The sequence below is a fragment of the Trachypithecus francoisi genome, unplaced genomic scaffold (assembly GCF_009764315.1).
Source record: "Trachypithecus francoisi isolate TF-2019V2 unplaced genomic scaffold, Tfra_2.0 Lachesis_group14, whole genome shotgun sequence".
Lineage (NCBI taxonomy): Eukaryota > Metazoa > Chordata > Mammalia > Primates > Cercopithecidae > Trachypithecus > Trachypithecus francoisi.
The window spans coordinates 41,335,102-41,474,413 of record NW_022681459.1 but is presented as its reverse complement, the minus strand read 5'-3'; the positions used below and the strand labels follow the sequence as shown (position 1 = coordinate 41,474,413).

Here is a 139,312-nt window from a genome sequence, read left to right as displayed (position 1 = left end):
ACGCTGTGGGGACAGTGAGGACGCTGTGGGGATGCTGTGGGGACAGTGAGGATGCTGTGGGGACAGTGAGGACCCTGTGAGGGTGGTGAGGACGCTGTGGATACAGCATGCTGTGGGGACAGTGGGGACGCTGTGGACAGTGAGGACGCTGTGGGGGCGGTGAGGACGCTGTGGACGCGGTGAGGACGCTGTGGGGACAATGAAGACATGGGACAATGAGGACACTGGACAATGAGGACGCAATGGAGACGCTGTGGGGATGGCAAGGACGTGGTAGGGCGCTGTGGGGGCGGTGAGGACGCTGTGGACAGTGAGGACGCTGTGGGGACAATGAGGACACTGGACAATGAAGACGCAATGGGGACACTGGGGGCAGTGAGAACACTGTGGATGCGGTGAGGATGCTGTGTGGTCAGTGAGGACGCTGTGGGGACACCATGGGGACAGTGAGGACGCTATGGGGACAGTGAGGACACTGAATACAGCATGCTGTGGGGACAGTGGGGACACTGGACAGTGAGGATGCTGTGGGGACGGCAAGGATGCTGTGGGGGCGGTGAGGACGCTGTGGGACAGTGAGGACACTGTGGACAGTGAGGACGCTGTGAGGGCGGTGAGGACACTAAACAGTGAGGATGCTGTGGAGACGGTGAGGACGCTGTGGGGGCTGTGAGGGCGCTGTGGGGGCGGTGAGGGCGCTGTGGGGGCGGTGAGGACGCTGTGGGGACAGTGAGGACGCTGTGAACAGTGAGGACGCTGTGGGGGCGGTGAGGACGCTGGGACGCGGTGAGGACGCTGTGGGGACAATGAAGACATGGGACAATGAGGACACTGGACAATGAGGACGCAATGGAGACGCTGTGGGGATGGCAAGGACGTGGTAGGGCGCTGTGGGGGCGGTGAGGACGCTGTGGACAGTGAGGACGCTGTGGGGACAATGAGGACACTGGACAATGAAGACGCAATGGGGACACTGGGGGCAGTGAGAACACTGTGGATGCGGTGAGGATGCTGTGTGGTCAGTGAGGACGCTGTGGGGACACCATGGGGACAGTGAGGACGCTATGGGGACAGTGAGGACACTGAATACAGCATGCTGTGGGGACAGTGGGGACACTGGACAGTGAGGATGCTGTGGGGACGGCAAGGATGCTGTGGGGGCGGTGAGGACGCTGTGGGGACAGTGAGGACACTGTGGACAGTGAGGACGCTGTGAGGGCGGTGAGGACACTAAACAGTGAGGATGCTGTGGAGACGGTGAGGACGCTGTGGGGGCTGTGAGGGCGCTGTGGGGGCGGTGAGGGCGCTGTGGGGGCGGTGAGGACGCTGTGGGGACAGTGAGGACGCTGTGAACAGTGAGGACGCTGTGGGGGCGGTGAGGAAGCTGTGGGGGCGGTGAGGACGCTGTGAACAGTGAGGATGCTGTGGGGGCGGTGAGGGCGCTGTGGGGGCGGTGAGGGCGCTGTGGGGGCGGTGAGGGCGCTGTGAACAGTGAGGATGCTGTGGGGGTGGTGAGGTGCTGTGGGGGCGGTGAGGGCGCTGTGGGGGCGGTGAGGAAGCTGTGGGGGCGGTGAGGACGCTGTGAACAGTGAGGATGCTGTGGGGCGGTGAGGGCGCTGTGGGGCGGTGAGGACGCTGTGGGGGCGGTGAGGCGCTGTGGGGGCGGTGAGGGCGCTGTGAACAGTGAGGATGCTGTGGGGGTGGTGAGGGTGCTGTGGGGCGGTGAGGGCGCTGTGGGGGCGGTGAGGACGCTGTCAACAGTGAGGATGCTGTGGGGGCGGTGAGGGCGCTGTGGGGGTGGTGAGGGCGCTGTGGGGGCAGTGAGGCGCTGTGGGGGCGGTGAGGACGCTGTGAACAGTAAGGGCGCTGTGGGGGCGGTGAGGACGCTGTCGAGGGGGTGAGGGCGCTGTGGGGGCGGTGAGGACGCTGTGAACAGTGAGGATGCTGTAGGGTGGTGAGGGCGCTGTGGGGCGGTGAGGGCGCTGTGGGGGCGGTGAGGACGCTGTGAACAGTAAGGGCGCTGTGGGGCGGTGAGGACGCTGTGGGGAGGTGAGGATGCTCTGGGGACGGTGAGGGCGCTGTGGGGACGGTGAGGACGCTGTGGGGCGGTGAGGATGCTCTGGGGCGGTGAGGATGCTGTGGGGACGGTGAGGACGCTGTGGGGGCGGTGAGGATGCTCTGGGGACGGTGAGGATGCTGTGGGGACGGTGAGGACGCTGTGGGGGCGGTGAGGATGCTCTGGGGACGGTGAGGGCGCTGTGAACGGTGAGGACGCTGTGAACGGTGAGGACGCTGTGAACAGAGGACGCTGTGGGGGCGGTGAGGACGCTGTGGAGGCGGTGAGGACGCTGTGAACAGTGAGGACGCTGGGGTGGGGGCAGTGAGGGGCTGTGGGGACGGTGAGGGCGCTGTGAACAGTGAGGACGCTGTGGGGGCGGTGAGGGCGCTGTGAACAGTGAGGACGCTGTGGGGGGTGAGGGCGCTGTGAACAGTGAGACGCTGTGGGGGCGGTGAGGGCGCTGTGAACAGTGAGGACGCTGTGGGGGCGGTGAGGGCGCTGTGAACAGTGAGGACGCTGTGGGGACGGTGAGGGCGCTGTGAACAGTGAGGACGCTGTGGGGACGGTGAGGGCGCTGTGAACAGTGAGGACGCTGTGGGGACGGTGAGGGCGCTGTGAACAGTGAGGACGCTGTGGGGACGGTGAGGCGCTGTGAACAGTGAGGACGCTGGGGGACTGTGAGGGCGCTGTGAACAGTGAGGGTGCTGTGGGGACGGTGAGGGCGCTGTGAACAGTGAGGGTGCTGTGGGGACGGTGAGGGCGCTGTGAACATGAGGGTGCTGTGGGGACGGTGAGGGCGCTGTGACGGTGAGGACGCTGTGGGGACGGTGAGGGCGCTGTGGAACAGTGAGGACGCTGTGGGGACGGTGAGGGCGCTGGGAACAGTGAGGGTGCTGTGGGGGCGGTGAGGGTGCTGTGGGGACGGTGAGGGCGCTGTGAACAGTGAGGGTGCTGGGGGCGGTGAGGACGCTGTGAACAGAGGACGCTGTGGGGGCGGTGAGGACGCTGTGGAGGCGGTGAGGACGCTGTGAACAGTGAGGCGCTGTGGGGGCGGTGAGGGTGCTGGGGGACGGTGAGGGCGCTGTGAACAGTGAGGACGCTGTGGGGGCGGTGAGGGCGCTGTGAACAGTGAGGACGCTGTGGGGGCGGTGAGGGCGCTGTGAACAGTGAGGACGCTGTGGGGGCGGTGAGGGCGCTGTGAACAGTGAGGACGCTGTGGGGGCGGTGAGGGCGCTGTGAACAGTGGAGGACGCTGTGGGGACGGTGAGGGCGCTGTGAACAGTGAGGACGCTGTGGGGACGGTGAGGGCGCTGTGAACAGTGAGGACGCTGTGGGGACGGTGAGGGCGCTGGGAACAGTGAGGACGCTGTGGGGACGGTGAGGGCGCTGTGAACAGTGAGGACGCTGTGGGGACTGTGAGGGCGCTGTGAACAGTGAGGGTGCTGTGGGGACGGTGAGGGCGCTGTGAACAGTGAGGGTGCTGTGGGGACGGTGAGGGCGCTGTGAACAGTGAGGGTGCTGTGGGGACGGTGAGGGCGCTGTGACGGTGAGGACGCTGTGGGGACGGTGAGGGCGCTGGGAACAGTGAGGACGCTGTGGGGACGGTGAGGGCGCTGTGAACAGTGAGGGTGCTGTGGGGGCGGTGAGGGTGCTGTGGGGACGGTGAGGGCGCTGTGAACAGTGAGGGTGCTGTGGGGACGGTGAGGGCGCTGTGAACAGTGAGGGCGCTGTGGGGGCGGTGAGGGCGCTGTGAACAGTGAGGGCGCTGTGGACGCAGTGAGGGTGCTGTGGAGACGGTGAGGACCCCGTGGGGGCTGTGAGGACCCCGTGGGGGTGGTGAGGATGCTTTGGGGGTGGTGAGGATGCTGTAGGCAGTGAGGACAGTCCCAGAGGTGTGCCTTGTCATCTGAGCATGTTCAGGGGCTGGTTCTTGTGGACAGTGCCAGCCATGAGGACACCGAGAGCATTTCAAGGGTTGGGTTTCCTGATGCAGGGACTGCGGTGTTGGCAGTGTTCAGTTCACTAGGGGAGGGTTGGGGCAGGTGACCAGGGTTGGTTCGGGTCTGTTGCTCCATCTGGGACTCCTTGGACCATTGGAGTGAGAAGACTGTCTCTATGTGAGGGAGCCATGTGCGGTGGGGGTTCGTGGAGGGCCCCACAGGATGAGTGGACCTTAGGGGTTGCAGGGTCTCTGGAATCATTGTGTCCTGGAGTGAGCCTGCCCCTGCCACAGGCTCCACCAACACCCCCAAACCCTCCTCCTGCCATCCCTCCCCATCCTACAGCAGCGGCCCGAGCCCCAGACCCCTTCTGCCAGGGCTCAGGGCTGGCAGCCTGCTCCTGCCAGCCGAGAGCTGTTCCTGTCCCTACCCACAACTGCTGCCTTCCCCAGGCTCCCAGGCTGTGCCACACGGGGCCTGCATCCCTGCCAGGCCTCTGCACACTGTTCCTTCTGCCTGGCACATGGTACCCTCCATGCCACTGCTCGTTGCTCATCTCCTGTGCCTCTGGCGAGTCCCCCACTGGGCCGCCACTTCCCTCAGGAAGTCCTCTCCGACTGCCCAGACCAGCAAGGGGCTTCTCAGAGTCCTCCAGTCTCTGGCCTCCCACTGCCCTGCCCGGATTCTGGAGCTGAGCAACCAGGTCAGCACAGGTGCCCAACTTAGGGGGTGACTAACGCCTTCCTCACTACTAGGGCTGGCCTGGGGTGCCAGGGACAGGGTCCCTCTGCCACCATCCGTGTCGCCCCCACCTGGCTGGCCCTATGAACAATGGAGACTATTCTCCATGCATCCTAGAGAGGCCCCAGATGAGGAGCCTCAGGTCCCGGCCACCTGGCCCAGGAAGGCCCTCAGCCCCCAGTGGCCATCACCACCGCTGACCGGGTCGAGGAGGCTGCCACTGACATGGCCTTTGTCCTGGCCTTTGTGGGACAAGACGGATGGCCCTCCTGCAGGGCTGATGCTATCTTGAGGCTGCCGGTCAGACGTGAGGCAGGAGCCACCCCTGCCTTTGTGAGCAGGTGCAGGGCATCCGGCCCATTGTGGGCTGCAGCCGACTGTGGTTGTCCGTCCGGCCTTATCACCACATCAAGGACAGTGGCCCCCTTTACACAAATGAACTGCCCGGCTTGCCCTCCCCAGCAGTGGCCTGGCATCTCCAGAGCTCCTAGTGGAGGTCAGAGGTAACCATCGTCATAACACCGTGCGTGTGCAACACTCTAAACTCAGTCCAAGCAGGGCATGGGGCGGGGGTGTGCTCCCTACTTTCTGCAAGAAACCAGATCCCAGAAGGGGGCTCTCTGCTGGGCCCCAGAGCATTTTTTGTGACTGCACTGGAAGCAGAGCTGAGGCAGGCCCCTTGGATCCCCTCTCTGCCTCACTGACATCTTTGGGGTGCAAATACACGGCCCAGAAGAAAGTGACCTGGGGTCCTAGGTGGCCCCCAGCCAGAAGAAGGACACTCCCTCCCCTGGTCTGTGGGAAAAGGGCCCCCGCAGGAGATTCGGGGAGTGGGCAGCCCACTGCCTGCAAGGCTTGAGGTCTCCTGGGCCAATGTCTCGCTCAGGGGGTGGCAGGGGTCCCTGAAGCAGGGGCTGCAGAGGCAGAGAGCCTCCTGTTGGGGAAAGCGGCTGGAATCACTGTGTGGTTAGACTTAAGGAAGAACTTCCTGCCTGCTGGTCGGTGGGGCAGCCGAACCCTATGGTTTCTCCACAACCCCTCCTCTTGCCGGCTCTCCGTGGTCTAGACTGGTTTGTGCCAAGGTACTGAGCACAGAAGGCACAGGGCTGCCCTTGCTGGCTGACCTTCCTTGGCTGCCTGGGAGCCCCCAGTCCCCACACCTGACTCTGAGCTGACCCTCCACACACACTGACCCTGGGGCCTCCGCCTCCAAGGAGTGTGGGGAAGTGGATAGTCCCAGCTCAGTACCCCTGAATGGCCCTGTGGGGACAGGGGAAATGTACGTGCTCCCTTCAGACCTGGGCACCACCTTGACCCCAGCATTGTCCTTCATTTCACAGACAACACACCTGCCCCAGGGCCCCCTCCCCATTGATGAGCTGGGTCCTCTGTGACCTCAGATTTTTCCTTCTAGGCAGGAACAGGTTAGGGGTCCCCTCTCCAAGCCCTGCCTGGACCCCACACCTCCAGCTCCCAGGCCAGCTGATTCAGGGCTGCTTGCCCTGCAGCCTTAAGGGCCCTCTCACCACCATTGCCTGCCCCACCTCCCTGGGCTCCCGTGATCTCAGCCTTAGGTCAAGGCCCAGCCCTGGTGTACCTCCCCCATGGGCCAGGCCCTCCATGCCTTTGCCCGCACCAGTCCCTCCGCAAGCACACCCTTCCTGCTGTGGCTACTCCTCAATCTTAGAGGCCCCTCTCAAGCCCATCCTCACGGAGCTTTCTAGGCCTGCCCTGGCCTGACACATAGTGCAGGACAGTGTCCAGGCCTGTGTCCCTAAGGTCCACCTGGGGTTCAAGCCACATCTTCTGCCTGTACACAGCCAGCTAGTGAGTGAGCGAGGCCCTGCAAGATGGCCATCTGTCTTGTCCCACAAAGGCCAAGACAAAGGCCGTGCCAGCGGGGTCTGTGATGGCCAGTGGTGGTCAGTGAGGGCTGGACCGGGAGGCTCACAGCTCAGGATACACCCGCCCATTTCACAGATCCCGCCGGGAAGCTCCCAGGGCGAGGGGCCTAGTCGCGTCCTCCTCTCAGGCGAGCAAGCCTAGCCAGGCACCAGAGGGCGCTCGCGGTCTGCAGGAAACGCTGGCTGAGTAAGCGGTGAGCGCGGAAAGAGGTGGGAGCTGTGGGTGCAGACAGCTGGGGTCCGCGGAGAAACGGAGGCCTGGAGCGGGGGCGCTGGGTTGCCCAGGCTGGCGGCGAGCGGCACCGAGTGGGACGGGCAGACCGCCCCTCATAAGGGAGGGGGTCGCCGCGTGGCGGCTGACAGACGGGGCGGGATGAGCGCAGCCCCCGCCCCTGCCCTGGCGCATTGGCAGCCTGTCAACCGAGAAGATAAGGGACTTCTTCCGCCGGGCGTGGGGTGGGGGTCAACCCAAGTGCGCTGTCCCCCTCCCGCCGGTGTTTGCTCGGTAAACACTTATTGGGCCCTGGCTGTACACACCGCCGCGGGGGAGGGGCGGGCGACCTGAAGGCCTGGGCTCCATGGCTCCTGCCAGGGATGCCGGGTCCACGGGCCATCAGTAATGCAGGAAAAGAGGCTCTGTCACCTCTGGCCCAGCCTGGGGAGAGTTGCCTGTGGGGTCCTTCGTGGGCCCCCTCCAGCCTGGAGTGGCACTAGCCTCAGCTTCAGAGCTGGGCCGACCCCCACTAGTCGAGGCCTTAATGGGGCCCAGTGGAAGAGGTCCTGGGAAGGTCTGGGGAGCCAAAGCCCTGGCCACGTTGCGGTGGACTGCACCCCCTGCCCAGACGGAGCAACAACATTGGGGTGGGTGGCGGGGCCCTGGGGGCCCATAGCTCAACGCAGCGTCTGCGCCCACCCCCTGTGTTTCCGATGGAAGACAGGCTGAAGGTGATAAATCACCAGGTCCCACCCCCACCCACCCCGCCAACGGGTGGGAAAGGGGGGCTGCATGTGACAGAGACAGGGACTGAGACAGAGACGGGAGCCAGGTCTAGAGGAGAGACAGAGACAGTGGCACTGAGGTGGCCCCGCTGACACGGGCCAGGACCCTTGCTGGGGTGTCTGGCCTCCCTGCTCTGGGCGCCCCTTCCACAAAGCCCATCTGGAAACCAGCTGAGAGCCACCGTACCCCCACCCCGGCTGACCCCCAACGGAGAGGCGGAGGAGGGAGGGAGACCTTTGCAGCCATAACTCCGTCCCCCTCCGGGAGGGCCATAAATCAGCAGGGGTTCTTGAAGCACTACCCCACAGGCTGAGGGGGCTTCAGGGCCACTGGTCCTGGGGACTAGGCCTGTCCTTGGCTGTGTCGGTCCGTCTTTAAACAGCCCTGAGGCCAAGGCAGGCAGATCACTTGAGGCCAGGAGTTCAAGACCAGCCTGGCCATCATGGTGAAACCCTGTCTCTACTAAAAATACAAAAATTAGTCGGGCGTGGTGGTGGTGGGCACCTGTAATCCGAGTTCCTCTGGAGGCTGCAGGGGGAGGATGGCTTGAGCCCAGGAGGCAGAGGTTGCAGTGACCTCAGATCACGCCACTGCATGCCAGCCTGGGTGACAGAGCTAAACTCTGTCTCAAAAAATAAAAATAAACAGCCCTGAGGGGAACCCCAGTGGCCCCCACCCCCAGCACAGTTGAACTGACTGAGCACTGTCTACACTGGATGTACACACTCACATCCTCACTTTCTCTCCCCAGACAGGAAATGTCTGCAGGGAGTGACTCTGTGTCCTCATCAGGAGACCCCCTGTTTCTGGCCCCTCAGGAACTAGGGGTCAGCATGTCCTACCCAGTGAAGCCTTCCCGGGGCTCTTTTCTGCCCACGGGAAATGCCTCCTTCCATCCTATCTTCCTGTCACCACCACCCCCCAGGGTGCTGAGGGCCAGCTGGACAAAAGGTGGTGAGAGATGGGCCAGGTGGGTTCCGTGCAGGTGAGTGCACCCCACATACATACACACAGGGCAGGTGCAAAGTCAGTACCCAGTGGGAGAGGCTTGAGAGGGCCTGGGGGAGTGCTCCCTGGAGCTGTGGGGTATGCTTGGCACCCTAGTTCTAGCTGGGCCAGCCTCAGCAACCCCTCTTCAGGGTCCATCCTACAGACGGCTCCCAGGGTTCCCGTGGCGGGCATAAGGGCATTGTACACCAGGAAGCACAAAGGTCCACCATGACATCACCCCAGCTTGTCTCAAGGAGCCGTGGGGTTGGGAGTGGGCGCTGCTGCTGCTCCTTGTCTAGAAAGACCTTCGGAGATGTTAGAATTCTGTACCTGAGACAGGCACTGACTGTCCTTGGGCTGGTCTGGGCCTGGTCACCTGGACTGTCGCCTTCATCCTCAGAGCAAACCCTCTAGCACTAGTGACGTCTCAGGGGATGGTTCAAGGCATGCAATGGCTGGAGGTGTGCCCAGCTCAGCCTGTAGGAGGGTCTGGCTTTTCCAGAATGTCGCAGGGAGAAGAGCATGAGGGGAGAAGGGTGCTGGGGTGTGCAGGGGGCCCATCTCCCATCATCCATTCATGCTCAGTCATTCAGACCAGCGTGTAGTCCTGTCTGGAGCTTGCCGGCTGCCGGGGTCAAGGGCTGGGGGGGTGCAGATCCCTTGGCCCCAGACCCCCACCTGGCAGAGGCACCTCACTCTTCTTCCATCCCTCCTGAGAGGGCCAGCTCCCTCCTCCCCGCACTGGGATTCCCCCTAGTATGCAGTCCTTTGGGGCTCACCTAGGTGTGTTTAAGCATGTCTGACAAATTGAGGGACTCCAGGCCTAACAGATTCGAAACGGGCTGGGGAGACAAGAGCTCATTCAACCACAGGGGCCAGTCTGTGCTGCCCTCCCCAGGCCGCCCAGGTGCGACTCTCTCCACTGTCTGTCCCAGCCACACAGGACCTTGGGGCCAGCCCCACAAGATCACTGCTCTCCTGGTGGGGTACAGGAACCCTCAGAGATGGGAGGATCTGGAAGGGAAGCCTTTGAACTTTGCCTGATGGACCCCTGGGATGTGGGGGTACAGACCCCAGATGGGCACCAACAGGTCCCCATGACAGCCACTTCTCTTGGCTGGGCCACGTTGACAGAATCAGGGCCCCCATTCCTGGGAGGAAAGCCTCGGTCTAGGGCTGGGGGCCCAGTGAGCCAGGGATGAGGGTCCCAGGGCAGTGTCAGCCAGCAGTGCAGATCAAGGCTTCTGCCCTGCACCATGTGGCAGCTGTACCTGCCACTCAGGGGATGCCAGGCTGGGCTGGGGCTTCAAGGAGGTGCCTATGGGCAGATCCAGGGCTGAGCTCTGCCCAGGTGTCTGCTTCAAAATCTATTTTGATGTGATTTGTATTTGGGGGGTTGCTTTTCTCTATGCTTTGTTTATTTAAAGATGCTTGTAAACGCCAAGGAAGGGGCTGCTGTCTGAGCAGGGCTGGGGAGGGCAGGAGCCCCTGAGAGCCGCCTGTCCCAGCATGCCCAGGCGTCCATGCTGAGGGGCGTGGCAGACCACTGACTTTCTTTGTGGCAAAAGTGGGGACGGACCTGTTTGTGGGAGCCCAGGGCCTCTCTTGGCACTAAATGCCTCACTTGGGCACCCCCTGTCCTGGGGTCCTTGGCATGGGACTCTCTGGTATGGGAATCCCTGGTCTATGGAACGCGTCTATAAGTCCCTGGTCTGGGGTTCTGAGCCTGGAGAGTCCTGCTCTGGGTCCCTGCTCTGGGGGTCCCAGGTCAGCAGGTCTCTCACAGGTGCCTGCTCAGGGTCCATAGTCTAGGGGTCAGTGATCTGAGTGATCTGGCCTTTTCTCCCTAGGGGTGCCAGATGCCATGTGCTGCCATGGATGTCACTGGGATATCAGTCAGCCCATTCTCTGTGGGCCAAGGAGTCACTGCTAACAGGAGTTGTCCCAGAGGGTCACACCCTTGAGTCTGTTGTGGCAAGGCCAGCAGGAGGACCAGCTGGAGCACGGAAAGCATCCTCAGATCACCAGCAGAAGGGTGTTTCCTGCCAAGGCCAACTGGAAGACTCCACAGACCTCCCAAGTCCTGGCTAGATTCAATCCTGCTGTTATAAGTCCCCCTGGATCCTCCCTGATTCCTCCCAGAGCCCTCTGTGAATCTTCCCAAATGCTCCCTGAATCCTCCCCAGGTTGTCTCCTGGAGTCCTCCCAGTCCTTCCTGGATCCTCTCCACATCCTCCCTGAGTGCTCCCAGAATCCTCCTGCAGTCCTCCCCATGTTCTTTCAGGTGTGGGCTGCTGTACCTGGAATTGGCCCTAGCAGGTAACTGGGGCTGGAGTTTTGTTGACACCAGTGGAGCCACAAGCCTGCAGTGCACAGGTGTGACGGCAGGCCTATGAGGGTTTGGGGATGCATGGCCTTGCTCCCTTTGCGCTGGTGTCTGGATGTGCTCAGAGACCACCTGGGTCCCCTGGCCTCTGGGACAAGGCCAGTCAAGCCTCGGAGCAGGTGGGACCCCAAGCAGAGCCAAGGCATCCCCAGCCCCAGCCCTTGTTCCTGTGTGCCCCATCTCCCGATGCACTCCCCTATGTCATGTGGTACCAGCTCTGCCTCTGACTCGCTATGCAGTAGCCCTAGGGCCCCTCCCTGCCAGTGTCCTCCTGGGCCTTCTGGGATGGGCGAGAGCCTGCTCACGTGGGTACATGCACAGTAAGCATCAGAGGGTCTCCTTCTCTGGGAAACAGCACAGCCCCACAGTGGGTCACCCTCAATGCTAACCACTCAGCTTCTGGGTGGCAAGCCTGCAGAGTGGTCCCAGGCATGCCGGGCCACCTTCTAAGTGTGCCAGTCCCATCACTGTGTGTGTGTGGATGTGCCAGAGATGTGCAGTCCCACCTCCCTGTCTGTGTCCCATGTCCCCATGAGTGCATCCTTACACCTCTTGCCCCGCCTCCCTGCCGTGTGCCCCTCGTAGCAGCTTGGCCCTGCCCGCTGCACCATGTGTATACAGAGGCTTATTTTCTCTGCCTTTAGGGCCAGGGGTGTGCTCATAAATCGCGCAGTCGATGACACATTTATCCCGCGGGCGGCTGGTGGTGTGAATTTATGGCTGCACCCCCTTCCTGGCTGAGGCAGGACAGGGGCTGGGATACCTCTCAGGCATAAACCTCCAGTCCGCTCCACTGGGCTGTTGTGGGGCCATGGGGGCAGGGGCTGGGCCAGGAGGGCTCAGAAGTGCTCCCAAGGTCTCATCTTGCTCAGAAACCCTGCAATTTCAGGGTGCTTGGGGCAATGAGAGGTGAGGCCACTCTGCCTGCGTGAGGGCTGGGGGCACAGTGGCTGCCCACCTGCCAGAGGCATGGAGGCCCAGAGCCCAGCCTAATGTCCCAGCCTCCATGCCCCCTTCCAGTCTGCTCCTCATCTTCCCACCTGTGAAGGAGGGAACAACCTGGATGCCCCAGGGACAGCAGGTGTGCGGGTGGCTCCCCTCAGGTGCTGATTCAGCCACCCACTACCACTGGGCCTGCTGGGAGCATTGAGATTTGGGGAGGACTATCGGAAAGGGTGGGGGCCTCGAGGGCAGCTGGGTCTGCACACAGGGAGGAGGAGCGGAGATGCTGTCACATCAGAGCAGAGAGCCCCCCAGAGCTCACCTGCCCTCCTCCGCCTTGTAAAGATGGGGAAACTGAGGCCCAGGGAGAGCAGAGGTCCCGGGCCACATGGGTAGGATAACAAAGCCTCAAGATCCTGGATTCCTAGTATGCAATAAGGGGGGGTCCTAGGCGCACCCCTCCCCGTTGAGCCTTCTTTGTCCTACAAAGTCTGGAGGTGGGGCCTCGGGCTGAAGGCTCAACAGGGAGCTGATGGAGCAAGTTGGCAAGCTGGTCCCATCAGGACCACAGCTGGGGGCTGGGACCTGGCTGCCTCCCCTCCGTCCGTCGGTCTGTCTGTGTGCAGGGCCGGGTCTCCAGGGGACCCTCTGTCGGCTCTCAAGCTCCCTCCCATCTCGGCCCTGGCCCCCCCTCACCGCCCGCTGTCAGGATGAGCGATGGCCATGCCCCTCCCCGGCCCTCAGCCCCAGGCCCGGTTCCCGCTCATTAGCGGCTAACACTGTTTGCTTTCCCGCCCTGGACGCCCACCCCGTCACAGGCCATTTCTCCTGGCGCCCCCTACCCCTGAGGACCTGCCCAGGGGTCCAGGGTGCCGGGTCGAGGAGGCTGCCGGGTGCCAGGCAGGACCTGCATTATGCTCACAGAGCAATGGCCACATGGAGTGCCGGCCCCACCCTCACCTGCACCCCGAGAGACGGGGAGCCACGGGTCACCTGGAGTCTCCCATGGCTCTGTCCACATCCCACAGGCCAGACACAGCCACAGTGAGACTGGACTGTGCATTGCAGCTTGGATGGCTTGGTGCTGCACACACTGGGAGGGTCTTTGATGACAAGGACCGGGCCCACTGCACTCATCTCTGTCTCTCTTTATCACTGCCCCTATTTCTGTCTTTGCCTGGGTCTCTGCCCCCAGCCCCATCCTGTGGAATGACCACTGAGCCACTGGCCCATTCGGAAAGTACATCCCCCACCTGGAGCCCCTCCGTTCCTCCCAGGCAGCCCCAGTACACAGCCTGGGGGGTGGGTCCTGAGGCAGCAGGCACCACTCCCTCCCGCACCACCCCCGCCCCGATATGGCCACAGCTGGGCGGCATCAGGGCCCGCAGGCCAGTGGCAGTCAGTCCTTCACTTAAAAATGTGTTTGTGATTTCGGCGGCGAGGCAGATAACGGTGACAAATGGCCCGCCTGCCCCCCAGGGCCCTCAGCCCATCTGGTTTGACTTTGGCCTGTCGGCGGTGCCCTTGGGCCTCACCCCTGCCCTCTGGCAGTGCCCTCCGAGTGAGGCACCCTCAACCGTTGCACACTCTGGTCCCTTTGCTGGAAACGCATCTCCCCTCCACCCGTCTGTCCCCCCATCATGGGATCCCCTGGCTATGCCCATAGGAGCCACGCCTGCAGCACTCGGGGTGGCAGGCCCTGGGCAGTGCTGGGGTTTGCAGGGTGGTGGGAGGGCACAGGCCCAGCAGGGAGGGGGCATGCTTTGCCTGGAACCTGCATCCCCTCTGTCCAGTAGGGAATAGTGAGTGCCCACCTGAGGCCAGAGGGGCCTAGGCTAAGGTGATGGAGTGGGCCAGGACCGAGAGATGTGGCCCGGTGGCCGGGGCAGGGCCTAGCCCTGTGAGACAGCCCATGTGGTCATTGTCAGCAAGAATTTCTGACAGGCTTGGGACCCTCCCGACCATCGATTATCCAAGCAGGAGGAGTGGCTTCCGGGTCCGGCCATGGGCTCAGCTGGGAGGTCATTGAGGTCAAACCTCAGTGCCCCTCCTCCTCCAGTCTCTGCTTCTACTCCCTTGGGGCTCCCCAGGTGGGCTGAGGTGCCTGGAAGGTTGCTGTGTGCCACTGGGCCCCTGCTCCTGCCCAGTTTGAATCCTGGCTGGCTATCACAGGGAGTGGTCAGGGGTCCACTAGGGACTGGGGCTCATGCATTCCTTAGCACAACTTCCCAATCAACCCCTACGTGCCCAGGTCACAGACAGGAGTCAGACCTGGTCCTCAGAGAGGAGATAAGGAGAGGTGGGGGTGCTTCGAGGTCCCTTGGCCCGTCTCAGGGGTTGGGAAGGGGCTTGTGTAGAGGGAGGGCATTCGGGCTGGATGGAAGAGGCAGCCCTCCATGGGGGTCTGAGGTCGCCTCTAGGAGAGTAACTGCTCCGTTCCCCACTGCACCCTCCAGGCCCACTCCTGCCCTGTGGCAAGGACAGCTGTAGGGGGAAGGGAGGGGCGGCGCCATGTCAGGACCCCCACTCCCTCCCCAAAAGCAGGAAAATCCCTCTCCCTTAGTATCACATTGTTGAGAATTAACTTTGTTGAAATAAAAATTGGTCGTGGTATTAACTCGGCCTCGAGGATTTTCTCTGGGATCCCAGAGGCCGCAGAGGGGTCAGACGCCCATTCCCAGGGCCAGCCGCTGGCTCGGGTTTCGGGGGCTCCAGCGACCTCCGATCCTTGGGACACGGCGCCTGGTTCTTTGGGGTTGAGGGAGCCATCCCAGCTCTACCTTCTACAGCCCTTGACACGAAAGGGAACGGCCCAGACAGTGTGGGTCTTAGGCATCCATCCGTGCCCCTCCCCCATGTCTCCGTGTCACTTGCAGCCATGGCTATTGAGCCACAGGATGCCCCGCCACTCCTCAGGGGTCGGCCATGGCCTTGGTTTCCCCACATGTAAAATGGGAGATTCACCCCAGCACAGGGTGTCGGGGGCCCTGGGCACAGACAGGCAGCCAGATGGTCAGACATCCCAGAATCCTGAGGTGGACGTGGGTAGGGAGAGACCCACCCGGGTCTCTCCAGAGGGCACCAGGTGGCCACACAGGCACTCTTGGCTTCAGCACAGCCTTGCTGGCCACAGAAAGTAGTTAGCACCCCCAACTGTCTGCCAGCAGGGCGCGGGCACCTGCTCCCAAGGAAGCAAGCAGAGAGCCCACGCATGCTGCCGAGAAGGTTCAGCAGCCCCCAAACGACATGGTTCCACACAGACAGATCCGTGTGAAACTGCTCCGAGAATTGCTGGGGTCCCGCCCCCTGACATGGTCGCCGCTGGACAGGGGCACAAGCGCTGCCATTTCCCGCGACCCCACTCTGGAGTGTGTATTCCTGCAGGGAAAGTGCCCATGAACACAAGCACGAGGGACAGATGTGGGGCCTCTTGAGGTCCTGTGGGTGGCTGGTCCTGCGTCCCGGTAGCCAGGGGACAGGCGAGACCTCCCAGCCAGTGGTCCCCTGGAAGCCTCCTCTGCCCACATCCCAGGCAGTGTGTTTTTGGGGGTGGGGTGCAGTCTGGGAACGGGCTGGTTCGGGGGCCTGGGAACGGAGGCAGGGGCCCCTAGCGGGGGATGCACCAGTGGGCCCAGCTGTTGCTGCCCGGCTCCAATTCCCACTCTGCATCGGGGCCTGTCCCTGGGGCCGAGGCTGGTGGTCTGCCTGGGAGGGAGTGAGGGGGCGTGGGGCCATATCTTCCTCCAGTCAGTGGTCCCTGGGCAGCAGAGGTAGGAGAGATCCGCCTTCGAGCTGAGTGGCAGAGCCTGCAAGCAGGGAGTGCTCTCCTGTCTCCCCAAACCCCATGTGCAGCAGGTCCCAAAGCCTGCTCTGAGCATTGGAATCACCCCGAGGCCCAATCCCCTCACCCAACACCCAAGCCCACCTCCTCCCTGGCCCTGTGTTGGCGAACCAGGGCCTCCCTTATACACCGTGAGCCTGGCCCCAGTCCACGCCCTCCAGGCCTCTGCTGTGGCTGCTCCTCCTATCGAGGGAGCCTTTGCACCAGGGCCATCCTAAAACTCGTATTTAACCTTCAAGACCCCATGCAAGTGTCCTGCCCCAGGACCCCTCCCCAAATATTGGGCCCTGCACCCAGCTGGTGTCATTTTCTTTATAAGACTCCTGATGCCCCTCATCTGGCACAAGGCCGGACACCAGAGTGGGGGTGCACACTTCCACCCCCAGGAGCAAAAGGCTCACTCCTCAAGGAGGCCTCCTTCCCAATGCCTCAGTTTCCCCATCTGAACTGTCCTTGGCTGACAGTATCCGTGGTCCTATGGCAGCAAGTCTGAGCTCTGGGTGAGAACCAAGGCCACCGGGGCCTGGCCTCCACCTGTCCAATGTTCTGAGCAGGGTGAAGGGACCCTGAAGAGGCCAGGCCAACTGGGGGCTCCTCCGAAGCAGGAGAGTGGGTGCCCAGCCAGCCACCCCACAAACACTTGGCTCGCTTCAGCTGAGGCCGACTGGCAGAGCTGCTGGCGCGGTGGGGGCCAGAGCGGGATTCTTCTTACTCCTAAAATCCCTCCCGCCTGCCCAGCGGGCCCCGAGGGAAGCCCCGTGATGCGGGAACCTGATATTTTAAGACTTAAAGCAAATGTTTCTGGAGCCCGAGCTGGGCCTCGGCGCCCGCCCGGGCCTTGTGGGGGCAGGGCCAGCAGGGAGGAGAGGACCCCTCCCCTGAACCAATCCTGCCCCTCCCTGGACTGCAGTTTCTGGTGACAGGAGGTGGGGGCAAGGCTGGAACCCCTTGGGCACCTTGAGGTTCCCGAAACCTGAGGGTGGGGGCCCCGGTGTTGGCTCTCCGCTCTGCTGGTCCCTCTCTTAGCTGCCAGCACCAGAGGAGGCCCACTGGGAGCCCTGAACCCCTCTAGGGCTGGCTTTGCCTGACCCAGAGCCCAGGGATACTCCCTTTCCCACCACTAGCTGGGTGGGTGTGTCCCGGTGCTGCTTTTGAGCCACTGGCAGGAGCCTCCTGGAGCTCAGAGCTGACACCTGAAGCTTCCTGTCTGGGAGGACAGGAGATCTGGGACCCATTGGCGATGTCTGCCTGGGGTGCTGCAGGCTTCCTGCACTTGGACCCGCAACAGATAGGATCTTGCTCTGTCACCCAGGCTGGAGAGCAGTGGCACAATCACAGCTCACTGCAGCCTTGAACCACTGGGCTCAAGGGATCCTCCTACCTCAGCCTCCTGAGTAACCGGGACCACAGACACACACCACCATGCCTGACTAATTTATTTTTTATATTCTGTAGACGGGATCTTGCGATGTTGTCCAGGTTCGTCTCAAACTCCTGGCCTCAGGTGATCCTCCCTCCTCAGCGTCCCAGAGTGCTGTGATTACAGGCGTGAGCCACAGCACCCGGCCATGATAGGGTTTCTCTCTCTATATATAGAAAGGACTTCCCATTGCCTGGACCACAGAGCGGCCTGACACTCAGCTGAGGCTGAGTGAAGCTGGCCTGGGCTCAGGGGCATGAGTTCCAGGCTCCAGGCCCCACACTGGGACTCAGTGGTGCCATCCTCCTTCTGGGAACCTCCTGGGGGCCCTTGAGGGCTGGAGCATCACAAGTGGAGGGGTGACTAGGTCGGGGACAGCAGAGTAGGGAGGTAGGGGCTCTGTTGGGCAGTGAGGAATTAAGGCCTAATAATGAAGGCCTTATCTCTAACAAATGTTTCAGAGGCAGGGCCAGCCGGGCCTAGCTGGGAATGTAGGGGTGTAGGGGAGAGATGTTCTCCAGGCTCTCCCAGGACTGGCCATCCTAAGGACCCTACTAGCCAGCCCAGCCTTCCAAACACTTGGCACCAAGGCCCTGGTCTGCTGCACTCAGCTGGTGTGCCTGGGCTGAGCTCCCACCCATTAGCTGACAAGCCTCCTCTGGACCATCTCTGCCATTTTACAGATGGGGAAACCAAGGGCCAGGGTGGGAATAGTGCTTCCAGAGAGCCTACAGCTGGCCTGGTGGTGTGGACTCTTCCTCACCACCCCCTGAGGCCCTCCTGCCTCAGTCTGGAGGAGGGATGGAGCTCTGGCCAGCTGTTCGGGTTCGGGCAGACCTGAGCGTGAGTCCAGCTTGGCCATGTCCCGCCTCCAGGCCCTGTCCGCTCACCTGGAGCCCTGGCTGTCCCATGGGGCCTTGGAGGGTGTCACCACCTGACTTTGGTCTGCTCCTCACTGGTCCTACTGCCCTGGTGGATTCCGGTGCACCCTTGAAAGCCACTGGAAACCTGCCTAAATCGTGAGCCCAGGAATGCTGCCCATTTCCTAACTCCAGCTCAGGCACTCAGCAGCCCTCCCCTGACGGGGGAATTCCTTGTCCATTGACCCCGGGAAACCCACCAGCCTCCGCCTCAGGCAGTCCTAGGCCTGGCCCTGCCACTCACCTCTCTGGACAGTTTTGGATTCATGCTGTGAGGACAGACACATGATGTCACGCCGACTCAGTTTCCCCAGCTCTGAAATGGAGATGGTAAATGTTGGGCAGGTGTTGAGCCCGGGTGTCCTGAGCTGCCCAGAGGAAGGGCAGCTGGTAGGAGAGCTAGGGGTGGTGCCCACCCTGGGCCTCTGCAGCCCCACTTCCCACTTTAAGGGCCCAGATGCCATCCGCAGACCCTTGGCCTAGCCTCTCACCAGGCCCGGAAGCCAGGCTGCTGCTGTGGGTAGACTCCTGCCAGGCTGTGACGCCTGGGGAAATGTGCCCAGCGGGGGCTGAAGCCAGGTTGCCTGAGGAACCAGTGCTCCCAGGGGGCCTACTGCTGCTTCCAAGGCCCCATGACACCCCTGCCCACAGCTCCATCCAAGCCCCCATTGCTTTCTCTCAGCATTTTCTTTCATCCTTTGGGCCTCAGTTTCCCCACATGTGTCTTGGGAAATGACAGATGGCAGATTTGGAGGCAAGGAGAGGGGAGGGTATCCAGGCACTTAGTTAGGATTAAGTGGAGAGAAGAGGTGGTCAGTGGAACATGGGGGGCCAGAGTGGGGAGGAAGGCTGCAAGACCCCAGTCTGTCCCCTCCAGAGGCAGAGTGAGGTTGGGGCCTCACCAGACCAAGTGGAGGAGCCAGGATTTGAATGGGGGCAGGATGCCGCCGTGTGGGTGGAGGCTCCCTGTGCCTGGGGCCTGAGTGCTGGCCACCACCTGCTGCCTGTCCTCTCCAGTGCACACTGACCCTCAACCCCTGTCCCAGGCTCTGGCTCCCCACCTGTCAGGTGAGGTCCTTTTGAGCCCACGGCCCTGGGGTGGCCTGAGTGGAGTCCCTGCTCTCTCCCAGCCTCAGGCAGCACCCCAGGCACACAGAGCCCACTTCCTAGGCCTCTCTGAGGAAGGTCAACGGCCAAGAACTAAGGCTACAGATTACCAGAAACCTGTCCCATCCTTGCCCCCAGACCCTCTGACCACAGAATCTCCTGTAGGGCCTCTCCCGGGCCTGTGACCCGGCCAGAGGCTGGAGGTAGACAGGCTCAAAACCAGGCGCCCTCCTCGAAGCCCATGGAAGCCCGTGCGATGTCCCCCAGCACTCCAGGATGGAGCTCACCCACCTTTCCACAAGCAAGGGCAGGCAAGGGCAGGAGGTGGCAGTGAGGCCAGGCCCAGGGATGACCTCACACTAGGCCCAGCCCCTACCCACAACCCCTTTCTGCCCATCCCCAGCCCCCAGGCCCAGCTTGGGCGCCCAGGCTCCAAACCAGAAAAACTAGACAGAGCGCAAACAAGCCCACGCTGCAGACTCATATGTCTAGTGGACCAGTGTGGGCAGGGCCTTGGAGCTGGGGTTCGGCCCCGGCAGGGCCCTGAGGGTCAGGCCAGGAGTGATAGGCCCATCCAACCCTGAGTTCAAGGCCTGTCCCACCAGGCACCCCACGTTGGCCCTGTGCATCCCTCAGTGGCGGGGGATTTCCATCCAGCAGCCTGCAAAGTGAGCACCGCCATGCCAGCTGCCCGGACACCACAGGCTGCCTCTGGGGAGTGGGCTTGTCATCACTAGGGGTGTGCAAGTGGTGCCAGAAGCCATGGCAGGCTGGCCGGGTAGGACAGGTTCCCCAAGGTTCTGTCCAGAGTCCCTGGACCCAAGACTCCCTTCTGGAGCCTAAGGCTCTGGAATTCCGTCCTCTGAGATGGTGACGTGTTTCACAGTGGGCACAGTCGCGGGCATGTCATAGCGGCTGGACAAACACCTGCTTATTCAATCAGTACACACCTCAGTGGGGTCCAGGGGCGGCTGGGTGCCTCAACCTCCTCACCCTTCACCCTCCCCTCCTCCAGCCCTCCCCATTCCCTCTCTAAGGGTCAGGCCAAGCACTGCAACCGGCAGTGCCTCACACAGGCCTCTCCTCCCCAACAGTCGCTGTTCCTGCCCCAGGACCCTTGCACGGGCCCACCGCTGAAGCCTGGGAAGGGTCCATCTCTCCCGGGTCTGCCTGGGATTTTCCAGTGGATTTGCAGATTCTTAGCATGACATTTCCTCTTGGCAGAAAGGACAAGGAGAGAAGGCTGTGCTTTAGGGTGACGGCAGCATGGTCAGCTGGTCAGAACCACGAACAAGGGTGGTCGGCAGAGGGATGCGACATTGGGCGCCCAAACAGGCCAGGGGACCTGGGGCCCAGGATGCCACCTGAGAGGCTGGGGAGGGCAGCCGAGGATGGGAGGGGGCAGGGACTCCACCTGGGCCAGCCACCTGCTGTTCTCGCAGCCCTGGGCCCAGTGATGTGAGGCTCAAGGGGGCCTCACCTGACGGTCAGTTAGAGGCAGGGACAGGAGTTGAGGGCCAGAGGGGACTCCAGAGGACACTGGATTAAGCGCCATCAATTGGGCTAGTTGAAGAGAGTTTTGTGAGTTTTTTTTTTTTTTGCGGGAGGGGTGGGGCAAGGACCAGCATGCAGAGCAAGATGGGGCCTGAGGGTGGAGGCGACGGAAGAGCCCTGCTGGGACAAGGGACAGAGGGACATCGGTTAGCGTTGGACCCATGCATAAGGGCTCAGTCACGCTGCCAGTGGTGGACTGGCCCCCCTTCCCGGGGCCTGGCAGCACATTCAGTCGTGGGCACAGGCAAGGGCAGGGGCCAGGGCTGCCTCGAGCAAGGCGGGCTGGGCACCCAGCTGTCCTGTGAGGACACACTGCCCCACCCTCAGACCGTGCCACTGGACACTCACATGACCCAAGTCTGGCTGCTCGCTCACCAGCACCCCTGCCAATCATGCTGACCTTCTTCCCACTAGCACCTGCTGGGAACTGACAGAGGTCTCTATTCCCGGCCAGGCGCCTGCTCAGGTTATATTTAGGCCACAGGGGTGGGAGCTGGGCCTCTGACCCCCTCCAGGCCCAAGCAGGGGCAGCTGGGCTGACTCTGTGGGTTGCTCACTGCCTGCAGGGCCCCTTCCTCCAGGCCTTATCCTCTCATCCATTGGCCATGTGCTGGCTGGGAGGCACGGGCGCTGGCCATGCTTCATATGGGAAACAGGCTGGTCCCGGCTTTGAGTTCCTGGCCTCGGGACGATGGGGCTGATGGCAACAGAAACGCTAGGGAGGCCAGCACAAAGGGACAGGTTGGGTGGGGGGCTGGCGGGAGGCCCAGCCCAGCTTTTCAGCTCCGGAGGCTCAGATGTGCCATGAGGTCATTCCCTCCTGGGAGCTCCCAGAGCCCTGCCCGAGGGGATGCTGAGCCCCAGGCCCTTCCTGCCCAGCCGGGGCTGGAGCCCTCTTCCCTCCTGCTGCCCAGGCAGGATGTTTCCAGGGAGGAAATGGCTCCTGGGAGGCCACCCTACCCCCGCTGGAGTCTAGGGCCACTTCCTGCCCTGCATGGGCCTTGGTTCTGCCCCCAGTCTGCCAGCCTGGGCTAGACCCCAGACTTCCTGTCCCTACAGCATGGAGAGGCAGAGGTGTCTCTCTCGGCCTCACCCAGCCTGGGAGGCACAGTCGGAACCTCCTGGACCCCAGGACCTGAGAACCTCCCCCTGGGGCCCCACTTCTCTTGCCCCACAACCCTGGTCAGAGGGAGGCACAACCCGCCCTGCCCCCATGCCCAGCCTTCCCCAGCGCCACAGAGCCTCCTTCAGATAGGTTCCACTTGGGCACCACCTGCTGCCCCACCGCCCATCTCCACGAGGCCTGCGGGCCTGAGCCATCCCCAGCCCACCCCCGGAAGCTGAATGGCTGCATCGAAGAACCCTTTTGGCTACAGCCCTGCAGGGCTGGCCTTCGACCAGCGGGCTAGCCTGGATCCGATGGGCCCTCCTAGCCCAGGTCATCACCCGGCTTCGTGGGCAGCCCCATCCCCAGGGGAGGCCACTTGGCTCAGTCCTCACCCACCCTATTCAATGGGGCTTCCTGCCGACCCCAGATCTGGGTGAGTGTCCTGGTCACTGCCCCCTTGACCACCACCCCCTGCAGCAGGAAACACGCAGCTGGGGGGTTGTGTGGGGCTTCAGCACTGGGATTGGAGAGGCTGACAGCAGGGCTGGGGGCTCTGGGCGGAAGTGGGGCCTCAGCCCACTCAGAGGTCCAGGAAGCGGGGGTCTCAGAAGCTTCCTCTTGGCCAGACAAGCCGGAGGGTCAGAGGCCTGGCCACAGCTGCCCCTTCCTCTTCGGCCAGCCAGCCGCTGGGTGGCCCGTGCTGCAGGAGGCCTCAGGTTGGGGAGCTGGGTGTCCTTCAACCCCCGCAGGTGGCCAGCATCAGGACTGGAAGGCTCTGAATCAGCCCGGTCTGGAGGTATGGGCAGCTGTGGGGGCCGCTGGGCAGGTGTAGCAGAGCTCAAGGCATGCAGCAGGGGCCGCCTCAGCCTGGGCGTGTGTTCCCTTCAGTCAGACCTCCCGCTAGCCTCGGCTTGCCCATCTCTCCAGTGAGGTGACAATCCTGGGCCCAGCCAGACAGACAGAAAAGCTGACTAGGACAGAGGACCCTGGGGCCTTCTAAGGCCACTGCTATGTGGGCCGGGTCCTGTCAGACCCCCCAGTCCTCAGCCTCTGACCAACTTCTGTTCTGCCCTGGCCCTCCAGTGTGCCCACCCAACCCCACCGGAGCTCAGAGACCCAGCCCTCACAAGTCTTTTCTCCACAGCCAGGACCAGGCCCCCAGACCTGGTACCCCATCAGTCCTGCAGACACACCTCAGGGAAGAAGCCCAGACCCAGCCCAGCCTGCGTGGGCCCTGCTTGGGGGCCTGGGTCATGGAGGTCCCCAGTCCCATGTTTCAGGGGACTGCAGCCCAGTCAGCTCAGACTGCAGAGGTGTGAGGAGGGGGCTCTTGCCCTTGGCAACTGGCAGGAGCCGAGGAGGTGCCTGGGAGACCCTATCCTCACAGATGCTGCCATCCTGGCACATCCCCACCTGCAGTGGGGACCTGGACACCTCATGGCACCAGTGGGAGCTGGAGGCTCCAGGGATTGATGTGCTGGGCCTCAGTCCCCATGGGTCCCCGCCATGGGAGTGTCTCAGAGTGGGATGAGGAGTCTGTGTCCGTGCCTGGGCCGAGGCCTGGATGGGCCCCACCCCCGGCCCACACATGATGGGCGGTCGTCCGTCAGCACAGCCAGCCCCTCTGGTCATCCATCACCAGCCAGCGGCCACAGGAGGAATGGCCTGTTTGTTTTGCCAGCTCCATGTCGCTCCCTGGGGCGGGGGCTGGAGGAAATGGCCATTTTCTGCCTGGGCGGGCGGGTGGACAGCAGGGGTGGGCAGGGCACCAGGGATAGGGATGTGGCAGGACCCTGGCTCATCCCGGCCCTGCATAGATGCCCACAGCCTTGCCCTGTTCTGTGCCTCAGTCTCCCCTCTGGCATCAGGGTGAGTGACACTGGGATTTTCTGACTCTTCCCATAGCAGCTCTCTCCAGCTGGGTCACTCACCCCTGCCCCTTGCCACTGGGTAGGGTGGGCTCAGGTGTCAGCTGCCACCAGGTGGGGGGTCCCCCTATCTGAAATCCAAGATGCTTGATGCTGGCTGTTCTTATAAACCATGGGGGGAGGCTCTGGGGCTAGGTCCAGGCCACAGGCCGACTGTTGATTGGGGTTGGGGTGGGGGCTGTCAGGAGGTCTGAAAGGGCCTGGGCACCAATTTGGAGACTTCCAGTCTTAAGATCAGAGCAGGGGACAGTTGGGGCCAAATTAAAAAGGTGTCACATGTAGAATGAAGGGGGTGACATCCTGTACCAAGAGGCTGGTGTCCAGACCCCAGGACAGTGTCCTCAGCACCTGCACAATGACCCTCGCTGCGTCCAGGATATGATGTAGAGGTGCGCATATATGTGTGCACAGGTGTACATGGCACGTGTCATTTGCTAACACCACGCTAGGGGCTCTACAATCATTTTATCACTTCTCACAACACCTACAAGGCTCCGGGGAGTCAAACTGGGATATGTCTTTTACCACGGCAGCCTCAGACCTCTGCCCTGGTCCTTGATCCAGAACACAGTCACCCCACACTCCCCTGATCTTGGGCTAGCAAGGAGGGTTGTGGAGGAGGCAAGCAAGCTCCAAAGTCTGCAGCATTGAGGCCGGGGCAGAGACACTGAGTGTCTGAAGGCACCTCCATCCCCAGGAAGCAAAGCCGGATACCCAATTCTGGAGTCAGAAAAAAGCCCTTTAAATTCCGTCCCTGCAGCCCCGTGTCCCACCACCCTCAGGGGAGAAGGGTCGCCTCACTCTCCCGGGGGCACTGTGTTTGCTTACCTTCCAGGCAGCTCTGATGTTGCATAGCTCTTTTTCATTTAGGAACAGTGACTTCCTTCCCAAAATTTCTTCCCTTAGACCTGGGCTGCTTCTTCTGATCCTGCATAGCCCTGCAGATGTTTGCAGGGTATCAATCTATTTTATCTCCCTAACCTGAAGCATACTCTGTCCTGAATTAAGACTCTGGCTGGTTGTAGCCAACTTTAGGAAAGAACTTAATTACAAAAATTCACTCTAAGTGTGGGAGTGACTAAGACTCATCATGTCTTGAATGTGCAGAGACGGATGGGAGGGGGCTTAGTGACATTGAAGCCACATGAGGGACTCTCCTGAACACCAAGTTGAAGGGTTCTGAAGTTGGGAGGCTAGTGAACTAGTCCCACCAGTGCAGGGCTGACGGCCTTGTGTCCAGAGACCCCCAAGCCCAGCCTGTTCCTTGAGCCCAGGGCTGCCATGCATCTGCCCAGCCTCCAGCTCACGAGGGCTGGCTTAGCGGGATTCATGTGCCAACCCCTCGGTGACATCTGAGACCATGCACATCTTGGTTGTGCCTTGTTGCTCCCTGCTGCTCTACACATGTGACCGGCTGGTCTCTTTGGGGGTTACCTTCCCTGGCCCCCAAAGCCCTGGTGACCCTGAGCCTGACCCAGAGGGAACAATGACACAACAGCAAATGCCCTGGGGCGAGTACCACCCTGACAGCCCCAAGGAACAGATATAATCAGCAGAGTGCAGGGCCCAGCAGGTGCAAGTGGAGCAGGCTGGCTTGTCTGGTGGTGGGGACAGGGCACAGGGCCGGGAGGGAGGGGACAGGTGGCCAAGGGCTCTGTCAACATGGGAGCCACATGGGGGTGCGGATGGGCACTGCAGGGAGGGGCCCTGGTCATGGGCTCCGCAGGAGAGCCAAGCCAGCCCGGAGGATCTAGGGATGGCCCAGGTGCTCCTGCCCCACCTGTTCCAGGCCCGCTCTGTCAGGGGACTGCACTGGCTTCTCCAGGCTGGGACCTCCACTGCAGTGAGTACCTTGGACACTCAGACCAACCCCAGGGCCTGGGAGTTCCTGGCGGAGCCCGAGACAGCCCAGCGCCCGTCCACACCCCTGCCCAGGATGGGGTGGCCGCGGGGTCACTCGGTCCTGGCAAACACGCTGGATGGAGGAGCTGGACTGGCTTTAGGACACCGGCGAAAGCTCACATCCGTCGGTCTGTCCACCCAGCACAGCTGGTGCCAAGCACCCACTTAGCAGGACAGGGCAGCCGGTGCCTCCATACTGCGCATGCCCCTCCTGTCTCCCAGGACGTCCACACAGGAGCCACATGTGTCCTGGACCCATACCCCCTGCATTGTCCCTCTGTTCCCTGAGCTGGGCTGGTAGGGAAAGCTGAGGGGTCCAGGGATGGCCAGGGTCTCCTCCCTCCCCACTGCACCCCCAACCCCATTGGCATTACCTCAGAGCAGACAACAGCTTAGTGGGGACCCTAGTGAGGGGGCATCAGTGGCCCAGGCCCTGCCCAGTCACTCAGGCAGTTAACAGAGCAGGAAGGGCCCAGACGACACCCCCACAGACACATGCCAGCCCCTCCGGGTGATAGAAATCGTCTCAGTAAAGGCAGATGAGGCCAAGTGAAAAGGGGTGGGTGGAAGAACCAGCTCCGAGTCTCAGCCCACAGACACTCGTCGGCCGGTAGGCAGGGGTTCCTGGCGGCCTCAGGCTGTCAGGCCCGGCCCCTCCCGCAGCTGTCTCCAGCTCCCACCTCCCCCGCCCACTCCCCAGGACTCCTATTTCACTGAGGAGATTAAGACCACCTGGCGAGAACCCCTCCCACCCCTCCCCTCTCCCCAGCCCTCCCTCCTAACCCTTGAGGTGCCTCCTGGCCCCGGCCCGCCTCTCCCACCCCCATGTTCCTCCACAGCAGCCTCCACGCCCTGCCCTGCCCTGCCACGGGCCTGAGGAGTCCACCACCCGCTGTGATGGCCACCTCGGGTCACTTCCCCTCAGCCCATACCCTGGCCTAGCCCCCACCCTGAGCCTCCAGTTCCTCCAATCCTCACCCTCCATGTCCCCCAGCCCTGCATCGGTACAGGCATCGTCACCAGCCACGGCAGTGGATCCCGTCCACCTCCCACCCGGCCACTCCAGACCCAAATTCAGCACTGACTGCAGCCTGCTGCCATCCTTGCTGGGTCTCAGGAGGGAACCGGGGCAGCCAGGTGCTCTCTGGGACTGTAGGCTCTGAGCCCTGTCCCTGCTCAGGTCCAGCAGCCAGTGGGCCAGGGGATGCTCAGCTGAGGTCCCCCACTCCATCCAGCCTGCCGTGGGGCAGCCGGCCTGGCCTGATGCTGGCTCAGACAGACCCATGAGGAATCTGAGCTCTGAAAACCACAGCTCTGAGCTTGCCTGTTTGTTTGCTTTTGAGAAATTCCAACCTGGTTCAGCAGAGCCTTGGAGGAGGGAAGGGATTTGTCAGGGCTGGGGTGGGGCTGGGGCAGGCATATGGATGTGGGGAAACCAAGGCTGAATCTGGGCATATGGACCCAGTGGGGAAGCCAGAGGAGGGGGCCTAAGTGGGCCTCCTGGGGGGTCCAGCTTGGATGCCCCCTCCCCAAATCTCATGCCAGGCCTGGAGGCTCCACAGGGGCTATGGAGGCAACAGCCACCCTACTCACAGTGCTGGGAGGACCTGCGGGGCTGGGAGGGGCCCAAGGAGGCCCTGCAGCAACAATGGTGACATCAGCTGGGGAGCTGCAATTGAGGGCCCACATGTGATGGCCCCATCCACCCATGGGGCCTGCAGCATTCTCCCCACTTCTCAGACAACATCGCTAAGGCTTGCAGAGGCCAGGGCGTGTTCCCAGACACAGAGCCCTGAAGGATGAGTCTCGCTCCTGGACCCAGCTCCTGAGATTGGGTGACATCACCACCCTGGTTCCTCCCTGCGCAGAAGGGCCCAGAGTACAGGGGTCCTGCCGAAGGAGTCCTGTTCTCCTTTGAAATGAAATATTCCCAGCCTTCTCACTGGCTCCTTCCCCTGGGAAGGTGGGAGACCAGACAGGGTTGGCAGCCCCCAGCCCTGCATTGCCACCCCTACCAGGGAAAGTTGCCTGTGCTCCTAACTTCTCCAGGCCCCGATCCCCCTCCGCCTGTGGGCTTGGGGATCCTCCACAGGTCTCAGCAAACGAGTTCCCATGCTAGAGCCTCACCCATTGGGGACACTCCCCAAAGCCTGCCCCAGCCTGGGCAGCCCACCTGCCTTTGGCCCCAGGTCTGTGAAGGCTCCTGAGGTCAGCCCCCACAAGCACAGGGGGAGATACGAGCAGGGTCTGCCCAGAGCAGTGGGCAGCGAGGCTCGAATGCCAGCCTGGGCACCTGGGCACAGTCCTGGCCTAGCAGGGACAATCCAGCAGCCTTGGGGGCTCCACCAGGGAGCAGAGTGGACGGAGAGGCACAGGGTGTGGGGCCAGTCCTCCCCTGCACTGAGATGGGATTTCCACACAGTCTCTCCCAGCAGTCACCCAGCAGTCACTGTCACAGTGACAGTATGGACCACTTGAATCAATTGAGCATTTACTGAAAACTGCAAGTGTGATCTATTTGATTACTTTAAATGCTCTAAGCATCTTTAAAGAGAGATACAACATATCCAATGTTTATGGGGGCATGGCCTCGTTAGGACCCATTAACAAAGGTGCTGAGGTCACCAGCTTAGTTGTCATTCCTCATTGCCTCTGGCCCTGTCCCCAGAGCCTTCCTTCTCAGAGCTTCCCAGGGCTCATTCACCACCAAGCAGGATTCAGGGTTGAGGTCTGAGCATGGAAAGTGGCCTCCCAGGGAGTTCCACCCAGAAGGTTCCCTGTAGACCGATCTTGTCTTGAGAGTCTCTTCCAGTATCAATGTCCAAGGAAGGAACCTGGCCTGTCAGACACCATCATCGAGTACATCCCCTTGAGGAATGACCCAGCAGGAGAGGCCTGAAATATTGCACTCCTCCTTCCTCACACAGCAGCAAGCTTCCACAGTGCTTCGCCCAAGTCAAGTCAATCCAAGGCTCATGTGAGCATCATCATTATTACAGAAGGGTTACAGCGGCCGCTGTGAGTGATAAGCCTGCACATGTGTGTACCTGTATGTATGTCTGCTACACATGCCAGTGTGTGTACACTCTCCCACACTGGTGTCTGTGTTGGTGTTTGCTATGTGCATGTGTGTGTCCATGCTCACGTGTGTCTGTGTATGTATAGAGGTGCATGTATGCCCATGCTCACGTCTGTGTACATGGAGAGTGCCCATGCTCACGTGTCTGCAGGCATACAGTATGCATGTGTGCGTCTGGGCCCAGTCCGTGTGACTGCATGCAGTGTGCCTGTGTGTGCCCATGCTCACATCTGTGTGTCCGTTGTGTGCATGTGGACACATGTGCCCATGGTCAAATATTGATATGCTCACATGTGTAGGCACATGTGCCCACACTCCCGTGTACATGTGCCTGAGTATGAACATGGTGTGAACACACACATGCACTCATGCCCATGCTCGTGTGTGTGCACGTGGTGGTGTGGGTCCTTGAACATGGGCAAGTGGGAGCTATTTTCCAGTCGGCGTTCCCTGCTGCCCAGGGGAACTGGAGGGGCCTGTCTGCACGTGTCCATCTTCTGGTCACTCACCCTCAGCCAACACTCCTCCAGGGCCTTTTGGGACAAGTCCCTTCCCCTGGCAAGTGTGGCTCCCCCTGCTGGGGCCACAGAGGGGAAGGTGGCTAGCAGGGACTGATTCCTCAGCTGGCCCCCTAGGCTGACATCCAGCCACCTCAGCAGCCTGCATACAGGTCATCCAGGGTCTCAGAACCTCACCTCTGCCTGGCTGCACCTGGGGTGGAGGGGCTAGTGTGGCCAGGAGATGGACAGACAGATGGACAGCCAGCTCCCCATGTGGCTGGGTCCTCCCACCAAGTGGGCAGCTAAATCAACAGCCTCAGAAACTGGAGAGGGGTCCAGGGCTGGGCTGTCCATCAGTCTGTCTATTTGTTTGTTTGTTCTGGAGTTGTGGGAACTTCCAGTCTGCAGGGAGTCCTGGTGCCTGGCGAGGTCGGGGGACAGAGGGTGCCATCACCCATCCGGCCCAGTCATCCCTCTCATCATCTCCCCACATCTGTCCTCCTGGGAACTTGGCCCAGAACACTGCACCCATAATTGCGGGGGGACAGCTAGGCCTGGTGACAGGAGGTTGGGGGTCAGCTGTATGCGGCTGGCTGTGCAGACCCTGATCTGTCCCCTCCCGGCTGGGAGGAGGCTAGTGTCACAGGACTGTGTGCCTCCCTGTCCAGTCTTCTCTCCACCCGTTACCCCCTCCCATGTCTGCCTCTCTCAGGGTCTCGCTGTTCTCTTTGGCCATCCTGTAGTCATTTGTCCCCTAGGGTCCAGGCACTAGGACTCTGAGGTGGGTCAGACCCTGCCCTGGGACCAGGGAGCAGGTGGCGCTGGGGCCTAGGAAGAGTCCCAGGGAATGCCCTTTGCAGGGTGAGAGGGCCACATCTCCTGTCATCCTGTCCAGTGTCCTCCCAGCCACAAGGTGTGCACACCAGGCTGTGTCTAACGCCCAGGCCTTTGCCAGCTACGTGGTCAGCTGCCTGACCAGGCTCACAGGGACACTGCCTCCAAGCCCTGGGCCCCTTCCTGGGAACCTGGCTGCGGGCCTGGAGCTCTTGGGCAGGGTTTCTGCCTGCTGTCTGGCACATGCCGCAGAGCTTGGAACCAGCCACAGTAACCCATCACCCTAGCAGTTTGAGTAAAGGCCCAACGCGGAGGACATGTGGGGATGGGCTTGGTGGGGACTTCCGTGTCAGGAGGCGGGCACTAGGGAGGAGAGGGGCCCAGGGAGGGCAAGGTCAAGGAGCAGTGGGACCACCTAAGCCACAGGTTGGGGAGGACTCCCATGGAGACCCCAGGCTGGGTAACAGGAACGGCCTCCTTCCTCATCGTAGGCAGTGTCTGCGGTGGCACAGGAGATCTGGCAGTGGACCCAAATGTGCCCTGCCCTGGCAGGCAGGGTAGGAAACTGCTTCTGTCTCCAGCCCTCCCTGGACTCCCTGGAGGCAGACCTGGCCCCTGTTCTGGCTCTGGCTGGGGCCACTCCACTCCAGGAGTCCCCACAGCCCCCCAGTTCTAACTCAGCACCCTCCCCAGGGGCTGCAAGCCCACTGCCTATGCACTGGGGCAGACAGCACTCCTGCCAGTGCCTCCGCATGCAGGACTGAATGTCCGACCCCGGTTTTGATGCAGACCGCCAAGCCGTGCCTGCTCCCGCTCCCGCTCCTGCTCCTCCCCCACTGTCCCTGCCAGAGGTTCTTCTCCCTGTTCCGCGGCTCCAAGGCTGGGATGAGACTAAGGATCCGAGGCCACAGCTCAGCCGCCCCATGGGCAACCCTGGCACGCGGCCCCACCAGCCTGCCTCCCAGGTTTGGGGTCTTGGCTCGTCCACGCCCACTAGGGTCACCTGCAGTGTCACGTGTGCCAGTGTTGTGGGCCAAGCACTTTCGTGGGATGGAGGGACGATCGGGGAGTGCCAGGCTGCTGTGTTGGCGCCTGTGGCCGAGGGCTGGGAGTCAAGAGGTGGGAGTGGAGCCGGGAGGAGAGGGCAGAGCCTCTGGGCGCGCAGGCCTGTCCCGGCTCCAGCGAAGTTTGGGCCCCCAGCTGCCTGCCCTTCTCTGGGGCCCTAGGGTGGAGCGGCTGATGGTGGGAGGGAGGATGGTGAGGTCAGCTCCTGGCGGTGGGCTTTCCCTGAGACCCCCGAGGCAGTGTCCAAGCAGGTGCTGTAAGCAATTCCAGGCGGTCGATCCTGAAACGAATTAGCAGGGTCAAGTAAAGCCCGGTTCCTCAGTGCTTCCCTTTGCACGGTGGGGGTTGCAGGGGAGCCCGATTCTGCTCTCTCCATACTCTGAGGCCTAGAGGAGGAGTCCCCAGCGGACCTTGAACCTCCGACCAGTCCCTTCTTTGTGTATATTTGTCCCAAGTGGTCTGGGACCAATGCTGGGGGCGCAACTTGCCTGGGAAACGCAGCTCAGCCCAAAGATCCTGGTATACTGTTTGCCCACCAGGGACGCACGGGGGCTGCAGGAGGGTGTGCAGCAACCCAGCAGCACTCAGAATTCTGAGCGGTGGGGAGGTACTGTGCCTTTATGGACAGGAGGTGGGGAAGGGGGTCCTGCCGGGTGGGCCTGACAGCGCCTGTCTGGAGGCTCCCCTGAAGGAGCCACGTGTGCCCAGGGGAGGCGGAACTGGGCGGACAGATGGGCGGCCACAATTCTCCAGAGGCAGCCTACCTGCGCTGGGGAAAACACTTCTGGAATTAGGACTTGTTTCACCCACAACTACGAAGACGGGGGTGGGGGGCCAGTCTCAGCACACTGGACTCCCTTGGGGCAGGGCTGAGGTGCAGCCCAGACAGCAAGGCAGCCGCGTGTCCTCGGTCGCATCCATCCCTCCCTCCAGCCTCCTGCACTCAGCCAAGCCTCTGCTCCCCACCCCTTACCTACCCCCCGCGACTGGAAGCCAAGCTTAGGTTTTCCGGGCTGTAAAATGGTATCATAGCTCCCACCTCGCACCCTGCGCTGGGAGAAATGGGGGTCTTGTCTTCGCTGTTCATGGCATGCGGAGCAGACATCTCAGCCCAGGCCCTAGCCTTGCATCGAGTCCCGAGGAATCAGATCCTGCAACCGTCAGCCGCACCTCACCTTCCTGATCCACGCAAGGGAGCTCCCAGTCAGGCCTCCTACCGCGCGGCAGTGGAGGTGCGGCCGGCAGGGGGAGCGAGGAGGAAGGGAACCGCGGCCCGGCCAGGTGAGGGAGGAACACTTGCCACGGGCCGTGCCGAGGCGCTGCGTTCGCGTGAGGAACCCGCATGTGCGGGGCTAGGGCCACCCGACCGGTGCTGTCCCTCCGGGCTGCGTGAGGGCACGGCAGGTGGGATGGTGGCAGGTGAAGAAGAGGGAGGGTGGGTGGCGGGGCCGCGGAGCGCAGCGGGGTGGTGCCCTAGGCGGGAGGGAGTGTCGGAGGAGCCCTATCCCGCTGGGCGGTGGAGGCGGCGGCTCCGGCTTGAGGCTCGGACGGCCTCGCGCTTCGAGGGCTTCCGGGGCCCCTTTGGCTGGAGGCTCAGACGGCCTTGCGCTTCGAGGGCTTCAGGGCCCCTTTAGCCGAGGGCTCCTGAGGGTCCCAGCGTTGAGCAGCGGTGTCTGGGGGTCCGAAATCGAGCGAGTGAGTATAGGCAGCCGGCTGGGTAGGGTCGCGGAGGGAGGTGGGCTGGGTGGGGCCCCTCACCTCTTCCCATCGCCCTTCTGGTTGACCAGGGTTTCCTCCACCCTGACAGCCTCTTCTCTGCTGTGTGGCGCTGGCCGCCCCTGCCTGCCTGCAGGTCCTGCTCAGGCACTAAGGGGTTAATGGGGCCTGGAAGGACTCTGCTCCTCCCTACATACCTCAGGCACAGAGGTCTGGGGACCTCTAGACTGATCCTTGAGGGGCTGACCCAGAGTCTCCAGGAGGCCCCAGGGTTTTTCACTTTCACTTCTCCGTCCTCAATGTTCACCTCACCCACAGGCCTCACATCTGGTCACTGCCCTGAGGTGTGTGCAGATGTGCACAGCACACAAGCTTGGGCACACCCACAGGCTGGGGCACATGCAGGAGTCCCTCCCCCATGCCCCCACCGACCAACCCAGGCCTCTCTGGGTGCAGACCGCCAACACAGACATGTCTCCTGCAACACTACCAAATCTGTGGCCACCAGCATCCTTCCCACCTGCCTCCAGCAGGACTGTCACTCTGGCTCCTGGGGGCAATGACTGGTCCTGCTCAGAGAGGAGGGAAAGGGGCCTGGAACCAGCTGGTCCATCCCCACACAGCACTCCTCACTGGACCTGTCCCTGGGTCCCCTCAGTGACACTGAGAGACACAAGTCATTGTCACTGTCATGGCCCAGAATGACTACTCAGGACAAGAGAAATGCACTGGGGACAGTTTCCCTTTTCCGACATGGCCCACAAAGCTCCAGCTGCAGGTGGCAGGGGTTGCGAGGGGCAGGACATGGGGCACCCCATACAGGCAGTGACACACACCACATCCCAGACTGGCAGCACTATTTGTATACTCACCCGCTGTGGCCCTGGACTCACGTGCATTCCTGGACCTCAGTCGCAGGGCCAGCCTCCCCACTGGCACCCAGTCCCCCAGCCCCAGTTACCGGGCCTTCCCAGTTCCCAGCCAGCATCCTCTCCAGCCCAGGGTCTGAGGCCCTGAGATCTTAAAAAATCTGGGAGAGGCTGCCTGCTTCTCACTTGCATCCCAAGCACACGCAAGAAAAGGCTACACTTGATGAGGTTGTATACAGACAGGCCTTGCAAACCGTGGCCCTGACCACAAGCACCAGCTTCAGCAAGGCAGAGGTTCCAGGGTTGACACCCAGCTGGAGAGACCCTGGACAGGAAAGCCATGGGTGCGCTGAACTGGTCAGAGGAGACCCCGGATACAGTAGGTGGGGGAACGCACAGGCCAAGTCAGGCCTTGGCGTCTGGGATGCCTGGGCCTAGAAACCAGGCTGAGGGGCGGGCTTTGGCCTCACTCTGCCCAGCCTGGTCGCGCCACAGAGCTTCTCCTGGAAGGCAGGCTGGCTGCTGGGTGCCCGGGGGCAGCATCAGATCCAGTGGCCTGAAGTTCTCCAACATGTCCTCGTGTCCTCGGCTCCCTCGGCTGACCAGGCCCCGCCCCCAGCCCTCCCTGCGCCCGGCCGGTGCGCAGGGAGGTCGGAGGAGCGGGCACTGCCCACCCTCCGGATGTATAAGCGTCCTGGCCAGAGGCGGGCGGTGCGCGCAAGTGCGCGTGACGCTTGGGCTCCTGGGCTGCGCAGCCTGGGCAGCGTCCCTCCGCTGGGGTCTCCAGCGACGATAGTGAGCCAACTTCAGGGGGCTGTTGGGCATTTACTGGGTTGGGTCCTGTCCTGTTGCGCCGAGGAACAGAGGACGCTGCGGCCCTGGGGCTCCTGCCAGTGGCCGGTGCAAGAGCCCAAGCTGCCCTCTCCTCACCCAGGTGCAGGGGCAGCCAGGGAGGAGGTGGAGGCGGGAGGGGCCAAGAGCAGGGGCAGGGCTGGGCCCCAGCAGCCACTGGGTGCTTCATGGGTGCCCTGCCACCTCGGGCTAGGGCTGGGTGCTGCTGGTATAGACACCTCTCCTCGGGGGGCTGTAGAAGCTGATGGTGGCTTCGCTGCACAGAGGAAAGCCGTGCCTTTGCAGGAGCAACGGGATGTTCAAGGGGCGTTGGTCATGGAGGTCCCTGGGAACGGACGAAGGGGGCAGGGAGCTTGGAAACCAGGAGGGCCCTGCACTTCCAGGGTGCTCCACCCGTCTGGGCTCCTCGCTGCTACCAGCCCCAAGTGGGGGGCCCATGACGCCATAATCCTCTGGGCCAGGGGCCCCCGGCTGTGAGTGGCACCACAGGCCCCCGCCCCCGGGGCTTCGTGGGCTGGGCTGGGCGCGGCGAGGCTGGGCACATGCAGTGGAAGGCGGCGCCGGCCAGGCCGCTGGGCGCCTATGGACGAGCGGAGCCCGCTGTCTCCCCGGGCCAGTGCGTTCAGCATCGCCTCTCTCGTTGCAGCCCAGGCGGCAGAGCGCACCGCCCACCAGGGCTCAGGGTCCTCCGACTGGGTGAAGCTTCGCTGGCTGCCAGGGTCCCCGACCGGGATGCACTTCAGCACGGTCACCAGAGACATGGAAGGTGAGCCTCCAGGCCTTGTCTACACCGGCCCGCCCGCCAGACCCCCTGCCTCAGCGCTATGGGGCCCGGGTGCAGAGTAGGTGGAGGCAGCTCTTGGTAGGGTGGGCTCCAGGCTTCTGGCTGCAACTCTGGGGTAGAGAGGAAGAGCCAGCATCCCGCCCAAAGCCTGTCCCCTCACCAGCCTGGGGGCCCAGCTTTGGAGATGGGCACGCAGGTAAACACAGGCCGCGAAGAGGGTCAGTGAGGCTGGGAAGAAGAGCAGAGGTAGCCGTGAGCTTGGAGAGAGGGGAGGAAAGTTAGTAAGAGAGGAGAGTGCAGAAGAGTTTCACAGAAGGAGAGAAAGCCGCCAGGAAGCCGAGGAGACGAAATTGAGCAAAAGAGAGAAAACACAAAATACCCGAAGAAGGTAGGAGAGAAACAGAAAGACACGAAAAGGCAATAAAAAGCAAGAGCGAAAGAGAAGAGAGAAAATGAAGGGAAAATTTAAGACAGAAAGCAAAGTTATAAAAAAGAAAAAAAGGAAAGACTTTAGTTTTTATTTTTTTTTTGAAAAAGAAAAACATAAAAAACAAAGAACATACAGAAATAAGAGGAAAGGCTCCGACTAAAAGAAAGACAAAGAATGATTAAAAATAAAGTGAAAAGGAAGGCGAGGATGGAGAAAAACGGCAAGAGGCGGAAAGTAAAACAGAAATAAAGAGAAACTTCAGAGATAGGGGAAGAAGGAAAGATGATCGGGAGGGAAAATTTAAATGAGGACGACAAAGGTAAAATAACAAATTAGGAAAGGAACGTCTGGGAGAGAGAGAGGAGAAACGCACGCGGGCGGGCAGCAGAGCGAGGGCCGGCCGACGGGCCCGGCGCATCGGTGAGCCGGTCCGGGCGGTCGGGGGGCCCCGGGCCGAGCGAGCCGCGGCGGGCGGGCTGGGGGCTGGGGAGGGGGAAGGGGCGGGGGAGGGGCGAGGGCCGGGGGAGGGAGTGAGGCCATTGTCTCGGCGCGGGGGTGGGGGGGCGCGGGGCGGGGCGGGGCGGGGCGCCTCCTCGGGCCGGCCTGCGGTGTGGGGCTGCGCGGCCTGGGGGGCACGCAGCGCGGCGCCCGCCACTCGGCCCGCGGCGCGGGGCAGCGCTCAGCTCGGTGGGGGGGCGGCGGCGGCGGCGGCGGCCCGCGGGTCATGATCTCCGCCGTGTCCAGCCCGTGGCTCACGCAGCTCTCGCACTTCTGCGACGTTGCAGCCTTTACGGCCAGCAGCCTGAGCAGCCTGGGGGCCGCGGGGGGCTTCCCGGGCGCCGCGTCGCCCGGCGCCGACCCATACGGCCCGCGCGAGCCCCCGCCGCCGCCGCCGCGTTACGATCCGTGCGCCGCCGCCGCCCCCGGCGCCCCGGGCCCGCCGCCGCCGCACGCCTACCCGTTTGCGCCGGCCGCCGGGGCCGCCACCAGCGCCGCCGCCGAGCCCGAGGGCCCCGGGGCCAGCTGCGCGGCCGCAGCCAAGGCGCCGGTGAAGAAGAACGCGAAGGTGGCCGGTGTGAGCGTGCAGCTGGAGATGAAGGCACTGTGGGACGAGTTCAACCAGCTGGGCACCGAGATGATCGTCACCAAGGCCGGCAGGTCAGGGCGCCCCTCCCCACGCCGCGACCCTCCCCACGTGCTGCAGCCAGGGCCGCGGGCCTCCGCCGGATCCGCGCGAGCGGGGCCGAAAGCCGGGTCGGGGGCGCGGCCGGCCACCTGCGGGCCTCTCTGGGCCCCGCTGCCTCCCTCGCTGTCCGCCGTCCCGGCTCCGGCGACAGCCGCCCGGCGCTCCCCTCCTAACACTCACCTATCCTCCGCCGGGGCGGGAGGAGACGGCGCGGGCCACACGGAAACCGGCGAGGAGCCCGGTGGGACTCGCCCGTCCACCCCGCCGGCGGCCCCAGGACGCCGCGCGGCCCAGAAACCGGCCCGGCTTGGAACGCACCCGGCTGGGGGCAGGCAGCGGCGTCCAGGGGACCTCGCGGCCGGGCCGACTCTTAGTAAATCCCACCTCAAGGAAACGCTGGTTCGGTTCTGGAGTTCAGTCTATGCGGGGAAGATAATAGAGCAGCAGCCAGGCAGCTCTCTGAACACTTTCAGGAGAAGATTACCCTTAAAAATAGCGTGCACTGTTCCGTGGAAGTTGCTACCCAGTTTCCTTCAGCCTAGATCCCCATAGTTGTGGGGCCTGGCTCTGTAGCGAACGGCCCGTCACCTCCCAACCGGCCTGTATTTGTTTTAAAGACCCAGAGAGAAGGGGAACAAGTTTTGCAGATGCACCCGATTTGACCAGTAGACAAAGGCGGGTGCCGGGCTGTGTCTAAATGTACACACCAGCTCGGAGTTAGAACAGCCAAGGGGAGCTCAGGGCCTGTTTGCAAAGCCTTCTGGTAGTTTCTGTTTCCCCGCTGCCAGCGTCCTTCCTGAGGAACCTGGGCCTGTGCTCCGCTCCGGCTCTGTGGGTTTTTTTCCAGGCCGTCCCAGGCACACAGGCCTTCCTGAGGACAGCGGCAGCCCAGCCTCTGGCTCAGGCCAGCCCCGCAAGGGCCTTATTGGTGCTGGGCTTCACCTGGGAACCCATGTTCAGAGGCTTCTGCAGGGAGTTGCTTGTGAGGGGAGGCAGTGGGGAGGGCAAGTGAGGGCCAATCCTTGTGTTGTCCTGAAGGGCCCCACGGCCACTACTCCTGCGCCATCATATGGGGCCTGTCCATGGCCTACAGCCGTCCAGGTACTGCAGAATGTCCTTTCAAGAGCCCTGATGGGTTACTGAGCCAGGGTCCAAAGCAGGGGAGATTTGAGGAATGGGAAAGACATAAGCTGAGTCCACCCTGGGTAGCTGCGTCTTGGGGTTATGTGTCTTAAGGGGAGCGGAAGCTTGCCTGTGCCCTGAGGAAGGTGGGGAGACTCTTTCATGGGGCCATGATAGAGTGGGGCCCTGAGAGTCAGGGGAGTGAGGGCTCTGGGCCCTCGCCTCACTGAGGGGATTGGGTAACAGCTGAAGACCCAGCTAAAAGGGCAGCGGGTACGCCTTGAAATCACACGGGACTACCCGGTTTCACTTTGTTGGAGCCGGGAGCTGCTTTCATCAATTTGGGGAGGCTCTGCTAAGGGCGCATGTTAGGCACCCTGCTGCTGGCCGAAGCTGGGACCAAGAGGCCAAAAAGTCAGCAAGGGCAAGACCGGGTTTATGCAGTCCAAGGTTGCCGAAGGTGGGGTCTCCAGCGCTGGGCCAGCCATTTCTGCGTCCAGGAACGGCCCAGGAGGCTCCCCTGCTGTGCTGAGCTCCCACTTGAGTGGGGCCTGCCCAGATTAGAGCAGCTAAGCCAGGAGAGATGGAGCCCAAGGGTTGGGATGACACAGCAGCCCCCAGAGGCTGGAGGGAGGGGCCAAGCAGAGGGGCTGCTAGCCCCGGCAAGTTAAGGGGGGCTGCCTTCTACCAGCTGGGGTGACCCGAGGCCTCATCACCCCCAGGAGGATGTTCCCCACCTTCCAAGTGAAGCTCTTCGGCATGGATCCCATGGCCGACTATATGCTGCTCATGGACTTCGTGCCGGTGGATGATAAGCGCTACCGGTGAGCGAGTGGTTGTGAGCGTAAGGGACCTGGGAGGGCACCCTGGAAAGTGGCGGGTCTCTGCCTGGTGACCCAACTCCAAGGGTCGTCTGCACCATGAAACTCTTCAGGCACCTGCGATGCTGCCCAATCAACCCGCTCCCTCCTCCACTCCCATCTGACCCCAGACCAACAATCCCACTCCATGTGCTCTCAGAACCCGCCTCTGGGAGCCCCTTGAGCTGCAGGCTGCAGACAGCTCTTGCGCCCCTGGGCTGGTGTGGCCCTAGGGTAGTCAGTCAAGTACCCAGCCCCGGACTTCTTAAAGTCTCCCTCTCCCAGGAGGCCAGCCTGAGTGCCTAGTTCCCTTCCCCCATCCCCAGGGAACTCTGGATCCTGGAGCTCGGCCGGAAAGGTGGGGTGGCCGGGAGAGATTATGCAGGGCGGGCCTCAGCTGCCTGGACAATTAACAGCAATTAATAAAGAGAATGAGCACTGCCCTGTGCCTGAGGCCCGGCAAGACCAAGTGTGGGCTCCCACCGCAGCGGCACTGGCTGGGAGGACCCGCATCCAGCGAAATGAGATGGTGGGAGCCCAGCCTCCCCGCTCAGTGCCCCAGAGGGTGTCCAGTGCCTTGATTGTTTTGAGTGTTGGGGTGGGTGGGAGTTCTGTGTTTAGTCCATAGCCCCCCTCGGAAAAGCTCCCAGCATGTGTGGCAGCAGAGGGTTCAATCTCACAGGCAGGGAAACTTCTCAGAGGCAATTTTAGGGTTCATCCAGCACAGGGGTCAAGGCCCTCTGGGTTTCCCTCCACATGCACAACCCTGCCCCGTGCCGCTCCAGGTACGCCTTCCACAGCTCCTCCTGGCTGGTGGCAGGAAAGGCTGACCCTGCCACGCCAGGCCGCGTGCACTACCACCCCGACTCGCCTGCCAAGGGCGCGCAGTGGATGAAGCAAATCGTGTCCTTTGACAAGCTCAAGCTGACCAACAACCTACTGGACGACAACGGCCACGTGAGCGATCGCCTCCCCAGGCTCCTGGTGTCCCACAAGCAAGGCCTCAGGCACCCGCCTGTCCCTAAGAGGCCTGTAGAGTCCCCAGGCCCTCGGCTGTCTCCAGGAGGCTCTCGGCTGCCCCCGAGGAGGCCCTTTAGAGTCCCTGCGAGGCCAGAGGCTGAGGCAGAGCTTGGGCAGCACTGGCGTGCCGATGACGAGAGCAGCCTCTGGTCAGGGGTCACACAGCCTAGTGGACCTGGGCCCTGGGAGAGGGGTCGCCCTCCTTCTCTCACCCTACTCCTGATTTTATGCGGGAAGCTTTTTTAATGGAAAGGATGGGGCCGTGCAAGGGGGCTGGGGAAAGGCTTTATGGAGTCCAGGCCAGTGAGGCCGCTGGGCAGGCACCACAGAACCTAAACCCAGATCTTTTGCTGCTTGGAGCTCATTCCTGGCAGTTGCCAGTGGGTCACAGCCTCCTCTTGGCCCAGTGACCCAGCCTCATCTTGGAATTAAGGGTTTTGCCCAACTTATCCAGGAAACTCATTGCCAACTCAGACCTCAGCCCGTTTCCTGGCTCCCACCCCAGATCCTCAGCCCAGCCCCACCGCTAGAGCTGATTCCTCACCTTGTCTTCCAGATTATTCTGAATTCCATGCACAGATACCAGCCCCGCTTCCACGTCGTCTATGTGGACCCACGCAAAGATAGCGAGAAATATGCCGAGGAGAACTTTAAAACCTTTGTGTTTGAGGAGACGCGATTCACCGCGGTCACTGCCTACCAGAACCATCGGGTGAGGGCCTGTGGGGAGGACCTGAGCAGATTCAATGGCTCTGGGGAAGCGGGTGCAATTTTCAGTTGCCGTTTGGGGACAGTAGGTCCGCTTAGACCTGCAGGCTGTGGTCCCAGTGGAGCCCAACCCAACTGGAGCCCCACTCCCAAGGGCCTCAAGCAGCCCCCTCCCTCCAGAGGCTGGCTGGCCCAGCCTCCTATCAGCTTGACCTCCAGCAGCAACTGTCCTGAAAGTTTGTTTTCCGAACCATTCCGGAAACTCCCCATCAGGGGCCTGATCTGAGGTGTACCCAGATTCCTAGGGAACCCGCTCTGTTCCCCTCGCCCCGTTCCCCTCGCCCCCCGCTGCACAGGGAAGGGGGTGGTGACCACATTCTCGTCCCAGTCAGGGGCACAGGGTCTCCATCCCCATCCACTTGGGGGACACCAGAGAGGGGTTCCCTAGTGAGAGAGGAGGCTCAGACCCCCGCCCCCTGCAGGAGGGAGCACCAGCTCCGTAGAGGAGAGGCAGATGTGGGCTGGTTCTTGTCGGGGCAGCAGAGAGGCCCTTGGTGCTCTTCTCCTAACACTCCCCTGTCCTCTGCCGAGGTCGGGTGGCCCAGGCTGCAGGGCTCCAGCGGCTTGCTCTCACCCACCTCCCTGCAGATCACGCAGCTCAAGATTGCCAGCAATCCCTTCGCCAAAGGCTTCCGGGACTGCGACCCTGAGGACTGGTGAGTGTCCTCCCCAGAGTGAGCGAGCGCTGGGCGCCTGGCGCAGGCGCCGCCCTGACCCGCCTCTCGCCCGCAGGCCCCGGAACCACCGGCCCGGCGCGCTGCCGCTCATGAGCGCCTTCGCGCGCTCGCGGAACCCCGTGGCCTCCCCGACGCAGCCCAGCGGCGCGGAGAAAGGTAGGGCCCGGGTCGTGGGATCCGGGTCCCGGCCCTGTGCGCGCTCTTCCCCGGGCCGGCGGCCTCGCCCGACCTTGCCTGCGCCCCCGGGGCGCTCCAGGCTTTCGCGCCGGTTGCACAACTGCAGCGGCGGCGGGCAAGCGCGCACTCGCCCGCCCGGCCCGACGGCTGCGCCCCGCCCGCCGCCGCCGCCTGCAGAGGGGCGCGGGCCCCGGGGAGGGTTCGGGACGCCGGCGGCGCGGGGTCTCGGGCACGCTCGCACCGACGGGTCAGGAACACCGAGGGCGGCCGAGCGCCTTCTCCCCGCCAGGGCCTCGAGTGGGGCGTCGGAGCTCCTCGGCGGCCACGGCCGGCCGCCCTTACTCCTCGGCCCTCTCCGCAGACGCGGCTGAGGCCCGGCGAGAATTCGAGCGCGACGCGGGCGGGCAGGCAGTACTCGGGGATGCGGCGCACCCTCCGCAGCTGCTGGCCCGGGTGCTAAGCCCCTCGCTGCCCGGGGCCGGCGGTGCCGGCGGTCTAGTCCCGCTGCCCGGCGCGCCTGGAGGCCGGCCCAGTCCCCCGCACCCCGAGCTGCGCCTGGAGGCGCCCGGCGCATCGGAGCCGCTGCACCACCACCCCTACAAGTATCCGGCTGCCGCCTACGATCACTACCTCGGAGCCAAGAGCCGGCCGGCGCCCTACCCCCTGCCCGGCCTGCGCAGCCACGGCTACCACCCGCATGCTCACCCGCACCACCACCACCACCCCGTGAGTCCGGCTGCCGCCGCCGCCGCCGCCGCCGCCGCCGCCGCCGCGGCTGCCAACATGTACTCGTCGGCCGGAGCCGCGCAGCCCGGCTCCTACGACTACTGCCCCAGATAACGCGGGCCCCGCCCCGCCGCGCCCCTGCCCCGGCCCCGAACAGCCCCGAGGTTCGCGGGGCCCGGCCACCCTGCCCCAAGGGCCAGCAAGAAATACGTTCCCTCAGTCCCAGGGCCCACCTCGGGTCTCCCCTTCCCCAGCCTCGAAGCCATGAGGGCTCCCTCGCCACCCCTCAGCCCCTTGGGCTATCGAAGTATCCCGGTTCCCCAGTCCCTGGAGCCACCGCGGGTCCTTCCCCGGAGCCACCGCGGGTCCTTCCCCGGCCCCCAGGGCCACGGGGTCCTCGCCCGCCAGTGCCAAAGCGCCCGGTCGCAGGCGGAAGGAAGTGATATTTATTGTTCTCCCGGAGACCGCGTCGCCCGCAGCCCGGCCGGCAGTTGCAGTGTAGACAACCCGAGAGCCCCGCCTGCAGGCGGTGTAGATACGTGTAGATATTGTAGATACTGTAGATACCGCGCCGGCGCCGACTTGATAAACGGTTTCGCCTCTTTTGGAAGCCGCCTGCGTGTCCATTTATTTGCGCCCAGTTAGATTGCGTTGGGAATCTTTGGGACAGCGAGCCCAGGGTGGCTCGGGGCCCTCAGGGCCTCCCCAGCCCCAATCCCTGCAGACTAGGTCGGTCCAGGTCCCACTGCGCCCTGTCCGCCACGCCCCCTGCCCTCTCCCCGCCCCAAAGGGGCTTCCACTGCCCCTCCCCTCTCCGAGGCCCCTCCTGCCAGGCCTGTGCACTCCCCCCACCTTCCCACCGTCCCGTCTCGTCCCAACCTCCCCAGGGCTGGTGGTACCGCCCAGGTGTGCATCCTGCCTTTTTACTTAAATTCCTCACACCTGCAGTTGTCCCTATTCTGGGACTTGGGCCTGTGCCCTGGCCTGTTTTCGGGACAGATGCTTGTGCTTTTCCATGGAAATTGGGAAGAAGGGTCATGACAGACACTGCCGGTCGCTGCTGGGAGCGGGAGAAGCCTCTGACCGGGATGGGATCATGGAAAGACAAAAACAGGCAGCACCGTTATGCTAGCATTTCCCCTGCCGGCCCAGGCCCGCATGTTCCCTGCTTATTGACTTTATTTGCTGTGAGTGTCCCTACGGAGTGACCTGGCCAGGGAGCACAATGACAGTGGCCATGAGTCATCTTGAGACCTGTGTGTGAAGCATTTTTCCCAGGCCAGGTGGCTAAGGGACCTTTCCCTGTTAACACCAGGGATGGGGCAAGAGGAACTCTTTGATCCCTCCCTTCCTGAGCGCAAGCAGGAAGGGCTGACAGCCGGTCAGCGCCAAGGCTGCTGACTTGGACACAAGATGAACGGGAAGTGCACGTGGCCGAGGCTCTGTCCCCCACCTCCCGTGCCTGTCCCAGTGTGTTTGTGGCAACTGCTGCCTTCTAGGCCACTTGGCTCATCACCCCACATGGTAGCGGCAGCCTGAGTGCTACCTCTCCGAGGGCACAGCCAGGAGTTTCCAGATGTTCACTCTCGATGGACCTGTTCTTCGTATCCATGTTTGCCCTGGCAGCGTGAAGTGAGCCGGGTCTTAGTAATTGAATGGTAGGAACCATTCCCAGAGGCCAGTCTAGGGTGGGAGGGGTTCTCCAGGGGCCATCTAAAGCTTCAAAGGGCATCTAGCACCAGAGTGTGAAGACCTCTGCAGCATCTGCCCCGGTGGCCTGCAGGCTCTGTGAACACAGTTTTGGAGATGCATTCTGGAAGATGGCTGTGAATGCCCATTCCTGAGTCCTGATCCACACCAGCGTGAACTTGGGGCAGCCATTACCCATGTGCCCCACAGTGGGCGGGGCTTTGCACTGCAGAGGGCCTCCCTCTCTTGTGGTCAGAAAGCAGCCATTCCATACTCCACATCCAGGGTGTGTGGAGGGGCTGCCATTTGAGACCTCCACCTTGGTTTTGTTCAAAGCTAAAGGGAGGAAAAGCTCTCCCCTGAACAAAGAGCAAACACAGTGTTTGTAAATGAGGGTGGGGCACACAGCAATGTGCAAGGACCTTGGCTGTGCAGCAAACTGGCCTGTTAACGTGCCCCTCCTGTTGGGATGGCCACGCAAAATGGAGCACCCAGCTATCCAGCAGGGCCGCCACTGGCCATCCAGGGCTATTCACATTCTTTTTTTTTTTTTTTTTTGAGACTGAGTCGCGCTCTGTTGCCCAGGTTGGAGTGCCATGGTGCAAACTTGGCTCACCGCAACCTCTGCCTCCCGGGTTCAAGGGGTTTCTTCTGCTTCGGCCTCCTGAATAGCTGGGACTACAGGCATGTACCATCGTGCCCGGCTAATTTTTGTATTTTTAGTAGAGACGGAGTTTCACCATGTTGGCCGGGTTGGTCGTGAACTCCTGACCTCAGGTGATCCGTCTGCCTTGGTCTTCCAAAGTGCTGGGCTTACAGGCATGAGCCATCACACTCAGCCACATGTCCTAATGAACTAGGATTCATTAAACATTCAGATCCTCACTGGCCCCATTCCAGGTGCTCCGTGGCTTACAGGCCATGGGTCACCACACTGCTGCTGTTGCTGCTGAGGGTGCTCCACGCTAGGCAGTGGCCCACAGAGGCGTGGGTTTCCTCCTCTCCACCCCCATAAATGAGTTTGTGCATTTGAGAACTTGTAAATGAGAGCTCGCAGGCTGGCGTCTGGGTGGCAGCTTCCCCTGCTGTGTGTCTGCAAGACTGGTGCACGCCACTGCTCACTGTCCCTCATGTGCTCAGTCCTCAACCAGTGCCCGGTGATTGCCTGCCTGCCGTGGGCGCTGTCTGGCCAATGCCCCAGCTATTGCCGTGCCATTCCTGGCCGTTCCTGTGGAGCTGACGTTCCCGTGGGCAGCTGCCCTAAGGCTTGGCTTCCAGCAGCTTCCTCTGTGACAGCTGTGATCTGAACGTTCACCCCCAAGGTGATGGCGGCAGGAGATGGAGCCTTTAGGGGGTGATTAGGTCGTGAGCGTGGAGCCCTCATGACCAGGATTAGCTGAGTGCTACCCTGCTTACAGACCTCCAGCCTCCAGAACTGGGAGAAATAACTATCCATTGTTTATAAGCCACCAGGCCTATGGTGATTTGTCCTAGCTGCGCTACTGGACTGACAGTGGCCGTTCTTCCTTCCCCTTCTTGTTCCCTGTTTTAGATTCCTCGTCGAGCACACCTGCCCTACCCCTTCTGTACGCTACTGTTCTGGGCAGTATGGTGTAGGGGATAGGGGGCTAGGCCCACCGCTGTTCCCCTAGAGGCTCCCCCTCAGCTGTTGGACTTCCCCCAAGCATCCTCCTCCAGGTTCCCTAGCTGGTCTAGAGGCCCCGTTTCCCTCCCCTAGCCTGGCTCCAGACATCCAGCTGCCAGAACTCAGGAGGACAAGAGACCAGAGGGCCCCCAGACTCCTTACTCCCCAAAACTCCAAAAACAACAGATGCACAACGCAGGAAATAGATACATTCTTGACCAAGAACGGATCATCCACACCCCCTTCACACCACTGCATCCACAGAAGGGTTCTAGGACCCCAGGGCCTCGGGGTGTAGCTGGACGATCCTACAGTAGCCCTGTTCCCTGTTTTCAGAGGACCCCCCCACCGCTGCCTTCTGCAGCATGTGCCCCTTTGTTGAAGGGATGATGGGCACACCACTGCTCAGAGGGCTTCTCACCCAGGAAAGCATTGGAGGTGCAGAGGCAGGAGCACACTGGGGCTTGGCTGTGGGACAAGACGAGACTGTTTGGTGGCACCTTGAGCTGCGGAGGAAGACAAGACCCTGGCCTGGTGGAGGTGAGACCCTGGCCTGGTGGACTCCAGGCCCCACCCTGCGGCGCACCCTCCAGCTGGGGAAGTCCATGGAGTGTGTGGGATCCATGCGATGACAGTTGTGCGAGGCTGAGGCCCTGATCTCCAGGTGTGCCGCAGATCAAAGCACCCACATACCAGAGAATTCCACGTGGCCACAGCCGCCGAGGGCAGAGGGAGCCTCACCTCTCGCTGGTGGAAGGAGAGTGGTGGGCGAGGAGCTGCTTCTAGGATGAAAGGGATGGCTCCAGTGTGTCAGGCAGTGCAGCCCAACCAGGAGGTGGGCACCAGGGGAGAGCATGTGGCCTGTGTTTCACAGACTCCATGTTCCAGAGACTCAGTTTCCCCTTCAGCTGGGGTGCTGACCTCCGCCTTGTGTGGAGAAGCTCTCTGTCAACAGTGGAGGCCTGTGTCAGCCACGGGCACAGGGACGTTCATTCCTACTTCTCTCCTCCCTATGGGTTCCAATGAGTCTGTGTGCTTAGGCAGGGTCCGCAAGCATCTGCACCATCCTGCCCCTCCTCCTTGCCAAACTCCTTCACCCCCCTCCCCGCCGAAGGAGCATCCTGCAGAGCCTGGCCAAGGAGCAGGTGGGGACACGGACCCCCAGCCTGGCATAGTGGCACCCAGGCCTGGGGGGGCAGGATGAGATCTTTTTCCCTGATGCTACCTCACACATTTTCTGGATTTCAGAAAACACAACTGGTGCCTTTGATTCAATTCCCTTTCCTGCTTGTTGTACTACTTGAAACCAGATGGGCTCCTCAGATGAAACTCCGGAGACTCAGTGTCTCTCTTTAACCACTGCCAGGTCTGTGTGTGGGAAACAGCAGAACCAGAATATTTTGCTAAAACCAGCCCTTGTGGGGGAGAGGCTTAGATTTTAATAGCAGTAATTAAATTATCTTCTTAATTATAAAGGGTGATGGCATTGTCAACATCCTTTATCTGTCAGCTTTCAATTGCACAAAGTAAGCACGTAATCCTCTCCTCCCGGCCCCGCCGGCATCCTCTGCTCTGTGGCCAGCCCAGGCCCCCCTCCTGCAGTACAGACCCCCGGAAGCTTTGGGGTGCATCTCCCCATTTCACCAATTCTGAGTTGCACGGGGTTTTTTGCCTGCATTTCAACACCTCTGAAGTTGGTAGCTCTCTTAATCAAAGTGGGGGGTCTCAGCCTAACTGAAGGATCTTGGCTGCACATGAAACCATGGTGCAGTGGCAGTTGCCAGGATCCTGCAGTTGAGGCCCATGTCTGTGTGCCCACTGTGGCCTGGGGCAACGCTGGGTGCCAGCATCTTGCTCTGGGTGACTTTCTTGCAGGTGGTGACCCTGGCTTCTGTCTCCAGCCCCTGCAGTGGCCCTGTCCTTCCAGGACCTCACTCTTCACTCACGTCGTTTCTCAGGACACCCCTTTCTGCATATCCCCAGTCTTCCCCATCTCTTCATTCCTCTGTCACTCTAGCCTCAATTCCTCTCAACGTTTTTTTTTTGTTTTTTGAGATGGAGTCTCGCTCTGTCGCTCAGGCTGGAGTGCAGTGGCACAATCTCCGTTCACTGCAACTTCTGCCTCCTGGGTTCAAGTGATTCTCCTGCATCAGCCTCCCAAGTAGCTGGGATTACAGATGTCTGCCACCATGCCCGGCTAATTTTTGTATTTTTAGTAGACATGGGATTTCACCATGTTGGCCTTTTTTTCTTTATGAGACAGGGTCTTGCTCTGTTGCCCAGGCTGGAGTGCAGTAGTGTGATCATGGTTCACTGCAGCCTCGAACTCCGGGACTGAAGCTATCCTCCAGACTCAGCCTTCTGATTAGCTGGGACTACAGGCATGTGCCACCACACTCTGCTAATATTTTGTAGCGACATATGAGTCTTGCTATGTTGCCCAGGCTGGTCTTGAACTCCTGGCTCTTGAACTCTTGGCCTCAAGTGAGCCTTCAGCCTCAGCCTCTCAAATTGCTGGGATTACAGGTGTGAGCCACCGTGCCCAGCCCTCTTCTCCAATAGTTTTTTTTCCCCCTCCATTTCTGAATTCATCCTTTATCTCAGAATGTGTTTTCTGGATTACTCCCCAAGACAGCTTTTTTTCTTGTGACATCATCACAGAACGAAGATGGTGACGGCAGCAAGGCCACAAAACAGTCCCCAGTCTACCCGACTGCTCATGGCCGTGGTTTGGACCTTCAGCCATGAGGCAGTACATCTTCCCAGAGCAGGGCAGGACCTTCACCTCAGGGGTGGTTCTCAGGAGCTGCCGGGCGCCCTTCTCCAGTCCACCTTTGTGATAAAGGACAGAATCGGGGTCACTGGCAGGACACAGGTCCCCTTCCCTGTCGCCTCAGGCTGGTGGGATTCCTGCACTCGAGTGCTGCTAGGACTGCAGGCGAGGCCTGGGCTACACAGGAAGCCCGGGCACCGCAGAGTGGCTGCTAGCTGGTAGCATTGTTCCTCTGCGGATTTGGAGCTATACGAGCACAGGCGTTGAGCTGAGGCAAAATACGGAAACAGCCACTTCCATGCAAATAATCACCTTTCTGATAACAATAAGTTAAGTCTCAAGGGACTAAGAAAAACAAGCAGCTTTATTAAGATGCAGCTGACCCATCTGAAAGTCTGCCTGCTCCGCTACCTCCTGGGAGAGCCTGCAGGGCCCGGGCTCTGGGGACAAGGGCTGCTGCTCAGGCCCCAGTGGAAGGTCTAGGTGGGGAATGGACTGCCAGGAGGTGGACACCAACACATAGGAGCACATCCCAAGACACCCATCACCCTGCGTGGCAGGTGCTGGAAAGAAACAGCCTAGTTATGAGAGAGACTTGCAACTGGGGGCACTCTAGCACCCCACAGAGGCATTTCTAGGTAGCCCCTCCAGCTTGGCTGTGTGGTCCTCCTTGGAGGACCCTCCCTCCTTCCAGGTGGCCAGCCAGAAGGGGCCATCTCCAGGCAGGCACCCCCTTCAGGAGAGCCCATGCCCAGTCACTGCCTGGGAAGTTTACTGCAGGGCTGGCCCCCAGCTGCCACTGTCACCTCCTGGCCTCCACCTGCTCTCCTGGGTCCTCAGGCCTCACAGAGTCCTGTCCCTCTAATAGGTGACTGCAGGATGGAGCCTCAGGCATCTCGGCACCCTGACGTGGTCATTGCCAGAAGGGGAGTGGTCTCAGGGTGGGCCAGACCCCTGGGCACCAGTGTGGCCTCCTTCCTGAGGTGCTGAGGGAGATTTGCCTGGCAAAGCCTACCTTGCTCCTCTACCCTCAGCTGCTGAGTTTCCCTCCAGTAGTGGCTATTCCAGTAGTAGCTGTTTCCCACGCACAGGTCTCTTCCCCAATAAGAATTGGTGCTGCAGGACAGAGATCCTATCGCATGTATACCCAGAAGGTGATTCAAGGTGAATATTAAAGACCTGGATATCCATTAGGATGATGATGTTTTTAAAAAACAAAAACAGAAAACAACACGTATTGGTGAGGACGTGGAGCCCCTGGAAGCCGTCTACACTGCTGGTGGGACTGTAAGATGGTGCAGCTGCTGCGGGGAATAGCGTGGTGGGTCCTTGAAAAATTATACAGCTGTTAGGGAGGGTGAAGCAGGAAGACTGCTTGAAGCCAGAAGTTCAAGACCCACCTGGGCGGGCCCAGGTACCTGTAGTCCCACTACTTGGTAGACTGAGGCAGGAGGATCACGTGAGCCAAGGAGTTCCAGGCTGCAGTAAGCTATGATCACACCACTCCACTCCAGCCTGGTGACATAGCAAGATCTTGTCTCTAAGATAAATTAAAATTCTACATAGAATTACCTTATGATCCAGCAATTCCACTTCTGGGAAAATACCCAAGAGAATTGAAAGCAGAGTCTCAAAGAGAGATTTCTCCACCCATGTTCACAGCAGCATTACTCACAATAGCAAAAGGTGGAGGCGAGCTGAGTGTCCACCGATAAATGAATGGATCAACAAAATGTGGTATGTGTGTGTACCGTGGAATATTATCCAGCCTTAAAAAGGAAGGGAATTCTGTCACATGCTACAACATGGATGAACCCTGAGGTCCTTACGCTCCGTGAATTGAGCCAGTCACAAAGGACACATATTGTAGTGTACAATTCCACTTGCATGAGGCACCTCAAGTAGTCAGATTCAAGAAACAGGAGAGTGGAGATTGTTAGGTGCTAGGGGTGGGGAATGGGGAGTTGGTGTCTAGTGGGGACAGAGGTTCCATTTTGCATTCATCTGGAGGTGGATGCATAGCATTGGGAATACACTTAATGCCACTAAATTGTGTACTTCAACATGGTGACAATGGCACATTCATTTTTTTTTTTTTTTTTTGAGGCGGAGTCTCGCTCTGCCGCCCAGGCTGGAGTGCAGTGGCCGGATCTCAGCTCACTGCAAGCTCCGCCTCCCGGGTTCACGCCATTCTCCTGCCTCAGCCTCCCAAGTAGCTGGGACTACAGGCGCCCGCCATCTCGCCCGGCTAGTTTTTTGTATTTTTTAGTAGAGACGGGGTTTCACCATGTTAGCCAGGATGGTCTCGATCTGCTGACCTCGTGATCCACCCGTCTCGGCCTCCCAAAGTGCTGGGATTACAGGCTTGAGCCACCGCGCCCGGCCTATTATTTTTTATAGAGACAGGGTCTCACTGGGTTGCCCAGGCTGGCCTCGAACTCAGGCTCAGGCTCTCCTTTCACCTCGGCCTCCCAAAGTGCTGGGATTATAGGTGTGAGCCACCACACCTGGCCAAATTTATGGGTTTTTTGTTTTTATTTTTTTGAAACGGAGTTTGTCCCTTGTCACCTAGGCTGGAGTATAGTGGTGTGATCTTGGCTCACTGCAACCTCCACCTCCTGGGTTCAAGTGATTCTCCTGCCTCAGCCTCCCAAGTAGCTGGGATCACAGGCACCTGCCAATACACCCAGCTAATTTTTGTATTTTTGGTAGAAACGGGGTTTCACCATATTGGCCAGGCTGGCAAACCCCTGACCTCAGGGGATCCGCCCACCTCAGCCTCCCAAAGTGCTGGAGTAATAGGAGTGAGCCACTGCGCCCAGCCAAAATTTGTGTTTTTAAATGTATGTTTAACAATTTAAAAATCCTGGATCATCCACAGGTTGCAAAAGCCACTGCTCTTCATCTTGGATTGACCAATTCCCTATCTGCCTCTAATGCAGTGGTTTTTTTTTAGCAGGAGCAGTCTTGTCCCCTGGGGTGTCTGACAGTGCCTGGGACGCTGGGTCGGGGTGCTTCTGGCATCTGGTGGGTGGAGACGGGGGATGCTGTCCACCCTCTGCAATGCACGCTCGGAGCCACAGGTCCGGAGCCATGGACTGCTGTGGCGAGGCCTTCCCACATGGCCACACCCTGTCTGAAGCAGCTAGTGGTGCAGCCCCGAATATTCTGAGGCCAGAAGCTCCCAAGTCCTACCTGGCATGAAGTGGTGCTCCAGGGCCGTCTCCGCACTCCTCCCCCTGCCCAAGTGGGCCCAGACTCCCCAGTGAGGCAGCATAGCCTGGAGTGCTCGCCTGGAGCCTGAGGGGTCTGGCTGCAGTGAGGTGGGCTTCGAGGGAGGCTGCCAGGCTGTGCTGGAGAAGGCTGGTGACAGCCTTGCAGGGAGATGGAGGGTTACTGGAACCGTCACTGGAGGTGGCCCCTCTAAGTGCTCAGGCCCCAGGCAAGTCCCACCAGCTCCTGAGTGGAAGGTGTAAGCCATGTGGGCATAGGTGGGAGGGAGTTCTCACCATCCGTGGCCGCTAGTGCCTCTGAAACCACCTGGAAGTCCCAGTGGCTTCTCCAGGGACAGGCAGTGCTGTGGACCGTGTCCACCCCAGCTCTGGGGCCTGTGCTCCATGCCTGCCCGTGGTCTCCCTCTCTCTCAGGGGTGGTTTCTCTGTCCCTACACAATATGGTGCGCTATAGCTTTCCTTAGGAACCCAGTTCCTCAGGAGGAAGACACGTGGCCCCTTGCTCCAGGAAGGCCCAGTCCTCCCTCGCTGGGGGTGGGAGGGTAAGGCAAAGGTGCCAAAGTATCCATCCCATGAACGCAAGACACACAGTGCCTGCTCTACAAGAGCTCATATTCCAGCAGGGAGGGACAGTTGACACCCAGGGGCCTGTGGGGGGTGGAGTATAGGAGGGGACCTCGGGCCACCCCAGGGCCAGGCCTGCTTGCCCTGCTTAGGAGCTGGGTCTCCCACCCAGGGAGGGAGGAATCATGTCTCAAGGGCAGCCACTGGGCCTGAAAAGCAGAACTGCATGTGATCAGTCTGGGTGTGCAAGGCTTCAGGAAAGCACGCCTACCCTCAAGGGATGGAGGCAGAGGCTGGTAGCCGACGTGCATGCCAGCCGCCAACTCAGAGCCAGCACACTACCCGCGTGTGCCTCTGCCAGTGAGTGGATGAAAAGCAATGACCTACGGACGCAGGCAACCTGGATGAGTCTTGACTTTATCTCGCTGAGGGGAGGAAGCAGGCTCGGGCGGTGCCGTGTGCGTGGCTCTGTTTATAAGCTGTCTGGGAATAGGCAAAACCACGGTACAGAACACAGGTCAGCCAGTGCAGGCAGGAAGGGCCGGCATACGGGGAGGAGGAGCTTCCTGGGTAACGCTCAATCCCATATGCTACGGAGGGTGCATGTTATTGAACGTTAAGTTCTACTCTTATAGATAAAGAGCGTGCTGGCCTTTCCCATGCCCTCTCTGTTTTGACCCATTCTGGGTATCGGTCCTTTTTGTCTCCCCGTCTCCATCCTCTCTCAGCCCCTTTCACTGGGTTTCACAGTGTGCTGGGCACAGGTTCAGGATTTGTTGTTACTCTTTTTTTTTTTTTTTTTTTTGAGACAGGGTCTCCCTCTGCCACCCAGCCTGGAGTGCAGTGGTGTGATCATGGCTCATGGCAGTCTCGACCTCCTAGGCTCAAGTGATCCTCCCCCATCAACCTTCTGTATAGCTGGGAACACAGGCACGCACCACCATGCCCAGCTAAGTTTTAAGTTTTTTGTGGAGATGGGCTTTTGCCATGTTGCTCAGGCTGGTCTTAAACTCCAGAGCTCAAGTGATCCTCTTGCCTTGGCCTCCCAAAGTGCTAGGATTACAGGTGTGAGCCACCACGCCCAACCAGGATTTGTTACTCTTAACTAGTAAAACAGCACGTTCCTGCTCCTTATTTCAAGAGACAGGATCTTGCTCTGTCACCCAGGCTGAAGTGCAGTGGCATCGTGATCAAGGCTCACTGCAGCCTCAGCCTCAACCTCCCAGTCTCAAGCGATCCTTCCTCCTCAGTCTCCCGAATAGCTAGGACTACAGGTGTGTGCCACCACACCTGGCTTTTTTGTTGTTGTTGTTGTTAGAGATGGGGTCTCACTATGTTGCCCAGGCTAGTCTCAAACTCCTGAGCTCAAGTGATCCTCCTGCTTTTGCCCTCCAAAGTACTGGGATTATAGGTATGAGCCACTGCACCCAGCCGTTGCTCCTTATTTCTTTTCTTTTCTTTCTTTCTTTTCTTTTTTTTTTTTTTGAGACAGAGTTTCGTTCTTGTTGCCCAGGCTGGAGTGCAATGGCGCAGTCTCAGCTCACTGCAAACTTCGCCTCCTGGGCTTAAGCAATCCTCCTGCCTCAACCTCCTGAATAGCTGGGATTACAGGCTTGCACCACCACGTCTGGTTAAGTTTTGCATTTTTAGTAGAGACGGGGTTTCACCATGTTGGCCAGGCTGGTCTCGAACTCCTGACCTCAGGTGATCCGCCCGCCTCAGCCTCCCAAAATGTTGATTTTATAAGCATGAGCCACTGTGCCTGGCCTGTTGCTCCTTATTTCTAAAAGTAGGTAAGGGGGACCGGATGCAGTGTCTCACGCCTGCAATCCCAGAACTTCGGGAGGCTGAGGCAGGCAGATCATTTGAGCCCAGTAGTTTGAGATCAGCCTGGCCAACATGGTGAAGCCCCATCTCTACTAAAAATACATAAGTTAGCTGGGCGTGGTGGCAGGCGCCTGTAATCCCAGCTACTTGGGAGGCTGAGGCAGGAGAACTGCTTGAACTTGGGAGGCAGAGGTTGCAGTGAACTGAGATTGCGCCCCTGCTCTCCAGCCTGGGCGATAATAAGACTCCGTCTCAAACAAATAAAATAAATAAAAGTAGGTAAGGGGGAGATCTAGTTCCCTGATCTGACGTCTTTCCTTGGGGTCACTGACTGTTGGAAAGGCACGTGCTGTGCTGAGGTGGGACCTGGTGTGGCTGTGGAGGCCGTGTTCGTGTCCTGTGGGTGGCTCGGCTCGTTGGGAAATCCAGTCCTGTCCTGTCCTTCCATGCGGTTCAGACACTGGACATTTGTGCAGTCTCATCTACAAGAAAAGAGAGGCACCTCTGACATGGCACTTCATCCACTCCCATGGGATGGGGTTGTCACCCATGTGAACATGTCCTGAAGGACAAGGAAGTGAAAGCTGAGATGTCCAGGAACACACCAGAGAGAGCAGTGGAGCTTCTGAGGGATGCAGGTGGCCATGTGAACCTGGGGCTCCCCTGCCCCGCAGACTGCCAGCCCTGCAATCCCCAGGGCCTGGTGGCCGGGAGGACGCCAGGCCACGGGCACATGGAATTGTCGTGTTTCCCTTCACTTTGGTTCCTGTGTGAAATTTCCAAAATTAAAAAACAGTGACTTGTTCCGTAAATTCCAGTATGAATAAATCGCATGTTTTGTAATAAATACTTCTCTACAGAGTCACACTCTCAGTAGATAAATCAAAACTTGTTGGATAAAACAAAGTAAATTTCTCCTCACATTTAAACATTGACTGTAAACTCATTAATAAACACTTCTAAATATTTAATGAAAACTACAAGCTTAACATATCTGATCCAAAAATGCCTTAAACACCTCAGTCCAGACACCCACACACTGAGGACGATTCCCTCAAACTGGTTCTGAAAGTAGTAGCGATGCTTTTCTCTAGCCCGTTCTTATTCTTTCTCAGACGTGCTCTTAGCACCCTCCTGGGGATGAGCATCTGACCTACATCACTCGGGAAAAGCCCTGGCCGGTGGATCCCAGGCGGGGGCACCACACTGAGGCCAAGTGCCGCTGCCCAGTGAGCCTGACTGCCCCCTTGAGCTCTTTCCCTTCATATTTACTTATTTATTTTTTAAATTGACATATAAAATTGATGTATTTATTGTGTAATGTTCCTACCACAAAAATTAGAACTACGTCAGGTGATGTATTTGCTAATTAGCTAGACTTAACCAGGCCTTTAGTTTTCAGTTTTTAACATTGAGTTAAAATACACGTAAATCAAATTTCCCATCATAGCCCTTTGTAAGTGTACATTTCAGTGGCATGAAGTCCATCCACATGACTGTGCAGCCATCACCACCATCCATCTCAGAACTCTTCATCTCAGAAACCCGAAACTCTGTCCCCATTAAACAAGAAGTCCCCATTCCCCTCCCCTGGCAGCCAGCATTCTACTCTGTCTCTATGAATCTGACTACTCTAGGCCCCTCATGTAAGTGGAATCACACAGCATTTGTCTTTTTGTGGCTGGCTTAGTTCACTGAGTGTGAGGACCTCCAGGTTCATCCGTGTTGTAGCCTGTGTCGGAACTCCCTTCCTTTATAAGGCGGAACACTATTCTGTTGTATGTCTGTACCACATTTTGTTGATTCATTCATCTGTCAATGGACACTTGGGTTGCTCCCACCTGTTGACTGCTGTGAGTAATGCTGCTATGAACGTGGGCATAGAAATATCTTTGCAGCCCTGCTTTCAGTTCTCTTGGGTATTCTGCCACAAGAGAAACTGCTGGGTCATATGGTAATTCTATGTCTAAGATTTTGAGAAATGACCACACTGTTTTCCATAGCTACTACTCCATTTTTACATTCCCACCAACCGTGCACAAAGGTTCAGATTTCTCCACACACTTGTTTTCTGTTTTGTTTTTATTTTTGGTGTACCCATCCTCATGGGTGTAAGGCAGTATCTATCTCATTATAATCCTGACTTGCATTTCCCTAATGAATAGTGATGCTGTGCCTGCTGGCTACTCATACATCTTCTTTGGAGAAATGTCTACTTAAGTTATTTGTCTATTTTCTTTTAATTTTTAATTTTTAGAGACAGGGTCTCACTATGTTGTCCAGGCTGGACTCCAACTCCTGTATTAAGTGATCCTTTTGCCTGAGCCTCTTGAATAGCTGGGTACATACCACAGCACCTAGGATGGCCCATTTTTGAATTGGCTTTTTTGTTGTTGTTGAGTTTTAGGAGTTCCCTATATATTGTGGATATTAATCCCTTACCAGATATATGGTTTGAAAGATTTTCTCTGTGGGCTGCTTTTTTACTCTGTTGATGGTGTCTTTTGATGCATATAGCTTTTAAATTTTTATGAAGCCCAGTTTGTCTATTTTTTTCTTTTGTGACATGTGCCTTTGGTGCCATATCCAAGAATTTATTGCTAAATCCAGTGTCGTGAAGCTTTTGGCCTATGTTTTCTTCTAAGGGTTTTATGGTTTTAGGTCTTAATTTAGCTCTATTTTGAGTTTATAGGGTATGAGGTGGGGGATCAAACTTCATTCTTTTGCACGTGTAAATCCAGTTTTCCCAACATCATTTGTTAAAAAAACAGTCTTTTCCCCCACTGAATGGTCACCATATTAATCTTTTGGGGCCGGGCACAGTGGCTCACACCTGTAATCCCAGCACTTTGGGAGGCCGAGGCAGGCAGATCATGAAGTCAGGAGATCGAGACCTTCCTGGCTAACATGGTGAAACCCCATCTCTAATAAAAATACAAAACAATTAGCCGGGCATGGTGGCGGGTGCCTGTAGTCCCAGCTACTCGGGAAGCTGAGGCAGGAGAATGGCGTGAACCTGGGAGGCAGAGCTTGCAGTGAGCCGAGATCGCGCCACTGCACTCTAGCCTGGGCAACAGAGCAAGACTCCTTCTCAAAATAAATAAATAAATAAAATAAAAAATGAAATAAAATAAAATCATTTGGCCAGCCAGGTGCAGTGACATGTATCTATAGTCCCAGCTACTTGGGAGGCAGAGGTGGGAGAACTGCTTAAGGTCAGGAGTTTAAGACCAGACTGGGCAACACAGTGAGACCCTGTTTCTAATTAAGAAAAATATCACTGGATCACATACATGATGGTTTATTTCTTTTTTTTTTGTTTGTTTGAGACGGAGTCTTGCTCTGCCACCCAGGCTGGAGTGCAGTGGCCGGATCTCAGCTCACTGCAAGCTCCGCCTCCCGGGTTTACGCCATTCTCCTGCCTCAGCCTCCCAAGTAGCTGGGACTACAGGCGCCCGCCTCATCGCCCGGCTAGTTTTTTGTATTTTTAAGTAGAGACAGGGTTTCACCGTATTAGCCAGGATGGTCTCGATCTCCTGACCGCGTGCTCCGCCCGTCTTGGCCTCCCAAAGTGCTGGGATTACAGGCTTGAGCCACCGCGCCCAGCCCCATGATGGTTTATTTCTAGGTTGTCTATTCTATTACATTGGTCTTTACATCTGCCTTTATGCCAGTACCACACTGTTTTGATAACTATAGCTTTGCAATAAGTTTTGAAACCAGGAAGTATGAATCCTCCAACTTTATTCATTTTAAGATTGTTTTAGCTATTGGGGGTCCTTGAGAGTCCATATGAATTTCAGAATGGCTTTTTCTATTTCCACAAAAAATGTCACTGGGATTTTTGAAGGGAATGCATTGAATCTGTAGATTCCTTTGGGTACTATGCATATCTTAACAAAATTAAGTTTTCCAATCCATGAACATGGGATGTATATCCATTTATTTATGTTTTAATTTCTTTCAGCAGTGTTTTAAAGATTTCAGTGTACAAGTCTTTCACCTCCCTGGTTAAGCTAATTCTTAAGTATTTTATTATTTTTAATGCTGAGTCTCTTTTGATAACAAAACCTCCTGTTACGTTGAGGAACTCTTTAGCCCATCTTTTGTGTTTGCTTTCAGTTTGTGACACTTTGGCATCTCTTCCTGAGATGAGCAATTCTTTGGGTTTCACGGATGGGAGAGCCCATTGCATTGTCCTTTCATTTGGAGATATTGCCTGGTGTGTTGGGACAAGGAAGGACTAACCTTCCTTGTCAGTGTCTTATCACATGCGCAGGGCTGAGTGACAGGGTGGTCCTAGGCAGGCTTCCTGTGGCTGTGCAAACTAAGTGGGTGCACACTGGACTTTTCCCACCTACTGATGGTGTGTGAGGCCGATGTGCATGGATTCTAGCTCCTTCCCTGTTTCTGGGGCCTCAGCTGTCTGTGTTCACTCTTTCTTGCTACACAAAGAGAAACAAGGACAAGCCTTATTTGATAAAGGCCACAAACACTCTGACCTTCCTCCACCCAGTGTGGGGATCTGTGTCCCTTCTCCTTGACTCCAGGGCCGGTCACAGAAGGCTCTGGGCTCCAGCCTGGTTTACTGGATGTGCTCTTGAAGCTCCCAAGTAAGAAGTCTGAGTCCCTGAGACCACCACGCTGTAAGGACACTTAAAGGTGCTCAGGTTGATGGTCCCCACTGTGCCCAGCCCCTGAATGGAGCCAAGGCTCCAAGCACTTGAGTGAAGAGGCTGTGGTGGAAGCGGATCCTCCAGCCCTGGCCATCACCCCATGGAGTAGACAAACCGCTCAGCCCACCTTCTCCCAAATTCCCAACCCACAGAGCCCGCATGCACAGCATGGCTGTTATGCTGCTCTGTTTGAGGTGGTTTATTAATGTAGCAAGAGATAACGGCACAAGGATGAACTCGATTTCTCAACACCCAACATTTTACAGGTTTCAGAATCCAAGTCAGGAGGTCAAGTGCGCATGCAAGAGGTGGCAGAAGACAGATGTGCTGCTGTTCCCAGGCCACCTGCATAGCTGGATGGTGGAAGCAGTCCACTTAAAGGCTATGAGGTACTCGGGAGGCTGAGGTAAGTCTCATTTTATTCCATTTTCAAGAACAGAATAAAGCAAAAGAACATATGCAGTGCTTCCTTACAATGTTATCCTGTAGTGAGCTTTAACAATTTCTCTCTGAGACTATTAGTTGGAGGCTGCAGTAAGCTATGATCATGCCACTGCACTCCAGCCTGGGTGACAGAGTGAGACCCCCACTGTCCCTGGTCTCTTAAAACAAAACAAAACCAAAAAACAAAACAAAACAAAACAAAATAACAGGCTGAGCACCTCCTACTAATTTCCTCGGCTCAGCACACCCTGTGGCCGTCGTCCCCATTGTCCGTGGCTTCATCCTTCACTTGATGCTTTCCTATGTGGACTTCCTGGCCAGTGCTGTGGGACCTCCCTCATAGAGTTGGCCAGCCTCATGGGTTGGGCTACCCGTCCCACTCAGCAGTGGCTGCCTGGCCTCCCCTCTGTCCCTCCTGCCCAGCTCCTAATGGGCCTCCCGTAAAAGCTGATGTGTGGGGGCCAAGCCACACCTCGCTGACCTGGGCAAGCTGACAGAGTGACAGGGGGTCTCAGGGACCCTCCACCTACAAGGTGGGAAGCGGGATTGCTGGAAAATCTGGTATAGAGGTTGAGACCCTGAGGAGAGGCAGGCCTGGGGGATCTTGCAGCAGCTGTGTCCACCTAGGACCACAGGGCTGGTGGGGCTGGCGGCTTGGTAGAGGGCAGGTGCACGGCAAAGTTTTCACCAGTACCGGCTTGTTGTCTTCCACGCTGGGATTTTGCATGAAGTTCTAGCTAATTGAGTATAAGCGTTTCTAAAGAACCCCTGGAGGGTTGTTTTTCTTTGTGCAAACAGGCCTTTTGTGCAGAGGGTGTTCTGTGACTTCTTGGCAGAGACACAGGTGGGAAACACCTGATTGAACATCATTGCCTGGGGAGTGGAGACACGCACAGCACGTCAACACAGAGCGCCCAGCAGTGGCGGCGGGTCCCGGGCTGTACTCTGGAGCCCTTCCTGGGATCATCTCCCCGCACCGGCTGACCCCTCAGTGTCTACGTGCTGAGCCCAATCTGCCTGCAGGGACGCCCACTGCCAGAGGCAGAGGCAGGTTCTCCTGGTCCCAGAGCCGGGGCTGTCTGTTAGCCTGCCAGTAACACGCAGGGAGGAAGGAAAAGGCTCTAGACACAGCTGCTTGTCCAAGAGGGACCCTGTTGGCGGCGCACTGCTGGGTGAGTGCTGCCCGCCTGTGGATGGGGTGCTGGCCGAACCTACCTCATAAACTGGGGCTGCACAGAGGTCACATGGTGGCATCCACCGTCAAGAGGGGAGGCCCCTTGGCACTGGAGGCAGGGCCTCACCAGGCAGATGTGCCAGGGCCCGCGTCCCTGCACATAGCTGCCTGCCGGCCAGTGGAGTGGGACCTGCTGCCCCCACCAGAGGCAGTGGCTGGGGATGCTGGACCACGCGGCTCCAGCCACTCAGGATCCCACTCTGGGCCATGAAAGTTACTCCACGGAACACCCCAAGGCCACCCCTGCTGGCTATGAAGACACCACCATGCGGACAGTGCCCAGGGCTAGGGCTCACAGCCACAAGAATCTGGATTTGAACAGAAAAGGACCCCAGCCCTGCTGTCACCCTGACACAGCCTTGTGGGGCTCTGAGCAGAGGGCCAGCCACATTGTGCCTGCGCCTTGACACATGGAAAGTCTTCCAATAAGAACAGGATGGTGGGCCGGGCGCAGTGGCTCAGGCATGTCATTCTAGTGCTTTGAAAGGAGGCTGAGGTGGGAGGATCAATCACTTGAGCCCAGGAGTTAGAGACCAGCCTGGGCAACATAGCGAGACTCCTTCTCTATAAAAAAAATAAAAAATTAGCCGGGCATGGTGGTGTGCAACTATGTAGGTGGTCCTGAGCTCCTCGGGAGGCTGAGGCAGGAGAATTGCTTGAACCCGGGAATCGGAGGGTGCAGTGAGCCAAGATTGTGCCATTGCCAAGATTGAGCCAAGATTGTGCCTGGGGGACAGAGACTCTGACTAAAAAAAAAGAAAATCCCAAAAACACAGGATGGTAGAACACACCTATCTGAGTCGGCACCGAAAATGGCAAGACATGTGCACCGTTATTTTCAAACACAAGTTCTCTCTGGCTTGAGAGACCTCACTGCTACCCAGGAGCATTATGGAGGAAGACATGGAAGGGCCAATGAACAAAGGCTGCCTCTCTCAGTTGGTGGGTTGGCTGGGGGCGTGATGGCAGTGACCAGCCATGCTGCCAGGAGTCACCTCCCAGGTTCTTCCCAGGAGCTGCACGCTGACCCTCGTGCGCTGCCTCCGGGCCACCCCTCCTCCCCACTAAATGTCTTCACTGCTGGCTCTGGTGGCGTTCCTGCCAGCCTACAGGAAGCGGCTGTTTGCTAGGAAGATATCGCCAATGTCCAGGTACATCTTTTCCAAGCTGGATGTCTGGAACTGGGACCCTGCTTCTTCTTCTGTTGTGGGGGTTTTGAGGCTGGTCAGACGCATGGTGATTCATCACGACCCAGGTTCTGTTGACACAAAGGCCGGCCTGTCCAGAGCCACATGGCCCTGCTGTAGACGCCACAGAGCAGCTCAAGAGAGGAACAGGACCAGGAGGGCCACACTGCTCTTGGCCGGCTCGGACCCCAGCACTGGTTCTGCTGCTCTCCCAGGCAGCTCAGCCAGGTGAACGAAAGTCTTGGGCCCGCCCTCCACAGGACGTTTATAAGGCCTCAGAAGCTGGATCTGCCTGGCAAGGGGGGCCCTGTCTGCCTAGCCACCCAGATGCGGGCACCTGGCCCTGTTGTGCACTGGAGGGATGAGGACTGTGTCAGGCATGCAGGACTCACGCTGTCCCCTGACTCCACCCCTGCGCACTGAGATTCGGAACAAGATGTGCCTGGACACTGCTCAACGCCACGTGGCCTGGGACAGGCAGCTCAGGGCCAGGTTAGGGGGCAGCTGCCTGCCATCCACCCTGCTTGTGCCTTTGACTGAAAGCACAAGGGCCAGGGGTCGACTCAGGGTCTGTACATCCCTGCCCACAGCTCTTCATGGCCTGTAGGTAAGACGCCGGCAGGCAGCGCCACTCGCCAACCTCATGCTGGCGCGCACACCTGGGCCCTCATGTGGGATGCACGCCTTGTGGCTGTGGGACCTAGGGAGTTTTGTAACTATAGTGATGATGCCAAAGACAACAGGGACATAAAAAGGGGAAGGGGCAGAGGCCCAGAACCCTCAGGGTGAGAGCTGAGGTGGGGCAGATGTGCCCAGTGGGGGCCTTTGACAAGGCTGTCAAGGGCATGCAGGGAGACTTCAAGGCCAACTCCCACTCCACCTACCCTACCGCTGTCGTGGGGATGTCAGAACCTGACACCTTCCCTCACCGTGACAGCCTATGATGAGTGCCCAGGGTGCAGCTCCCTCAGCACCTACAGTCACTGCAGCCTAAACCCAGGACCCTTCCCCTCCCCGACACCTCAGTGATGTGAAAATCCCTCCTGGAGTGCCCCATGCATCCCAGTGGCTGGCTACGGGACACTCAAGGTGAAGCAGCAGGGACCCCCTCTCCAAAGGTCCTGGGCACCTGGTGGCCACCCTTGTCCAATGGGGCCAGGTCAGTGCCCAAGTCGGGCGGTCTCCAAGCTTGGGCCAGGGGCTGCTTTCCTGGCCAGCATTGACATTCCCGTTTGGTGGAACCAACAGAGAAGAGTGGTCACAGGACCCCTCGAGGACTCCGGGCCCCCAGCAACCACGATCCTCACAGTGGGGCTGGGAGGCGTGGTCTTGGGACCCCCTGCAGTGGGTGCGCAGGTCTCACTGACAAATCCAACACCCCCATCCCCAGGCCTTGGAAGCCCTCCTCGACCGTACCCCATGGCGGCTGGTCACATCCACTTATCCCAGTGCAGCTGCCCTCAGGCTGTAATCCAGCCCCCCACCCCCAACCCGGCGCCGGAGCCTTCCTGGCCCCAAGCTGCAGCGCCCAGTCCAGCCCTCTGTTTAACAGGTCTGTTCCAGGAACTCCCCTAATCCACCCATGCTCTGGCCACCTGGATCCCACACCCTTCCGATCCGTCCCACACATGTTCTCCAGATTTCTGCCTGTAAACCTGGAAATGCCACGTGGTCCTGCCGGAGGTTGGCACCCCTCTCAGGGTCACCCTCTGTACCTCGCCCCGGGGGCCTACTGGACTCGAGTCTAGTTCTAGGACTAGAAGCCTGGGTGGGGGTCCCAAGGAGCATTGGCAAGGCCTTGCAGGGCAACTGCCTCAAGGGAGGCCACCCCGGGCCTTCAGCTAGAGGGGCTCTTCTGGCAATCAGGGCAGACGCAGGCATTTGTGGTCCCAGCTTCTCTGGATCTGCCCATGGGCCCCACTCCAGTATTCAGGGTCATGGTTCTTTCCTAATCAGCACCCGCGTTTAGGAGGAGACGACCGGCCAGGCTGGGCCCGGCTGCCTGCAGTGTGAGGCTCTGGCTGCTAAGTCCTGTTCTTGCTGTGTTGTGCCCTGGGGGCCACCCTGTGTGCAGCTGCAGCTGTGACTGTGGCCTTGACCGCTGTGAGGCAGTGCTTGTCACTCCCTCGCCGCTCTCGTGCCTTCTGCCCAGCACTCACCTGGAGGCGCACCCTGCGTGCCTTCTCCACTGCACCCTCTCTGGGCAGGCATGCCCTCCTGGATCCCACATCTGGCCTGGCCCTGTGCGCTGCAAGTCCCCCTTGCCATCCCTCACTGGCACCTTTCTCTGCTTCAGCTTCACTCTTTAGGGAGTTCAGTTACTTCCTGATCCTGATCCTGGCCTCAACCTATGTGTCGGGAGCTCCTGGCTTCCTCAGGGCGAGGGGTCACGTGGACATCGACGGGCAGCTGTGGTTGGGGCCTATCATCTCCCGAGGCCTGGCCCAGGAAACCCACACTTGGGGTGGCCCATTCAACAGTGGGTGAGGGTGGGGCTGAGCATCCTGCCTGGTGGGGGTCTGAGGGCACTGATGCTAAGTGGGGGACCAGGGCCTCCTCAGGGAGCTCCCACCTCAAGCCTGCAACTTGGCAATGGAAATTTATTATAAAATACCCTCAGCTGGCAACACAGCAGGCCCAAGCCAACGTCTCCCGTAGGCCTTGGACGGCCAGGACTCTGGCTGGCCCCCAGAGTCACCGTCCTGTGATGACACACTCCACAAAAGGAAACACCAACCTCGTGGTCCTTGGGCCATGACTTGCTGGTCCTCAGAGGCCCTTGAGGTTTCAGGTCAAGGCTGGGGCCCGATGCCCACCTCCCTGCCCGCCCTCCTTGTCTCCCGGGAGGGGAGTGGGTGAGTCACGCGCGTGGGTAGAGCGACCAGAGGCTGATCCGCTGATCCTTAGAGCCCGCGGCCAGCAAGCCATCGGCGGCGAAGGCCACGCACTGGATGGCGGCGCTGTGGAAGGCCAGCACGGCCAGCGGCTGCATCGTCCGCCAGTGGAACACGCGGATGCGGTGGTCCCAGCCTGCGGTGGCCAGGATCTTGCGGTCTGGCCGGATGGTGATCTCGGCGATCCCGGGATTGGTGAGTTCATGAGTCCCACGCACCTGTGAGAGTGAGGAGAGGCGTTAGGCCACTGCTTAAGCCCGTGAGGCAGTGCTGTCCCCGGCGCCCCATCTGCAGCTGGAACCAGGAGAGACGCAGGCCCACAGGCTGGGGACGTGAGGGGCACACACTCCCACACAGCTGACCTCCCACTCTTCCTAAGGCCACGATGGGGGACTCCAGCCCTCCCCTCAGACTGGTCTTCGGCCCTGCCCTGCTGCTCCTTGCACCAGCTCTGACCGACTCCTTCCCCAGTCAGAGAGCAGCAGAGAGACAGGGATGTCCCAGCTGCAGGAGAGGGGCTGGATCCTGGGGCTCCTCACCCCGGGGAAGACACTGCACCCTAGTGCCTAGTGAGAGGCCACGTCCTGGGCTTGACGGCAGCAGAACGCTGGCACTTCTCCCAAAAGAACCTCACAACCACCCCAAAGCTGATGAGGATGAGAAATACAAACTCCATCTTCAGCAAAACCATGAGGTATGTGAACCCCCAAGCTCAACAGGGCTGGGAGCGCTGCCAAGAGCGAGACCCAGTTGGGGGTTGGCAGGATGAGGCGGGGACAGGGGGAGACGCCCTGGAGGCGGCAGGAACCACACAGTGCACCTTGCCCGGTGGGGGCAACATGCCCGGCTGGGTTCTGAGAGGGGGTGGGGCACTGCACAAGACCCTGAGCCACACAGGCAGATCCTATGTGCATGGGGCTGTTGGGGCGCTGGCCTCTTCCTGGGCCGAGCGTCCCACACTCGGCGCTGGGTGCGCAGGAACCCTTCTGCCCTGACCCCTCCCTGACATTCTTCTCCTACAACAAGCAGGGAGCTGGGGAGTTGGGGGATTAGCGCTGCCTCTGTGGCCACAGCACTTCTTGGTTCCACAGGGCTGTCCCATGTGCTGCAGGAAGTTTGGCACCTCTGTGCCCACACACTGAATGACAGAGGCACTTTGCCACCATGATGACAAGAAACAAGGGCCACTTGCTTCCACACCGGCCCCATGCACTGTGAGCTTTCCGTCAGCACCCTTTTCTCTAAGGGCCTCCTGATGGGGCCACGCTGCCCTCAGTTGCGAATCACACATCTCTGCAAAGACAGCACAAGGAAAAAAGGAAGAAGAAACAGGAAAAAACAATGGCAACATTCAGCAGAGGCCAATGGAAACTGTCACCAAGCAATGCTGTCATAAATTAACAAAAGAAAACTTCATGAATTAAGCTCTGGCTCTGCGTCCCGTCTGTAAAACAAGAACCCAAAGCAGAAGAACGCGGAGGAGGAAAGCTGACCTGGCAGAGCTCAGGGGAGAACTGGAAGAAAAACTCAAAGCAATGAAGGAGAATCAGCAGCAGCAGCAACTCTAACAGGACAGCCAGGGACACAAAGGGCAGGAATGATGGAGAGTGAGCAGAATGGGCCGGGTGTGGTGGCTCATGCCTGTAATCCCAGCACTTTGGGAGGCTGAGGTGGGAGGACTGCTTGAGTCCAAGAGTTTGAGGCCAGCCTGAGTAAAACAGCATGACCTCCATCTCTATAAGAATTTTTTTAAAAAATTAGCTGGGGGTGGTGGCATGTGCCTGTAATCCCAGCTACTCGGGAGGTTGAGGTGGAGAATCAGCTAAGCCCAGGAGATGGAGGCTGCAGTGAGCTGAGATCACTGCCACTGCACTCCTGTCTGGGCAACAGAGTGAGACCCTGTCTCAAAAAAAAAAAAAAGATACGCTGTAATAAAGTTATCGGACTTCATAGCGAAAAAACTTTTGATAGCCAGACAAAAAGACCGTGTTGATGACGAGGGTGCCATTTAGGCCGTCCTCAGAATGTTCCGCAGCCACATGGGTGCCAAGGGATGATGGGGTGATGCCTGCAAAGGCTGAGGAGGAAAGCGAGGTCCAAGCATTTTATATCCAGCCAAACTGTCGCTCAACTATAAAAACAACAGACCAACATTTCTGAACATGTAAGAACTCAGAGAATCCTGCAGCCATAAGCTGTTCTTGAAGGACTAGAAGATTAACTCCAGTCTCGTAAGAGATAACTGAAGAACTGCTGCAAATGGTCTGGCAGGGAGCACTGGACCCACTTGCCTATAGGATTAGCTCTAAGACAATATGGGGATTATGGCTGTGAAACCGGTTATATAACTCACAGAAATATGGGAGGCACTGAGAGAGGTGGGACGGTTGTTAAGTTCACTGATTTAGCTCAGTTTTTGTCCTTAGGGGCCAAAGATATAATAGTCAACCTCATCCCCGAGAGATTATCTGAGCTCCCCCACCATAAGTAATGACAAAAATAGCATCATTTCCTTCTCCTATCCCACCTCACTGTAGGTGCCTTTGTTTCCTAGTATTTCGCTTGTATATCTGCATAAAGTTAAAAAAAAGATCTAAATATACTCAACAGGCTGAGTGTGGTGGCTCATGCTTGTAATCCCAGCTACTTGGGAGGCAAAGACAGGAGGATTGCTTGAGGCTGGGAGTTTGAGGCTGTCGTAAGCTAAGATCACACCACTGCACTCCAGCCTGGGCAACAGAGTGAGACCCTGTCTTTTAAAAACATTACAAATTAGCCAGATGTGGTTGTGTAGTCCCAGCTACTTGGGAGGCTGAGGTTGGAGGATCATTTGAGTCTAGGTTTATGATTGAATTTCAAAGTGAAATCCAAATCTGTGCTATGTACAAGGGAGATTCCAAAGGAACTCTTGGCAGAGATATACTGGGAAAATGCAAACAAGAAGAACAGGGTAATCTGAATAATAGGAACATTTGAATTCAGGGCCAAAGCATTAGGTAAGGTTATATAAAATACTTAACAATGATAAAGAGTACAATTCCCAGTGAAGAGCTATATAATCCCAGCACTTTGGGAGCCCAAGGCAGGAGGACTGCCCGAGCCCAGGAGTTCAAGACCAGCCTGGGCAACATATAGAGATCCTGCCTTTCCAAAAAAAATTTTTAATTAGCCATGCATGCCGGCATGCACCTGTAGTCCCCACTTCTTGGGAGGCTGAGGCGGAAGGATTGCTTAATCCAGGAGTTTGAGGCTGCAGTGAGCTATGATCACATCACTGCACTCCAGCCTGGGTGACAGAGCAAGACCTTGTGGCCCCCACCCCCCAAAATAACTGTAAATATCTGTTTAGCCAATAAACTGACATATCATCCATAAAGCAAGAATAATAGGAAAGTGGCTATAATTGAGTAACTGGTACCAGACTAGTCCTCTTGATGCAAACAATCATAAAAAGTGGACAAAATATACAAGGCAACTGTTTACAGGCAGGAAACACTAGGCAGAGAAGGGGAGCTGATGAGGTGGGCCTCCCAAATGCCCCCACAGCTCTCTGCCTGGAGACAATGCCCTCGGCATGAAGTCCACACAGAACATAGTGGTCACATTAAGCTGAGGAGGCAAAGATCAGAATCTAGAGCAGTCAGAGGGCTGAAATCCGTGGGGCAAGGCAAAGGAATGGAGGGAGCTGAAGACTGTGTGAGGGGTCCCTATGAGTCTTGTGTGAGGGCTGGACTGCGCATGCTCACGGTGGACTCCACAGGGCTTACCAGAGCTGCAGAGTTAAACAGAACAGGTTCAAGAGGTCAACACTGCTAGAGGTCCAGTCAGCCTGAGTGCAAAGACTGCGTGACAGCCTGAGACCAGCTGAGCTACCAGAACGGCATCACTTCAGGAATAGGATTCTGTCTTAGAGTATGGCCTACCCTACATCTACCAGAACAAAACTAGAAACCAAGCCCTGACAAGGTCTGCAGGAGAGGCAGAGTTTGGACGTTGAGTTCCACCCCACTTAACAAGCCTGGGAATGAACTTTCCACAGACCTGCCCTAACAAAGCCAAAAGCCAAGCCTGCACAAGCTCAAGGTGAACAGTCAGTAACTGAACTGCACACCAGAATGAAAGCAAACACTCTTCAGAGCAAAATAACAGAACCCAGAAATTCAGCATGTATCATTTACCATGTCTGGCACACAAACAGCAAATTACTAGACATGCTAAGAAGCAGGAATATATGACCCAGAGTCAAGGGGAAAAAGCAGTTAATAGAAACTGACCCCAAAATGGAAGAGATGTTGAACATATCAGATAAAGACTTTAAAGAAACTACTTAAATGTGTTCAAAAAAAATGAAAGGAAAATGTATTCAAATAATTACCAAAAAAATTGTCTTCAATGAGCATATAGGAACTATTAGCAGAGAAATGGAAATTATAAAAAAGAATCATAATAGAAAATATAGAACTGGAAAGCTCAATACTGAAATGAAAAATGTATCAAATAGGCTTAACAGCAGATTGGAAATATATTTATTTTTAAAGTCAGTGAACTAGAAGACAGATCAACAGACATTGCCCAGTCTGAAGAGGAGGGAGAAAAATGACTGAACCAAAACAAACAGAGCCTCAGGGGGCCATGGGATGCTATCAAACTGCATAACTCACAGAAGCCCCAGAAGGAGGGGACAGTGAAAAATGGTCAAGAAAAAACAGTGGCTGGATATTTCCCAATTTTAATGAGAAACACGAATATATAGATGAAAAACTCAGCAGAACCCAATCAGGACAAGAAAAGAAAATCTATCTAGGCACATGATAGTCAAACTGCTGAAAACCACAGATAAAAAAAAAAATCTTGAAAGCAGCCATGGTGCAAGACATATTACATGCATGGGAATGACAGGATACCATGAGTTCTCATCAGAAACAAGGAACAACGTCTTTACAGGGCCCAAGGAAAAATACAACTGTCATTCCCACATGCCATAGCTAGGATTCTGTAAAAAGGAGGGTGATGAAGACATTTTTTTTTTTTTTTTTTTTTTTTTTTTTTTTTGAGACGGAGTCTCGCTCTGTCGCCCAGGCTGGAGTGCAGTGGCCGGATCTCAGCTCACTGCAAGCTCGCCTCCGGGTTCCCGCCATTCTCCTGCCTCAGCTCCGAGTAGCTGGGACTACAGGCGCCCGCCACCTCACCCGGCTAGTTTTTTGTATTTTTTTTTTAGTAGAGACGGGGTTTCACCATGTTAGCCAGGATGGTCTCGATCTCCTGACCTCGTGATCCGCCCGTCTCGGCCTCCCAAGTGCTGGGATTACAGGCTTGAGCCACCGCGCCCGGCCAAGACATTTTTTAGATAAACAAAAGCTAGAGAATTTTTTGCCAGCAGAATTGCACTACAAAAAAATGTAAGAAGATACTTGGGTCTATAGGATAAGCAGCAGACATGGCAAAGGGGTGAGTAAATGTAACATGTTATGTTTTTTATTTCTTGTAAGTTTTTTTTTTTTAACTGATGATTTGAAGGAAAACTGGTCAGATGCAGTGGCTCATACCTGTAATCCCAGCATGTGGGATTGCTTAAACCTAGGAGTTCAAGGCCAGCCTGGGCAACACAGTGAGACCCTATCTCTACAAAAACTTAACCAGGCATGGTGGTACGTGCCTATAGTCCCAACTACTCGGGAAGCTGAGGCAGGAGTTTGAGGGTGCAGTGAGCTGTGATTGCAACACTGCACCCCAGTCTGGGTGACAGAGCAAGACCTTGCCTCAAAGAAAAGGAAAACTAATATTGTAAGGTGCAGTTTTGAATGTGTGTAGATATAGATCACAACAGTCACAGAAAGACTAAAAGGGTGAATAGGAGGGATTGCACCAGCACAAGGTCATGTTTGTGAGACGGGATGTGAACAACACTGATTCTAAGGAGACTTTGAGAAGGGTGCACACTCTTAAAGTGCAACCACTTAGGAACAAAAGTGGCAAGTGGTCTAGCTAAGAAGCCAATAGAGGAAACAAAACAGAATACTAAGAAATAAATATTTGATTACCACAAAAGAAGGTCGAGAAGGAGGAAAAGTGGTCAAAAATGGAAGTGACAAGTGGAAAATAAGTATAGAGATGTTAAACTTAATCCCAGACATGTCAATAATTACAGTGAATGCAAACAGACTAAACGCATCAGTCAAAAGGCAGAGATTGTCAGAAAGCATCACAAAGCAAGACACACCTGTCTTCTAAAGATACTTTTTATTGGGAGGCCGAGGCAGATGGATCACGAGGTCAAGAGATCGAGACCAGCCTGGCCAACATGGTGAAACCCCGTCTCTACTAAAAATACAAAAATTAGCCAGGCATGGTGGCACAAGCCTGTAATCCCAGCTACTCGAGAGGCTGAGGCAGGAGAATCACTTGAACCTGGGAGGCGGAGGTTGCAGTTAGCCGAGATCATGCCATTGCACTCCAGCCTGGCGACAGAGTGAGACTCTGTCTCAAAAAAAAATTTTAAAAGTAAAAAAAAAAAGATGCGGCCAGGCGCGGTGGCTCATGCCTATAATCCCAGCACTTTGGGAGGCCGAGATGGGCGGATCACGAGGTCAGGAGATCGAGACCATCCTGGCTAACACAGTGAAACCCCGTCTCTACTAAAAATATAAAAAAATTATCCGGGCGTGGTGGCGGGCGCCTGTAGTCCCAGCTACTCGGGAGGCTGAGGCAGGAGAATGGCATGAACCCGGGAGGCGGAGCTTGCAGTGAGCTGAGATCAAGCCACTGCACTCCAGCCTGGGTGACAGAGCAAGACTCCGTCTCAAAAAAAAAAAAAAAAAAAAAAAAGATGCTTTTTAAATGTCAAGAGGTCAAGACAGGTTGAAGGTAGAAGCAGGGAGGAAAATGCAAAGGGCAAACCTAAGAAAGTCGATGCTACTGTTTAGCATCAGACAAAGCCAACTTCAAGACAAAGAGCATTACAAGAGACAAGGGACACTTTGTGCTGAGAAAAAGGCCCTGCACCAAGACGAGGTGACATCTCAGTGCCTATACACCCACACTCAGCCCCAGAGCTTCAAAGCTCATGAAGCAAAACTGGCAGAGACAAAGAAACAGGCATGTTTGCAATCACAGTTAAAGATTTTAAGAGCCTTCTCTGCGTAACTGTTAAAAAAAACTAGACCAAAAAATCAGTAAGGATATTAAAGACTGGAACCACGTCCACTGACCTGGGTCAGGCTGACGGAAGGCTCCACCCCACAACTGCGGAACACACGCTCCTTTCAAGTCCATGTGGTGCACTCCCCGACACACGCCATGTGCTGGGCCAAAAACAAGCCTCCATAAATTTCTAAACACTGCAATTGCACTGCGTGCATTCACTGACAACAGAATTAAGCTAGATTAAAGATATAGCTACAAAATCAACGAATATTTGGAAATTAACACCCCCCCCCCCAAGGAACCAACGGATCAAAGAGGAAATCACAATATTCTGAACTGAATTAAAATGAAGACACAATAAATCAAAGCTTATGGGACTGAGCCACACGGAAGGTGGCCAGGCTGGGAGTTGAATTCTCAGCAGCCCAGGGAAGTGGCAGGACCTAGATCCGAGACCCAGCAGCTGCTGCTGCTGAGAGAACGGCCCCTCGGCATCCAGGCCCGTGCACTCCGAGGCCACCAGCACAGCCACCAAGAAGCCCCTGCCCGAGGAACCCCTAAAGGATGTGCTTTTTGGCTTCCAGAAGGAGGGCTTGAGATGTAAGAATGCCCAGGGCTTGAGATGTAAGAATGCTCACACATGAAATGCAATTATCAACGTGAGAACTGCTTCCGTAAGAGATGTGTCTATACCTGGAGCGCCAGGAAGGTTGGAGGTAAAATGATTAAAATATAAGGCTATAAAGGGAAGTAGCGACCAAAAGAAACCTGGATTGAGCCATACTAAGAGTTGGAAAAATAGGCTTTGGGGCAATTGTCCTTTCTAGAGATGATGAGGGGGAATGAAGAGAAGACTTCACCCACTAGGGAATTACCATTTTAAACTGGCATATTCCTAGGCCAGCTTCAAAGTGCATAAAACAAACACAGGCTCCCAGCAAAAGGGAACTGGACAGGCCTCTCTGCACTTGCTGGGGACCCTGGTCACCTGCAGGATGACTTAAAGGCCTAAGAATCAGTAGACACATGGGCCTGGCACTCATGTGTGCAGCGGGGCATCTGACAACCAGCAGCGCCTCCCTGGCACATGTGCAGTGCTTATGAAAACTGGACAGCCCTGCATTTCAAAGAACTGATATCATTCAGACCTTGTTCCCAGACCACAATGTTAATTAAGTTAGAAATTGAAAACTAAAAAATAACTGGGGGAAAAAAATCAAACATTCAGAACCATAAAAACATTCTAATTAACTCAGCAGCCAGAGAACAAATAAAAATGGGGTCTTTGTGTCAAATGAGGAACATGGAAAAAAAATAATAAAAATGGGGTCTGCCTGGAAGTGAGGGGAGGAAGACAATGTCTTCTTGCACCAGGGAGCCCAGCTGGGTGGTCACCTGTGGAAACGGGCTCCATGTGGGGCGGGCAAGGGAAGGCTGAGTGTCAATGGGCTGTGCACCTGACCCCAGGCAGGGCAGCAGATGCAACCCAGGGGACATGGGATGGAGGGAGAGCATGGCAAGGACAGAAATGATGAACAGAAAGATAGAAATGCTCAAGGACAAACACATACAAGACTGATCAGGAATAAAGCAGGGACAGAGCTTTGAATGCGGCAGAAATTTAAACAATCATCACAAGCAGTCCAAACAAGGTCACTAGGAATATAACCTTGAGGATTTGTATGCCCACACATTCCTAGAAAAATTCCCCAAATCAGGAAACCTAAATTAGTCCACAAAGAAAACAACCCAGGCAGAGAAAATAACTGCCCAGTAATGGTGCAGGTGAAGACCAACCTACAGTCACTCACAATCCCCCACCTCCACCGCCCAAATGTGTCCATCCATCGGGAGAAGAGGGGACGCTCCCCACCAGCTTCCTGAGCCTGGGGCTCTTGTCACTAGGCAGGTGGTGGGAGAGGGAGACCCAAGTCAGTCTGTGGCTCTGGGCAGTTCCGGCCCAGCCCAGTGGAGTGGGCAGAGCATATGTCACACGTGGGGGCGCTCGTGGTGATTTCCGGACTTTTCCCTGAGATCCAGGGACAGACTGAGGATTTTAGTTGTTTTAATGTTTAAGAAAACTCCAACAATGCAATGAACAGATTCAAGAAGAAAACCTGTATGAGTCATAGAGATACAGTGAGAGCATTCAGTGACATCAGGCACCCATTCAAGACCCAGATTCTTTCCCCAGGAGAGGTGGGAGGAGCCTTGCCTGGCGAGGAGATGCCACCAAACAACCCACAGCCCTCACCCCGGCCTGGGATACCACCGCCTGCGCCCCCTGACGCTGCTCTAGGCTCCTGGTCAGTGAGGTCGGCGCCTCGCCATGCCCTCTCAGCCACCTTGCCCTCCGACCTCAACACCAGCTTGTCTCTCAAGGCCAAGCCCCTGCAGGCCCATCGTCCTGCCCTTTCAAGGCATCTCCAGGGCCCAGGTCCCCCTGTTCATGAACTTACCAAGGCCTGCAGCCCTGACCCTTCTCATGGCCCCTCCCCTCCCACCGCCCACTGTAACCAGCACAGTCCCAGCACATCCCAGATGCTCTGCCTGTCCTCTACCTCTCTGGCCTGGCAGACCTTGGCTCTAGGGGTCTTGGCAGCGTCCTCCTTGTGCTGAACGTGCTGCAGCACGACACACAGCCATTGGTTGGCAACCACAAGCCCAGGCTGGCCTCAGTGTGCAGAGCACCCGGCCTCAGGGCTGCCTCCCCTCCCTCCACACCAGCCCCTGCCTCTCCACTTGGCTCCCTGTGACCCGGCTGAGGGGCCATCAAGGCCAGCACCTGCTGTGCAGGGCCGTGGGGGGATGCTGGCATGTACGTGTCACGCATGTGGGGTTCACCGCCTGTGCTGCAGACCCAGGAGCCTCTCCCTGCTCTCGGGGACCAGAACACAGTGGCCCAGGGAGGGAACTGATGGCTGGGAACAAGAACAGGAGGCTGATTTGATGCCATCGTCACTGTCACCCGTTTCTCTCCTATGACCTCTGCCCTAAGTCAGTGGTAGAGAGCAAACACCGGGCCCCACGCCATGGCCCTCACTGGAAGCCACTGGAGCCTGCTCAGGGCCCTCTTGATAGGAATTTGCCGGAAGGTCCTTCCCAGGGAGAAAAGAGCTGCTGAATGCCTGGAGCCACTAGGCGCGCGGGGAGGTTTCCGTAGGAGTCCTGACTGGGTGTCTTCACCTGTGGGAAGCTGAGATGCCCAGTTCCTCCTGCCCAGCAGCCTGGCTGTGCCTACCCACCAGCCAGGCGGCCACTGCCTGCAGGGACAGGAACGACCCCACACTCACCTCAGCCATTCTCAGAAAGCAGTGACAGCATCAAGGTAAAGAAAACCAGGTGCAAGGACCAGCTTCCCGCAGGAAATGAGGACGATGCAGGAAGCCTGGTGGGGCCTCCTGGAGAAAGACTAGGGCCTGCTCCAGCCCTGTGTTCCTGAAGAAGAGGACTGGTCCTGGCCCTGCAGTGATGGCAGCCAGGGCCCTGTACTACTGTGCTCCTGATGGCAGGTGGGACCATGCCCAAGCCCTGCACAAGCCTTTCCACCTGATGCGATGCACGGGGAGCTGACCCAGGGCCCTCTGGCCTCCCTCCTGGCTGCCCAGCAGCTCTGCTACTGCCCTCTAAAGGGCAGCCTCTGGCAGACGGCAGCAGCAGCCACCACTGCTGTGCAGATGGGAGTGCAGCTGGGACACCTGGCCCTGTCTCATTGGAGAGCCACGGTTGGTCCACTTCCCAGGCCAGGGCTGTCTGGAGTAGGGGAGCCTCATTATTACTTAAAGGCCTCAGAATATGGCTGGCTGTAAATCAGTCCCCGCTTCAAGGCTGTGGGCGCTACCCCAAATGTGGGAGGGAGAGGGCCTGCATACCACCTGTATCTGATGACAACGCAGGCTCTAACCGCGACGGCTCGTGAGAAAGCCACCTTAGCAAGGCAGGGCTCCAGTTGCCACTTGCCTCCAAGGCATCCTCAGGTGGCATCCTGATGTGGACAGCCTCCTCGTCACCACCGCGGCCCTGGCCAAGCCCCAGCCTGGACCTGGCCCTTCCAGGAAGGCTCTCTGGCCACCAGTGTCTCTCATAGCGCATGACCTCAGGTGCCAGGAATGCATGGCGCGGCCAGGCCACCATCTGGTTCCGATTACCCATGCTCTGCTCCGGGAACCTCACTCGCGTCTCCGCTCCCAGCACCCGCTGGGGGGAGACTGATCTTGGCTTATCAGAGGCTTCGGCGGGAGGGTGCGAGGGACACACAGCCGCGCCCATGTGGCTCTTGGGTGAGGAGTCACAGTGCAGGCGGTGGGTGAGGACACCTGTGGGTGCTGAGGACCTTCGGTCACCTTGCTTGCTCCCGGCAGCAAGAACGCTCTCAGGCAGCTCACCTCCGAAAGCGCCCCCAGAGGCTTTCCCTGAGGCCCGGGCTTTACAGAACCTGCAGTCTCCAGGGCCTCTAGGATCAATGTTAAGACGTGACATTGGGCAGAGGGTGGCATGTCAGCCTCTCCAGCTCTCTGTCCCCTGTCCCTGGGATCGCCTGTCCCCTCCCAGGCCTCCTCCTGGCCCATGCAACACAGCTCCCTGTCCCCTGTCCCTGGGGTCGCCTGTCCCCTCCCAGGCCTCCTCCTGGCCCATGCAACACAGGGCTCAGTAGGGGAAGCGCTTCTCCTTTGATGTGCACCACAGGCCGATGCCCTGCCCAGCACGCCACAGCCACGCCAACCACTTCCAGTTCCTGGTTCTCCCTTCTGCTCTCACTTTTCAATTCATTAATACCTGGTCCTCCTTTTCCTTTAACTTTTCATTTCATCAATCCGGTCAAGTTTATCACTGGACTGGAACGTGCCCCATAAATTACAGTCTTAAGTTCCAGCAGCTGTTTCCCAAGCACGCCAGGAGAGACGAGGCAGATCTGGGCCAGGACGGCAGGAGGGCCCCTTCCCGGGGTCCTGGGCGCAGGGGTGGGGACTGCAGGGAAGAGCCTTCCAGGAGCTCTCAGGGAAGCTGCCTGGGTCTTCAGCCCTTTACTGTCAGACTGGTGAAGGACAAGCTAGTGCCAAGTGAACACTGGACCCCATGGGGGCACCCTGCAGGGTCCCTGCCAGGCTTGAGGAGGAGGGAGGGAGTGGGAGGGAGATGCCCCTTCCAGACATGCAGACCCAGCACCCAGAGTGGCTCAGCCTCCCAGCGCCCAGAGCAGCTCAGCTTCTAGCTGCTAAGAATGGGCATGATGATGACTCTCATCCACCCATCACACAGGCCTACTAGGCCTTAGAAGACCCTTCTTCCTGGGGAAACACGGGAAGCTCTGCCGCTTACAGTAGGGACTTGCGTCCCCACCCCCAGGACAGCTGACGGATGGGCAATGGATGGACACAGCTTTCCTGCAAGTCTGCCATGTGCCCGCACAGGTTGGTGATGCCCACAGGGCACTGGGGCCGCTCACAGAACCCTGCCCCTCTGTGTATCCTGGTCTCACCAGGGCCCGTCCTTCGCAGCTCTACCATATGCTTCAAAGGCTCTGGTGGTGCCTACTCAGGAGTGGGCCTGACGGACCCAAGGTGAGCCCTCCCCGCCCCACAGGGGCCAGGACTGGGCGAGCGTGAGGTGCAGTAGGCTTGCTGGGGCTGCTGGCAAGTCTGCCCTGCCTGGGGGCCCAAGGGATGCCTTCCCTGTGGCCTCCTGTCATACAGACAGCCTGGACCACAGCCCCACAGAGAAGGGCAGCCCCAGGACCTGTCCTCAGTGAGGCTGGGAGCTGCTGCTTTGGCCAGTAGCCACCTCACGGGACATGCAGCTCCCCCTGGAGGCTCTTCACCCATGAGACTCGGCAATCAGGCCACTCGCTGGCTGTGGGTAAGTCTCAGGCTTCCAAGGCTTCTGGTGAATGGGGGCTCCTTGTCCACCCCCCAGAAGCCAGGATGTACCCAGGCCACACCCAGCACCTCATCCCCCATGGTCTTTGCAGCCCCAAGACCTGCACCAGAGTGAGACCTGGACAGGAGGCTCCCCTTGCTCCCACCAGCCTGACCCGATCCCTCCCATCCCAAATGGGGCCACATGTGTAGGCCAGGCCACCCTGTGTTGAGCCCTGGAGCCACAGGCCCAGACAGGGATACCACGGTGCCCCTCGAGCCACACCAGCCAGGAGAGCCCAGGAGACACCACGAGAAGATCTTCGGCAACCGCCAGGCGGCCCTGAGGCCTCCCTGCCTTCCTGCTGGGCTTTCCCACTGCCCGTGAGCAACAGCCTCCCTCGGACCAGTCCAGACCACCACGGGGGCCACAGCTCCTTGCAGTTTTCCACACTGGTATTTTTTTTTTGTTTTTTTGTTTTTTTTGATTAATCAGTTCCTTACTGACCAAATTCCTCTGAGTTTTCACAAAGGGGTTTGAGTATTCCTGGACTCTGCGTGCCTTTCTCTAGATGGACAAGATGTAATGGCATGAACCCGAGGTCTGGGCGAAACCCAAACCATGTGAACACTCTGCCAGCGCCCACGCCCCTTTCTTCCTGCGCCAGCCATGCACAGCCCCCCTGCACCCGCCTCCAAGTGATTAATTAGCCAGGGATCTGCAACAACTCCTCTTCATGCCTAAATATTGTTTCAGCCTATCAGACTGTTAGTGCAGAGCAGGATAAATGAGGCCCAGGGCCTGGCGCACTGACCTGCAGGGCCTGCTGCCCGTCCAGGCTCCAGACAGCCAGCGCCTTCCCCGCGGAGCCCGAGATGCCCCTGGCCTTCTGGGAGTCAAAGTCAAGGTCCATGACGGGCTCCTCGTGGCAGGCGATGTGGCTGCACACCTTCTGCTCAGAGATGTCCCACAGGGCCACCGATCCATCCTCATAGCCGGCCAGAAGGAGTGGGCGGGGGTTGCAGTCGGCCTGCGGGGAACAGCAGAGCAGTCAGCTCCTAGAAGGACTCTGACGTCAGTGAGTTTTGGGGGAGAAGGGGCTCTGGAGATCTCCTGCCCCTCCTGCTGGCTGGGGCTGTCTCCCATGTCTTCCACGTGGCTGCCACAGCTCAGAAGCTCTGCACCGCCAGTGCCCTCCTGTATAGCCCCTGGATGGCTGATGCTGTCAGCATGGGACTGGCACGGCTGCCCTTAGGGCAACCCGAGGACATAGGGGCAGAGGGCACAGAGCTGAGCCCGAGGCCTCCCAGTGCTGTACCACTTCTCACCAGCCCTGCAACCTGCATGTGCCCATCCTGGGTTCTGCCCAAAGGGGTGATGCTGGGCACTCACCAGCCACTGTGAGTGCTGCCAACCCTCTCCACCTCTCCCATGCACAGGGACCTATCCTCCTGCCTCCTTTCCCCAGGCCTAAGATGTGTGGCCACTGCTCACTGGGGCTGGTCACCTGTCTAGAGCCGCCAGCCAGAAGAAACTGTGAGCTCCATCTCCATGAAAAATGAACTCTCTGTGCTTTGTCAGTGTGGCTGCTGAAGCCCCCACCCCTGAAGCCTGGTGCGAGCTGCCCGAGCTCTCGTGATGAATGAGGGCGTAGGTCAGAGGGCTCCGAGCCCTGGGCAGACGCCTCGTTTGTTAAGCCTCTGGAATAATTGCAGGAGGAGAGCGCTGCAGGATTCCGCATCACCCTGGGGACACAGCCGTCAGTTCCCGGCACCAAGAATGACAGCCCAGAGAAACCTGGCATGGCTGAGCAAGGAGACCTGGGGGAGCCGGAAGGCACCAGGGGGTGTACCTAACAAAGGGATGCTGAGTCCTCAAACAGCGCAAGGACCAGGGCTCCAGGGAACCGGGGGAGCCAGGCCCGGAGCCCGAGGCCAACTGCCCTGACCTGGAGGGGATGGCCAGGCCAGGGACAGAAGGACAGTCACTGTGCCCTGCAGGATGTGGGCATGTGAACGCGAGGCCAGAGCTGGTCCAGTGGTCCTCATACATGTCCCTGGAAAAGACTTGTAAAACCGCTGGGTTCTAATAACAGAGTTCACACAGACGAAACTGAGAAGAGTGAGGCTCCGGGAGGAGGCAAGTGGCAGTCGATGCGTCTCCTCCTGGGGCATCTTCTCCCAGGCTTCGTCCCAAGTCATGCCCTGCTGCCAGAGTCCACATTGTCCCTGGGAGGCAGAGCTGCCCCAGGCCCCCGGGTGTACTCAGCGCCCTGCCCCTCCCTGCAGAAGCCCTGGCCATGCTGCTGCGTGTGCTGTTTTATCCCCGGGAGGAGTTCCATGTTGACACCTTTCAGATCACCTGCTGGGAAATGAGGCATGCAGGACCCACAGTACTTTCCTCCTTGACATGGGTGCCACGCCCTCTGCACAGGAGCTCCTTGCAGGCAGCCCTGGCTCCCTGGAAGGGCCTCCCCCTGGTAAGCGGTGTATCTGAACTCAGAGTGGGTGAGGGCCAGGCAAGAGCAGCTGGGAACACTCCACATCCCAACCAGGAATGCAGACCAACCCCAGAAGCTGACTCCAAAGACTCTCCCCACTGGACCTGCTCCCCTCAGGCAGCGCTCTGTGGTGGCGCCTGTTCCCAGCCTGCGCCACCCTCCTCCCTGGCACTGTCCTCCACTGCCGGAGCTGAGACTGCCTGGGGCTGCTCCCGTCACTGATGTCCTTCTGGCAGTCTCCGAGCCTAGTGCCTGTGTGAAGCCACTGCCTCTGAGTTCAGATGCCATGGCCAGCGCAGGGACTGTGTGTGTGACTGACCTGCCTGCCATGGTGCCACAGGGTGGCTGGAGCAGAAGCCAACCTGGCCTGGAGGGGCTTGCCCTGTGGTTGCCAGCCTCTGCTATGCCCCTGGTCCCTGTAGACCCCAGTGACAGACACCACAGGCAGGGCAGTCCTCTTGTGGCTGGGGCACTTTGGTGCCCACAGCCTTGATGCTGCCTGACCTCTGCTGGGGAGAGGATCTGAAGTCTCCCAGATCTGTTCTTCTCTGCCCTCTCCCTGCCTGCAGATGAGACCTGGAGGCCAGGCCTCACTCTGTACCCCTCCTATTGACTGGCAGCCCCAGAGGGACACAGCAGGTCAAGGGCCGTGGGCAGCCCTCAATGCACCGTACCCCAGGAAGCAGGGCAGGGCTGGCTGGAGGGGCCCTTGCCCTGAGGGCTGTGCCAGTGACTGCCTCAGGCTTGACATAGGTCCTGATCTTTTATATATTAATAACAATTATTCTTATGTTGTAGGTCAGCTGCTTTAAGGAGCAAAATATGAATATGATAAAGATTAAAAATTTTTTTAAATGTTTAAATAAATAAAAAATATAAATGAGATTGCCCCCCCCCCAAAAAAAAAGTAAAGAAAAGAAAACTCTCAGTGTTTCAGAAAAAAAAATAGCAAGTCAAGCCACTGTGCCACAATTGGATTGACAAACTATAACCCGACCCTCAGGCTTGGGGATGGAAAAGGGAACATGTGGAGTTAATGTCGGCTTTTCTTAGCGGAATGCTTCACGCTGGATCTCCATCACCAACAGAAACGCGATTTGTCCTCTGTCAACTACATTAATTACCCTAACAAGTTTGTACATCCCTTTCTATGCATTTTTCTGTTGGAATTTTACATGATTGTGCAATGACCCACGTTTCCCAAGGGGTGGAACAGGAGCGGTGCAGCCTCGGACACCCTTTCCCAGGATCTGGACGTCCTGCCCACTGCCTGTGGGGTTCCAGCCTTGGGGGGCGCTTTTCCTCCCAGCAGAATCCCTGGCAAGCCCTTGGAGGAGGCTTGTCTGGGCACATGGAGGCCAATGACCCGGGCTCCGCTGTAGTCCCTGTGGCCCGGCTGTGAACCTGCTGGCACCGAGTTTCATCATCCCAGGTGAGGCCCCCGGAAGCTGCCCTGCCTCCCGTGAGGGCTTCTCCCCAAAAGGCCACAGCCGCAGAAGTAGCACCACAGGATCAGCCCACGGGAGACCCCAAATTCCAAGTGAACTTTCTCAGTCAAGAAACCATAGGGGAAAGCTGACTGCAGTAAGGGGCGCCTGCTTTCTGGTCACATGGAGAGAGAGAAAAGCTGGGGGCAGGGCCTCTGGGGGTGCTGGTCCTGGTGGGCCTTGCAGGGCACGCAGACGCCCACCAACTGCACAGTCCCGTCCAGTCTCGCTCTCATGAGGAGGTCAAAGAGGCAGTGAACCAGAGTCACCTCCTGGTAAAGGCCCAGCCCAGGGCAGTTCTCAGAGTCGAACAGAAAAGGAGGGTGCCTGGGCCGGGCGCGGTGGTTCACACCTGTAATCCCAGCACTTTGGGAGGCCAAGGCGGGTAGATCACGAGGTCAGGAGATTGAGACCATCCTGGCTAACATAGTGAAACCCTGTCTCTACTAAAAATACAAAAAATCAGCTGGGCGTGGTCCCGGGCGCCTGTAGTCTCAGCAACTCGGGAGGCTGAGGCAGAAGAGTGGAGTGAACCTAGGAGGTGGAGCTTGCAGTGAGCCGAGATGGCACCACTGTACTCCAGCCTGCGTGACACAGCGAGACTCCATCTCAAAAGAAAAAAAGAAAAGGAGGGTGCCTGGCATGACCTAGGGCCCCGGGAAGGGTGCTGCCGGTGACCCTCACCATGGGCTTCTGAGGCAGCTCAGGGCTAAATGGGCTCTTTCCAAGTGAATGCATGGGACCACTTGTTCTGCAGCCCTAGACATGAGCAGCCCCGAGGAGGGTAGCTCCACCTGGCCTGGAGGGTGATGAGGGAGGAGGCTGGCCTCAAGGAAGCTGTGCTGCATGGAGGCAGCTGGCCCAGAAGAGTCCCTCCCAGCAATCCCGACCTGGGCCCCAGTGATGCCTTCCAACCCTGTCTAACCACAAAGAACAGTTGAGAAGGAAGGAAGTGTTCATGGATCTGAAATTCCAAGTGTGGCCTCAGGGAATGTCATTGTGTTAAGTCCACTCCTGCCTCTAAGAGGTAAAGAAGTAACAAAAATTAATTCTAAGCAAAGCGGGGACATGTAGGCTTGCTGTAGTTAGTCAGCATGGCCCGCCCTGCCCTAAGCAGGGCCCAAGTAATGAGGCGCTGGCAGACACCATTGTCCCCTCCTCACTGCTCACTGGAGGGCACCACGGGCTGCGGGATGAGCCCACCCGAGCCTGCAAAGGACAAGGACCTGCTGCCACTGCTGCTGGCTGAAGCCAGGCCTCTCCTGAGATGCTGACAGGAGGTCCCTTGCAGCAGCGGGAAGCAGACGGCCATGGGGACACTGAGGAGGCTGCACAGGTTCCCTGCGGTGGGGGGTGGGGGGAGTTGCCTAAGTGGCTTGACGATAAATCAGATCCTGAATGGAGCATGACTCATGGCCATGGGCGTGGCCGGCAGGGCGTGGCTGGTGCACGCGGGGCCTTACCTGCCACAGCCGCAGGCACATGGGCATGCCTAGCTTGGCATCTGCCTTCGGCTTCAGGGCGCACACTGACGTCTTGGATGGCATCTCCAGAATCTGAACCTGACAGTAAGAAAACAAGTTGATTTGGGCCGTTGCCAAGTCGAGTCTGCACTATACAAACAAGAGACTCTTAAGGCGATTAACCAGGGCTGCTGTGAGTTTCTGTCTGCGCCCCTCCCCGTGGTCACCTGGGAGCCCAGGCTCCTAATTAGGCTGCATGCGCCCTTGCAAAATGCTTGCACCATTCCCGGGTCACCGCCTGGCAGCTGCCCCGGCCTCTCCCGACGTTACTGCACAGGCTGAGCAGGAGGATGCTTCCCTGGCCCCTGACAGAGCCCGCCAATTCTCTCTCCTTCCTGGTGCAGGCTTTACATACAAACCACTATGAGTGATCTCAGGCATAGCCATGGTTCTAAGACTTGCCTAGGAGCACCTAGGGACTTGCCACCCACTTGAGAAATGAATGTGATGTGCCTCCTCTGAGGGCAGCTCCTGGAAACCTGGCTCCCCTAGCACCCCGGTGTGCCCTGTGCATCAAGGCTACATTCCAGGTCCCCTGAACACAGGCCAGGGCCCTCCTACACCTGGGCTGGGAGATGTGCCGTGCTGGCTTGTGGGGTGCAGGTCTGCTGATCACCCATCTCCTGAACAGCCAGGTCAGGGGATGGCCAAGGCCACAAGCAGCAGACTGCCAGGTGGTTCTGCTGGAATCCAGGTCCGCCTGCACCCTCTGCCCTCACTCTGAGAACTGGGGAGGCTCAGTCAGCCCTGAACTTCCCCAGGTGCGAGCGAGAGCAGCTCACTGGCCCCTGACAGAGCCTGCCGATTCTCTCTCCTCTGTCTGCTTCTCCTTCCTGGTGCACGTTTTACACAAGAACCACTTGGAATGAGCTACCGATAACATGGCAATAATATCAATGCACAGTCACCTTGAGCAGAGCCTGGCATACATGGGGCATCACCCAGTTTACACACAAGGAGTCCGAGCCCCAGAGGCTGGGGGCTCTGAGTAGGCAGAAATCATACCAGTTGGTCCAGTGGTCTCTGGCCTCTCTATTCTCCAGAGCCAGGCAGGGGGATTGTGTCTTAGGGGCCTGTGCCTGTGTGGGTGAGAAGCTTGCTGCCCTCACTAACCCACACAGAACAGGCCCGGGACCCCAAGTCTGAATCCTAGATCTGCCACAGGCAGGCTGGGGGTGTGCTGAGGTCACCTCCGGGCAGGGCAGAGAGCTAGGCCCACAGCCCAGTCCTTCCAGCTACAGAGTTCTGCTGAGGCGCCCACCTCCAGTACACGGACCAGGGCCACGGCACTTCCTGGGCAGGCTGCTCTCGCCAGGGGCCCCCACAGCAGCTCAGCCTCTGACAGCAGGGCTTCTATTCCACTCAGCACCAGGAGTTCAGCCTGGAACACAGGGCTTCTGCCCCACTCAGTACCAGGGATGGCTCACAGATCTAGGCCCCACACAAATGCATGCACACACACATGCATGGGTAACATGTACACACCTGCACACACAAATAGAGCCTCTTGCCCGTCAAGCCCAGAAACCAGGGGCCTCAGGGTGAGCCAACCATCTGACGGAAGAGGTCCCCGGGGAACAAAGAGAGTAACACAATGAAGGGGGCAAAAAAGAACTCAGTAACGGGAGAGGTGATTATAGTCAGGAACCAAGAGGCTCAGTGATGGTAAGACCAGGCCTGTGAGCTCTGGGGAAGGTGGTCAAGCCTGAACTCCAAAGCCAGCCAAAACGGTAAGCAGGAGGGTAAAACAGAGGTCTCCGTGGACACCAAGGATTCCTTGTGGAAAAACCGCTCAAGGAGAAGCTCTAGCAACATGGAAATACAGGAACAAGGACGTCCAAAAACCAAGACGAGGCGCCACTGAGCCTGGCACAGAAGAACATGGAGAACCCAGGAGAAGCCAGGGCGGGCTTAGCCATTCTTTGTCTTCTGCAAGTAACAGCAACTCCGGGACAGGGTTTCTCCTCTTAGGATCAGCATGGCCACTGTGTGAAGAGCTACAGGCACCTGGGTGGCCTGCAGGGACCAGAGTTATGACCCATGTGCCGCCTCCGTGATCCCAGCTAAGGGAGCAGTGGCAAGCTGTCATTGGGTGTTGCCACCATTGTCCCTTTGCTGTTTTCAGGAAGGGTCTGTGAGAGCCACCGTCAGGGCTGTGAGGAGGGTCTGGGAGGGTGTAGACCACACTGTGTGGCTCACTCCCGACATTTCCAAATGATAAGGGAGAGGGGCAGGGAAGTGCTGGGAAGGGAAGTCCCCTGGCAAGGGCTCCACCCCCGGGCCTGTGCCTACAGACCTAGGTGAGGACAGGCACTCCTGCATTCACACCCAAATGCTGCATTTCCCAAGACCACCCTGGCCCGCCATGCCCCCATTCTGTGCCTATAAAAACCCCCAAGACCCTAGCAAGCAGAGACACAAGCAGCTGGACATTGAGAGGACGCTGAGAGGACGTCGAGGGGAGCATGGCGGTGGAAGAGCACCCCGACAGAGGCTGGCATGCTAGCAGGCCATCGACCAGCAGAACGAGGTGGAATCTGGCCGGGCAGTTGGAGGACAGCCCAGGCCACCAAGCGGACCGACTCCAGGAGAAAACCATCTCCCTTCTGGTTCCCCTATCTGCTGAGAGCTACTTCTACTCAATAAAACCTTACACTCATTCTCCAAGCCCACGTGTGATCCAATTCTTCCGTTACACCAAGGCAAGAACCCACGATACTGAAAGCCCTCTGTCCCTGCCATAAGGCAAGCGTCTAATTGAGCTGACTAGTACAAGCCACCTATGGACAGCTAAACTGAAAAAGCAGCCTGTAACACACACCCACTGGGGCTTCAGCTGTAAACATTCACCCGACACTGCCGTGCAGCCAGGGCCTCACAGCCTGCCTGTCCGTGTGCTTCCCTAGAGGTTTGAGGAGTAGGGCACTGAGGAAGCGGAACACGCCCCCATCGCATGCCTTGGGAGGGGATGAGGGAACTTTTCCCTTTTCACAACCTGTTTTCCCCATATGAAACTGAGAAGTTTTGTTTTGTTTTAAAGTCAGAGTCTCACTCTGTCACCCAGGCTGGTGCCATCGCGGCTCACTGCAGCCTTGAACTCCTGAGCTCGAGTAACCCTCCCACCTCAGCCTCCCCAGTAGCTGGGACTACAGGTGTGCGGCCACCAGGCTCAGCTAACTTTTTATAGAGAGGGAGTCTCACTGTGTTGCCCAGGCTGGTCCTGAACTCCTGGGTTCCTCCTGCTTCGGCCTCCTGAGTAGCTGGGCCTATGATTTCCTACTTTTTGCACTCTTCTGTGCCAGATTTCTTAAAATAAGATCTGCTCCTCTTGTTGCTATATCAGGAGGATGGGCTAGTTCCAGCAGTTAATGGGGTGGGGAGGTGAGGGACTTAAGCCAGGGGCAGGAGGAGCTGCCCTGAGCACACCTGTGCTTCTGTGGGGTGGGGAGGGCTGTGGAGGAGGCAGGCACTGGCTACACAGCCTACACAGCCATACACAGTCCCCAACAAGGGAGGGCCTGTCTCAATTTGGGCTCAAAAAGACCCCTCTGGGGAGAGTGAGGGGACATCAACGGCAAATGACTTGAGCAGGCCAGTGAGGGCAGGGGCAAAAGATGATGGTGGGGCGCAATGAGGGCAGAACCCAGGGCAGTCCTGATGCCCCACTCTGGGTGCTGCAGGAGGGAGCGGGGGTGGCAGCGCCTTGAACCACATCCTGGGTGCAGGGGAGCGGTGAGCCCTGGACCTGAGCACCAGAGTTACACACCATGTCCACCTGGCCTGGGTCCTCAGCCCGGGGCCGCCCCTGCCTGCGCCTGTACTTGGAGCCTCCTACAGATACCCATGAGCTTTCTGCCTGGCACCTGACTGCAACTTTTGTTTCCAGAAGGAAAGATGTTAGGTTTGGGCAAGTGTGGCCACCCAGTCGGCCGAGTAGGGTGGGAGTATGGCTCCCTGGGCGTTGTCTGGGTGTAGGCCAGCAAGGCTTTCTCCCGCCCAGTCCGACAGATTCCAGGTGGGAATGTGGAAAGCAACTGTTTTCCCAGGATGTGCGAGGTCTCCAGACAGGCTGCCCCACGGGGAGAGCCGAAAGCCAGGACGAGAGTTAGACAGCCTTGAGCACAGGGGACATGGGGCCGGGGGTAGTGTAGGCTGACCGAGTGCTGGCTGGCGGCCTCGGGGTGGCTGACACCAGCGCATGGAGGACAGCAGGACAAGGGAAGAGCTGACTCAAACTCCTGTGGCATTCCTGTGGGTCTGCAGACCTTGGGTCCCGGGGGAGGAAGGACACCCCTCTCTCTGACATAAATACAACTTGTAACAGGTTTTTGGCAGATTGGCAAGAAAAGTGTATGTAGCTCCTAATTGGTTATTTAAATGCAATGAACAAATAAATGCCTGTTCCTATCTCATTATTTATGTACTGGATCTGCCTGAAGACAGAACGACTCTCCTTGGGCAGAGGCCAAGCCCAACTGTGCGTGGGGGCTGCCCTGCCCAGTACCAGCCCCAAAGACAGCTGGGGCACAGGGAATGGGGAGGACTTGGCAGTGGGCATGGACAGTAGCCCCCACATGTGTGACCCCTACTCCATGGTATATCCTCCCCATGCCTTGCCCTCGGGCCACCACGCCCCACTCACCAGGCGGGACAGTCACCACTCACAGGCTCTTCTCTGATTTCCCTTTGGCTCCCCCAAGAGCTGAGCCTCCAGCCATGCCTAAGTTCCACCTAACAGTGGCCTCCCTGCTTGGTGAACCCCCCATCCCCCTGGGTGTTCCCTAGCTCACCTTTCTCCTGGGGACTGTGATCACCACCCTGTGCCTGCACCCACCCATCCCAGCCCTGGTTCTGTGCCCTGAGACACCACCCTCCCTGCAGCCCTGGTTCGGCCCTCCCCAGGCCTCCAACTTCACCAGGGCATTGGTCTCTCTCCCACCGCCTCCTGCCAGCTGCCCCGGAGCGTTCCTCCCACTTGGGTCTAAGGTCCTCAGGGCCTGAGCAGTCTCTACCCTGCTGGCCTCGGGCCTCCAGGCTTGGCCATCCCACGCTGCTCTCCTCCATACGCAGAACTGTGCTGGCTGTCAGGCCTCCAAAACACCGGCCCCTCCCCCAACCCCTCCTGATTCTCCCTCTGCCCTAGGAGGATGGCTCATCAGCAGGGCCACCCCGAGGGGCAGGCCCAGGCCTAGCTGGCTGTGCACCAGCCCCGGCCGGTGGAGCTGCCGTCGAGTGGGCAGCTCCATGGGGTCCTGTGGGTGGGCGCAGGCGCCTCCTAACCAAGTGCAGAGGATGAGCACAGCTGTTTGGAGAACATGGGGCCTCAGGTGGGCTGGCTCTCACCTCGTCGCTGCCCTTCCCTGGCACGGCAAGCATCCAGCGCGGCTGGCCCCCGGCCAGGATGCTGCTCCGGCAGAAGCCCACACTCTCCAAGCGCACAGAGTCCACGACAGCGTTCCTGCCCTCCGCCAGGTCCCACAGGCACAGCTTCAGGTCTCGGCCCTGACTGCCAGACAAAGAGGAGACAGGCCTGAGACTCCCCTGGACAAGTGTCAGCTCCCATGGCCCCTGCAGCGGAAGGAAGGCAAGGCCACGTTTCCAGAGAGCGGGTGCCGTGAGCTTGGATCACCGCAGGTCGGGAGCCTCAGCTGAGGAAGGGCCTCATCGCTCTGGCATTGACACATGAGCCAGCACCAAAGTGTCTGAGGCCAGGACACGCAGCGGACCAAGGCTGTGGACCGACGGCTGCCCAGCGTGGCCCCGGGGTGGAGGACACCAAGCCTGCAGTGCTGCACAGCACAGACAGCAAACTTCACTGTGTACATCCTAAAACCAGCAAACACCCAGGGTGCCAGGCCCCCAGGAAGGACTGCAGACTGTGACAAGGGGGAGAACAGAGGAGAGCCAACCTGAGGCGTTTTGGGGTAGTGCTCATGACTAGATGCTTATGAGGTTGAAGACAAAAACAACTGTGCAGAAACTGCTCCCGTGGGTGAATTAGTTTCTCAGAGGAGTGCAGGTTACAGTTCTGGATCCTCTCCACGTGTACACCTGGTAGAACAAATGAGGAAACCAGGGGTGGCTCACGGGCCCAGGGTCTCACCACAGGGAGATGTGACAGAGAGGCCAGGGAGAGATGGGCTGGCGGAGTCAAATTAGAATTGTAAAGTCAAGACGAGCAACGAGTGGTCAGATGCACAGAGAGAAATGAGTGCAGACGGGTGTGTAAGCACAGGTCACCCTGCAACCCAGGCGCCTCCCACTGCTGTCCGCTGAGAACACCACACCTAACCCCAGGTTTTGGTTTCTTATCCTGTTCTCCAAAAACAGGAACCAGGGCTCTGGAGAAATGGCTGACTCTAGGATAGAGTGGAGGAAAACCAAGATGTTAGTCTCAAGCATCCTGTAGTGCCAGGCAGTGAGAAATGCTTCAGAAATAAAATAAGGCTGGGTACAGTGGCTCACGCCTGTACTCAGCACTGTGGGAGGCCGAGGCAGGCGGATAACCTGAGAGGTCAGGAGTTCAAGACCAGCCTGGCCAACATGGTGAAACCTCGTCTCTACTAAAAACACAAAAAGATCAGCTGGGCGTGGTGGCGTGCGCCTGTAATCCCAGCTACTTGGGAGGCTGAGGCATGAGAACTGTTTGAACCTGGGAGGCGGAAGTTGTGGTGAGCCAAGATTGAGCCATTGCACTCCAGCCTGGGTGATAAAGCAAGACTCTGTCTCAATAAATAAAAAATAAAATAAAATAAAGACTGGGCATGGTGGCTCACACCTAAAATCCCAGCACTTTGGGAGGTCAAGGCAGGAGGACTGCTTGAGCCCAGGAGTTCCAGATCAGCCTGGGCAAAACAGTGAGACCCCTATTTCTACAAAAGACACAAAAATTGGCCAGGCCTGGTGGTGCACACCTGTAGACCCAGCTACTCAGGAGGCTTCGGTGGGAGGATTGCTTGAGCCTGGGAGTTGGAAGCTGCAGTGAGCCATGATTGAGCCACTGCACTCCAGGAGACCCTGTCTCAAAAAATAAAATAAAAATAAAAAAGGATTGGGGATGTCAGAAGGACACAGGCTCTGAAGCTGGAACAATCTGAGAAATCAAATAAATCATGGTGGTATTAGATTTTAGCTCAAAGAAAGAAGTAAATCTGCATGAGCCCATCCTCATGAGTGAATGTGTATTATGTATCAGAAAGAAGGAATAAACCTTCCTTCCAGCTTCTTATATTCCAATTAAAGTAGGAATCTGCCATGGCTGGGAGGGATGAGGGAAATGAGAACACCCCAGTAGTAACTAGTGCAGGCAGAGTCCACAGATGGATGCTAAAATCAGCGGCAAAAGTGTAAGGCTCTCAACATATTGCCTAGGCTAGTCTCAAACTCCTCGGCTTAAACGATCCTCCTGCCTCGGCCTCCTGAGTAGCTGTGACTACACTCCCCAGATGTTATTAATTACTGCGGTGGTGGTAACACAGGGCCACACATCCTTGGCTCTCCTCCCCCCAGGAGGTGGATTTGCACGTGGACTGCAACTAGTAAGCAAAAGCTATACCTTGACAGTGGAGTCAGGCAGACACTTCCTGCCCCAGTGACCAGAGTTGTCCTCGCCAAGCCATGGGCCATCAGGGACCCATGTGTTCAGCATGGATGCCAGGATGATAGGATGAGAAACCTCACTTCTGTGGGTTTCCTCCCAACATCCATCACCCCAGTCTTAACCTGAGAAAATATCAGACAAACCCAGCCTGAGGGGTGTTCTACAAAACATCTGCGCAGTAACTCTTCAAAAGTGTCAGCTAGGTGCGATGACTCAGGCCTGCAATCCCAGCACTTTGGAAGGTGGTGGTGGGAGGATTGCTCGAGCCCAGGAGTTCAAGACCAGCCTGGCTGACATAGTGAGACTCCATCTCTACAAAAAAAAATTTTTTAATTAGTCAAGCTTGGTGGCGTGTGCCTGCAGTTCCAGCTACTCAGGGGGCTGAGGTAGGGGAATTGCTTGAGCCTGGGAGATTGAGGCTGTGTGAGCTGTGATGATACCACTGCACTCCAGCCTCGGTGACAAAGCAAGACCCTGCCTCAAAAAAAAAAAAAAAAGACCAAAATGTTGAGGTCATGAAAATAAATGATCACACACCCAGAAGGGACTAAGGAGACGTGACAGCTCAGAGGATCCTGGAGCAGAAACGTCATTGGTGGACAAACAGAAGAAATTGAAACAAAGTCTGGGTCCCAGTTATTATCATGCACCCATGCTCTGCCAGAAGGGCTGTGCGGTGTGCGGCGTCCACGCCACAGAGAACTCAGCACCACAGAGACTGATCTGGGGAACTCAGTCCCTGTCCAAATCTCCACTGGGGTTTTGGAGAACCTGCCAAACTGATATCAAAATGTACCCGGACATTTGGAGCACAAAGACTCGCACAGCCCCCGGAGCTCTGCTAGGCAGCAAGGCTCAATGTGACACTGCAGGGAGGCCGAGATGGGGGTGTCCTCAGCATGACGAGGGCCAGGGCCAAGGGAGGGGAGATGTGGCTGCACACCACGCTCACAGGGAGGGCATCCATGTGCGCCCTGCGGGGAGCGGAGGACTGACTTGTTTTTCCAGGAACTTTAACATTTTTTTCTTTGAGACAGTATCTTGATCTGCTGCCCAGGGTGGAGTGCAGTGGGGTGATCACAGCTCACTGCAGCCTCAAAATCCCAGGATCAGGTGATCCTCCCACTTCAGCCTCCCAAGTAGCTGGGATGACCAGCGTGTGCCACCACACTCAGCTAATTTTTGTATTTTTTTGTAGAGACGAGATTTCACGATGTTTCCCAAGCTGGTCTTGAACTCTAGGCCCAAGCATACCTCAGCCTCCCTAAGTGCTGGGATTACAGGAGTGAGCCACTGTGCCCAGCTTAACTTTTTTTTTTTTGAGACAGAGTCTTGCTCTGTCCGCCAGGCTGGAGTGCAGTGGCGTGATCTCGGCTCACTGCAAGCTCTGCCTCCTGGGTTCACGCCATTCTCCTGCCTCAACCTCCCAAGTAGCTGGGACTACAGGCACCCGCCACCACACCTGGCTAATTTTTTTGTATTTTTAGTAGAGACGGGGTTTCACCATGTTAGCCAGGATGGTCTTGATCTCCTGACCTCGTGATCCGCCCGCCTCGGCCTCCCAAAGTGCTGGGATTACAGGCTTTAGCCACCGTGCCCGGCCGGCCCAGCTTAACTTTTTATTTTGAATCAGTTTTGAACTCACAGGACAGTTGTGAGAACAGCACGAAGACTCCCTATGCCTCCTGCTGCAGTGGCCTGCTTCTCCTGGCCTCTCCCAGCCCTGTGCACACAGGTGAGCCTGTCACCAAGAACCCTGCCTTGTCACCACCACATCCTGACCAAGGGTGAACCCCAACAGCCCGCAGTCATCCTGGGGCGTCGTGGCCTGTGTGGGGTCTTGCGGGGCACACATTGCGTTGCTGTGGGCCCCGGCTGCCTCTGACCCCTGCACGGCCCCTTCTCTCTCCCTGTCTCTGCCTCTCTCTCATGTCCTTGCACTCCTTCCTTCCCTGGTGATGAGGCCCAGGCCCACATTCCTCAGGGGACACCAGATGATGCTGCCTGTCCTCAGTCACCACGCTGCGAGGCGCCCGACGTGCCCTGCCCACCATCGGGGGTGTCAACCCTGGTCGCCTGGTCAGGATCCATCATATTCAAAGGCTCATCATCCCAAATTCTGATCATTCATTTTAGTGCTCATATTGGCCCAGGCTAATGGGAGCCCCTGCAGGCTGGCTCAGAATCCTCTGACATGTGGCCATCCATGAGATGTCCAGACCTAGAATCTGCCATCTCCTGGGGAACCCTCACTCCACTAGGACACACAAGCATTTAGAAGCCAGGACCTGGGTGTCCACCTGCTCACTGCTAGAGCATGCCCTGGCCGCCAGGCCCCTCCATACGCAGGCAAGGGAACACACACACACTTCCCATGCATGCACACAACACACAATCACACACACCACACACCTCATACACACCTCACATACATACACACCACACAGGCATCTCTCACACACACAACTTCCATACACAAACCTCACACACACAATACACAGGTTCTTTTTCACTTTCCCCCTTTCTGTGTTGGTAACTCTCCTCTCTGGGCAGGGACAACCCTGGCCTCTGTTCTCCTGGAGATGTTCACTGACATGCTCAACCAGTGAGCCTGCCCGCCTGCTCTCACCAACCTCCTGGCCTCCCAGGCTGCCGCTGCCACACCACTCTCCTGACCCTGCTTCTTTGACTGCCTGGATCCCCTTCCTGCCCCATCCAAGGGGCATTGAGGTGGGGGAAGGCAGGACCGCTGGGTACCCACACGGAAACACAGAGCCTTCACTGCATACCATAGTGAATTCCAGCTGAACCATGGACCTACAAGAGACAACAGCAAAGCTCCAGGGAGACATGGAGAGAGGTCTCTCGGATCTCGGTGTGGGAACCCCCTGCAAGACACAAAGGCACTCTCCATAAAGGGAAAGGCTGGCAGACTTGAATTGACTCCATTAAAATGAGTAACCTTTGTTCATTAAAGACACCATTAGGGGCCAGGCACAGTGGCTCACGTCTGTAATCCCAGCACTTTGGGAGGCCAAGGCAGGCAGATTATGAAATCAGGAGACCGAGACCGTTCTGGCCAATATGGTGAAACCCTGTCTCTACTAAAAACACAAAAATTGGCTGGGCGTAATGGCGCATGCCTCTAATCTCAGATATTCGGAAGGCTGAATCCGAAGGCAGGAGAATCGCTTGAACCAGGGAGTCGGTGAGCCGAGATCACGCCACTAAACTCCAGCCTGGCGACAGAGAAAGACTCTGTCTCAAAAAAAAAAAAAAGTGAGAAAAAGAAAACAGTGACAGCTGACTGCAGCTACATGCAACACAGGGAGCTCACGGAGATAAAGCTGAGTGACAGAAGTCACACACAGATGCTGTTCCTTATGTCTCCACACTTTCAAGGAAAAAGCAGATGAAGCTAGTCTATGCTTTTTAGAGACAGATATTCAGAAATAAAGCAAAAATGAGGCATGAGGGGCTACCTCCTGGGGCATGAGGGGGCTACCTCCAGGGAGAGCAGGACACAGCAGCTCGGGGTTCGGAGGCTCGGGGGCCCTGCACTCTACTTCCTGACTGGAAGCTGGTTGCTCAGGTGCCCACTCAGCCATAATACAATGCACTGAGCACACTTGTCTTGCGCTCTTCTGTGAGTACATTATACTTCATAAGAAAAAAGATAAAAATACACCCTGCTGAGGTGGCTGTCGAGGGCACAGGTGCGTCCTTGGCATGCGGGAGGCTGAGGGCGTCCTCCCACCTCCCATCGACATGAAAGCCATCACTTCCTTCAAGGGCCACTTGGAGAGACTTGGCTTCCAAACACAGCTGAGCGCAGGCCGGGTGGCGGCCCACAGGCTCTAGTACAGTGCAAACGCACCTGGCACTCCACACCTGCAGTCTCCATCCACAGACCCCCTGACCCGTGGCTGGCTCTGCCTGGGAAGCGGCCACTGCAGCACCATCCCAGCAGGAAGGGGAGGAGCCCTCGAACGCTAGCTCCCAGACTGCCCACCAGGCCTGGCACAGCTCCCGTCTGCAGGACAGTCTGATACCATGAGGCACCTACGCAAGGGACCACCAAGGGCTACACTGTGGCTGAAAGCTCAGGAGGACCCTTACAAACAGCAGCTCCCGATGCACATGGCCTGGTGGGGTTGTAGAAATGAAGTCTACTCTGACAATCAAAGACCAAACCCACACTGAGGCTCCCTGCACCAGCGGTGGGGGATCTGGGTCGTCTTGGCCAGTACACAGGCACGACCACAGGGGGTTCTGCAAGCACACAGGCCCAGGGTTCTACAAGCACACAGGCTCAGGGCCTCTGCTCTTCAGGACAACCCTGGTGCCTCTGTCACCTGCAGCCATCTCCCAGGTGGTAGGCACCGCATGAGTCTGGCACAGACATGTTTTGCAGACTGGTGGGGGCCAGACAGGCCTCATTCTCCGGGGACTGGACTCCACAGTGCCATGAACCAGGCACCAAGTCCAGAGCAGGAGAACAGGCCTGTCATTTTGGAGTTCTGGGCCGTGATGGTGATGGCATGGAGTTCCCTGAATATGAAGCAAGGCAAATCCCAGGACAGCAGGCCCATGCTCAGAATTCCTGGGCTGGTGGCAGCGATCCCCACACAGGGGCAGATGTCAATGTGATCAAGGACAATAGCCTGCTCTGGCATCCAGGCGGCTCAAAGGAGGACTTGTTGCCAGCTGCCTGCAGGCCTTCCCTGTCCCACCATACCCTGTCCCTCCCACTCCCCATGGGAAGCAGAGAAGCCCCTCAAGCACCTGCCCCTGCCTGCTGCTTCCTGGCCTACCTCCGGCCTGTTGTCCTAGCCCCGTCACCTCCACAAGACCATGGGGGTAATGTCAGAACCCAGCCTTGGGCTAACCCCCAGGGGCTGCCCCTCCCTGCTCTGCTGCCAGCTGCCCAGCACCCAGCCCCACTGTCCCTCACCACATTCACAGGCAGGACCTCCAGGGCCTCAGCACATGGGATCTCCCCAACCAGGAATGCCAGGCCCTCTTGTTCCCCTGCTCACCCAGTAGTGCACCAGTGTGTGGAGCAAGGCCCTGTGAACCAGGTAACCTCAGGATGAGGCTCTGCCACCCATCAGGAGGATGGTGTCATGGCCATGGGAGACCAAGCTGCAGAAGGGTCCACAGAGGTGGCCCTGGGACCTGGGCCCACGGGATGGAGGCAGAGGCTCCTCTGAGGAGAGGCCTGGGCTCAATGTGGACCCCTGGACAGGGCGAGCTCTGCTGAAGGCACAGGCTGACACTGCAATGGCGCCACAGCCATCCCCATACATTCACTAGGCTCTTCCCAGCAGGCACCTGGCCAGACAGCACAGCAATCATGGAGGGTAGGGTCACACTGTCTCGGGATGGGCTAAGGGCTCGTGAACCATAGGAGCATCCAGAAACCTGCCCTTGTGCTAAGTCGAGGCTAGAACAGTGGGGTCTGAGTACCAACGGGGACAGGCCACCTCTGTGGACCCTTCCTGCTGAGGCACAGTCTGGACAAGTCATGCCCAAGTGATGTGTAGGGGACAGAACACACACGTGAGCTTGGGGCCCTGAGGGAGGAGACTGCAGGGGCAGAAACCATAGGAGACACTGCAGGGGAGACTGGATGGGGAGATGGCCCTCACTACCATGCCCACTTCAGAAACACAAAAGCACACCGCTGTGGGACAGCATTACACGCCCAAGCCCTGTGCCCCACCCCCAGCCACTCAGCCGCCATCTTGCCGGCCACATAGCTGTACGTGGCACATCAGGGGCTGGGTCCTCTTGAGAAGAGTCAGGTGCATTGTCATAACCTAGTGAAGGGACACACATGGCCAGGGCTCAGCTGTCAGAACCCCCCGTTCCCAGGGCCTCCACCGGCACTGTGTGTGACCCGCCATGGTCATGGCACACGGCTCAGGCAGGAAGGGCAGTGGACAGGGAGGCCCTCCTTGGGACTACTGCCTGCATCTCTGAGCCTGTACTTTGTCCCATTCCTCTCCTCTCAGCAAATGCCCTCACCCTTGCCCAGTCTCCCAAGCCACAACCCAGTGCCCTTGTGAAGGCCCTCCCACCAACTTGCACCTGGGCTCACCTCAGATGTCACCAGCCCTGGAGCTCTGGCCTCCTCAGCTGGCACCTCCTGGCTCCAGCTTGGGGCATGAAGAGTCCAGTGGAGATTGTGGAGATGCAGAGGCAGACCTGCCTGCCTCCCCATGATGAGGGGCTGGTCCTGCACACCCTGCCCTTGCTGCGGACCCTCTGCTGGCCCCTTCTGGTCCTCCCACCCCGTTCTGCCACCCAGTGATGAACACTAGGGCCTCCATCAGAGAGTTCCTGACTCCCCCGAAGGCCATACCTGGCTCCCGCACCTTGGAGACCCACCTGAGGAGCTGGTGCCCCTGGGGCAGCGTCTGCAGCCAGGTTACACACTGGCCCCCGTGGCCATCCAGGGTGGTGACCGTTCTCCGCGTCTGCAGGCTCCAGACGTGTACCAGGCCACTCTGAGACCTGTTTCAGACAAGCCGAGCAGGGCGTCAGGGGGCAGAAGGGTGTGCTGAATGCTCTGGGGCCAGCCTGGAGGCCACATTGTGGGATGCGGGCATCTAGGCTGGTAGAGCTTAAAAGCCGACAGCTCTAAATATGAACTAAGGGGCAAACTGGCAAAGCGCTCCTCTTCCAGAGAGGGCAGCAGGGGACCCTCAGGAGCCTCTAGGCATGACTCAGGCAGATCTGCTTCTCTGGAGGTGGGGGAGACATGCCACAGAAATGCATGCTGGGTGGTCTTGCCTGCTCCTGAGTCTGTAACAAAGAGTGTGCATGTCCCTGCCTCCCCCAAGGGACAGGATGTCCGTCTGGTGGGTGCGAGCCTGGGTGACGAGCAGTCTATGCCCCTTGACCAGCACCCTCAAACAAGTGCTGGGCTCCTTGCTAGGTCACGACCTTCTGACTTGGCCTGGGTGGCCTGGGGCTGGGGCCGCAGCTACTCACCCTGAAAAGAGGACCGGGTGTCCCTGAGCCTGGGCTCCTTTCCAGAAGTGCAGCGCATGCACCGGTGACTGGGTGCCTCGGAGGACAAACTGGGGGTCTGGAGGCAGTGGCGGGCAGGGGGCCGCCATGCTGGCAGGATGCAGTTACCTGGGCACCAAGGGAGGGCGTGTGAATGACTGCGTCCCTACTCCCATCCTCTAGGAAGGCTGCTCAGGCACAAAGGTGCTTGAGACGCTGCCCCTGCTCAGTGTCCCTGGCCCTCTGCCCCAACTGGGAGAGGCACCCCTGCTCCCCAGACATTGATGAATGGCCTGTGGCTGCAGAGGCACCAGTTCCCTGCACGGCAGTGAGCCCAGCAGACAGCATGGAGTTCACCCTTCCCCCACTGCTGGGGGAACCTGGGAGCCCCATGGATGCCAGCCCTCCTCGCACTGTGCCTGTTGGCCTCTGCACCTGACTGGTGCACCCGCTTGGGTCCCATCTGAGCCATCCCTGGGTGGGCACAGCAGTGTCCAACATTCCCTCAGTCACCCTGGCCTCCAGGCCTTCCTGTCCACCACTGGCTGTGCCCTCTGGCTCCCCAGATCCCAGTAGCCACACCGGTGCTTTCCCACTCTGGCCATCTGCGTGCTGGGACTGCCAGTCCTGCCACTGGGCTTGGCTGAGTCCCACCCTCTGTCCAGGCCTCACTCCAGTGTCTCTCTTGGGAGCCACCCTCCCTTCCCGCTGGCAAATCCAGTCTCCTTTCTTCTCTCATCCCTGCTGCCACCTCTGCCCATGGCCAGCTCAGGGATCAGGGATCGGGGGAAAAGAGGCATGCAGGGTCCCGGGGGGCTGCTAGGAGGAGCCTTCCTCTCACATCTGCTGGGCCCTGGGCCTGCCCCGCCACAATTTCTAACTGCCATCACCACCCTGTGTGGTGGCAGCACCCCTTTTACACTTGGGGAAACTGAGGCAGAGAATAGTCACTGAGCTGCGCCAAGCCCCTGGCGCTGAGGCCTGAAGTACTCTAGGGTTTCGTGGCGCCACTGAAGGGCAGAGCGGCTGGGGCAGAGTCGCCATGCGGCTCCTTGGGAGAGCTGCGGTCACCAATGAGCAGCTGCTCCCCAGACCACTTGGCCTGTCGGGGAGGCCTGCAGAGCCACCACCCACCCAGAGAGGCTTCCCCGGTCCCTGCCCAGCCCACTCAACCACTCAGCCCCGCAGAGCCTCTCACTGCACCTCAGCCCCACAGCTGGCTGCTCTGTGGGGTGGCCCTGGAGCCAGAAGCGACCAGTTCCACGTCTGTCTGCCTGCAGGCCCTGAGCTGGGCTAAGGCACAGAGGGAAAGGCCAGGAGCAGACCACTGGGCGGCTGGGGCAGCCTGTCACAGGGGGCCTCTTCCACTGGGCTCTGGGACAGTGGGACAGGCCCCGGCCCAGTCGCCTACAGCCTGCACACAGGGCAAGAAGGATGGCCCACGGCAGCCACAGCCAGCAGAGGGACTGGGGCCAGTAAAGGACCAGGGCAGGGGAGGTGGGAAGGACTCTTCCAGAAGGTGCTCGGTGGGAGGCAGATGGGGGTGCAGGTGCAGAGGCAGGAGTGCTGTGGATGTCTGGAGATGGCTGTCCAGGGTGCCCCTTCAGTGGCACCACCACCACCAAACCCTGCCTCTTTCCTCCTGAATACACGCCAGCCCTCTCCTTACTCTCTTCAGGAAAGGCAGCAGCAGCCCAGCTGGAGCAAAGGTTCAAAACACCCTGAGAAATGCCCCTGCCAAGGTGTCCTGCAGAGTGGAGGGTGGACAGCAGCCAGGGCCCACACGGGTTGCATGGGGGAGGGCAGGAAGCCTGGGAGGGGCCAGGCAGTGACTCCAGGGCACAGGTCCATCCTGCCTGGAGAGGGACCTCGGGCAGCCACTCTACCTCCCGACCCTGCCTCTCTCAGGGGGTTCCAAAGACAATGTGGAGTTCCCTGGGATGTCCTTTACTAACTGCCAAGTTCCATTTTTCCTTTTCTTTTTTGAGGGGGATGAGAGGGGTTTCATCCTCTCTCACCTCTGGCTGAAAGCCAACTGACCATGCCCAAACTTGAGAGTGGCTTCCAGGGAGGTGGAGGGACCACACCCCACACTGTTCCCAAGACCCACCGCCCCTGCTCCAGCCTGGGATGGGGAAGACTCCTGAAGACGCAGCCGGGCCAGGGGCTGGAACAGCTGCCCTCAGTGGGTTGGCTTGGAGGACAGTTCTCAGAAGCCACCGCCTGCTCGTGCTATGCCTGCCACGTAAGAAAGGCAAGCTAGTCAGGCAGACAGGGAGACAGGGCCCCAGCTCCAAGAGGAGCCAAAGAATGCAGACCCGGCAAAAGCACCTCTACCTAGCAGGAAAGCACTGAGTGCAGGATGGAGGGACCCCTCTCATGACTCCAGTCCAGGAAGCAGAGCCTGACAGGTCACCTCTACACAGGCTCCCCGTGCAGTCCAGGCACGGACACACACTGGACACATGCTATGCACACACATACACACAGGCACACACATGCACATGGTGCACACACACATGCAAAACCCACGCATAGGACACACGCATACACATACACGTTCACACACCCATATGTGCACATACACACAGGCACACACACAGGCACACATTCATACCTATACACACATACACACACGCAGACTCACACACTCAGGCACAGGCACTCACGTATGTGCACACACCTGCACACACAGCACAGAGAAGCACACACACAGCCTTGGGTGGTGCCAGCCGAAGCCCGGCCCCCACTTGCCACCTGCCTGGGGCCTGGCGGGAGTTTCCAGAACCTCACCAGCAGAAGGCTCATTCTCAGGTGATGAAATCAAGTTCTCCTCTATTGTTTCCCCAGAATTGCAGGGAACAAACCCGTCACGTTGTTACAACAACCAAAACGCACAGGCCAAAATGATGCATCGGCAATTAAGGGCTCCATCATTTCAAGTAATTAAAATAAATGCTTTATTTGAAAACTAATTAATTCTAGCTACATATTTTTCCCATGACAATATCCTAGGATTGCTTGATTTATGACATCTAATTATTCTTTATTAATTTAATTGAGAATCATCACGTTCCCCTATCTTGCCTGGCCCCAGGCTGTGGAGCGAAGGCCGCCCTTGCGCAAGGCCTGTGTGCGCCCAGCCGTCCTCGCGGTGGCCCCAGCCCAGCCCCGGCCCTGTCCTCCCGGAGGCAAAGGAACAGGAAACTTAATTCACAGAGCACAACTTTGGCTTCTGCCTGCTCTCCCAGGTGTCAAAGTGAGCCACATTCTTTGAAAAATGAAAGACAGTCTGACACAATTTGTGTAACTCTAACAGTCTTTCCAAAGAAGCTACAAACACCCCTGAAAGCCCCAGGCACAAATGGACAACAAGGGCATCTGCCTGAAATGTGCCACTGCGGAGGCAGCTCGGCAGGTCCCAGGGCTCTCCCAAGAGAGCTCCAGAGCGCTCCTCTGGGTGTGGGGACCAGCGGGCAGGTGCAACTGGCACAGAGGTCCATGGACACTGCACTCAAGGGAGGCAGGGGCAGGCCTGCAAACGTCCTGCTGGCACACACCTGCCCACACCTGCAGGGCCTTCCTCCCTACAGATGAAGCAGGGCTGGGGCAGTGGCTGCAGCCCAAAGACCACAGGTCTCTACCCAAGACATTCTCGGGCTTTTGGGGGTTCATGCCAGACAGGCCTCAGCTCAGCCTGGGCCCCTGCCCTGCCCTTGGGCTGCACAGCCCTGTGCTCAAGTCCCCTAACCCTTCTGTGTAAATTAGCAAAGAGTACCACGAAGTGAGTCAACGTGGGGAGCCACCACCCAGAGAGGCCACTGGCACCACCCCTGCCCGCCCCAGCCCACCAGGTCCTGCCTGTCCCATTGGGCATGTGACAGCACAAGGACAAGCCACACAGGCTGCTGGGAGTGCCTCAAACAGGACCTTCCGCCCCGCTGCATATCTCACACAAGGGCATGGAAATAGCTCCAGCATCCCCCGAGGAAGCTCCAGCCCATAACCAGCAAGACTGAAGACTAGGTCAGCACCCTTTACACCAGGATGGACATCCTGGGCGGCCCTCTCCCAAAAAACAACTAAAGATGTTGATAAAAGTTTCTTAAAAGACCAGGCATGGTGACTCATGCCTATAATCCCAGCACTTTGGGAGGCCAAGGTGGGAGGATTACTAGAGTCCAGGTGTTCAAGACCAGCCTGGGCAACGTAGGGAGACATTATCTTTACAAAAAATAAAAATAAATTAGCCAGGTGTGGCGGTGTATGCCTGTGGTCCCAGCTACTCAGGAGGCTGAGGTGGGAGGATGGCTTGAGCCCAGGAGGTCAAGGCTGCAGTGAGCCATGACTGCACCACTGTACTCCAGCTGGCGGATAGAGCAAGACCCCATCTCAAATAAATAAAATAAAATAAATAATTATCTTAAAAATTTTTTTAAACACAGCCAGGCACAGTGGCTCAGGCCTGTAATCCCAGCACTTTGGGAGGCCAAGGCAGGAGGATTGCTGGAGGCCAGAAGTTCAAGAACAACCAGGGCAACATAGTCAGACCCCGTATCTACAAAAAATAAAAATAAATTAGCCGGGCATGGTGGTGGGTGCCTGTAATTCTAGCTACTCAGGAGGCTGAGGTGGGAGAATCACTTGAGCCCAAGCGTTCCAGGCTACAATGAGCCACGATCACACCACAGCACTCCAGCCTGGACAACAGAGCAAGAGCCTGTCTCTGAAAAAAATCAAAATCAAAATCTTAAATGCATCACTAAGTTGACAAAAAAAAGTCTGAGCTGCCAGAGGTCAAACACTAAGTGCAACCTCGGGAGACCTGCCAAGCCTGCTGTGAGGGCATTTGCTGCACTAGTGACCTGGATTTCCAGCTCTGATGGCCTCTGGGGTGACAAAAGGCAAAGCTTAGGGCCCTCCTATGGTGGCTAACCTCCTAGGAAAACCCCAGTAGCTAGATGCTCAGTGTTAGGCTGAGCCAGCACTAAACCTACACCCATGGATGCCAGAAAAACACCAGTCCTCAGGTTTCAGCCCTAACTCACACCACCCTGAGTGATCCCCCACACCTCAGTCTGTCTTCTCAGAAGGAACCCATCTGAAACCCAGGCCTCAAGGAATTCACTTTAAAAAAAGTCCTAAGAAGTACAAGGTTGTAGTCAAAAATCACAAAAATCAACAAGGAACCATGGCACTGTAAGCGAGAGTCATCAGAGGCAACAGAAAACAGAACTGGACCCACAGAGCAGAGCACTCGGGTATACAAGGCAAGGGTGCTTAATGCTCTTAAAGAAACTGAGAGGGAACTGCAACTACAAGCAGAGAGCAAGGGAGGTGAAACATCATCACACAGATCAGAAAAGGATCCAACTTGGTGAGAGGTGGTTGGGAAGCAGGAGATGTGTGTTGTGCCAAGGTATTACTCTCCAGACTGTTTACTGATCTCAAAAGGAAAATGTTTACCTTCAATGGAGACATCTGGCTGTCACCACTTTCACCAGTGAGAAAAGCTGGCACTGCCAATCATGAACAAACTGGCATTGCTTATCTCCTGACGTGATGCCACAGACGTGACACCATCCCTGTGTGTCCATGCCAACAATGCTCAACCTGAATCCAACCATAAAGGAAACAATCAGACACATCCATACGACGAGACACTGGACAAGACTACTAGCTTGGACTCGTCAAAACGGTCAACATCAAGAGAAACCACCAAAGGAAAACACCAGGTAACTTCTACATTAAGAGACCAAAGGGGCATGATGACCAAACACACATGAACCTTAGATCCTGGCTCTTAGATCAGATCCTGGATCGAAAAAAGGGGGCTATAAGGGATGTCTGGGGGACCTTTGGGGGTAATCTGAATATGGACTGCAGATAATGGGGTGTTATTAATTTCCTTGGGAAGGATAACCGTATTTTCTGTAAAGAATGTCTTTATTCCACGAGATACATCCTAAAGTATTCAGGGGTGAAATGCTATAATGTCTACAATCTGTTTTCAAATGTTTCGAAAAAATTATCTCTTAATATCTCTACCCATCTATGTATGAATATATAGGCAGAGAAGTAGCACAAATGTGGCAAAATGCTAACAACTGGTGAGCACAGGTGAAGGTGTACAGGTATTTATTTTACTACACTTGCAGCTTTTCTGTAGATATAAAACCATAAAGGCAGGCTAGAGGGGTGGAGAAAGACAAGTCCACACTAGACTCGTATCCAGAATATCTAAAGAACACAGAGGTCAACAGAATACAAAAGCAAACACCAAAAGAAAAATAAGCAAAAGGCTTGGACAGATATTTCACAAGCAACGTAAATGTCCAATACATATATGCAAAGATGTTGAACCTAATTAATAATCCTGGGAATGCCTGTCAAAACTACAATGTGATATAATTATACTCTCAGCAGATTAGCAAAAAATTAAACAGTCTGTCAAATGTTGATGAAGACAGAGGACAACTGGAACCTTCTACCAAGCTAGAAGGAGCACACACGGAAACGACCACTTTGGAAAACAATCTGGCTCCATCTTGCATGCCGTATGACTCAGCAACCCTACTCTTAGATAAACACCCTGAAGAAATTCTCACAAGTGCGTGCAAAGAGACTCACACAAGAATGTTCCTAGTAGTATTGGGTATAATAACAAAAACCAAAAACAACCCAAACAGCTAGCAACTGCAGAAACGAACACATTGGGTAAATTCGTATGATAGAATACTCCACAGAACTGAAAATGAATCAACTCCAGTCTTACATGGATGAAGCTCAAAGTCATAATTCTCATCAAGAGACATTAAGGGAGTCAAAACTGAAGTTACAGACAGAAATAAAATGTTCACAACACATGTCTGTTAAAGGATTCATTCTCAGAATTTACTCCTTGACTCAGAATATGTCAGTCAATAAGAAAAAGAGTGTGTAACACAAAGTAATTCCAAAAGGCTAAAATTAGAGATAGGCAAAAAGGTATATGGGGCAAACAGAAACAGTAAGAAAGGAGGAGTTGAAATACTAATAGCGGACAAAGTTGAATTCCAGCCAAAAAGCATTAGACTTGACAAAGATAGTTTTTAATTCTTCGTTGCAGTTTACAAAATGTACCAGTTTATGGCCAGGTGTGGTGGGCTCACACCTGTATTCCCAACACTTTGGGAGGCTGAAGTGGGAAGATTACTTGAGGCCAGGAATTCAAGACCAGCCTGAGCAACACAGTCAGATTTCATCTCCCAAAACAAATAAAAATTAGCTGGGCACAGTAGTGTAGTCCTAGCTATTTGGGATGCTAAGGAAGGAGAATTGCTTGAGCCCAGGAGTTCGAGATTGCAGTAAGCCGTGATCACACCACTGCACTAAAGCCTGGGTGACAGAGTGAGACCCTATCTCAAAACAAAACAAAACAAAACAAAAAAACTATATATATAACAGTTTTTAATATCCATATATAATATATAATTAATATATATAACAGTTTTTTTTTTTTTTTTTTTTGAGACAGAGTCTTGCTCTGTCACCCAGGCTGGAGTGCAGTGGCCGGATCTCAGCTCACTGCAAGCTCCGCCTCCCGGGTTTACGCCATTCTCCTGCCTCAGCCTCCCGAGTAGCTGGGACTACAGGTGCCTGCCACCTCGACTGGCTAGTTTTTTTTTTTTTTTTTTGTATTTTTTAGTAGAGACGGGGTTTCACTGTGTTAGCCAGGATGGTCTCGATCTCCTGACCTCGTGATCCGCCCGTCTCGGCCTCCCAAAGTGCTGGGATTACAGGCTGGAGCCACCGTGCCCGGCCATATAACAGTTTTTAATATCTATGCAATATATAACAGAGATACCACCAAGCAGAAACTACAGGAGATGCACAGTCACAGAAAGCCTACTAATGATTAGAGAATGTGACATACTACTCTTTTTTTTTTTTTTTTGAGGCAGAGTCTCACTCCGTCACCGAGGCTGGAATGCAGTGACGTGGTCTCCGGCTCTCTGCAACCTCTGCCTCCTGGGTTCAAGCAATTCTTATGCCTCAGCCTCCCGAGTAGCTGGGACTACAGGCACGTGCCACAACAACCGGCTAATTTTTGTATTTTTAGTAGAGACGGGGTTTCACCACATTGGCCAAGCTGGTCTTGAACTCCTGACCTCAGGTGATCTGCCCATCTTGGCCTCCCAAAGTGCTGGGATTACAGGCATGAGCCACCGTGCCTGGCCATAACATACTACTCTTAGTACAAGTCAGATCATGTGGACAATAAGTAGGCAGATAGAAGATCCAAAAAATACAACCAACAAGGTAGATACTACAGATCTATAATGGAACTTTACACTCTCATAACAGAGCCTACATCTTCTTCTCAAGGGTACATGGGACATGTGTAAAAATTGACTATATATTGGGTCACAAAGAAATATCAGTAAGTTTCACAAAGAAGAAATATTTATAAATAAAATTCTATGACTACAGTGCAATTAAACTAGAAATTAATAAAATAAAAAATGAAAAGATCTTATCAAATAGAAAATTTAAAACAACTTTTAGGTGAAATGGGATAACTGAAACCACAAATTTTTTTTTTTTTTTTTTTTGAGACGGAGTCTCACTCTGTTGCCCAGGTTGGAGTGCAGTGGCCAGATCTCAGCTCACTGCAAGCTCCGCCTCCTGGATTTACGCCATTCTTCTGCCTCAGCCTCCTGAGTAGCTGGGACTACAGGCACCCGCCACCTCGCCCGGCTAGTTTTTTGTATTTTTTAGTAGAGACGGGGTTTCACCATGTTAGCCAGGATGGTCTTGATCTCCTGACCTCGTGATCCACCCGTCTCGGCCTCCCAAAGTGCTGGGATTACAGGCTTGAGCCACTGCGCCCGGCCCAAAAATTTTTTTTAAATGAAAAATACTACATACCAGTATATATTTAAAGCTCTGATCAGAAGAAAAGTATAGACCAATACCAGTTATGACTATCACACAAAAATAGTAAGTAAAATATTAGTAAACAGAATCCAATATCACATTAATATACAATAACCAAGTGGAATTTATCCTAGAAATGCAGGGTTGGTTCAAACAGGGAATTTATAGATGCCCCACTGTATTAATACATATAATGAGAAAAAGCATGTAATTATCTCCACAGATGCTGAAAAAGCCTTTGACAATATTCAATGACCATTTTTTATTAAAATACATAAACAAATAGAAATTGATGCATTTCTTAGAGATTATTTAAATATATATACATACATCCCCCTTGGTCCTAAATCCAACATATTATTTTATGAAGAAATATTGGGGACATTCCCACTAAGATCACAATGCCCACTATCTCTACTACCATTCAACATCGTAGTGGCAGTTTAAGCCAAAGCAATGCGACAAGAAAATTAAGTAGAGGTTTATAATTGGAAAAGAAGACATTAAACGATCTTCCTGTTGGGTATACTGGTACACGCCTGTAGTCCCATCTACTTGGGAGTTTGAGGCAGGAGGATTGCTTGAGCTCAGGAGTTTGAGGTTACAGTGTACTATGATCACACCTGTGAATGGCCACTGCACTCCAGCCTGGGCAACATAGCAAGACCCCATCTCTAGAAAAAGAAAACAAAACTATATTCCAAATTATATGATGGCATACATGGAAAGTCCTAGAAAATCAATGATAAAACAGATTCTAATAATAAAAAAAGAAACTTCGATTGGTGGCAGGATGTAAAACTAACATAGATAATTCAATAGTCATGTGTTATTTGTATACAATAACAATAACGAGCACAACATTACTTGTACAAAAATAATAACCAGTCAGAGAAAATTCCATTTATACCAAAGAAGATAAAATACTTAAGAATAACTTTAATAAATAAATAAGAAAAACCTACATGAAGAAAATGTTAAAACTCTCCTGGAAGACACAAAAGTAGATTTGAACAAAGGAAAAAGAATCCTTTGTTCTTGGTTAAGACAATTCAACATCAACATAAAAGATGTCTCTTCTCCCCAAGTTAATTTATAAATTTAACACAACCCCAATAGAAACACCAGCAAGCTTCCTCATGGAGTTAGAGAAGTTGATATTAACATTCACTTGGATAAACAAAAATGTAGAATGCACAGGAAAACATGGGGAAAAGTTAGCTGCAAAGGAGCTAGCCCGATTAGATACTAACATGTACGGGAGTCTTTAGGATTAAAAGTATAGTACTCCTGTATAGACAGATCAGTGAAATAAAAAGCCTAGAAATAAACCCAAGTACATGTGGAAGTTTAATACACAGAAGAGGTGGTATCTCACATCACTGGAACAAAAATGGTTAACCATTTGGAAAAATGATAAAATCAGACCCACATCTTATAGTGAAATACACGAGAATAAACTCCAAGTGAATCTGGGATCCATATGTAAAAAATAAACCAAGCACTAAAAGAAAACATGGAAGAACTGCATTAACTTGATTGTGGAAATGGTTTGAGGTTTGTTATGACTCAAAATTTAGATACAATGGTGGCTGGGCATGGTGGCTCATGCCTATAATACCAGAACTTTGGGAGGCTGAGACTTGAGGTCAGGAGTTCAAGACCAGCCTGGCCAACATGGTGAAACCCCATCTCTACTAAAAATACAAAATTAGCTGGGCGCGGTGGCATGTGCCTGTAATCTTTGTACAGCTACTTGGGAGGCAGAGGCAGGAAAACAGCTTGAACCCAGGAGGCAAAGGTTTCAGTGAGCCCAGATCATGCCACTGCATTCCAGCCTGGGTGAGAGAGCAAGACTCTATCTAAAAAAAAAAAAAAAAGATACAACAAAATGGAGAATTCTGACTACAGAAAAATAAAAATTTTTTGGCCAGGGACGGTGGCTCACGCCTGTAGTCCCAGCATTTTAGGAGGCCGAGGCGGGTGGATCACCTGAGATCAGGAGTTCGAGACCAGACTCAACATGGAGAAACCCCATCTCTACTAAAAATACAAAATTAGCCGGGCATAGTGGTGCATGCCTGTAATCCCAGCTACTCGGGAGGAGAATTACTTGAGCCTGGGAGGTGGAGGTTGCAGTGAGCTGAGATGGCGCCGTTGCACTCCAGCCTCAGCAACAAGAGTGAAACTTCGACTAAAAAAAAAAAAAAGAAGAAAAGAAAAAGAAAATTTTTTCACGCCTGTAATCCCAGCACTTTGGGAGGCCGAGACGGGCGGATCACGAGGTCAGGAGATCGAGACCATCCTGGCGAACACTGTGAAACCCCGTCTCTACTAAAAATACAAAAACTAGCCGGGCGAGGTGGCGGGCGTCTGTAGTCCCAGCTACTCGGGAGGCTGAGGCAGGCGAATGGCGTGAACCCGGGAGGCGGAGCTTGCAGTGAGCTGAGATCCGGCCACTGCACTCCAGCCCCAGCGACAGAGCAAGACTCCGTCTCAAAAAAAAAAAAAAAAGGCCGGGCGCGGTGGCTCAAGCCTGTAATCCCAGCACTTTGGGAGGCCGAGACGGGCGGATCACGAGGTCAGGAGATCGAGACCATCCTGGCTAACACGGTGAAACCCCGTCTCTACTAAAAATACAAAAACTAGCCGGCGAGGTGGCGGGCGCCTGTAGTCCCAGCTACTCGGGAGGCTGAGGCAGGAGAATGGTGTAAAACCCGGGAGGCGGAGCTTGCAGTGAGCTGAGATCCGGCCACTGCACTCCAGTCCCGGCGACAGAGCGAGACTCCGCCTCAAAAAAAAAAAAAAAAAAAAAAAAGAAAAAGAAAAATTTTAGCTTTTGCATGTCAAAAGAAATTTAAAATTAATATCTTTAAAATATAAATAACTTTTCAAAATTAAGGAAAGGCTAAAAACTCAACAGAAAAATGGGAAAAAGAGATGAATAGAAATTCACAGAAAAAGCTATGAAAATGGCCATCAAACATATGAAAAGATGTTCAACCTAAAGCTTACTAATAGAGAAATGTAAATTAAAACTACAGAAAAGCTTCTTGTTCTGGCAGGATGAAGTACGCTCATTACAGCCTCTCTCTCAGGCTGACTGCAACTAAAATCTCTGTACAAAACATAAAAAGCAACTGCCTAAGGCTGGGCACAGTGGCTCACATCAGTAATCCCAGCACTTTGGGAGGCTGAGGTGGGAGGATCACTTGAGGCCAGGAGTTCAAGACCAGCCTGGGTAACATAGTCAGACCCTGTCTCTACAAAAAATAAAAAATATTAGCTGGGTTGATAGCGTGTGCTTGCAGTCCGAGTTACTTGGGAGACTGAGGTGGGAGGGTCGCTTAAGCCCAGGAGTTCAAGGCTGCAGTGAGCTTTGATTGTGCCACTGCACTCCTCCCTGGGCAACAGAGCAAGATTCTGTTGTCCCCTAAAAAAACCCAAAAAACAATTCTCTGAAAACAGAAAAGTGGGCAACAGCAGCCAGTCAGATTTTGGAGGAAAGCAAAGCTTAGGACAGTGACCTATACAGGGACATGTTTCCTGGATTATTTGTATGTGTGTTTTGGGGTGCCGCCCTGTGGTGGGCCCTGGTTGCAGAGCTACCAGGCAGCAGTGGCTAAAACTTGGATAAAACTCCAAATTTCTGGATAGAGATACAGAGAAAAAGGTGCACTATGGCGCCAAGAATGTGAGGGGAAACCTTGAAGGTTTACTGTCCCCCTCTCTCACGGTGGTGCCCCAGGGAGGGCCCTGCACACAGAGCCCGGGGGAAAGGTGACTGGGAGGGAAGCTTGTCTTTCTGGTCAGGGGAACCAAGGAAAGGGAACCCTGCAGGATGGCAAGAGGAGAAACTACAGAGTGGGGAGAGCTAAAAAAAAGTTCCCCAATTCTGCAAATAAATACACAGAAGCCTCCAGCTCACCCCTGAGCTGTGTATACACAGAGCAGACCCAAAGCAGCACCAGCTGTAAGAAGGGAAGTAAACCACTACTTAGGTCTCAGGCTGAGCCCTGGGTGGCTGATGTGTGAGACAGAACCAAAGCAGCATGTCAAAAGCTCTGAAAATAAAAATGAGACTAAAATCACAGCCCATGGAGGGCGAGACGGAGCTTGTGCAAATCTAACTGGGTTGACTGCCTGCTAGCGCCAAACTCAGCTCTCTGGACGACCCCACATAATGCTCAACCCAGGATATGTCTAGGATATCATCCAAAATTATTCAGCATACAAAGAACCCGGAAAATGAGACCAACTCTCAAGGGAAAAGGCAATTTACAGATGCCAACCTTGAGAAGATTCAGATGTTGGAAATATCTGATAACAATTTTAAAGCAGCTTTATGATTATGCTCCATGAGGCAAAAATAAACATCCTTGAACTGAATGGAGGGAAAGGATCTCTCAGCAGAGAAACAGAAATTATTTTTTAAAAAACCAAACAAATACAAATTTCAGAACTGAATAATATCTGAAAAAAATCAATAATGGAATGGAAAATGACAGAGTGACATAAAGTGGGCCAGGTGTGGTGGCTCACATCTGTAATCTCTGCACTTTGGGAGGCCAAGGTGGGAGAATGGCTTGAGGAGTTCCAGGCTGCAGTGAGCTATGATCGTGCCACTGTACTCCAGCCTAGGTAACACAGCAAGACCCTGTCTCTAAAATAAAATAAAATAGGCCGGACGCAGTGGTTCACGCCTGTAATCCCAACACTTTGGGAGGCTGAGGCAGGCGGATCACTTGAGGTCAGAAGTTCGAGATCAGCCTGGCCAACATGGTGAAACCCTGCCTCTACTAAAAAAATACAAAAATTAGCCAGGCATGGTGGTGGGCGCCTGTAATCCCAGTTACTCAGGAGGCTGAGGCAGGAGAATTGCTTGAAACTGGGAGGCGGAGGTTGCCGTGAGCTGATATCATACCATGGCACTCCAGCCTGGGCAACAAAGTGAGACTCCATCTCAAAGGAAAAAAAATAATAATAATAATATAAAAATAAAAATAAAATAAAAGAGTGAGTGAAATTATTCAATACAAGATCAGAAAGAAAAAAGATTGAAATAAGTCATTAGCATAGCAGGGACTTGTGGAATAACAGTAAAACGTCTAACATTAAGGGCAGTGGAGTCTGAGAAGTAGAAGAGAGAAACAGATTTGGACCAAAAAATTAATGGAATAAATAATGCCTGAAACTTCACAAACTTAAAGACAAAAGCACATATGTTTAAGAACATGATGAACCATAAACGAACCACAAGATAAATTCAAAGAAAACCATATTAAAACATCATAAGCTGCTGAAAAATAATAATGAAACCATGGAGGCCAGAAGAGTGGAAGATCTTTGTTAAAGAACTGAAAGAGGCTGGGCGCAGTGGCTCACGCCTGTAATCCCAGCACTCTGGGAGGCCAAGGTGGGCGGATCACAAGGTCAGGATATCGAGACCATCCTGGCTAACTCAGTGAAACCCCATCTCTACTAAAAATACAAAAAAAATTAGCCAGGCGTGGTGGCGAGCGCCTATAGTCCCAGCTACTCGGGAGGCTGAGGCAGGAGAATGGTGTGAACCCGGGAGGCGGAGCTTGCAGTGAGCCGAGATTGCGCCACTGCACTCCAGCCTGGGTGACAGAGCGAGACTCCGTCTCAAAAAAAAAAAAAAAAAAAGAACTGAAAGAAAACAACTCTATATCCAGCAAAATATTCTTTGGGAATGAAGGCAAAATAAAGATTTCCAGATGAGAGAAATAAGAATTTCTTGCCTGCAGATCTGCACTAAAAAAAAATGCTAAAGTTCTTCAGGTTCAGAAAACATGATACCAGAAAGAAATGTGGAACTTCAAGAAAGTAGGAGGAGCAATGGTAAAATGTGGGTAAATATTAAAGACAGTTTTATCTCTTCAGTAAACATGTATGAATGTTAAAATCATATTATCTGTTGAGGTTTTCAATATGGCAGTTATAACATAATGGAGGAGGGTAAGGGACCTATGTGGTTGTAAGCCTTCTATATTTTACTTGAAATGGAAAAATATTAACTTTAAGAAGACTGTGAAGGGTCAATTAAGTGTGTACACTGTCATTCCTGCAGCAACCATTAAAAACGTAACAAAAAGAGATACTGCCAAAGTTCCAACAAAAAATCAAAACAATGTTTGTTTTAAAACACCTAAATAATTCAAGAGAGGGCAGGAAAGAGGGCATAGAAGAAAAATAAAGAAGAGAAGAAAAAGAGAAAACAACAAAATAGTAGACCTAAATAGAACCATATCAATAATTACAATAAAAATAAAAAGGTGAAAAGGATGTGCTATACAAATAATAACAAATTGGAGTGGATATATTAATATCAGGTAAAGTAGACCTCAGAGTGAGGAATATTATCACAGACAAGAAGAAGATACAATGATAAATGGCATCAACTCATAAAGAAGACGTAAAAGTTGTAAATACTGAGCTAATAAGACAACTTCAAAATGCATGAAGAAAAAACTGATGGAACCGATAGTAGAAATACATAAATATATAATTATAGGTGGAGACTTAAACTCCTCCTTAGTAACTGACTGAACAAGTGGCCAGAAAGTCATACAGAAGACCTGACTAATACTATCTACCTACTTGACCTAGTTGACATTTATAGAACATATGCCACTCAGCAGAAAAAACACATTCTTCTCAAATGCACATGGAACATTCATCAAGATAGGCCATATCCTGGGTCATAAAAGAAACCTTAAAAATGTAAAAAAAAAAAAACTCACGCCTGTAATCCCAGCACTTTGGGAGGTCCAGGCAGGCGGATCACGAGGTCAGGAGTTCGAGACCAGCCTGGCCAGCATAGTGAAATCTGATCTAAAATTATAAAAAATTAGCCAGGCATGGAGGCGCACACCTGTAGTCCCAGCTACCCGGGAGGCTGAGGCAGAAGAATTGCTTGAACCTGGCTGGCAGAGGTTGCAGTGAGCCAAGATTGCGCCACTGTACTCCAGCCTGGGCGACAGAGCAAGACTCTGTCTCAAAAAAGAAAAAAAAAAAAAAGTTAAAAAAACAAAGTATACAAAGTATATTCTCTGATTATATGGAATTAAACTGGAAATCAATAGCAGCAAGATAATGAAAATCTCCAAATATTTGGAAATTAAACAACACTCTTTTATATAATCAATGGGTTCAAGAGGAAGTCTCAAGGGAAATTAGAAAATATCTAAACTAAATACAAATGAAAACACAACATATCAAAACTTGTAGGATGCTGCTAAAACAGTGCTTACAAGGAAATTTACAGCATTAAATATTTATATTGACAAGAAGAAAGGTCTCCAAATCAATGAATCAATGACCTGGTTTATGCCCTAAGATAACAGAAAAAGAGGAACAAAATAAGCCCAAAGCAAGCACAAGGAAGGAAATAAGATTAGAGCAGAAATAAATGTTTTAAAGAATAGTAAAACAATGAGAAAATAAAGTAAGAGGTTGGTTCTTAAAAAAGATCAATAAAATTGATAAATTTCTAGCTGAAATGACAACAATAAAAAGAGAAAAGAGACAAGTTATAATAATTAAAGAAAGGTTATCACTACAGACACCAGAAACATTAAAAGGATAAGAAGGAGATACTATGAACAACTCAAATAAATTTGAGCTAAATAAACCTAGCTGAAATGAAAGTTGAAAAACACAGACTAGGTGAAGAAAGAGATGACCTGAATAGTCCTATATCAATTAAAGGAATCACAGTTTTAGTTTAACCCCTTGAAGGAAAAAAAAAAAAATCAAAACTCCAGCCCACATGACTTTACTGGCAAATTCTACCAAACATTTAAAGAAGAAATAACACTATTCTACATAATTTTTTCCCAGAAAACAGAAAAAGAGAGAACATTTCCCAACAATTTGATGAGGCTAGCACTACCCCAATACCAAAACCAGACAAAGGTAGTAGAAAGAGAAGAAAATCACAAACAAATATATTTCATGAATATAGACATACAAATCCTCAAACAAAATAATAGCTTGCTGCTTAAGTCTCAAGTTGGGGAGGAAAAAACAGCAAATCTAATCCAACAGTGTAGAAAAAGAATACACTGGAGCCAACTGGCATTTATCTCAGGAACGCAAAGCTGATTCAATATTCAAAAGTCATTCAATGTAAACTCTCATATTAACACTAAAGAAAAACCACAGGATCTTATCAGTTAATATAGAAAAGGCACTGGGCAGAATTCAACATCCATTCATGATTTTAAAAAAACCCTCAGAAAGCATAATCCATAAGATAAAAAACACAAATTCACCTTCCGCAAAATTAGAAACTTTTGCTCTTGAAAAGAGATTATTAAGAAAATGAAAAGGCAATCTATATAGATGGGGAAAAATATTTTCAAATCATGTATCTGGCAAATAATTTATATACCAAATATACAATTTTCAAAATCCACAAAGAAAACACACACACTCACAAAATAAAACATCTAAGAATGGGCAACAGATTTGAACAAATACTTCACCAAAGAAGATACGCAAATGGCAAATGAGGACATGAAAACATACTTAACATCTTTAGTCACTAGGAAAATGTAAATTAAAACCACAGTAAAACGCCATTACATACTTATCAGAATGGCTAAAACAGAAAAGACTGACCATTCCACTTGCTGGAAAGCTTGTGAAGCAATTGAAACTCTCATATGCTGCTGATGGGATTATAAAATGGTACAACCCCTTGGGAACAAAGTTTGGTTATTTCTTTAAAAACCAGTCCCATACTGGAGACAACCCAAATGCCCGTCAACAGCAGAACAAACAGAGGTATACTGACACTTGGATATAGCCATCCTTGACAATGATAAAGTAGGAAGTGCTGATACATACTTTAATGTGAATAAATCTCAAAATAATCATGTCAGGTGAAAGAAGCCAGAAAAAGAGAGTAAATTCTGTGATTCTATTTATGCAAAATTCTGGGAGATAGAAATTGACCTATAGTGACAGAAAGCAGATTAGAGGGAACCTGGAGGAGAGGTGCAGGGAGGAGGAAGGGAGGGGCATGTAGAGAGGCAGGAAGAGACTTTAGGCTCAGTAGGTATGCTCGTTGTCTTGAGTGTGGGGATGGCGTCACAGACGCTGCACTTGTCAAACTGTCCACTTGAAATATGTGCAGTTTATTGCATACGCAATTTAATTGCACAATCAATTTTTGTGCTCATTAAAGGAAATGCAAGAGCAACTAAACAATCCAATTAAAAAGGCATAAAAGATTTGTCCAAACACTCCACCTAAAAAGACGTGCAAATAAGCACAAAAGGAAACTCAATATCATAGCCATTAGGGAAATGCAACTTAAACCCATAATGAAATACCACTACATACCTATTAGAGTGGCTAAAATTCAGAAAAAAAACTGACAAAACCAACAAAACCAAGTGCTGGCAATACTGTGGAGCAACTGGAACCCTCTTACACTGTTGGTGAGAATGCAAAATAGTGTATACACTCTGGAAAACAGTATGGCAGTTTCTTACACATGCATGCATACATATATATATATATATATATATATTTTTTTTTTTTTTTTTGAGACAGAGTCTTGCTCAGTCTCCAGGCTGGAGTGCAGTGGCATAATCTTAGCTCACTGCAACCTCCACCTCCCAGGTTCAAATGATTCCCCTGCCTCAGCCTCCCAGATAGCTAGATTACAGGCGAATACCACCACACCCAGCTAATTTTTGTATTTTTAGTAGAGATGGGGTTTCACCATGTTGGCCAGGATGGTCTTGATCTCATGACCTCGTGATCCACCCGCCTCAGCCTCCCAAAGTGCTGGGATTACAGGCATGAGCCACTGTGCCCGGCCCAGGTTCTTATAAAATTAAATATGCATTAACATGTTGCCCAACAATTCTACTCCTAGATATGTATTCTAGAGAAGTGAAAACTTATATGCAAACAAAAACCTGTACGTGAATGTTTATAGTAGCTATAACTAACCACCCAAAACAGAAATGTGAAACATATCATATCCTAAAACAGAAAATAACCCAAATGACCATCTATGGATGAATGGAATACTATTCCGCAACAGAAAGGAGCAAACTATTGATAAATGCAACAATGTGGGTGAATCTCCAAAGAACTGAGTAAAAGGCTACATACCATTTATATGGCATTCTGGAAAAGGCAAAAGTATAGGTACAGAGGACAGATCAGTGGCTGGCATGGGTTCGGAGGAGGGGGAGGGGATCACTGTCAAAGGGCAGCAAAAGGTAGGGTTTTGAGAGAATGAACAGTTTTCTGTGTCCTGATTGGGGTGGTGTTGACATAGACATGGATTAGGACTCACTGTAAGTGCATACAATAATAAAGATAATAACAATAATACAGTAGTTCCCCCTTATCTAGGGGGGATGATGAATGATGATGATGAAAACTAGGGGTACTTTTCAAGACCCCCAGTGGCTGTCTAACACCATGAATAGTTCTGAACCCTATATATACCACGTTTTTCCCTATAGTGTATATATATACCTATGGTAAAGTTTAATTTAAAAATTAGAGCCAGGCACAGTGGCTCATGCCTCTAATCCCAGTACTTTGGGAGGCCAAGGCAGGAGGATCACCCGAGCCCAGGAGTTCAAGACCAGCCCTGTCTTGAACAAGGGAGACCTCGTCTCTGCAAAAAATAATTAGCTGGGGCCGGGTGCAATGGCTCACACCTGCAATCCCAGCACTTTGGGAGGCCGAGGCAGGCAGATCACCTGAGGTCAGTAGTTCAAGACCAGCCTGGCCAACATGGTGAAACCCTGTCTCTCAGACTAAAATACAAAAATTAGTCCAGGCATGGTGGCAGGTGCCTGTAATCCCACCTGCTCAGGAGGCTGAGACAGGAGAATCACCTGAACCCAGGAGGTGGAGGTTGCAGTAAGCCAAGATCGCACCACTGCACTCCAGCCTAGGCAAGAGAGACTCTGTCTCAATAATAATAATAATAATAATTAGCTGGGTCTGCTGGTGCATGTCTGTAGTTTCCCAGCTACTCAGGAGGTTGAGGTGGGAGGACCACTTGAGCCTGTGGAGTTTGAGACTGCAGTGAGCTATGTTCACACCACTGCACTCCAGCCTAGGCAACAGAGCAAGACCTTGCCTCAAAAATAAAAAAAAAAGTATACTATGATAAAAGTTATGTGAATGTGGTCTCTCTCTTACAATATCCTGTTGTGCTGTACTCACCTATTTTCAGACCACAATTAACCATGGGTAACTGAAACCCCAGCAAAACTGCAGATGAGCGGGGAGCTAGCATCATAATAAAATGCTCATGAGTCCACACTGAGGTAAGAAATTACTAAATAAACAGATCTCCCAAACAGAAGAATTCCACTTTATGCTGACACTCTACCATCAAGGAGGAGTAGATAACTCCCAGCCCTTTAAGTGTGGGCTCTGCAGTGACTCCCTTCCTAAGAGGATAGTACAGAAAGGAGGGAAGAAAAAGAGCCACTTTACAGCGGAAACATCTGACAGACACTGCCTCCGCCAGGTGATAATACTTATCAGCAGGGCTAGGTTATGCTGACCACACCTACCACTGACATGATAGAAAATCCAGGAATGGGCCAGGAGTGTGGCTCACACCTCTAATCCCAGCACTTTGGGAGGTTGAGGCGGGTGGATCACTTGAGGTCAGGAGTTCAAGGTCAGCCTGGCCAACATGGTGAAACGCTGTCTCTATTAAAAATACAAAAATTAGTCGGGTGTAGTGGCACGTGCCTGTCATCCCAGCTACTGGGGAGGCTGAGGCAGGAGAATCACTTGAATCCAAAAGGCAGAGACTGAAGTGAGCCGAGATTGCGCCATTGCATTTCAGCCTGGGCAAAGAAGCGAAACTCCATCTCAAAAAAAAAGAAAAAAAGAAAAAAGAAAAAGAAAATCCATCCACGAATGGCACTCAACCTTTGTGCTTTTCTTCCTAAAACCCATAACCTCAGTCTAATCATGAGAAGAACACAACAAATCCCGGTGGAGGAACATGTTACAAGAGCCTGACCAGGGCTCCTCACAACTTAAGGTTATCATCAACAAGGAAAGTCTAAGAAGTGGTCATAGCCAGAGGAGCCTGGGAAGACAGAAGAGCAAATGCAGTGTGGGGTTCTGGATGGGATTCTGCAACAGAAAAGGACATTAGGGCAAATTCAGGAACCCTGGATGAAGCCTGGACTTCAGTCACTAACAATGCATCGATCCTAGCTCATTAGTCATGTGCAGAGCAAGATGCTGACAGGAAAGAGGGCTCAGAAATGCCTCCGTGCACAAGGTTCACACTCAACTGCTGCTCTTGGCCACAGTCTCACAGGTAATGTTTCAAATAAAATATATTGTACAAGATTCTTGTGCTATTTTTTCTTGTGTTACAGTTAATGGTATTTAATTTACTACTAATGTACTATGAAACCTCAATTCCCGTTTAAAGTTTCTGGCTTCGGAGTTAATTTCTATCTCTACTCAAGGTGACTTAAACAGACTTAATGAGCCTAGGCAACACAGCAAGATCCCCATCTCTACAAAAAAAAAAAAAATTTTTTTTAATTGGCCAGTTATGGTGGTACCTGCCAACAGTCCCAGCTATCTTGGTGGCTGAGGCAGGAGGATCGCTTGAGCCCAGGAGATTAAGGGTGCAGTGAGCTATGATCACACTACTGCACTCCAGCCTAGGCTAAAGAGACCTGTCTCCAAAATAAACAAACAGAAAAACAGACTTGATGCCAATTTTTACATGCTTCTCCCATCCAAATAATTTACCATCTTATTTTTGCCCTTAATATAAATTCATCAACAGTGCCCCCGGTACAAGCTAGTACTTATTGGGTTAAGCAAATGAGCTGATGACTTTTATGACCATCGTTACTTCCAGAAGGTGTCTTCTTTCTATGACAGTAGAGCAGCCAGCTGGGGAAAGAGCACTGACCTAACCACTGTTGCCCTTCTCCAGCCCAGCCCACCTAATTTCTCTATGAAGTAGCACAGCCATTCTAGCAGGAAGATGTTGAATTGGCTGGTCCTTCAGGCCAGCAAGAACATGAAGCCAAGGCCATGAGGCCTGAAGCAGGCACACAGGTGGCTGGTGAATGGGCTCCCTCCCACCTCCTGCTTATCCAGCACCTCCCAGGCTACGCCTGGAACCAGAAAGGCACTCCCTAGTCAGGCCTGTCCTGAGCAGAGACCTCAGTGTCATCCCCTGCCTTCCTGGTGAGGACAGACAGCAGTAAGGCCCAGAATCTCAGAACTGTCTCCTACAATCCAGCCTCAGCCGGCAACCTTGACCTCCCAAAAAGCCTCACACACACCACTCCAAGAAGCTGCATCAGACACAGCGCCCCGGGCTGTCCAGGTCAGTTCACTGGCACACATCTCAGTGCTGCTGCTTCAAACCAGGAAACTGAGGTCTAGGCACACCCTTCCCCATCTCTGAAATGCAGGGAGATCAGTGGGGAGTCAGTGGCGGCAGTCAGAGACTAGCCCCCAACAACCCTTCTCAGTCACTGATGTTGTCTGCCCACCGAGGCCTCAGGGGCCAGGATTGTTTCCATGGCCTTGGCTCTTGGCCGGCCCAGTACGGGGGTGGGAGCAGCCTGGTGAGTGATGTCCAGGCCCCCAAGAGGTGGTCCTGCCATGAATAATGCCAAGGACACATCCCCCTCCAAGGGAGGCCAGACCTGCCAGGGAGGGCTGCATAAAAGCTGCACTCTAGCTGCAAACAGGAAGGGATGAGCCTGCTCAGATGGTGAGGTCCCTATCCTGTTACCTGCCACTCATGGCCACAAAGGACCAGACACCCTCTCCGGGCCAAGGAAAACATGCTGCACCTCCCTGTTTGGACCCACGGCTACCAGGGCCAGCTACTGGAGATACCAGGACTCTGCTGGTGTCACCTGGCCTGGGAAGGACCTGAGCAGCTCAAGCTGGCCACACACCAGCCACAGCCCTGGCCATGGCCCCCACCTGCCCACGCCCACTGCAGCCAGCTCCCTGTCCTGAGCGCGGGAAACAGGTCTGCCAACACTAACTCAAACTTCACAAAGAAACCATTTCTGGAATGGGGCTCCGTTTGGCGATTCGGAGTCAAAGGCGCACTTCATAGCTCCTTTCCAAATCCCGTGCATTGTCAGGCCCGGTTCCCCTTTGAAGCCTCGCTGAGTGATTGAAGCGTCTACTTTCTGAGGGGCAGATAGCACCGGGCTGGTAATCTGACTCTAAGCCACGGGATAAAGGTAGTTTGTTTCCTCTCAGCCCGTCTGTCAACACCTCCTCAGTAATTAGCCCTAATTATTACAGAGGGCCAGCCTCCCATTCGGTTATTAAATCAGAAATAGTATCACGGCTGGGCATCTGTCAACGCCCCGACTGGCGACCTTCGATTCATTGAATCCTCTGTCAGTATCCGCCTTTGGAAGCGCCCAGGCGGGCAGGGAGGCAGCGGCTTCAAAGATGCAGATCCCAGGAAGAATTCCAGGGAGGCAGGTAGGCAGGGAGGGCTGGTGCCCAGCAGCCTGATGGCGAGGGGAAGCCAGGCACCGCCCCCTGGGCAGCAATACACAACCCAACCCCAGCCATTTCCCACCTCCCAGGGCTGACCCATGTCAGTCTCTCTGTGGCGGGGAAAAAGGTATGCCCCCAAGAACTCCTTCCCTTGGAAAAGAAAGCACCTCCGGGCCTGCGTCAGGCACATCCGTCTCAGGGAGTGGCCTTGACTGACAGCTTGGCCTGAGGCCCAGCAAAGCCCTGCACCGTTTCAGTGCAGAAAGGGGAATCCGAGCCCTGGCTGCCCAGAGCACTGGAAAGCTGGCAAATCTGCAAAGCAGAACTCAGATTCCAGCCGTAGACACGATTTCCACAGTGGAGCCAAGAGTGCTTCAGTTCTGTAGGTCCCGAGGAAGGACAGCCACCCGTCTCCCTTCTGGGTCTGGGTCTCTTCTCCATCCTAGAGAAATGGCCACATGCTCTGCCACAAGGGCCTTCTGCTCTGGCAAAGCACCTCCACCCTGCTCCCCCAGGGAATGGCTGCCCACCAGCAAGATTCACAGCCTCAGGCCAGGGGCCGGTGCTGACCTCACCTCACTTGGGGCTGTGGCCCACATCCCCTAGGGCTGGCCACCAGCACTTCTCCAGAGGCTGAGACGCACAGTGCCCCACCTGGGGCTCCTGGCCTGCAGTGAGCCAGGTGGGACCCAGCATGGTGCCTACACGCTGAAGCCCACCAGGTCTGTGGTGCCCCTTCCAGATAGGCCCTGCATGTGAGGGAGGGTCCCAGAGATCAGTCACTTGTGCTAGGGACACGGCCCAAGGGGCGTGATTCGTTCCTGAGCAGAGGCAAGCAAGTTCCTCTCAACAGCCCACTGCAGCCTGTTCTCCCCAAGGCACTGCCAGTGACTGCTGGGTGCTCTGCCAGCACTTTGGGTCCTCGTGGCCACCAACCACCACGCTGGCAGGGCCAGGCCCCACTCGGCAGGGGGAGTGGGTCTCATGGAAACAAGGACATGGGTTAGTTTTCTTCCTTGGGGATGCCTGGAAGCCTCATGGCTGGAGCATGAGTGACCTGCTGGCCGGCCCCACAGTCAGCAGGGGCGCCAGGCAGATGCTGAGGCTGCAAGTCAGACTTCTTCGCACTGGGATACGCGCTGCCTCAGCTGAGCCAAGAGGAAATGCCAGAGTGAGGAGCCACCAGGCTGCAGAGGCAGGCAGGATGGGCAGGCAGGGTCTCTCTGTGAGCAGGCATCTCTCGCTGTGGCTGGGGATGTCCGTCGCCCCAGGAGCAGGTCCCAGGAGCCTGGCAAGATGGCAGGAAGGAAGCCTGACTCGGGCATTTTTAGCCAGCCTGCCCTAGGCACTTACGGGCAGAGGCAGGAACCCAGCCAGCAGAGGGGACCGGCCTTTTTGCCCCGGGTGAACACATGGAAAAGCTTGCTGCTTTACAGGAAGCATGATATTCCCGTGCACCAGTCCGGCCTCTGCTCAGAGGCCTGGTTCATGTAGGCCAGCTGCCGGTCCCATCAGGGAGAGAGACAACACTCACAGAGGGTGCAGGATGGGGACCAATCCCCTGGGGCTAGTGCCCCTGAACTAGAGGATGGGGACGTGCCCTGGGAACTTCGTCGGAGTTGGAGGAGGGTGCCTAAGCACGCTGGGGCTGACACTTTCTGACAGGGACTTGCCTGTGTGGCTCCTCCTGTGGTGGAGGCCACCTTGGGTGGAAAGGGGAGGTCCCCTAACACACATAGGTGATGGTGTGGCCAGATGTATGTCTCATCAACTCCTGACCACCCAGTTGTGTGCAGTCAACTGTGCACATGCTTACACATGCATGCCAGCAATGTGCTTGCCACACCCACATCCACAGACATGCGAATGAGGACAGAGGCCAGCCTCCCACTCGCTCTGCCCTGTGGGTACTACATGTGGACCCCTCACTGAGGGGCCCCCCAAGCACAGCCTGTGATGAAAAGTCCCAGCTCCACAACCCACAAACACTCTCCAGTCCCCTGCACTGTTCAGACACACAGGTAAGGTGGGCAGCGCAGGCACAGCAGGGGGCAGGGGAGTCAGATGTCCTCTGCACCCAGGTGGCAGCCCCACCAATGGGGACACAGAAGAATGTGGCAAGTGCATGAGCACCCACCACCCACAGGCCCCAGCCCCGTGACGGGGGGTCCGTGAGGCCAGGAGGAAAGGAGCAGGCCAATGAGAGCACCCCACAGGCCTGGGCTCTTCCCTGGCCAGCCCCCACCCACCACGTCCCTGTAACAGAGATGATGTAGCCCAAAGAAAAACTAAGGGAGCAACGGGCCCTGCCATCCTGGAGAGGCTGTGCAGTGACACGGCACCCCCAAGGCCTGCACCAGGAGAGTGTGAGCACTGCTGGGGCTAGGCAAAGTCCACGACACCATCATCTCTGCCTCTGCATTTGTGATCCAATGTGTTTTCAAACTTGCCAAGACAACTGGAAGAATGGGGGCATGGAGGGCTTCCCTATGAGATAATCAAGACTTAAAAGCTAGAATAACTAGTAAGGGACAGATCAGACCAGAGAGCAGGCAGGTAGGCCAGGCACGGCCCATGGGTGGCTGTGGCCAGGCTGAGTTGCTGCAGCCAGCAGCTGATGCTGAGGCAGGCTGGTGCCCTATGGAAAAAGGTGAAATGGGATCCCCTGTCGGTCAGGACATAATAGGTTATGCTGTGGAAAACACAAGCCAAACTCAGTGGCTTCACACATCAAAAATTTATTTCTTGCTCATATTACATGTGCATCGCGGTCGGCAGAGGGGCTCTGCTCATCACAGGCTCTCGAGGATGACAGCAGACCCCTCCCTTCCACCAGTTACACTTACAGGTGGACTCAAGGTTGAATGTCAAAGGCAGAAAGTTATAACCTGGGAATACAGGATAATGCCTTTGTACCCCCAGGCTGGGAAAGATTTCTTAAGTGAGAAACAGCGTCCCATACAGCACAACTGGGCACTGCCCACCCAAGAGCCAAGGCTTGGCCATCCCCACTCCTCAGTATGGGCCCCGGAACCCAGGGCGTGGGGGACTCTGCACATAGGCATGTGGAGACCATGGAAGCCTGACCAAGATAGCGCTGCCAGGAACAGCAAAGACAAAACCAGAGAAGCCTATCTGGGGCACTGCTGTGGGCGGAACTGTGTCCCTTCAATATTCTCAAGTTCGAGTCCTAACCCCTAGTACTTAGATTTGAAGACAGGGTCTTTATTTTTTTTTTATTTTTTGAGACCAGGTCTCGCTCTGTCGCCCAGGCTAGAGTGCAGTGGCGCAATCTCGTCTCACTGCAAGCTCCACCTCCCGGGTTTACACCATTCTCCTGCCTCAGCCTCCCAAGTAGCTGGGACTACAGGCGCCCGCCACCTCGCCTGGCTAATTTTTTTTTTTCTTTTTGTATTTTTAGTAGAGGCGGGGTTTCACCGTGTTAGCCAGGACGGTCTCGATCTCCTGACCTTGTGATCCGCCCGCCTCGGCCTCCCAAAGTGCTGGGATTACAGTGAAGACGGGGTCTTTAAAGAGGTGATTCAGGGTTAAATGAGGTCATGAGGGTGGGCCCTGATCCAATAGACTAGTGATCTTATGAGCAATTAGGACACAGACACAGGCAGGGACATGGCAAGAAGGTGGCTATCTGCAGGCCAAGGAGCGAGGCCTCAGGAGAAACCAACCCTGCCCACACCTTGATCTCAGGCTTCTGGCTCCAGAATCATGAGGAAATGTCTGTTGTTTAAGCCCCCCAGCTAAAAAAGCTGGGGTTGTCCTTTGTTGGGCAGCCCCAGCAGACAAACAGGTATGTTGCCCTGGGATGGATGCAGGCCCCTCCCATCCTCCCATCCTCAGTAGCACCAACCAGCCCCACGCTGGGTGGCTGCTCGTACTTCTCCATAATGAGCAACCCAGCCCACAGGATGATCAGCTGCTCCCATCCTATGGAACTCAGGTGTGGCTCTGTGGCTTCCTCTGGCCAGGGAAATGGAAGTGGGGTGACACACATTACTTGTGGCCTGCTGTGGCCTTTCCCCTGCCTCAGTGAGCATGGAGAAATACGTCCAGGTGGGCTCTCGTCAGCACAGTTCTGGCAGGCCCCAGCCATGGTGGCACACAGGTGTGAGCAAGAAATAAGCAGAGCCAACTGTAGCGGCGCTGTTGGAGATCTTTGTTACTGTGGCACAATCTGGCTCATGCTGACTGATCGTGTAGGGTAACAGCTTTATTTGCCTTGCTCCTTTATTGCTGGATCTTTGGGCTTTTCCAGCTTTGCTGTTAAAAACATAGTGACACCCATGCGGTGGATGTCAGAGGGCCCAGATCCCAGCCAAGGCACTGTGTGGGCACCATTCTCATTCAACCCTACTACCCACCCCATGAGGAAAAACTGTGGTCACAGCTCAAAAAGGTCAGGGAAGGACCCTCAGCTTGTGAAGGGAGGGGAGAAGGCAAGGCCACCCTCCAGTCCCTGTTTTTTTTTTTTTTTTTTTTGAGACAGAGTCTTGCTCTGTCGCCCAGGCTGGAGCACAGTGGCTGGATCTCAGCTCACTGCAAGCTCCGCCTCCCGGGTTTATGCCATTCTCCTGCCTCAGCCTCCCGAGTAGCTGGGACTACAGGCGCCCGCCACCTCGCCCGGCTAGTTTTTATTTTTTAGTACAGACGGGGTTTCACCGTGTTAGCCAGGATGGTCTCGATCTCCTGACCTCGTGATCCGCCCGTCTCGGCCTCCCAAAGTGCTGGGATTACAGGCTTGAGCCACCGTGCCCGACCTCCAGTCCCTGTTCTAAACCCCCATGTAGTGCCACCAAATCATGACTATCCCTGACAAGAGTCTTCATGCACCGAGTAAGTAGTCACAGCATGTGTGTGCCTAGAATAGTTATGTGGTCAAATTGTAATATTGTATGCTCCCACCAATAGTATGAGAAGGCCCACTTCTCCATACCTCCACAACTCTGGGCATCTAAAACTTTTAAAATCCTGGAATCACAGGCAAAAAAAAAATCACCCATATTTCCGTCTAGTCCTTTTATAATTTTAACACTGAAATCTTTAATCTGGAATATATACTGGCATAAAGAGTGAGGCACGTACATGGCTTTACTATTTTCCAGAGGGTCAACTGCTTTTACTGAATAATCCATTTTACCCTCATTAATTGGAAACACCTCTAGCATGTACTATATTTCCATATTTATTCAGCCCTGTTTCAAAGTTCTCTATTCTCTGCTCATCTGTCCACAACATCTAAGTGCTTTAACTATTGTGGCTTTATAAAATATTCCAATATCCCATAGGACCTTATCCTTAGGACTTCCTATTTTAAAGTTTTCCTTGGAGACAGGTACTTTAAACACCATCTCAGAGGACCCATCATATCCCATCTTCAGGAAATAAAACCTCTGGGTATTTCCAAGGGAAGTGAGGGACAGACACCATGATTGGAAAGCAGAGCCAGCACCATGGCCTGTCCCTGAGCACGTCCAGCAAACCCTGCCAGGCTCTGTGGCTCCTGAGCACCTGCCTTCGGGTCTGCCAGTGTGTGGTGGCCAGGAGAGAAAAAACAATCCAGGGAGAGTGCCTCCTCTCCTGGCCCTTGGTGCGCCTCCTTCCCCAAGGAGCAGGAAAGCAGCTTGGTCATCATGACTGAAAGCAGGTGCTGCAGCGGCTGGCAACAAAGCCACTCTGAAAGGGGCTGTGTGCACTGCCTGTCTAGAAGGCTGTGCCAGAGTCCATCCTTGCCTCCACCCTACCTGTGCAGGAAACCTGGACATCACCACTTCGAGACCCTGCCTCCCTTTCTGGGGAGAGCCCAACCACAATAAACAGGACCCGCTTTTTTTTTTTTTGAGACGGAGTCTCGCTCTGTCGCCCGGGCTGGAGTGCAGTGGCCGGATCTCAGCTCTCTGCAAGCTCCGCCTCCCGGGTTTACACCATTCTCCTGCCTCAGCCTCCCGAGTAGCTGGGACTACAGGCGCCTGCCACCAAGCCCGGCTAGTTTTTTGTATCTTTTTTTAGTAGAGACGGGGTTTCACCGTGCTAGCCAGGATGGTCTCGATCTCCTGACCTCGTGATCCGCCCGTCTCGGCCTCCCAAAGTGCTGAGATTACAGGCTTGAGCCACCGCGCCCGGCCTAACAGGACCCGTTTTAATTAAAAACCAGGTCACCTGAACTCTCCCGTGGACTCTCACGCCTGCCCTGGTGGATGCTGCGTGACTGGCCTGCAGACACATGGCAGACCGTAACTCACACATGCCCAGAAGTTGCCTGGGTCCCAAGGGCAGAAAAGGCCCAAAGCCCCAGTGGGACAGGGTTCAGAAGAGAAGGCACCAATCTCAAGCTGAAGGATCCACTTCAGGTCCTCTAAAGGGAGATGGGGAAGGTGGCCTGTCCAGAAGCCTGTGGGACAGGGTAAGGGTCAGCTGGGTGACTAGGCTGTCCATCCTAGAGAGCAACTCTGGGTTCTACTGCCAGACCCACAGGCAATCCAGGCCACAGTGCACCGGAGGCAGGCATCGGGGAGCAGTCTGACCCGACCCACAAAAGGGTGACTGGGGCCTGAGCCATCAGACGGAGGGCAGCTGTGTGACCTGGCACAGAAGCATGGGGCTGGGCCAGGATGTCCAGGGACTTCCCACATCTGACCAGAATCAAGACTGAACATGGGTTTCTCCTGCCAGCTCCCTTGCTTTGCTACCAGGGCTATACCCACTTTCTAAAAATAGCTTCCCACCTATTTCCAAGGTTTCCAATTGTTTTAATCTACAAGGTATCTGTGCCCTGAAATAACTCACACATAAAACCACCTGAACCCAGAGCCTTTTTTAGTGATAGTTACCATAAAATAATCCCAACAATTTCTGTTTTTCCAAATAAGTGTTTTTTGTGTGTGTGAGATAGAGTTGCACTCTAATTGCCCAGGCTGGAGTGTAATGGCATGATCTTGACTCATCGCAACCTCTGCCTCCTGGGTTCAAGCGATTCTCCTGCCTCAGCCTCCCAAGCAGCTGAGATTACAGGCATGCACCACCACACTTGGCTAATTTTGTATTTTTTGTAGAGACAGGTTTCTCCATGTTGGTCAGGCTGGTCTTGAACTCCTGACCTCAGATGATCCACCCACCTCGGCCTCCCAAAGTGCTGGGATTACAGGTATGAGCCACTGCTCCCAGCTAGTTTCTGAGTAAGTTTAACCAGATACTTGCTAATTAGTTTTTCCTAAAATAGTTGGCTGTATTTCCAATTCACATTTCTGCTTTTTCTTCCAACTTTTCAGGAAGGTGTTTTGTTGTTTTCACAACTGTAAAACTGAAAGGGACTTGAACTTCTTGTCCAAGCACCAGAGTGGAACACACTGCACACACTGGGCGGCTGTACCTGCCCACCCTGTGGTAAACGGCTCCAGGGGCTTCCAAGCTCAGCTTCCACTAGAAAACCCCTCCTTGTGTGGAACAGGTCTTTCTTCATTCCAACCCTCTGGGCCTGGGGCCTCACAGCTCCGGACTGCTGCCTGGTCCTCACTTCACCTACAGCTCAGAAGTCAGTTCTCCAACTGCAGAGCCACCCACCCCCACCTACTCAGCCCCAGCTCCTTCGATCAGACCCTTGGACCCTCGAAGCCCCTGCTAGAAACCACACCTGCAACGCTGACCTGGAATGCTCAAGGCCAGGCCTTTGGTCCTGAGAGAATGGGAAACTGCTGGTAGGCAGCCACTGCACCACAGGCTCAGCCAGTAATCCAACACATGTTTAATGAGCACCAATTGTGTACCAGGCCACAGAGCTGACTAAGACAGAGCCCCTGTCCTGGAGAGTCACAGTCCGCCAGGAGGGAGATCCAAGTCATTTACATCACTGGGGCTTAAGTGCTGAATCGACGATGCATGCGAGTGCGGAGGGCGCAGGGGACAGCAGCACAGCAGCGGGGAAGAGGAGCCTGCTTCAGAACACCAGGCCCGACTACTACAGCGTTAACACACAAAGAGGGAATGCCTACAGCTGAGCCTGGCAAGGGACTTGCATTCTATCTTCCTGCATCCAAACCTCCCAGTTGCCCAGGACTACTGGTAAACAAACCCACAGGAAACATCATTCTGTGCCACGATGCTATCCCACTCACCCAGCAGAATCAAAGTGACCACTTCCTCCAGGCAGCCTTCCTCACATTCCAGCTGGGACAGAAATTACAAGGAGCAGAGAGGGTAGGGTTAGGGGGACAGGCACAGAAACCCCATTCAGGAACCAGGTCCCGGCCGGGCGCGGTGGCTCAAGCCTGTAATCCCAGCACTTTGGGAGGCCGAGACGGGTGGATCACGAGGTCAGGAGATCGAGACCATCCTGGCTAACACGGTGAAACCCCGTCTCTACTAAAAAAAAAAAAAATACAAAAAATTAGCCGGGCGAGATGGCGGGCACCTGTAGTCCCAGCTACTCGGGAGGCTGAGGCAGGAGAATGGCGTAAACCCGGGAGGCGGAGCTTGCAGTGAGCCGAGATCGCGCCACTGCACTCCAGCCTGGGTGACAGAGCGAGACTCCGTCTCAAAAAAAAAAAAAAAAAAAAAAAAAGGAACCAGGTCCCAACAGGACAGACGTGGCAGACCCAGTTCAGTCCCAGCCAGTGTGGAAGACACCAAGGGGGGTGTTTTATGGGGGTGGAGGTGACAAAGATGATGCAAGTATCTGCTGAGAGTTGACCTACAAAACGACCCCCTTGTGGGAGCAGGCCTGGGTGAGACGGCACTTCCAGGAGATGGACAGGGATGCAGCCGAGAGCCAGCAGGAGCAGGGAAAGGGAACAGGGTGGAGGTCAAGCTCTGCTGGAGTAGGGGGAGCTGGTTCTGCTCAGTGCAGAGTCCAAAACAAGAGCATCTTGCCCAGCTATGGGGTCTGAAGTCATCTGGGGACACCACTCTGCTCTGACTGGGGACTATGGGGCTCCCGAGCCACACAGGCCACTTCATCACGAGGGACACCATTGTTCCCGCCTGGGCTGTGCTCAGAACCCAGGAGAAAGTGGTGGCTCTCCTGGGGTCTCCAGGGCCTCCACCACCTACTGTGGGGTACCTAAGGACATCTCCTGGTCTCCCTCTGTCTCCAAAACCTCCTCCTCTGTTTTCTGGGGTTTTGGATCCCCTGGATGAGCGGGGTCTGGTCTCTGGGCAGGATTAGCTGACTCCGACAGTCCAGGTTCAGGTGTGGGGGCTGCCTCCTCTGGCTGGGAAGAGGCTGGTTCCACAGGACCAGGCTTGGAGCTACATGCAGAACTGGGCAGGACTGGGGGCTCCTTGGGCCCAGGAGTGCTCTCCTTGGTCAGCTGCTGCTCGAGCAGAGCACTTCTGGATACAGAGTTGGACCCAGACACAGCAGGGGTGGCCATGGCGGCTGGTAAAGACCTGGGAGCAGTACCCATGTCGAGTGCCAGGCCCTCTAAGAACCTAGCTAAGTATTGCCTCACCACAGGCAGCTGAGGGGCCACAGGCAGCTGGCTGGAGGCCAGGGGCAGGGGACAGGGAACCACGGCATGGTACTCAGCAAAACTGTTCGGGTCTTGAACAACTTCCTTGAGATCCTGGCAGAAGAGCTCGTAATCGTCAGGCAGGGGCAGGTCCCCATCAAGGTAGGGGGCTGCCCAGGCCCGGGCTCGGCCTGTCAGGCGCCTGAGGATCTCGCAGACACGGCTGATGTTGTCCTGATAGTGCTCGAAGCGGAAGGACATGTAATCTCCCAGTTGGGCCAAGAAGCGGTCCAGTAGCCACGGGGAGCCATCAAAGGTGCCTGGGTCTGAGCCTGGCACCCAGCAGAAGTCCACCCTGTGGGGTCGGGAGCTGGGCAAGCGCCCAGCTAGGGGACCTCCTTCTGCAGGTTTACCGCCACGAGTGCCACTAGCTGTGCTCTTCTGTTCCATGGTTGTTCGCACGCACACGGGGTCCCCACAGCAGGGCCGCTCAATCCAGGGATCCACAAGGGGGGTGTATGCCACCCCAGGAGACGCCTGGTCCATCTGCTGCCATGGGTGTGCGTTGGCATAATTGGCGGCTGCCCAGTTGGGAATGCGAGGGCCCTGCTGACGGCACCGGCCACGAGGCATGCTGGGAGCAGAGGGCAGAAGAAAGGAGAGCCAGCACTGCGGCGGGGGGGGGGAGGGTGCGGTGTGGACAGACGTGGCTTGCACGACACAACAGGACAGGGATGGCTGAACGGGGCGTGGTAGACCCGCACTGGTCCAGGTAAGTGCTGAGGATCAGGGAGCTGACAGCTGCAGCCTCAGGAGAGCTGAGAAGAGCTGAGGGACTGTCAGTTGCAGGCCATCATCCGAGGCAATCTGTCCAAAGACAAGGTGAGGAAGAGCAGGAACTAGGCCTAACCATCACCCACTGAACTGGTGGGAAGAGGCAGCAAGCGGGCAACCCTCTGGTACCCAACTAGGAGCTCTGAGTGGAAGGGGGTGCCCAGGGGGCTGGCCTGGGAGGTCTGAGAAGGTGGGCAAATGCTGCCTATGACATTGCAAGGGCAAGGGAGAATGACAGACGCTATCAATTTCAGAAGAAAAGGGGCCAGATCAGAACTGTCAGGGAATTTCAGGATAGCAATAGTAGCAACCTTTCACTGAGTGTCCCATTTGCGCCACCTCCCCCACATGAAGTTGGTACTAGTATTGTCTTTGGGGCACACAGTGGTGAAGTAACTTGTCTGCAGTCACACAGCAACCCATAAGTGGTGGAAGCAGCAGAAACTGGCTGGAGAGATCACAGGCTTAACCACTATACAGCACGCATATTATAAACTATGTTTGTCTGCTGAGTAGGCTCTAGCCACCCCCAAAACTCTGAACAATGCACAGACCGCGTCATTAGGCTCTTTTACATCCCAGCACCAGGCACACAGCAGGTCCTACCTGCATCCCCGACAGCAGCAGTGAGCCTGCTATTATCTGCTCCCTCCTGACCCCACATGCTTTCCAAATTCACCTCTCACAACTGAGTGCCACCTGCAGGCAATGCCACCCCCACCCCCAAACACCACCTTTCCACAGTCCCCATCCCAGCCACAGCAGAGTATCCCAGCCCCCCACTGTAAAATCCTGGAACCCCACTTGCTGTGTCTGCTCCTGCAACTCCAGTCACTTGTGCCCAGGGTCTGGGGAGTCCCAGTCTGATGGCTGGACCTGCCCCTCCTTCTCCACGCAGCAGTTACCTAGGAAGCTCCACAGCCAGCAGCCAGTTCTATTCCAGTGCAAGGAGTCCTCCCCTGGGGCTCTCACACTCTCCAGCCTAACTCTATCCAGCCCCCTCCCCAGTCTCTATGCAAACAGAGACCCACTCACGACCTCCATGAAACTCTCTGCTTCACCCCGCACACAAACTCCACTGGCTCACTGGGAGCACAGGGCCTGCACACACCTTCATCCCAGATCTCCCATTCGCTGGTCATTCCCCCTCAGGGTGAGTTCCTCCAAGGACCTCCCAGGGTGGCCTGCAGCACTAGAACCTGCCAGGGCCACTGGCCCTACCTCCACCACCCAAACACTCTGGAACCCCTCAGGGGATCCTCTCGGGGGATCTTTACCTGAAAGCCCAGCCCATGACCCTGGCTTCCCATCTTACTGCAGGATTATACTAAGGCCTGGGGGCAGCAAACCCACAGGACAGCACGTGAGTCCAGTTCAATGAGCTCTAAAAAACCAGTAACAGGCCCGATCCAGGGCCCAGCTCCTACCACCAGCCAAGGTTAGGTATCCAGGTTGCCCACAATGACCACACCCCATGCCCAGGAGTCACAGTGTGCTACCCAAATCTCTGCCTTCCCTTCTTCCCAGTCCCCCACCATGCCCACTCACCTGCGCACCTGTGGCCCCTGCAGTCTGGGAGAAGGCTTCCCTGCACCAGCCAGCCAGGCGTGCTTCGGACCTGAGCCTTCCTAACCCTCGGCCCCACTCTCACCATTTTGAGAACCTTAGCACTCCCACGCCTATCAGTCTGTTGTTCCCCCTACTTTTCTCCCCACACTGCCTGGCACAGAAGACTTTCGGCCCTTCTGGACTGGTCAGCACTATCCTAAAGGGGCAGGTACCACGGCGCATATGTATTTGCGCCCACAAGGCCAAAGGCAGCACCTGGAACGCTGGGACGTTCTCTGCTCTGGGGAGACCCAGGGGCCCCAAGAACAAAACCTGCCCAAAGCCTTAAAGCAAGCTGAGTGCAGACGACTGCACCGCCCGCCCCCCAGCAACCGCCATGCAGGAAATACGAGCTCACAAGGCCCACGGCAATAAGAAGCCCACCCACCTGCGGCTACGCGAAGCGCCCGCGAAGAGGGTCCAGGGATCCGTAGCTAGAGACCGGGCGACGGGCCTCCCTCCGAGGACGAGAGTCCAAGCGCCACCTAGAAAGTGGAGAACGAGATCGGCCGCCGTAAGGCCAGGCAAGGCGCGGACGCGACCTCCCGAGACTGCGAGAATGGCCCGAATGTCTTCAGGTACCCCCCACAAACCCCGGCGCGGACCGAGAAACTGAGGCCCGCAGACCGAAGACACTGCGACCCAGGCTGGGGCTCCGAGTGCCCCTCCGCGGATCAGAAGTCGGGAAAAGACGGAGGGGCACAGCTCCAGGCCCGCGCGCACAGAGTTCCAAGCCGGCCGCCTGGGCTCCCGCCTCCACACTGACCCTCCTGGGGCAGTCGGCGACGCCTGCTCCAAGTAGCGCCGTGCGGCGTCCAACGCCCGATTACGCAGCGCAGCCACGCCCCCAGCGTGCGCGCGACCGCCGTGTACGACCCCGCGCATGCTCCAGGCTCGCCCCACGCGCACCTCCCAGCCAGGCCGCGCCTGCGCTGTGTACCGTGTGGCCGATGCCTCGCAGGCGCTCCCGGTCCCTGCTGGCGCGGTAGCGCCGCGCGGTGCGTGATGGGAGAGCGCGCCCATTCCCACGCCGCGCCAAGTGCCACGGGAGCAGGTGGGGCCGCGTGTACAGGCGCGCGGCGGTTGGGCCAAAGGTACCTCTTATGATCCCCAGCGGGCGGTGCCCGGCGGTCCCTCAGATCCGGGAAATCTGCACCCCGCTGTGGCGTAGACCCAGGGCCGATGCTGCTTCAGCCCGCAGTTACTGTCCTGGAGTCAGCCAGACACTGGGGTGCTGCTGGGCGTCGAGAGGGCTGCTGCCGGGCCGAGCTAAGCCTAGGGAGCTGCCGGTGTCGGAGCGGATGTGGGCATAGCGGGGCTGCTGGGCCTCGAGAGCGCCGTGGAACGGCATGCCCGCGGAGTGCCTCTCATCACCCGTTGCTGGTGCCGGGAACCTCGTTAGGACCCGGTTCGATGTAGCTTCAGCCCGGGCGCGAGAGGCAGGGGGCAGGCAGGCCGAGAGGACCCTGTACCTGCATGCCTGGGGGCTGCAGACGGCCTCTGGGCCTCCTTGTTGTGGGTGTAAGTGTGTGCTTCCCGACTCAGGAGAGGAGAGCAAGGGCGGGCTACCAAGGCCTCCCCACAGGGTTGTGCCCAGCCCAAGCCTGCCGAATCAGCACCCAGATCCGGGACAAGATAGGTGAGGATGAAGTGGTGCTCTTCTCACTTGCACGAGCCGCCCACGCCACCTCTCCTCGGCTTCACGGTGCCTAGAGAAGAGGTGGGAGAGGGTGCAGGCGCCCCAGCTCAGGATCTAATGCCTGTGGGCCAAGGACCTGGATGCAGGCCAGGAGTCTTTGGGGCCACGGGCAGGCAGCCGGATTCACCGGAAAGTGACGCTTCTCAAGGGGAACACACACGTAACACACCAGCTCCCCTTTTGCCCTGGTCCAGTGACTCCTTTCATGAAAGCTCTCTGAAATGTTATCTGCATTTACACCCAAACTCACTCACTTTGATCCCTGAAACGCGAATCAAAGATCACATTGTACCTTCCCTGGGTCTGTGGGGCTTTCAGCAGCCTGGGCCAAAAATAATAAAAGTGGCACCGAGCCAGGAAACGCCTCCTTGAAGTGGGAATGAAACTTGAATTTTTTTCGGTTGTATCTTTCCTAATTGACCTGATAATTTAAACTTCCTCCCTCAAGGGAAAGGTGGGGGTTCCCACAAATTCAGCTTACCTCAGCCTCTAGGCAGCTCAGCCTACAGCTTAGCGCCCGTCAGCAGAGTGGGCACTGGACCTGTGCAAGAGATGAATCCAACTGAGCCAGAAAAGCGCTTTTTTGGTCCAAATTTTTTTTTCTTTCAGGCCCTGTCCTGTGTTTACCAGTCATGCACCACATAACATTTTAGTCAGCAAGGGATCACATATATAACTGGTCATCCAGTAAGCTATGGTTACTTTATTATTGAAGAAAGAAAATTTTTAGGCCAGGCGCGGTGGTGGTTCACGCCTGTAATCCCAGTACTTTGGGAGGCCGAGGCGGGCAGTTCATTTGAGGTCAGGAGTTTGAGACCAGCCTGGCCAACATGGTGAAATCCTGTCTCTACCAAAAATACAAAAAGTTAGCCGGGTGTGGTGGCATGTGCCTGTAATCCCAGCTACTTGGGAGACTGAGGCAGGAAAATCACTTGAACCCAGGAGGCGGAGGTTGTAGTGAACTGAGATTGTGCCACTGCACTCCAGCCTGGGCAACAGCAAGACTCCGTCTCAAAAAAAAGGAAAATGTTTAATATAAATATGGTGCAGCCTAAGTGTACAGTGTTTATAAAGTCTGAAGTAGTATACAATAATGTCTTAGGCCTTCACATTTACTCACCACACCCACAGCAACATCCAGTGCTGCACCTCTTTTCATGGCAAGTGCCCTAACCAGTCCCATTTTTTATTTTTTGCACTGTACTTTTACTGTACCTTTGCTATGATTAGGTGCACTAATACTGCTGTGTCACAATTGCCTACATTGTTCAGTAGAGTCACTGCAAGTTTGTAGCCCAGGAGCAATAGGCCTTACCATATAGCCTAGGTGTGTAGTAGGCTCTACCATCTTGGTTTGTATAAGTTACTCTATGATGATCCCTCCATGACAAAATCACCTAGTGACACATTTCTCAGAATGTATCCCCGTAGTTAAGAGACATATGACTATTTTTTTATTGTGGTAAAATATAGTAACATTTACCATTTTAGCCATTTTTAGGTGTACCATGTAGCCATTTCAGGAGCATTAAGTACTTCATCCTGTTGTATATCCAGTGATCACTATTTATTTCTAGAACTTTTTCATCACTCCAGAAACTGTACCCATTAACTCTTCTTCCCCTCCTACCCCCAACCCCTGGCAACCATCATTCCATATTCTGTCTCTGTGAATTTAATTACTCTTACCTCATATAAGTAGAATCATACAGTATTTATCATTTTGTGACTGGATTATTTCACTCAACGTGTTTTCAAGGTTCATCCACATCACAGCATGTGTCAGAACTTACTTTTTAAGGCTGTATAATATTCCATTGTACACATTGACCACGTTTTGTTTATTCATTTGTTGGTTGACACTTGGGTTGTTTTCACCTTTTGGCTATTGTGAATAATGCTGCTGTGAACATTAGTGTATAAGTATATGTTTGAGTCCCTGCTTTCAGTACGTAAGAGTGAAATTGCTGAATCATACGCTCATATTTTGTTTGACTTTTTGAGAGATTGCCAAACTTTTCCATAGCAGTTGAACCATTTTACATTCCCACCAACAGTGCACAGGAGTTCCAACTTCTCCACATCCTCACCAACACTTGGTTACCTTCTCTTTTGTTTTGTTTTTTCCTAATAGCCATCCTAATGGTATGAAGTAGTGTCCCATTGTGATTTTAATTTGCATTTCTCTAATGAATAGTGAGATTGAGCATCTTTTTCCTGTTTTTGGCCATTTGTATATGTTCACTGGAGAAATGGCTGTTCAAGTCCTGTGCTCATTTTTCATTGGATTTTTGTTTTTATTGTTGAGTTGTAAGATTTTTCTAGATATTCTGGATATTAATCCCTTGTCAGATATATAATTTGCAAGTATTTCTCCATAGGCTGCTTTTTCACTCTGTTGATAGTGTCTTTTGATACACAGAAGTTTTTCATTTTCATTAAAATGTCATTAACTTAATTTCACTAATTTCATTAATTTCCAAGTCCAATTTGTCTATATGTTGGTGGTAGTGGTGGTGTTATATCTAAATCATTGCCAAATCCAATGCTGTGAAGTTTTGCCCTATGTTTTCTTCTAAGTTTTATAGGTTTAGGTCTTTATATTTAGGACTTTGACCATTTTGAGTTCATTTTTATATACAGTGTTAGGTAAGGATCCAGCTTCATTCTTTTGCATGTGAACATCCAGATGTCCCAGCATGATTTGTTGAAAAGACTATCCTTTCCCTATCTTGGTACCCTTGTTGAAAATCATTTGACGTATATGCAAGGGTTTATTTCAAGGCTCTCTAGTCTGTTCTATTGGTCTGTATGTCTGTGTTTCTTTTTTCAGGAAAGTACAGTGTTCAAACTACACAGTCTTGATTACTGTGGCTTTGTTGTAAATTTTGAAATCAAGAAGTGACAAGCCTCTACGTTTGTTCTTTTTCAAGATGGTTTTGGCTATTAGGAGTTCCTAGATTCCATATGAATTTTAGGATGGGTTTTATCTTTCTTTCTTTTTTATTTTATTTTATTTTATTTATTTTTTGGAGACGGAGTCTTGCTGTGTCTCTCAGGCTGGAGTGCAGTGGCGGGATCTTGGCTCACTGCAATCTCTGCCTCCCGCCGAGATCTCGGCTCACTGCAACCTTCACACCATTCTCCAGCGTCAGCCTCCTGAGTAGCTGGGACTACAGGCACCTGCCACCACGCCCGGCTAATTTTTTGTATTTTTAGTAGAGATAGGGTTTCACTTTGTTAGCCAGGATGGTCTCGATCCCCTGACCTCGTGATCTGCCCGCTTCGGCCTCCCAAAGTGCTGGGATTACAGACGTGAGCCACTGTACCGGGCCTTTTTTTTTTTTTTTTTGAACTAGACACAGGGTCTCCCTTGTTACCCAGACTAGAGTTTAGTATCCTGATCATAGCTTACTGCTGCCTGAAATTCTTGGGCTCAAGTGATCCTTCTGCCTCAGCCTCTAAAGTACCTATGACTGCAGACATGTGCCACCACACCTGGCTTTTTTTTTTTTTTTTTTTGGTAAAGCTAGGGTCTCGTTATATTGTCCAGGCTGGTTTTGAACTCCTAGGCCCCGCAAAATATCGGGATTACAGGCATGAACCACTGAACCTGGCCTGTGATAAGTTTTTATATTTCTAAAAATCACTGTTGGGATTTTAATAGGATTGCATTGCCTCTGATGATCACTTTGGGTAGTATTGACATCTTAACAATATTAAATTTTCCAACACAGGATGTCTTTCCATTTAATTGTGTCTTTAAATGGATATAATTGACCACAGGATGTCTTTCCATTTAATTATGTCTTCTTTAATTTCTTTTGTAGTTTTCTGTGTACAAGTCTTTCACCTCCTTGGTTAATTCCTACGTATTTTATTCTTTTTGATGCTATTTAAATGAAACTGTTAATTTCTTTCACAAAGTGTTCACTGTTAGTACTATATAGAAATGCAACTGATTTCTGTGTGTTGATTTTGTATTTGACAACTTTGCTGAATTTGTTATTCTGTTTTTATAGAATCACTATAAGATCATGTCATCTGTAAAAAAAGGGAATTTTATTTCCTATTCAATGTGGATGCCTTTTATTTTCTTGTCTAATTGCTCTGGCTAGGACTTTCAGTACTATTTTGAATAGAAGTGACAAAAGCAGGCATCTTTGCCCTGTTCCTGATCTTTTGGGGAAAGCTTTCAGTCGTTCGCCATTGAGTGTGATGTTGGCTGTGGGTTTTTCATGTATGAGCTTTATCATATTGAGGAAGTGTCTTTCTATTCCTTGTTTATTATTGAGTATATTTATCATGAAAAGGTGTTGAATTTTGTCAAATGCATTTTCTCTATCAATAAAGATTATCATGTGTTTTTCCCCTTCTTTCTAATAATGTGGTGTATTACATTGATTTCAATGTATATATTTTTTCTTTTTTCTTTTTTCTTTTTTTTTTTTTTGAGATAGGGTCTTGCTCCATCACCCAGCCTGGAGTGCAGCAGCAGGAACATGGCTCGCTGCAGCCTCAATTCCTGGGCTCAAGTGATCCTACCCCCTCAGCCTC

The 139,312-nt window shown here is 55.3% G+C and overlaps 3 protein-coding genes and 1 long non-coding RNA gene across 10 annotated transcripts; 2 read left to right on the top strand and 2 right to left on the bottom strand.

The window, feature by feature from the left end:
- The first annotated feature begins 3,622 nt into the window (after positions 1 to 3,622).
- On the top strand, positions 3,623 to 14,573 carry LOC117096038. The gene is made up of 5 exons (XR_004442321.1): positions 3,623 to 3,855; positions 4,452 to 4,702; positions 6,721 to 6,838; positions 8,396 to 8,614; positions 10,485 to 14,573. It is a non-coding gene; the product is annotated as an uncharacterized LOC117096038 (long non-coding RNA).
- A 17,891-nt stretch (positions 14,574 to 32,464) lies between these two features.
- On the top strand, positions 32,465 to 43,017 carry TBX1 (T-box transcription factor 1). Of its 7 annotated transcripts, none has more exons than XM_033232945.1 (9): positions 32,465 to 32,501; positions 35,304 to 35,423; positions 36,657 to 37,029; positions 38,902 to 39,003; positions 39,825 to 39,996; positions 40,616 to 40,771; positions 41,416 to 41,483; positions 41,560 to 41,660; positions 42,043 to 43,017. In XM_033232945.1, the coding sequence occupies exons 2-9, from the start codon at positions 35,390 to 35,392 to the stop codon at positions 42,519 to 42,521; spliced, it is 1,485 nt and encodes a 494-aa protein (XP_033088836.1). In that variant the 5' UTR covers positions 32,465 to 32,501; positions 35,304 to 35,389; the 3' UTR covers positions 42,522 to 43,017. The 7 variants fall into 7 exon arrangements, with proteins under 7 accessions (XP_033088836.1, XP_033088830.1, XP_033088831.1 ...); XM_033232939.1 differs by lacking the exon at positions 32,465 to 32,501 and adding an exon at positions 34,507 to 34,739 and having other exon boundaries at positions 41,359 to 41,483; XM_033232940.1 differs by lacking the exon at positions 32,465 to 32,501 and adding an exon at positions 34,511 to 34,739.
- A 21,244-nt stretch (positions 43,018 to 64,261) lies between these two features.
- On the bottom strand, positions 64,262 to 133,955 carry GNB1L (G protein subunit beta 1 like). The gene is made up of 8 exons (XM_033232938.1): positions 133,823 to 133,955; positions 133,445 to 133,541; positions 97,682 to 97,828; positions 97,076 to 97,201; positions 88,426 to 88,588; positions 83,023 to 83,121; positions 78,387 to 78,602; positions 64,262 to 64,791 (listed from the first exon to the last, which is right to left on the bottom strand). Exons 3-8 carry the CDS (start codon positions 97,807 to 97,809, stop codon positions 64,540 to 64,542), a joined length of 984 nt encoding a protein of 327 aa, XP_033088829.1. The 5' UTR covers positions 97,810 to 97,828; positions 133,445 to 133,541; positions 133,823 to 133,955; the 3' UTR covers positions 64,262 to 64,539.
- RTL10 (retrotransposon Gag like 10) lies at positions 129,974 to 133,579 on the bottom strand. Its single transcript, XM_033232937.1, has 2 exons — positions 133,445 to 133,579; positions 129,974 to 131,481 (listed from the first exon to the last, which is right to left on the bottom strand). Exon 2 carries the CDS (start codon positions 131,245 to 131,247, stop codon positions 130,210 to 130,212), a length of 1,038 nt encoding a protein of 345 aa, XP_033088828.1. The 5' UTR covers positions 131,248 to 131,481; positions 133,445 to 133,579; the 3' UTR covers positions 129,974 to 130,209.
- Positions 133,956 to 139,312: the final 5,357 nt, after the last annotated feature.

Bases quoted from the DNA above. Each gene is read 5' to 3' on its own strand.
- TBX1 (XM_033232941.1), top strand. From the start codon at position 35,240: ATGGACGAGCGGAGCCCGCTGTCTCCCCGGGCCAGTGCGTTCAGCATC. The intron at 35,424-36,656 runs GTGAGCCTCCAG...GCGACGTTGCAG, and splicing joins GGTCACCAGAGACATGGAAG to CCTTTACGGCCAGCAGCCTG. The intron at 39,004-39,824 runs GTGAGCGAGTGG...GTGCCGCTCCAG, and splicing joins GTGGATGATAAGCGCTACCG to GTACGCCTTCCACAGCTCCT.
- GNB1L (XM_033232938.1), bottom strand. From the start codon at position 97,809: ATGGCGGCCCCCTGCCCGCCACTGCCTCCAGACCCCCAGTTTGTCCTC. The intron at 78,603-83,022 runs GTAAGGCCCCGC...TGTTCCCCGCAG, and splicing joins TGTGCCTGCGGCTGTGGCAG to GCCGACTGCAACCCCCGCCC. The intron at 64,792-78,386 runs GTCAGTGCGCCA...TCACTCTCACAG, and splicing joins ACGGGCAGCAGGCCCTGCAG to GTGCGTGGGACTCATGAACT.
- RTL10 (XM_033232937.1), bottom strand. From the start codon at position 131,247: ATGCCTCGTGGCCGGTGCCGTCAGCAGGGCCCTCGCATTCCCAACTGG.